General features: G+C 43.0%; 8 protein-coding genes across 13 annotated transcripts; 5 read left to right on the top strand and 3 right to left on the bottom strand.

Moving 5' to 3' along the window:
* The first annotated feature begins 24,094 nt into the window (after positions 1-24,094).
* On the top strand, positions 24,095-28,507 carry LOC118770605 (arylsulfatase A-like). The gene is made up of 8 exons (XM_036518368.1): positions 24,095-24,502; positions 24,876-25,116; positions 25,618-25,836; positions 26,176-26,345; positions 26,711-26,835; positions 27,460-27,587; positions 27,749-27,851; positions 28,155-28,507. Exons 1-8 carry the CDS (start codon positions 24,273-24,275, stop codon positions 28,451-28,453), a joined length of 1,515 nt encoding a protein of 504 aa, XP_036374261.1. The 5' UTR covers positions 24,095-24,272; the 3' UTR covers positions 28,454-28,507.
* Positions 28,508-29,965: 1,458 nt separating this feature from the next.
* LOC118770463 (arylsulfatase A-like) lies at positions 29,966-35,684 on the top strand. The gene is made up of 8 exons (XM_036518148.1): positions 29,966-30,562; positions 30,810-31,050; positions 31,182-31,400; positions 31,760-31,929; positions 33,233-33,357; positions 33,933-34,060; positions 34,709-34,811; positions 35,189-35,684. Exons 1-8 carry the CDS (start codon positions 30,327-30,329, stop codon positions 35,485-35,487), a joined length of 1,521 nt encoding a protein of 506 aa, XP_036374041.1. The 5' UTR covers positions 29,966-30,326; the 3' UTR covers positions 35,488-35,684.
* A 2,677-nt stretch (positions 35,685-38,361) lies between these two features.
* On the bottom strand, positions 38,362-86,184 carry LOC118770533 (C-Jun-amino-terminal kinase-interacting protein 2-like). 2 transcript variants are annotated; one of them, XM_036518262.1, is made up of 13 exons: positions 85,656-86,184; positions 70,546-70,651; positions 54,419-54,643; positions 54,136-54,214; positions 53,385-53,573; positions 50,949-53,258; positions 49,502-49,577; positions 44,952-45,124; positions 44,414-44,523; positions 43,917-44,039; positions 43,475-43,545; positions 42,738-42,836; positions 38,362-41,701 (listed from the first exon to the last, which is right to left on the bottom strand). In XM_036518262.1, exons 1-13 carry the CDS (start codon positions 85,718-85,720, stop codon positions 41,629-41,631), a joined length of 3,699 nt encoding a protein of 1,232 aa, XP_036374155.1. In that variant the 5' UTR covers positions 85,721-86,184; the 3' UTR covers positions 38,362-41,628. The 2 variants fall into 2 exon arrangements, with proteins under 2 accessions (XP_036374155.1, XP_036374156.1); XM_036518263.1 differs by having other exon boundaries at positions 53,487-53,573.
* Positions 86,185-88,864: 2,680 nt separating this feature from the next.
* Positions 88,865-97,647, top strand: chkb (choline kinase beta). Its single transcript, XM_036517836.1, has 11 exons — positions 88,865-89,876; positions 90,826-90,934; positions 91,552-91,665; positions 92,119-92,252; positions 92,662-92,766; positions 93,270-93,328; positions 93,701-93,788; positions 94,168-94,276; positions 94,975-95,081; positions 95,187-95,268; positions 95,954-97,647. The coding sequence occupies exons 1-11, from the start codon at positions 89,578-89,580 to the stop codon at positions 96,008-96,010; spliced, it is 1,263 nt and encodes a 420-aa protein (XP_036373729.1). The 5' UTR covers positions 88,865-89,577; the 3' UTR covers positions 96,011-97,647.
* A 3,468-nt stretch (positions 97,648-101,115) lies between these two features.
* LOC118770375 (selenide, water dikinase 1-like) lies at positions 101,116-106,287 on the bottom strand. 5 transcript variants are annotated; one of them, XM_036518005.1, is made up of 10 exons: positions 105,553-105,793; positions 104,402-104,663; positions 103,951-104,054; positions 103,740-103,847; positions 103,494-103,648; positions 103,045-103,135; positions 102,633-102,732; positions 102,285-102,339; positions 101,887-102,099; positions 101,294-101,368 (listed from the first exon to the last, which is right to left on the bottom strand). In XM_036518005.1, exons 2-9 carry the CDS (start codon positions 104,592-104,594, stop codon positions 101,895-101,897), a joined length of 1,011 nt encoding a protein of 336 aa, XP_036373898.1. In that variant the 5' UTR covers positions 104,595-104,663; positions 105,553-105,793; the 3' UTR covers positions 101,294-101,368; positions 101,887-101,894. The 5 variants fall into 5 exon arrangements, with proteins under 5 accessions (XP_036373895.1, XP_036373896.1, XP_036373897.1 ...); XM_036518002.1 differs by lacking the exons at positions 102,285-102,339; positions 105,553-105,793 and adding an exon at positions 106,250-106,287 and having other exon boundaries at positions 101,116-101,368; XM_036518003.1 differs by lacking the exons at positions 102,285-102,339; positions 105,553-105,793 and adding an exon at positions 106,177-106,213 and having other exon boundaries at positions 101,116-101,368.
* A 9,920-nt stretch (positions 106,288-116,207) lies between these two features.
* Positions 116,208-122,254, top strand: dclre1c (DNA cross-link repair 1C, PSO2 homolog (S. cerevisiae)). Its single transcript, XM_036517957.1, has 14 exons — positions 116,208-116,457; positions 116,819-116,870; positions 117,233-117,317; positions 117,426-117,485; positions 117,578-117,633; positions 117,871-117,972; positions 118,101-118,173; positions 118,276-118,416; positions 118,802-118,903; positions 119,252-119,388; positions 119,822-119,876; positions 120,295-120,383; positions 120,559-120,656; positions 120,872-122,254. The coding sequence occupies exons 1-14, from the start codon at positions 116,349-116,351 to the stop codon at positions 121,780-121,782; spliced, it is 2,070 nt and encodes a 689-aa protein (XP_036373850.1). The 5' UTR covers positions 116,208-116,348; the 3' UTR covers positions 121,783-122,254.
* A 987-nt stretch (positions 122,255-123,241) lies between these two features.
* Positions 123,242-128,523, bottom strand: hspa14 (heat shock protein 14). The gene is made up of 14 exons (XM_036518076.1): positions 128,451-128,523; positions 128,045-128,125; positions 127,791-127,873; positions 127,600-127,648; positions 127,388-127,493; positions 127,084-127,174; positions 126,847-126,951; positions 126,287-126,448; positions 125,770-125,925; positions 125,560-125,662; positions 124,841-125,056; positions 123,960-124,130; positions 123,665-123,732; positions 123,242-123,510 (listed from the first exon to the last, which is right to left on the bottom strand). Exons 1-14 carry the CDS (start codon positions 128,505-128,507, stop codon positions 123,432-123,434), a joined length of 1,527 nt encoding a protein of 508 aa, XP_036373969.1. The 5' UTR covers positions 128,508-128,523; the 3' UTR covers positions 123,242-123,431.
* Positions 128,524-128,792: 269 nt separating this feature from the next.
* On the top strand, positions 128,793-132,292 carry cdnf (cerebral dopamine neurotrophic factor). The gene is made up of 4 exons (XM_036518388.1): positions 128,793-128,931; positions 130,105-130,232; positions 131,327-131,468; positions 131,788-132,292. Exons 1-4 carry the CDS (start codon positions 128,853-128,855, stop codon positions 131,973-131,975), a joined length of 537 nt encoding a protein of 178 aa, XP_036374281.1. The 5' UTR covers positions 128,793-128,852; the 3' UTR covers positions 131,976-132,292.
* Positions 132,293-142,603: the final 10,311 nt, after the last annotated feature.

The raw sequence follows: 142,603 nt of genomic DNA, 5'->3' as shown, positions 1-142,603 counted from the left end.
GGGAAATGCATACCATGTCTGACTGATATCAACAGTGCAAACTAAAGTTGTCCAGTGTTGAATGATTTACCTCTAACACTTGCTGGCATGAAGGACAGCATGAACAAGAGAATCCAAAAAGCAGCTACCCATATTTCATTTGAATTAATTTATTCATTAACTTATTTCACTAATAATCATAAACATCCTGAGGTCAATAGAGAGCAAAGATTGATGTTTTGGCTCACAGTGCTCCAGGCCCAACAACCAAACCCATTGTCACTTGGACATTCAAAAATTATGCATTTGACCCTACTATGAAGTTGGGTATGTGTGTATTTTAACATATTTCATTTGATATTGGACTATATGTGATATAATATGTGGAATTGCTGATGTAATTGCAAGTTGTGGGATTTGACCAGCATGGTTCTTCTGGGTGGAGCATCAGATGGACTCATTTAGAGTCCTGGCTAAGTTCCATGTTCAATCATTTCACCACATTTTCAGAGTCCCCATATGCAGAGGGAAATAAACATTGATAGAAGATGTGGAGTCCTGTGTGTTTTATCATGGCAAAAGTGCAATAGGCACAGCGCAATTTGATCGTTTTTTCATTGAAAGCGTTTTTTTCTGAAGCAGCTGCTTGCGTCTGTCACCATGCTATGACTTCATAAAGGTTAGAATGCAACATTACAGTTAAGCATAAGTTGGTGATTTCTCTGTTTTAAGTCTACACAGAAAAAAACTGACATGAACTTCAAAATTTTCATGTAGTCACCACCTCTATGCAAGCACTGTCTGTCCTTCAGGGCCAAGTGACATTAAGGAAACAGATTTGTATGCTCTGACACTCAATCTCATCCAGGGGACCTGTTTCACATTGTCCAGTGATTTCACCAAAAAAACACTACATTAAAAGTGTATCATGCTAAATATTTTAAGAAAAAGGTGAATGATGATTCAAATACACCTCTGTGTGAGATGGCATATGCCAGCTACCGGGCATCTTCAAAGGGCTTTCAGGATTGTGGTGGCTGTTTTGGCTTGGAATGGGAGGTTCACTATGAGCAAACAGTATATTAGCTGGACGTGGGCAGGCAAGCTTAATTGTGAGCCTAGAACAAAGGGCTTTGAAGGTTTGCCTGGGGAAACATATTGTGGGGAGATTCAAAGGGGTGGGAAACCAACTGAGTCACACCCAATTTCCCATATCATTTTAAAAGGTGATGAAGAAACGCCATCTACGTTTGTGTAGTTCTGCTTCTAACGAACACAAAGGGATGGAATGACACAGTAAATATTAATTGCTTACGAAGAGACCAGTCGACCGGTACTTCTGTAACACAAATATCCCTCAAAGTGAGGATTTTTTTTCTGTTGTTTTGTTGCCTGAAAGGTGAAATTTTTTGGACATGGACTTGAACACTTTGTACAGCAACAGCCAGGGATTAAACAAGACCCCATTCAGTGCCCCTCTAGGCCTTCTGAGCCAAAGGCTTCAGAGCCAAAGGTATTTTGACTGAGAAAGATGAACGTCTCTCATAAGCAGTTGTATGCCACGTGACTTCTTGGGACATATGCCATATATTTCAGCTGGCTGTACAGGCAACATCACTTAAGTTTGACATCAACAAATACAATTTCCAAAAAGCTTTTTTTTCTTTCCTTTAATGGCTGTCTTTCCAAAAGCACAACATCAGCATCCATAAACTTCAACACACCAATACAGCACAAATGCAGAGCCTTTCCACTCCGTGACAGCATTCTCTCTTTCAGGGGCATTTCTAGCTATTGAAAAGATCAGGGGCTAAGTCAAGTTTGCCTGGGGCTTGGCTTGGCTTTTTTTTTTTTTTTTTTTTGAAGGGAGATCCTCATCGGTAGGTTGGAGAGGTTATATCTACCTTTATAATAAATAAATATTATCACACTTTTAGACACTGCAAGTCAAGTTCTGCCCTGTTAAATTGTTTTGCTATAAACACCTTTTTCAGTGCGAAAATATTCAGGGCTAGGCTTAAAATATTTGGGGCTATAGCCCCGAATGATCGGACCTAACGACGTCACTGCTCCCTTTTGTTCAAACCCACAAAGAAGCATAGAAGAGAAATAATTCTCAAACATCACTGTTCTTGTATATACATCAGCCTTCCAAGAGCCAGAATTTGAAACTTTTAAGATGGGAGCTCTGTTCTCTGCCACTAAACTTCCACCTACGCTCTCCATGCCGGAGAGTCTTCTCGCTCAAGGGCGAGTTTTAGGCTCCAGAATCGCAGCTCTCAGCTCAGACCTCCTCTCATCTCCACACACAGCTGTGCTGCATGCTGGGATACCATTGTGCCTCGGTCTGGCCCTCCCAGTTGTACTCATATGCAAGTTAATAGATAGGAGCTGTTAACAGATGTTGTTCTAGAAGCAGAAGAACACTGAGGTGATATGAGTTTATCCAGAAACCAGGATTCAGCTCTCCCAGCTGCATGTTGGAGTATGAACCATACCAGGCAGGTTGGAGGGGAGTCAGTGACCTTGTGATCCAGACTAGGATGCATTGGTCTTTCTCCACAGCAAAGTTCGTACTTAATGTTCTCTCCTCAGTTGTAAAACAATAGCAATACACGGCCCTCTAGGAGGTGTGTCCTATTATACACTCAGGAATAAGCAGGCCAGACAAAGTAAAGCTCAGTGATTTCCCCACTGATAGAACCCTTAAAATTCCTTTTCTGCAAACATGGACAAGGATCTAATTTGCATGTAATAACTATGCTATTTACCAGAGGGCAAGACAGGAAAGCTAAGATTACATTTTAGATTAACATATAATATGAATGTATGAGTTTATACATGCACACAGATGCACTCAGATACACACACTCATACACACACACACACACACACACACACACACACACACACACACACACACACACACATACACATACACATACACACAGGGAAATGCTTTTCTGCTGTCAGTTCTGGACTTGGCTGCAAATAGTTTCTCTGCATCGAGCTGCTGGCAGTAGAACTGCCAAGGAAACAATTTGGCAAGAAGTGTTCCTTCGACATTACATTTACGTCAATGTTCTCTCTGGATCCACAGCAACTATCTCTGTAGAGCAGAGGCTATGCCCTGATGGTGTGAAGAGCCTTGCAACTTGAAAGAACATACTCAGCGCCAACAGCATCAGAGTCAATCTAAGTGGGGGCGTGGAATACGCAAGCTGTGTTGGAAGGCTGGCCTTGAATGGGGAGATGGTGACTATAGTCCTGTAAGTGATCATTCTTGCATTACATTACATTACATCAGACTCATTCAGCAGACACTCTTATCCAGAGTGACTTCCAGCACAAAAGAACAGAAGTGTATCCATTCAAGTTGAATGTGTAACAGTGTCAGACCTTTCAAGCCCAGTGTCAGCTTTTCTTGTGTCTTTACAAGAAATATAAAAATGCCTCCATGTAATTACAACTATTTTCACAAGACATACAGTCCTTTAGCATTGCACTTTAATAAGGACTAACTAGCCATTCTCTTGAGGCATACCAGCTGAAATTAAAGTACCTCTCTTTGTAACCTTGGCACTGGTCTTTCCCCCCTTTTCTCTCCACAATTAAGTTTACTGCCTAACCAGGCAAAATGTCCTGGCAGAATTTGTTGTTACACTCAGTGAAGGTGCTGTCACACAAGTTAGCAGTGGCTTAGGGCTCCTGCTGTTGACATTCATTTGGCAGTATGGATTTGGTGGCAGATTTTAATCCCCCCCCCCCCCAAAAAAAAAAAAAAAAACATTTTCAATCATGTTAGCTTTACTTTCTTTTGTGTAGGTTTCTTTTCCAGTTTGCAAAAGCAAAATATGCTATAACAAGTTTTACAAGCTAAATCAACAGTGCAAACTATCATACAAACAGCAACCAGCAACATGCTTTTTTATTGGTTACTGTATGTACATATTGTTAAAAGGCTGTGTTGTGTGTATTTGTTCTTTTACTGCAGTAATTTTTTTTATTGTCAAAACTTCTTCTGACACAACTTCTTCATATGTATTGTCACAATGACAAAAACAGTTGGCTTAGGGGACAACGATGTAAAATGATCCTTCAGTTGGTCCTTTCAGGAAATCAGGAAATCAGAAGCCACCTCTACTGCCTGGTCACTACCGGGTCTACCTAGGCCCAGATGAGCATGTACAAGAAACCATTCTCATGTCAAGGTGCTGAGCTTCTCTCAGCCCTGGAGAAGACATACACGGCTTCACCTGTATCCACAGAGCAAGTTCACAAATGAACTCCATGGAGGTAATTCAGCTGACACGAAAAATGGCTGACAAAGTATTTGCCCATTTCACCATTTCATTTTTTACTTCAAAAATAAAATACAGGCTTTTTAAGCAGTTTTTGCTATTTGTCAGTCAACAGACTGCTCACTATACTGTATCAGTAAGTGTCTGCTTTCTGGGTAGAGAAAGGAAGAAACTTGATGCTGGATTGACTTGATGTAAATCATCCAATATTGCTGAGTAATGCTAAGCAGAACAAATAACTTCCGGTCAAAGATGAAATTTTGTTCATCAAGAGAGCAAACTCCACTCACTATAAATAACACATATGGGATTCGTTCCAACCAACTATTACAGCAAGTAGCGGTTTACCTTGAACACAACTACAACCATTAATTCTTCCTCTGCGGATCCATATTATGGGACCCGTTTAATTACCACTGTATTGTACATTCACCTCACGCTACAATATTCTGTATACCTCACCTCTGTGGCAGAAGATTCACTTCATTCACGCTGCACTCGATACGCATCGCAGATATTTAACAGTCAGCATATCAAGCAGCAGCCCTGAAGTCAGCTTTGATTCCCGGCTGAGCCGGTAACTCACTCAAATATTCATGGGGTAGTTGAGTGTACACTCAAGAGGGTTGACATTGCGGTGGGAAGCAATTAACTCTCCCCGACACTGACACTGACGGGCAGAGGCCAGCTCCCTGCGTGACCTTGGCCGTGAGCTCATTGCAGCCTTTTCCTGTGCAGAGAATGGGTTTTGTTGGGGGGGGCAAGGGGACGACCTCAACCAGGTCAGTGAACTGACAATGACAGCACCTAGGGCTGTTTGATGACAAATCATCTGGACTTTACCTTATAGCTAACTTTTTTCATTTTTTTGGTAATTTATTGACATTGCATGTGCCAAAAAGTACAGGGACCCAGTGAAAATGAACCCTAGGGAAAGCGTGAAGCTGGAACATCACTGAGCATCTCATCGGTTTCCTCTCCAGAATTATTAATTCTGGGGAACATCCAATCAAAACGGTTTCCACTCTTTCACAGAGCAACTCTGGATGTCTTTCAAGTGAGATCAATATGGTGAACTGTAAGCCCTGGAAGCTTTCAATGTTTGTTATATTGCTGTCACAAAGAAGCAGGGTACTGACTAACCTGTTTTACACTCTAAGCACAAACTGCACTACCTCCTAGTGTTTGTACCGCCCTAAACACCACCCATTCAAACATTTATCCCTGAACAATTTTTCAGTTTTTGTGATAAAGCAGGTAAAATCACACCATTTCTCCTGCTATTATAGCTATGAATGAAAAATACCACATTACCAGAACACACTGAATGTGGATATTACCATTCAAAAATCAGAAAAAAACATCACTCTCCTCATAAACCCTCCAAAGGATTCACAGCTAAGCCAAAGGATCAAATATGTGTTTTGCTCTTGTCAGTAAGTGGTGCCTTCATTCCTCCCTTGAGGCTTGTGATGAGCGAGGAAAGTTTGATGTTTCTTTGTGAAGCGTCTGACAGCCAAGTGTAGCAACACCCTCTTTGTTGACACATAAACCACCAAAAAAAAATAGTCTCAACAGAGCCCAAACATAATAGTATTCAAAAGGCAAATGCGCGGAGACGATCACAAAGCAGAACATCCGAGATAACGGCTGCAAAAATGGCCTCTTCTGCTGAGGGGACACTTTTCTTTTCCTTTGTGGATCGGGGAGCGCCAGAGCACCCACAGTTTTGAATGGGCAGGGACAAATAGAGAATGACAAGGGGAATTGTAAAGGACGGAGATAAAGGAAAGGGTTTTTAATGAGCCGGACACAGAAAAACAGCACGGGGGGGCAGCTGGGTGTTGGACTTGTACAGTAATTGATTCAGGGACCAACCAGCCTTCGGAGGCACAATAAAGGAACATCAGTGTATTGGAACCAATATGTGTCCTGGTAGCTTAGGCCCCGCATCAAACATAAAGGGGGACCACATGCCTCATTTCCATTCTGCAGTCACTTGTAAGAGCTATAAAACCAATGTTGTCACATCCTCTCTTTTCACAGTGAGGTATCGTATCATTTACTGCAGTTTGATGAACTAACACCAAATGCAGCTCTGCAGGGACATACTACATTCATGAAGTGCTTTACATTTGCTATAATTATTAACTTATCACCTTTGTTTAAGATACCCAAGCTTGCCTCACTCACATACAGTCCATTATGTCCACAGCTGGATGTTATTGAAGTTCTGTACCATGTTGACAGATACAACAGCACTGCCCCAACCCGGAATCAAACCGGCAGCCACTGGGTCACCTGTCCGGTTCTCCAAAAAGCTATGCCACACCTCTATTAGGAATGCTCTTATTCTATAACCTCACTCCGTACCGTACTTTCTGGCATGTGTGATGTCAGTTGTATGTGAACCGAATAGGCACATGCACACTTTACACTCGTGTACCAGAACATTATATATTTGTTGATATTTTGCTGTTTTTTATGAACAGAAATACCTTCCATTTGCCCTGAGCAAAGGACCAGCCATAGCCCATTTATATTGTGGCAGTCGTGCCAAGGTGAGTAAAGAACAAGCACATCTGAAAGTGTTGTGTGAGTTCGTGACGGACATCACGGCTGAATAACAGTCACGCAGAGAGTGCTCTCCGCTCCGCCACTCTCCGTGAGCGGAGAGCCCAGCCTTTAATGAACAGCCAAGCTCTGACTTAACGGAGGAGAGATAGCTCACAAAACAGACGCCCGGAATCATTAAGATAAAGAAGGAAATGCAAGGACTCTTCTCTGCTGGTAAAGGAGAAAAAAAAATTGGATCAGTTATTCCCTTTATTTGTCAGCTCTTATCATTTCAATGTCATAGTCAGTGGGTTTTGGAGTATTAGTATTTTTTCTTGTGATTTGTTGGTGTTGCTACGGCAAGTCAGGAATGACTGGACTGGACTATAAATAGCTGGACAGTAAAACTTCAAATGACAGTCATTTAAAAGTTCTTCCTTATCACAAACAATAATTTATATGTTATTGAAGCATATTCTGTTAAAATCCCTATAATAAGTATGCACTGAGAGAAAGGACATGAAATATCATTAGTGTTATATGAGTAACAAGAGTCTTTTAAATACCCAAATCAGTCCATTTTAATATGAACATAGTTAACGTGCTACTTGGATAGTGTTTTAAGAAAAAGTAAAACTCAAAAATGCTGGTGAACCCACCTTATGTATTTTTCAGACACCAACAAAGTAAGGGAGAACCTGCAGGGCCCATATCTCCAGAAGTCATTCAGGAAAATAGAAACTAATCAAATATTATCATCATTAACTTGCTCTGATATCAGGGATTGCCCAACAGTATGGAACAAAATCGCTAATACTACACCTTTGTTGCTTGCTGACATAACAGAAATGACTAGCGGTCTTACTGTAATGAAGACATTTTCATTACAAAATCAAGAAAGTGTTTACACAGACTTTTTCCTTACTTATTCCTTTTGCTTGCCATTGATATTAGTTATAAAAAATGACCCTAGCAATTACCTGATGTACTCAAGAGAGAAGAAGGGTAGAGAGGATTGGGGGGTAGGAGGACATGTCCTATTGATATTCCAGGCAAAATAAAATGCAAATGTGAAAATGCAAATGGTTTATGGAGGATACCAGTGAAGCAATATGAATATCCACTGCGCTGCGATGTGGAAACGCAAAAGCAGCAATGAAAATGACTTTCCTCGGACGGCATCTACAGCACATCGAAACAACAGCCGAATAATAATCAACTCCGACACAAAGTAAATCATCTCGCAAATTCAGAGCTTTCATTATTGCAAAAAAAAAAAAAAAAAAAGATTGATTTTAAACCCTGCAAAATAAGCTAATAATATTGACCTAGATTTCAAGCCCTGCACAACAGCAGCGTGTCCAATAAACAGAATGAGAATGGAACGTTAATGAAATATTATGAAGTCGAGAATTAGCCCTGCTGAATTGTTTGTGGGATAATTCTTTGCAGGGGTGCTGATGGGAAGCTCAGAGACGAAGGTCATGGATCAACGATGTTCAGCCTACTACTTTGATGATGATGATGGTGATGATGGTGTGTGTGTGTGTATTAACAAAACCTTTAAAATGAAGATACCTAGAATCTGAATTCATGTACTGTATGAAGCATCACAAATTTATGCCAGTGGCCTTGCCCTGTTTCTTTGATACCCAGGAACAAAGCTGCTTTGAGAAATCGAATGCATTCCCTTCAGACACAGTCTCCAAATGCTAGAACGCTAAAAACACTACTCAATGGGGAAACATTTGAGAAATGGGCCCTGTTGAACGCAACTGGCCAAATCATTAAATTAAGGGTTTGCTTTGAAGTGAGGAGTATAAGGTCACGCAATTACAGGAGCAGGTTTAATTAAGGTCGCAGTGAGTGGGTGAGGGGACACCATGTAGAGGAACCACATTCACCCTTTCTGGAGAGAGAATTTCCCTGCGGTCCCTCTGCGGCCCTGGACCCCGTCCAACCCATGGGGTCAATGCAATGAGAGAGAAAACTGCATTTCAAGAGTTTCGCTGCTCTCTTAATAACCTGCCCAAGTCCACCACAACGGACGGAGGTGGAGGTGATGGTCTAGGATCTGTTGTGATGTTTAACAATGTGAGAGCACCGGTGTCAGTGTCACCCACTGGTGCCCAGAAAGAAGAACTCAGGGCTTCAGACTTCAAATCCCATAGCCCCTACTACATACGTGTGTGTGTGTGTGTGTGTGTGTGTGTGTGTGTGTGTGTGTGTGTGTGTGTGTGTGTGTGTGTGTGTGTGTGTGTGTGTGTGTGTGTGTGTGTGTGTGTGTGTGTGTGTGTGTGTGTGTGTGTGTCTTGTATGTATGGTGGCTCTGGTTCTGTGATGGGACTTAGTACCAAACAATACTTTTAAGGCTTGAAATGTTTTCAGCACATCTCATTATTTTATTAAGTACTGATCTTTATGGAGCACTGTAATAACAGTCATTTATTTCAAGACATTCCAGCAGGTAGTGATTAGGAATTATTGTTATCCAACTAACTGTTAAAAAGAATGGCTGGGTGGGGAGCCCTGGGAAATTTGTACCGACTTGCTACACTACTTCCCCACAAGAAAATAAAAGCTTTGAAAAGGAATTACTGACTCTTCATAACCCTGTCAAACTCAGGACCCCATGACTCCCCAAAAAGAGAGAGGGAATACAAACTAAATGACTGCTTTTGGGAGCCATGGAAGGTTTTTCCTGTCAAATGTTTAAGGAAATATTTTGATAGTGTGCTTTCTCTGTGGAACGCAAACACTTTTATTCCAGGAACGCATTAACTATGGACTGAGTAACAGGAAACCGCTTTCATAACTGCTTTTGAACCCAGGGGACCTTGGGAGTTTTGTTTTCAAACTCTGTCTGAACAAGTTACTTTGCACAGACAATTGAAGTATCCTGTTTCATAGACAGAGGTCAACACTTTACATTAAATTCACCTTATACCATTGCATCAGTACTATAATTACTTCAATAGTAAGTAAAAAAAAAGTTACTTACCCCTTACTTACCCCATAGTAATAAGTGGGGAATTCAACTAGAACAAGCTACGTAAGTGCATGTAACCTATGAGCAACCATACAGATTCAGAAAACAGACATTTGAACAAAAGTAGCAATACCAGTGCAGCATTTATCAGCAGAAAGTGTACAACTCTGGTGACATAACTGTCAACAATGATTTAGTTCTGTATTACGCTTAATGTGGGATCAAGAAAAGACTAAAATGCACATGGATCTGGCGACTGAGTATGGTTAGCGACTATGGTTTGGCTGGTATGTAAGGACTAATAACTGTATGTAGATACAGAGGAAACATTCCCTTCCTTGCTTGCCAGGCCAGAACCAGAGTTTCAAAAAGGATGTAGGCAGTTACCGTGTAGGTAAAGGAGTGGAGGTTACTCATGGGTTGCAAATGCATTCACAGATCTGTTAATGGATTCTTGTATTCTCCTTGTTGAACATTCTGGATCATAAAGACCATAGACTCTTAATTTATTACATGTTAGTCCATGATCATTTAACTCACCATTTAGTGACCAATCAAAGTGAAATGTCTCTTGAGAATGTAGCCAGTGAATTGATCAATGCAAGGTTGGAGAAAAGAGGGAAAAATTAGCAGAGGTCTGTTCTGGTTAAGCTCTGCAGCTGTGAAGTTCTTTGAGGACAGTGAAAATTTCTTTCTCTGAACATCAGTTCAGAGAAGGTGGGTGACCGTGAAGAGCCCCAATTGAAAGCCTGGTAGGTGTGTGCTCATCAGGTGCTGAAATTTCATATCACAAACACTTTGCATGAAATGATTGCATTACAGCTGTAGGAGAGAAAATTAAGTCAGCAGGATGCACATAACATGTAATATGATAAGTTTAGCGCATTATGCTGCCCCCTTGCTAGACTGATAATGACCTGGAAATAGAAATACATCCTTTTCATTGCTGGATCTTGGATGAGCAAGCAGACCACTGTGTGCGAGGCTCCCCTGTTGTATAACTACACAATTCATTTGCATGGGTGATGCCCTTATGGCTTACAGTTATTTTGCAGCCAAACCCACTGCTGACACACTGTTGAATAAATCGGAGCTGAACCTTTGATGCTGCTCAGTCACATGACTGCTTTAAAGCCAAGCCCTAATGTTGCCTCCTGTTCAGTAACAAACGGTTCTCACGTCACACTTTTGTCTGAGATTCAGATCTGTATTTTAAAAACCCACCAAAAAATACAAGGCTGCCTTAGAAAGCAGGACCGGCTCACGACTGGCCGGCACGGCGGGATCATTCGGCATTCACCCGGTAGCCCCTTGAAGCCTCGGCACAGCTGACAGCTCCGCGAAACTCCATTCAGCCATGAGCCGGCGCTTCACCTAAAACTGCCTCTTAAAACATTGACGAGGTCTCGCGCTCCATTTCTCCCAGGCCGTCGCTGGGTTCCAGCACTTAATCCCCTTCCGTGCAGCAGCGCTCGGACAATTAGAGCTGGAGAGGCAGCTAATTGGTCAACTCGATACGTGTGACCGGGAAAGGGGTATTTTATTGCCGTTACACACTCCATAAAAGGCACTTTACTTCATCCTGCCCCTGCAATGACAACTGTATCTGTAATGACAGAGGGATGCAGGAAATGTAAGTGTTTCAAGAGGCATTGATGGATTTGTACAGCACCAAGCGTTCACTCACATGCCAGTGGTGGGACTTACAGTGTGCAACTGCACAACCAAAGGGTAGCTTTTGTTCTCCCAGGCCACAGAATCAAAGCTCTGCTTTCCTGGATTTGTTAGGCGTTTCCTCTGTCTCAACATCTGGACTTCTCCTTCTGAGGAGGGATCTTGGTTGCAAAGATGCCAGAACAGTAGTAAAATGGCAGTCAAATCTAGCGAGTGCTTCACTGGCAATGCCCTGCCATACGCTTAGGTATACAGTATGGGAGGGCTCTGGTTGATGAAAAAAAATCTGTTTTTACTGTTTTACTGCCTTCACTGCTGTTATGTTATGTTAGTTCTGTTCAGCTTGTGGATTCTAATTCAGTCTGGTTTATGCCTGTGCTAATGACTTAGTGTCTGTGAAACTAATTGTCTAACCCTATATAACGCACTTGCACCAATTCATTCTTGGTAGGAGCATCTGCCAATAAAAGTGAATGTTATTGTTGTTTCTGTTCCTTGTTTCTGATATGTATGTAGCATATCATGCCATGTTAGCCTTGAAGGTAAGTCTGGACTAGCGCTTTTACCAAGGTAAATAAATAAATAAATAGTGGTGGTAATATTGTTAATAAGAACTTGCTTCTGTTGCATGATATCTTCTGGAACAGTGTTAACACAGTGGGTTTCCCCTATTCCGTCACCCCCCCGTCATGTAACACTTAAAGGAGCGGTTTACTAATTAAGGGGAATCACACTGACTCTTCCCTTGTAGTGTTTTCACAGCTGCGTTATCGCGGCGAACAAGGGCAGAACACTTGATGTCCCCCTGCAGACGAAACAAAGTCGCAGATCTACTATCTGGATATCACCGCGGGAGGCCGAGGAAGTGCATGCGTCAGGTAGAGAATTAGGCTTTCAAAAGCATGGAGAATATTTACGAGATAAAGCAACATACAAATGCCGTATCTCCTCTCCATCTGGGAAAAACAGTATTTCATCTTCAGGTGAGCATGTTGCCTTTTCTGTTGCTAAATAAAAGTATGGAGACCCCTAATCTAGACATTAAGTCAATATAGCAGCCTTGAGACAACATGCATCAATCACCTTAAACCAGCCATGGCTGCTGTGCCAAAAGAGAAATGCAAGTGACAAACTGCATTAATTTTCTGAGAAATGAATCATTCTGTCCTCTGATTTAGACTTCCAATGAAACTGTTGTATTCCACATACAGTAAGTTTAATCCAATATGGGCTCTCACCGCAAGATAGGAGACCTGGAAAAACAAGTTTGCTGCCAGAAGTGGTGTTGCTGAGCCAGTAGGTGGCAGTCTTTCCCACTGGAACTCTGGGGATTTATCCTGGTCTCTACCTCCCTCCCACCCCCACCCCCCCCCCCCCCCCCACCCCCAAAAAAAAAAACTGCCTGTCTTCATCTGGCCCCCTTATCTGCTCCCATCAGTTGATTGACCACACAATCGCTGATATTCGCCCACCCCTTTGATTCACTACAATAAAAAAATTGAGTTCTCAGATGACCATTCTCGTCAAATAAAGAAAATATAACTCACGGTCAAACACAGATGACATAGTTGACTGGAGGAGTCCTTCGTTGAGGTATTCCACATGGAAACTTCTAAGAGCTCAAAGTTCATCTACTGGTCTATTCCACATTCCCTTAGACTTGGCTGCAATTCTGCCTCCCCCCACCACCCCCACATGATTCAGCGACACAGAGTGAGAAATCAACGCCATTTTCACAGACGCACAACAAGGGCACTCGATCCCCAGCGAAAAAGGCCCACGCCCACTCGTTTGCCCCTGAACCGCGCCCCACGCCCATTGAGAGCCGCAAGCTTGAGATTAGAGGGGCGGGCTAATTAGACAGCGCCATTGACGAGCAGTTGAAAGGACAGGCTCTGTTTTAACCTTCCTCAGCTCTGAAGGGATTGCGCCGAGGGATGGATTCCATCTGCTTCTGCCCTGTTCTGAAAAGGGCAGCATGAGAATTGTCTATGCAACGGTATATATCACAGGGAGTGTGTCAATTAAATACAAACCTTTTCCTTTTGGGTAAAGACAGGAATGAGTGTTTGCCACTGTATGAGAATTACACATATCACATATACAGTACCAGTAATAAGTATGGACATACCTGATTAAGACAATGGGAAACATACAAAGATCTTTTGATCTGAAGACTTATGCTTAAATGCTTGAAATTTGTTTCTTAGACAAATATAAACACTGAAGTTGATGCCTATGTATGAATTTCTTTCCAAAAAAATGTTTTAAAAAACATTTTTGCCTACATTGAAGAATCTAAAATATAAGATCAATTTTGATTCGTTTAACACATTTTTGGTCACGGCAAAATTACATTTGTGTTATTTCAGTTTTCATATCTTTACTATAATTCTAAAATGTTAAAAATAAAGGAGAATGTGTGTCCAAACTTTTGACCGGTACTGAATATACATCATAGAATTATACATCTCTATCTGACATCTGTAATGTCCTTTGATGCATATTACATTAAATGGATCAAATTACTTAAGCATAACCCTAAGTGTGAACATCTGTGGATGTTATAAAAAAAATCCTTTAATATGGAACTTAAAATTCATGTTAAAATTGGATTATATATCACTGCCATCATTTTGTGGAAATGGTTATCTCCCAATGCAAATCCTACTGGAGATGTAGGATAACATTAAATTTGGCAAGTATGCTACTGTATTTACTTTATACCTGCAATTTAACTTCCTGTAAGAGCTTCCTATCTAACTTTCAGGAATCACACAGGAGAAGCAAATAACTTGCCCCTCCCCTAAACCTAACTCTTCCTCAATCCCAAACATTCACATATTTCAATGTGTACTTATAGGTCAAGCATTTATACAGTGATTGAAATGCATACTGTAAATATGAAGTGTGGCCATATAAACATTTCCACATTAATTAAAAATGATTTAGAAATGCCAGCTTGAGTATGAAGTCCTGTTTTTTTTGCTGAATTACAATGACTGCAATATCAATATCCTCTAGGGCATGAACCCTTTTCTTGATCTGACACAGCCATTGTGACCTGTTGGACAGAAAAATCAATACAAATACAAAGTGTTTAATAACAGCATCACACAATCCTAATCTCATCTGTCACAAAGAAAGAATCACACATTTTATTGCCCAAGTGGGGCTGGGCTTCAGCTCTTAAGAGAATACCCTTCTGCTTTGATCAAGGAGCGCCCTCTAGTGTTCAGATAGAAAGAAGTGCTCTGATTGAAGCCGGTGAGGTGGCGAAACAATGGTTGAATGGCCTCCGAGGAAGTTGGTGTGGCATTCATCTCTAAGCATTTTGATATCACGTATTAACGGACATCTGTTGTATATTCAGGCTGATTCATTTAATTATGCAGTTCTGTTTTGTGTGAATGTAAATTCCCTGCAAAGGGTAGAGGTACCTTGTGTCATTGCTAAATAAAACACACCAAAATTACTCAACCATTTGACTTTTTAGGTATTAGAGGGTCACATGTGGAGTGAGGTCAGTACATACAGACCAAAGGGAACAGGGCTCTATGCTGTGTTGTAAAATGACCATTTGCTTAATGGTCAATGGAGAATACAATATATGATGAGCTTCACTTGTAAGTTTGAGCATTATTGCATATAATATTGCATATAAATTGTATATAATTGCATATATATACACAATATCCAGGTGAGCTGTGCACATCATCATCATCATGAAAAGAATAAGTGAAATCAAGCACAATCAACAAGCATGGAATAAGGCCTCTATAACCAAGATGGACCTTCTGTAAAGCATCATCAGAGTTGGGGTCAAAATAAAGAAATACTTAAGTGATCAGCCTAAGTGGACTGATGGTACAGTCCTCAGAGAGACCCCCCCCCCCCCCCCCCCCCCAACATGTGTAATGAAATGGACTGGTCCAATTGAACATGACCCAAGTTCAGAGCCAGCCATCGTCAGCCTGTTGTGCTCCTCCATAGCAGTCACCAGACCTGTCACTCTCCATGACAGAGACAGGGAGGCCTTTAGTAGCTCTTCTCTCTGGCTAAGCTTACATGGCTGTTTCCTGAGAGGCCGAGATCCTGTTAAATATTCCTGAAGGGCCTATGACTCACTGCGTGAGTAGAGAAGAATAGGTTTGCGATTACAACGGCTGAATAGGCTCCTCCAGCCGCACAGTATTTCTTTGTGCGCTTTATACCCCCAAATAATGACTTATCATAAGTCTTTTTCTGCGCATTAAATAAGTTCCATTGATAGAGTGCGGAGGAGATTGTGACAGCACTCGGAAAACGAATCAGAGAAAATTACTGCTTCTGAGACTTCTGTGGGGAAAAAGGTGGAGCTGCACCTATTTCTGCACTCACGCCTGACAGTTTGGACCTTGGCCCAGCTCACTCCCTGCTGGTGAGGGGTATATTGGATGTTTTTTTTTTTTTTCTGCACAGTGACGAGGACAGAGTCATCTGTGAGGTGGCTGCAGGTTCACACACCATCATGGCGAACATGTGATGCAGCAAATTCCCATACTGGCTCTCCTTACCTTGGGCTCAGATTTGCATGTCCCAAGTGTCAGTGTCCTAGATTCCAATGTATTAGTCTCCACACGTATCATTTCAATGCCCCAGCAACACGGCGAGAAGGCAGTGTTAAACTGCAGAGACATTAGCACACGCTCATACCACTTGCCAGGCAATTAAGAGATCTTTACAAAATATTTGGACTCCTCCTCTAATTATCTGTCTTTGCTCCCTATGAGCTTACAGCTGTTCATTTCAGCTGTTGTCAGGTAATTAGTTCTGAAGGCTACTTCTGCCCTGCCCCGCCCCCTCCTCCTCCCCCTCAGCCCTGTAACTCAGCTCACACAGATCCCAGGTCTCAGGTCGCTATGGAGTGTGGACATAACTTAGCCCTCACTCTCTCAACACCAATGCCTGCATCATGCCATCATGCCTTTGAAATAGCTTCTCATAAGGTATAAATGTTTAATAAATTCTAAGCTGATCATTTCATAGAGGTCATGTTTAAATAAGAGAACTATAGAAAGTAATGCATGAAATCGTGTGTGTGTGTGTGTGTGTGTCTGTGAAGACAGATCCAACTGCCCCTGTCTAAATCATTAAATTAATCACTTAATTTAATATAAGGACTCCTCCTCATTTGTTGAACTTCATTGATAGCGGTGGAGTACTTTCATGTTCTGCTCTGTGACAGATGTATAATTCACAGGGGCATGAGCTCTCGGTCCTGACCAGAGGGGTCACCCGCAGCTCGTGACCACAGTGTCACCTCCGCACCAGCGCCAGCCCGGCTTGTCGTGTCCATCGTTTTGCCGCCGACAGCTTTTCCCCATTTAAACCGGGAAAAGGTCAGAGCCGCTGAATTATGCCGATGCGCTGGCGGAGTCTCCTTGCGGTGGCGGCTCATTGCGACTGTATCAGGAGTGGCAGCTTCTTCCGGGCTTCTCTCCAATAGGCCCATAAGATAGTGTGCCGCTTAAATGAGCTCAGACGGCACAAACTCATGGATGCAGAAATCTGAAAGGATGGGGCGGGGGGTCAGGACACATGTGCTTGTCCACCGGCAAAGACCTTATCAAATGATTTTTTTTCACCTATAGATGCAGATCATTGGATAAGAAAATCTGAGACTGTCTCCAACACCCCCAAAACTGAAATGATCAATGGTGAGGTTGAATAACCAGAGGTTGTCCAGCCAACAAGCAGGAGAGAAAGGGAATGGAGAATAGGGCTTTAGAGTGACACGTGGTATGCAACAAAGCTCAGAGAAAATTCACTGAAATTCCCTGAAAACACAGCCCGGACAGTCTTGTTGTGACACAGGCTGCTTCAAAGTCACCTTGCCAGCCAGAGTGAAAAAAAGAAGTGACATTTTAAGGGATTCAGATGGAGTGAGCCTTTGTTTGTTTCTCTCCCTGTTCGCATTTTGGCACGATGCACTGAAACCTGTCTCTTCCTCTGCTAAAGCACTGGCACACCAGCTTCACTTTAATCAACCAGAAGGTCTCGTAGGAGTGCATGCTGACAGAGTGCATGTATTTTATGGCTGTTGGAGGGAGATTTCTAAAGGTCTGCACACCTTGTGTACAAAACACAGCTGAAATGACCCTCATCATCCATTAAGACTTTCCTTGCTAATCCTGAGAGGTGGCCGAAATAAATGTGTTACTAGCTTTAGGGCTTGTAGTATCCATGAACACAACCTCAAAGTGGGTCCCTCACTTTTCAAAGGTCTGTCACGCTGCCGATATCCAGGGCACATGCTCTGTGAAATTCAGCCATGACTGCATCAAATGGATTGGTTGATTTAGAAAAAACTAACCCAGACTGGTTTCTGTGTGAGCATAAAGACAGCATGCTTTTCCATTCTTCTTCATGTGTTAGTGCTGCAGCAAAGGAAGGAAGCCACGGACAGAAAAACCACCATATTCTGGCCTTTCATTGGAGCCGATGAAAAAAGTGGTTGAACGTAATGGTTCACATAAGCTGCCATCAGACAAACTGAGGAGACTCATTCTTAATAAACTCAATATTATGCCATAATGTAATGCAATTCAAATGACGTGAATAGCATATAAGATTATATGCAATTTAATTTGATTCAGCACAATAATTTTATGCAAAATTCAAATTACTGGAATATTGTATTAGATTGTATGCAATTTGGTTATATCTGCAGTGTAGCGAAATCTGATGAGACAGCAAAAAATGACTAATTTCCTTAGGTCTTTATTGCTGTCTGCTCCATGGTCCCGGCAATTCCACATTCCCGCCATCTGGTATCTTCAGCAGTGCTGTCCAAAGTGCTAAGCCCACAGTGCGGGCTGTGGAAATGTACAGACCTGTTGGAACTGCAAATGCCACAGCACCAGTGAGGAATTAACTTGGCCCATCTTCCAAGAAAAAGAGGGTGACTGCTCCTTTTCCCTCCTCCTGTTCTTCCCTAAATTATTTGTCTTAGCTTTGTCGAGAAGAGCTGGTAGCATTGGGTGAAATGACGATTGGGTGTCAATATTCTTTCACACACCTGTAGCCCCACCCTCACCCATCACCCAGTGGAGGACCGAGCCTGGCTGCTAGGACACCATGAAGACAGAGAGAGATCACTGCAGTGGTAGACAATGTTTTCAGAGATATCACACTTCCAGGGACCCAATTAAGCAAGAGCCTTTTCAGGAGATCACGTACAACAGTTGAATTTATGGTTCAAGAAAAACAGAGCCTGCTTCTCCAAGTTGCCCTTCCCACACACCTTTAGCGTGTGGAGCGTCTGATCCCTCTTAATGATAAAGTGCTGAAACAGCTATATTTTTGTGGTACATGAGCAGGATTTTTTTTTCTTTTAGTGCTTACAGCACAGAGGCTTACCTGCCACAAACACACCTCAGCCTCAACAAACCATTTTCATGAATGGAAGGAAGGAAACAAATCAGTTTCATCGAATACAAAGACTGCATGTAATTCTCAATAAGTCAACTGAGGTTTCACTACGTGGAATTAGGTACCTGTACACAAACTCATCTATAATCTATAATAATCTATATCTATCTATAACCAACCCTTAAGTGACTAGATCATATACGAGTTGGGCTGAATTAAACATCAATAACTTATTCAGACACACACTCTTACATACACATACATTCCAAGGTTAAAACAGATCACGCCCCAGTAGGGCAATAAAGGCATTAAAACTTCACTTCAGTCAAAAACCACAGCGCAGCTGGTTGTCACTGAACCAATCATCTTATTGTTTCGCTTCATCATTAACGTGTCAAGCCGTTTGATATATCCTTTGGAGTGTAAAGTGCCTGTGGGGAAATATGGGCACACTGCCCCTCCAGTTCATTTCGGCTCGGTTTACAGTGTACCTGCTGTTGGCAGCTGGCCCGGGAATGAGAGCCCTCCATCGATGACCAGAGGGTAGCAGCACTCCAGCTGATATGCCCTCTGCACCATTGGCTGTGATAAGTGCATGCTGGCAGCTTAAACCTGTGGTGCACATCAGTTCTGTCCTAATCCAGAGCCTGTGTGTCACTTTCCTTGGAACCATGGAAATGATAAGTTTTAAGGTCTTATTAGCTGTGAGGGAGTTTAAGAGTAACCTTCAAGGCCCTGAGGCATGCCCTGGTGCAGTCAAGAGGATTCCGTTCAGAGCTCCCAAGTAGCTCAGTGGTTAAGGAATGCATTGAGCGCAAGCTGATCTCTATGTCCTGGAGTTCAATCCCAGCCAACTTCCAGGAACCCGCAGCAGCAGCAGAACAAACTCCTGCATTACCTCATCGCTCCTGTTGCAGTGAAATGAGCTTACTCTTCAGTCGACACTTCCAAAAGGGGGTTGCATAAAAAGGAGAAAAGAGAATTCTGTTTAGTGTCCCCTGTGAGGATATGCAAGATGGCACCTAACGCCAATGATCCAGCCCTTTTATAGCTGACCTCATGGCTGCTCTGATGCAAACACAAGAAACGTCCCCCTACCCCAAACAATCGCTGTCCATGATGCATCACACACGCGTGTCTGCATACAAGCAACCAGAACACCTAGCACAGCTGATACTCATGTGACCGAACGAACAGATGCTGCTTTGCTGTTGTTCAGCCAGGACTAAAATTCTTTTTAGGGTGAAAAATAAGTAAAGACAGAGGGGGCAAAGGGAATAGCTGAGTGGAAAATTCAACTGTGGTCCAAGTGGAGCTGTTTGATACCACATTATTTTCACCTTGCCCTCTCTCTGCTGTCTCCCTTTCTCACAGTGAGAGAGAAGAGAGGTGAGTGAGTGGAATTCGGTCTGTCTTGAAGAGATTTATGGAAGTGAATGGTAAATTAGAACAATCCAATCACTCGTTTCCGTCAACACACACACACATTCTATTTTCCAAATCATCCTCAGTGTAGAATAGTAAACTTTCCCGCGAAAAAAAAAAAAATGTCAGAACTGGTGAAAAACAAAAGCATGATTTATGCCCTGAAGCTTCATTTCAGCTCCTCCGCCATCCTCTGTGCTTTTCTCAGGGGCTGGTCTGAGCGGGGGCTGGATTGCTGCTTCGGCACTGATATGAAAGTATAATCTGCTCCAGGGTTCACAGTGCCGTCTGACGCGGTCAGAGACAAGGCAATGTAATCGCAGTGACCTTAGCCTCTCGGACATGCCGTGCTCTCCCCATCCCTTCAACATTCCGGGGGACGGAGTCACCAGCCAGCCTGGATTGCTGTTGTACCTTCCCTGAGCCAATCACAGTCAAACCCCCCCCCCCCACCCCCCCATCACAAACCTAGCAATGGCTGTCCTAACCTGACCCCTCATCTTTGACCTTCCTCTTTCAGTTAAAAGGAAGAAATGGGAGTGAGCAGCAGTTTCAAAGGGGCGAGTGACTTCTAGCCTGAGTGTGTTACTGCTAGGCCACATTAAACTGTCCCGCAATTGATTTTACAGAAAAAATGTAATCACCTCTGTCCTGGGGACACACACACTCATTTCTATGACATAAATGTTGAGGATGAACCCTACATAACCTGACCAGCTACATCTGGCTACACGAGTTGCATAGGGCAGAGTACATTTTCCAGGCTGCAGTTGGGCTTGATGGAGGACGCACAGTCAGGGTCTGATCTGATTTGTAAGATGCTGCTGAGAATTCGGCAGCTAAAAAAGCCACCGCACATTGCAGCCGCTGTTCTTACCCTTATTTACCCTGCAGTGTCTTAGAAAATAACACTGTTACCAGCCTCATTTCCACTGCAGTGAGTCTCCATTTCCCATTGCTTTGGTACTCTCCGTGTTATCTCCCCCCGTATGCCAATCATATTGACTTCATGGTGGGGACTGTTGGAGCAGTGAGCACAGCAGCATAAAGGAAAATTGGTTAATCATATCAAGAAGGTTTACACACCTTGTTACGGGACCAGGGGAGTGGTGGTGGAAGAGTTCCTTGGCGGGCTGAAACCGCGCCAGCCCGCACACACCTGTCGCCAATGCACTCTCCCCTTGCTTATTTAAGGCTCCCCAGCCTCTCAATGGGGGTGAAGTACCGTTGAGGGAAAAGCATGGAGGGAGTGAGTAGTGTTTGGAGTGCACCGACAATCAAATCTGTGTACCAAATAATTTTGCATGAGAAACCACATTGGTGTTTGATCCTGGTCCGTGTTTGACTATGCTCTTGCCTGCTAACTTGGATTTGTTTGCTGCACTGGGAACCAGTTTAGCTGGCCAGTAATTGAGAGGGACTGACGGTGCGTACCTGTCACAATAAGTCCTACGGTCCTTTTTTTGTATTGCATTGTGTTTGGTCCGTCATTTTATTGCACAATCCCGTGCCTCACCTCTGGTCTCTTCACAATCTTACAAGTTGAAAATCAGCTTTAAACTGACCATAATGGATTGCTTTTATACAGCACCTTTCATGGACCACAGAGCACAACCACCAGGGCACTACACACTGCCAAACAATTCTAAATGAATAAACATTAACATAATTAAACAAACTTCCGTTGGAAAGCTATATGAAAGAATTGCTGGCTGAGAATGTTTTGACATTGTTGAAGGGGTCATGAATTTTCACAGCACAGGCACTATACAATAGGAAGAGAAACTAAAACTAGTGTAGAGTGTCCTGAATGTGTGGAGGAATTACCTGAGCTTTATATTTTGCCCCCCCCCCCACCCCAAGCTGTGAGCCAATGAGTGCTGCATGCACAGCTCACAGCTCTCCACTGAAATAAGTGTTTATCATCCAAAATGACAACAGAGCCATTATCTGATAGAACACATCAGGAACGTCATTGTCTTTGTGACCCGTTCGCTCTTCCTCTGGGACCTGGTTGCTAATTTACACGCAGTGCCCTGTCCCCACTACCTACGGGAACGGCCGGCCTTTACTTTCCGAAGTCAGTCCCGACGTCCTCCTCCTGAGCCGATGACTATGCTGTAACAGCATCAGAAATCTATTTCTTTTCAGATTGTCAGATTGAATCACTTTCAACCCAAACAAGGGCGTGACAGAGGATACTGCAATGTAGACAGAGAGAGAGACAGAGAGAGGCTGCATTCCAGGCTATCAACCCTATTCGTGAGGCATTAATGACCCCAAACCTTGCGTGCTTCTCTCAGTCTCCGCGAGATGCAATAAAAAGCTGTTCAGTTAGGTGACCCTTGGTGCTGCTGTGCAAAAAGATCATGTTTTAATAGTGTAGTTGACCAATTAGTTTATTATTCAAAATTGCAAGTAATTGCAATCTTTTCCTACCACACATCAATATCAGTTGAGATATCAGTGCAAGAATAAATAAATTATTGTCTTTTGAGAATGTTTTCCAACACTCAGTTCTTTTTGAATGTAAGCAAAATATGCAGAAAGCTGCATTCTAGAGATGTGTATGGTCACCTTAGTACAAAATATGTGTGTAACCATGAGTGTGCTTCTCCTCCCCCTGATGTTGACGGAGAGGAGCCTCCATACTTTGTTTATATTACACAGAGAGCACTGAAATCCAAAAACCACTGCGACAGAACGTCTAGTCAATCACTATCTACCACAATAGAAGGCTTGTGAGGGATCTGTCGCCCTCCAGTGGCTGAGAAGTGAAGATACACTGCAGTTTATGCTTCACTTAACGGTCAGATTGGTCAGGTGTAGAGATCACCTGGACGACATCGATTTATTTTTCCTTGATTAAGACAGCAGGGACACGGAATATGCCCTTTCTTAGATAATAGTTTCGGCTTAAATACCTGAACTTAAACTCTTGCGGATAGGTACTCCAGGAAAAGTGTTTGGGTGGATGTAGCAAGCGCAAACACATAGCCCTACAATAAATCAATGTCCCTCATACTGCAAATTTGTAAAGGATCAGTACATCCAGCCAAACACATTCTGAGTCTTCTTTTCTCATACCAGAACAATCCGAAGTGCCTTTTGATGAACCAGACTGCGCGAAATTCACTTAACGTCAGGACTATCCGTATGTTTTATCATGAACCATTTTATCAACGGTGTATTATATTAATTATTATGTTAAGTATTATATTACATTTCTTTAAATTGCAATTGTGAAACTAAACGAAGCTAATAACGTGAAGCAATCCCTTTCACGCGTCACTCGAGTTCTAGACAGTGTTGGGATTCAACTACATTACCCAGAAGTCCAGACACCCGGTCGCATGGCTTCACGTGAAAAAATATCAAGTGAGCGTTTTTACGATCAGTCATATGATTAATGTACCGTGGTTAAAATACAGCTGTTTTGCAGATAAAGGTTTCCTATAGGTGAGGTTACTGCGCAAAATTAACGTGGGGACAAGGCAAATACCTGCGTGAGGTAATGCCACATTGATCCTTTTCCTCAGTACAGTATGAGAGGTTGACTGTCACGGACATCACTATGATTGGTCACACGATAAAGTTCTACGGTACTTCCTATAATACTTTTATTATACTACCACTGTGTTTCGTCCCGACCCAATACAATACACTTATTTTTCACACAATTAATATGTCGTCGGAGGGGAATCTCCTCCATACTCAGATCGTAGAACACTGCAAAAGGCATTTTTAGACCGTTGGTTTTCCGTGCTGTCAGTTCCTTCGCTTCCAGTTCCGTCCTTTATACTGTTGCGATCACACTACGGACATTGAGTATAAACCACCGTCGTAAACCAGAATTAAATTCCGTACAGCAGGGATCTGACTTCAATCCCTTCGCGAAATCCACAAGACAAGGATTACCTGTCCAACACTCAGGGATGGAATACTTTCCCACTTTTATTGTCCTCCTGGCGAGTTTCTTGCTTCGGAGCTCCTTTGCTTTCCAACCACCAAATGTCATTATCCTCTTCGCGGATGATTTGGGCTTGGGAGATCTGGGCTGTTACGGGCATCCGAGTTCGTTAACTCCTAACTTGGATAAAATAGCAGTCAAAGGGCTGCGTTTTACTGACTTCTACAGCACCAGTCCCGCATGTAGTCCTTCCAGGTACATATTTATCTTTCAAAACTGCCACTACAGTAGTGCGGGACATTGGTGTGACGTCCTTGTTTAAACTGCCATTGTCTGACAACTGAATTATAAATTTGACTTCGAAACTCATTTCTCTACTACAGTATATTGGCGAAAGGTCATTAGTTGATGTCTTCCTTTTACTCGTGAATTTTTCTGCCAAGAATAAAAAGCCCAGAATAAGGCAAATTCAAGATAACCCAGATAAGTGTGCGTGTTTGTTCAACGTTCTGTTAATATATGTAAGAATTTTTTATTTTTGTGTAGTACATTAGCAGTATCATTTTTTATGCTAGAAAAAAAAAAATACTCGGTTGTGGTGATGTACGTTCTAGTATCTGCTTTACAGGGCAGCATTGTTGACGGGACGATACCAGACCCGCTCCGGAATATACCCGGGTGTGTTCTATCCGGGCTCCAGGGGAGGGCTCCCTCTGAATGAAACCACCATAGCAGAGGTCCTGAATCCTCTGGGCTACGCTACCGCCATCATTGGCAAATGGCACCTTGGTGTGGGGCCAGACAGGATGTACCTCCCAACCAATCAGGGCTTTGATCACTATCTCGGCATACCCTACTCCCATGACCAGGTAAATCAGAACTGCTGAGCCATTTTCTTACTGTATTGAGGACTGAGGGTAAAAGCTACAGGTCACCATCTTTTGAGGTTCAAAGTATGTTCAAGTGTTTTCTCATGAGTGTTTAAGTGTTATCTGCTGTATTTCAAGGTGTTATCTATACCAGGGTATGAAAGTGCCTTCAAAAATGCATTAGGAATGCACAGGAAATGCATTAAAAATTCTGTCCTGCTAGCTGTGTCAACATGCACTGAGAGGATCACAATGGTTTCAATGCCTTTTATAAGCTAGATCATTCAGTCCATCCAGTACAGTAATACTGTTCAGTGCTTTTGACTGTATGAAATTTAGCAGAATTTTGTGTTCACCTACCATATATATTTTGCAGCTGTACAGATCGCAGGTGTTGCAAAATCTAAAAGAGTAGTTTTTTTGTGTATGTATTCATAAATTAGCACTTTATCAACATAAATCAATTAAAAAAATGCTCTCTATGCCATTCTCTATCTGTAGGGTCCTTGTCAAAACCTGACCTGCTTTCCTCCTGACATTAAGTGTTTTGGGACGTGTGACCAGGGTGTTGTGACAGTCCCCCTGTTTGCCAATGACACCATCAAGCAGCAGCCTGTTAGCTTCCCAGATCTGGAGAAGTCTTACAGCGACTTTGCCACCCAGTTTATCATGACAAATGCCAGGAGAAAGCAGCCCTTCTTCCTCTACTACCCATCACATGTGAGTCCAGGCTGTTTTGGCACTCCCTAGCACAAGTGTACCCCCATGTTCACAGAACAGCGTTAAGTGCAGCAGAGAGCACAGCTCTGTGTATAAAAGTACACTATGGATGGTGACCTCACCCCAAGTCAAGACAAGAGGTGGATAAGTACCTTGTGGAGAAAAACTAGGTTTTCTGGAACGAGATAATTCTTCCTCTTTGTTCAAAGCACAACAACTTGAATTACAAAGCAAAGGGATATGGTTACAGAATAAATGAAGACCAAAAGGCAAGCAGACACTCTGTCAGGAAAGTCCTCAGAACATGACCTCTGACCTTTGAGTGATCTGTTTCCACAGCATACCCACTACCCCCAGTTTGCAGGGAAGGTGACAACAGGGAAGTCCCACAGGGGGCCATTTGGGGACTCCCTGATGGAGTTTGACAGTACTGTAGGGGACATCATTCAGGCCCTGGTTGACAGTGGTGTTCACAACAATACATTTGTGTTCTTCACTGCAGACAATGGGTGGGTGATCTGTAATTTCAAGTCATTTACTTACATGCCAACATGCTTCCTTCATACGTATTGACAAGAGGTGACTAAGTTTATGAAAATCATCATGGTGTTTCAAAGAGTTTTTGGTTCTAACTAAACATAGCCAAGTATGTAAAGCAATATAATGCAGCTGTCTGGGGCAGTACTAACCGTTGAAATAGTGCTTGACCAAAAGGTAACTTAAATGGAGGACCAGCCACTCAATGTAATGACCCCTCTACAGATAACACAATTACAAAACCAAAGCAGCCCTGATCAGAAAGTCAGTGACTTTTTAAACGAACATACATTTCACTCACTCAGCCGAGTCCTTCTGTGCTTCACTCCTCCTCCAGGCCAGAGCTCCTGCGCATGTCTCGTGGAGGAAATGCGGGCTTGCTCAAGTGTGGAAAAGACACCACCTACGAGGGAGGTATGAGGGAGCCTGCCATCGCATACTGGCCCGGGAGAATCCAAGCAGGTACGCAAGTCAGTGGGAGACTGTAGAGAAGCTGGCCTCCACTTTTTTCATAAATGTGCCAAAAACAAAAGGTTAAAAACCAGCCATTTATTTTAAAAGCCAAACAGACAAAGAAACCAGCCTATGCAAGCCTACAGCAGGGACAAAGTGATTCTCCCCTGCTCCCCAGCCACACCTGCATTTAATCACCTTTCAACTAATCAGGTGTGACTCATTACTCAATAGGCTGGCTCCCCAAACAAATTGCCAACACGTGCACATAATTACAAATGATTTACACACAATTGACAATTTACAATTAGCATTTAGTCCAAGGAAGAGGTGGTGAAGGCTCTCCTTCACAGAGACCAACACAGCTAACAAGCAGCAACAAGCAACTTCAACAGTACCAACGCCCATTGTCTGAAGTGAAAGTTTACAATTTTCACTGAACATGCACATATGAAATACAGTATGTTCAATGTTATGTTCAGTGATTTGGATGTGTGCATTACCAGAAAGTAAAGTACTTATATCGGGTGCTGGCTGTATCAGGTAGGTAATATTCTGATTGGCCATGCAAACTTAATTGTGTTATGTTGCCTGCCAACCAGGCACCTCATTAGAGATTGATTCCTCCTTCAGGTGTCACACATGCACTTACCAGCACTCTGGACCTCCTCCCCACCGTTGCAAGGCTGGCAGGGGCAAAACTACCCAGAGTGCAACTGGACGGATTTGACATGAGTGACATCTTATTCCGACATGGACCGGTAACTTGCTTTTATTTAGTTATGGTGGAGGGTGATACTTAGTCACAAAAAACAGTAATGATCAAAGTTGCAATGAACATACTGTAATTCACTGATGTTGATTATGGTGTCAATTTACAATTACACTGAGAAAATACAATTACATTCCCCCTTTATTTCAGAGCAAGAGGGAAGCTATGTTCTACTACCCCACAGGTGCCAGTGAGAAGCATGGACCATTTGCTGTGCGGCTGGGAAGGTTCAAGGCTCACTACTTCACAGCAGGTGAGCTCTTATTGGGATAAAATGTAAAATTTGAAAATGCCAATAGTCATTTTATTCTCCCTTTTGAATTTTTCAAATCTAAAGTTTAGGTTGAAGTTCAATTTAATATTCCCCAAAACTGAAAGTAAAGCTGTGGTGGAGGGCCTCTAGAATAACTGAAACATTTCAAATCTGTACTGTACTGTTGCAACCTCCCTGTTGTCTTGTTAAACATGTAATGTCATCTAAAGCCTTACTTTAGTCATACTTTAGTGAGTGAGGCACAGGCTGTCCTTGTCAACTCACGCCAACTCTTCTTAAAAGGTTCTATAAAAAGCAGCACCACCCCAGATCAGGACTGCCACGAGACCGCCCACCTCAAGTACCATGACACCCCGCTGCTCTTTGACCTGGAGACCGACCCTTCCGAGAACTACAACCTGGCCACGCCCGATCACCCGGAGTACAAGGCCGTGCTGCAGCTGATCCAGGATGTGAAGACGGACTTCGAGGGGGGCATGGTGTTCGGGGAGGCCCAGGTGGGGAAGGGAACTGACCCTGCACTGGAGCCCTGCTGCGCCCCACAATGCACCCCCAAACCCACCTGCTGCAGCTGCAGCTAGAACAGTGCTGAGACAGAAATGAGATTAAATGGAGATAAAGATCAGGTGGATAAAGATCAGGTGCAACAGACCAAATTTAGACAAAGGCATTGGTAAAATGGAGCAGGAACAGACCAATGTCAAGTAATTGACAAATGTCATCCAAGCTGAAGCCAAATGGTCTTCATAAGGCAGTTACATATTGCTGTGAACAGTCACAACATTCAGCAGTGGTGCTGGTGATGATGATCCTAATTTTCTGCTGAAGTCCAATGGCCCTTTTTTTAATCAACACATTTTTCTCTCTTTCCTGACAAAAAATGAAGCTTTTTCATACAAAGTGTAAAGCCTACTGCAAATTTACCAACCTTTGTAAAAGTAATCAGCAATATGTAAACTGATTGTTTCTAAAGGAACCAACAGGCCCCTAAGGTGTGTCCAAGATGAAACAGTAAGTCCAGTCCCCCCTATTTCAAATGCAACACACCATCTGTATCTGAAGGACAGGCGAAATCAGCTCTGTCTCCTCTGGAGCAGCTGACTCATTCTCCACCGCCTCTGCAGACTAATCATTTGTCCTTTTTTTAATTGACCTAAAGCCATTTTGGGAGGGCGATAGGGATGACACTGCAGTACGGGCACAATGGAGGATTTAAAATGCGTCACCAACACAATTACTTCACTGCGTGTACGCAGCGGTCAGTCCTCAAGCGCATCGTGTCAAAGGGAAAATGCACAGATGGCAACTTGAGCTGTCAGGTAAAAAAAAAAAAAAAAAAACATTGCAAACAGATCTTTAATGATCTTAAGTTTGTATTTTTAAACCACTTGATGTCACCATACATTATAAACAACTTGTATGACGACAGTATAGACTAGAAATATTATTTTCTCCAATCCTTTCTCATTCTTCAATGTTTCTTTTAATTAGGAAGACAATTGAATGTTTTTCTTTTGATACATGGTATGAAAAAATTCTTGGATGTGTTATGTGTCAGTCATGCCTTCTGTGTCATTTGTTAACACAAAAACAGAGGTGATAGTGGAGGGAATCGTCCCCACAGTTTTCTTATATTTAAATGTTCTTGCGGGGGTTACAAAAGGAAGGAAAAGATGATTTGTCAATGTGCATGGCGTGGCGGCACATTGTGTCTGTAACAATGAAGGACAGAAAGTCTCTTCAGGAAGAATCTACTTGTTTGTCATCCTGAGGTGTCGGGAAAATCCAAGCACACTATATCACAGCTTCGTTGTGATTTTCCATGTGACCTGCCACCCGCATCGGTTAATTAAAATCGTATCACCAATGCAGCCTACACTATCGGAATCCATTAGTACAATCAAAATTATTGAAAGTGCAGTCGTTTCGTTGATATGTCACTTTATCATAATAAAACACAGTCAATTTCACGCATGATTACTTTGCTTTGCTTTGCTTTGATTACTTCGACGTTGAACAGCATTTCCCAGCAGCCACGAAAAGTAACAGAATAGAATCATGTGACCTGTGCACAGTTGTCATATGATGTAGGCTGCTGTGGTTCTTTGCTTCAGTGCAGCGAGTACAGTGAAAACAAACCATATGAATGGATTTGAGCCTACGAAGAACTGAAACAAATGTTGTCACGAGAATTTTACTATTTTATAATAGTTATCAGCGATGATCCTCGGGGGAAAAGTACGAAAAAGTAGACCTGTGTCAACCGGCTGGGGATCTAGCCACTTCTCTTTTGGCATACAGTAGGTAGCTGGTCATAAACTCGGTACAGTTTACAGAGAATAATGCTAGACAGGAGGGAGTCGAAATGAATTTTACCGGTTTTCTGAAGTTGCTAGTTTGCTGCTTTGAAAATTAAGAGCTCTTGTTTGTTTGCTTTTGCGGAACATTGCCACAATGGAATATCACTGTACACTTGTTTTTGTCCTGGCGACTCTGCTCCCTCACAACTGTGTAACGTTAGACTCCCAGCTACCAAATTTCGTCCTCCTGTTCGCCGATGACTTGGGATTTGGCGACTTAGGCTGCTACGGGCATCCGAGTTCAGCAACTCCCAACCTGGACAAGCTTGCCTCCAATGGGCTGCGGTTCACCGACTTCTATTGTTCCAGTCCCGTGTGTAGTCCATCCAGGTATTTAGGTTGCCGGGTATATAAATACAATTATACATCGATTTAGCATATAATTTCACCATGGAGCTAGAGAATTAGCTAAAGTAAAATTTCAATAATAACACCAGCTGAATCGAGATTTATGAACGTCCCTGGTGTAATTAAATATCAGTAACGATCTTTACACGATGCCTTTCTTGTCCACTTGGTGGCACTGAAACACCGTGGACGTGGTGTTTACAATTAAAATATTATTTCCCTTCCACAGAGCGGCGTTGTTGACTGGACGCTACCAGACCCGCTCTGGAATATACCCAGGTGTGTTCTATCCAGGCTCCAGGGGAGGGCTCCCTCTGAATGAAACCACCATAGCAGAGGTCCTGAAACCTCTGGGCTACGCTACAGCCATCATTGGCAAATGGCACCTTGGTGTGGGGCCAGACAGGATGTACCTCCCAACCAATCAGGGCTTTGATCACTATCTCGGCATACCCTACTCCCATGACCAGGTGCAGTAGGAATGAACAATGTTTGTCATTTTTGGGAGCTATTTCCCTGTGCAGTATGCATTTTGCATGACATGACTTCCTTTTCATTTGATACAAGTGACAAAATAATGTCTCTCATTCTCTGTCTGTAGGGTCCTTGTCAAAACCTGACCTGCTTTCCTCCTGATGTCAAGTGTTTTGGGACGTGTGACCAGGGCTTGGTGACAATTCCTCTGTTTGCCAATGACACAATCAAGCAGCAGCCTGTTAGCTTACCAGATGTGGAGAAGTCTTACAGCGACTTTGCCACCCAGTTCATCATGACAAACACCATGAGAAAGCAGCCCTTCTTCCTATACTACCCATCACATGTGAGTGATGTACAAAATCAGTCAGCATTGACCAGGGTTCACCACCGCAGCTGTCCCTGAGTTCATCAAATCTGCTACGGAACATGTATAAAATAAGGTTTCTAGTTTACATAAGGAACCTCCATTTTTACTGCGAAATTGACTTACTTTTGAGGCCGTGTTAAGAGATTTATTAGTAAATCCATTCAGTACACTAGCAGTTACTGTGTTGTGCAACTACATGTTCTGAATGACTGGCAAACGTTAACGTAGTTCAGAATAATGGAAACGATGTCCCACAATTTTACGCCAACATAATACAGCATGGTACAGTATGGTGAAGGTCATCTCTGACCTTTGAGTGACCTCTGTGTCCACAGCACACCCACCATCCCCAGTTTGCAGGGAAGGGGACGACGGGGAAGTCCCGCAGGGGGGCGTTTGGTGACTCCCTGATGGAGTTTGATGGCACAGTGGGGAACATCATTCAGGCCCTGATGGACAGCGGGGTGCACAACAACACCTTTGTGTTCTTCACCTCGGACAACGGGTGCGTGTGCCCAGTGCCTACAGGTGGTTCAAAACAAGCTCACCCCTACAACACACAGCATGACTGTGACTCAACTTCCTGTCTGTTGTAGTGGCAGGTGTGTTTGTGTCTGAGTGTTGACAAAAAAAGTATTTAGCTACCTAGTGAATTGCTGACCTGAGATTCTTATCAAAAGGTTATTTAATTCTACACTGGAGCACAAACTGATGCACCTGCATATAAATTATTGTTAAGAGAAGTTCTTAGTCAGTATTATAAGCTTCTGTTTCCAGTGGGACTCATAATCCACAATTCTGAAACTATAATTAAATAACCCTTAAAGAAGGAAGAAAGAGCTCTTTAATTCCTTTCCATCAGCAAAGCATTTTGTAAAGATCAATTATTCAGTCTGGAAATGAAGTCAGCCATTATCTGATTTAATTTCAGGAGGAGCTAAAAAGCTGTGTTTTTACTGCTACTTTAACACCACCCCTCCCCACTACACTGTAGAAAGTTCTCAGTCTTTAAGCCTGTCGTGTTGTTGCTCTGTGTAGAGAAGCTGGCCACCACTTCTCTCATAAATGAACCAAAAACAAAAGGTTAATATCCAACAATTTATTTTAAAATCCAAACAGACAAAGAAACCAGCCTATGCAAGCCCACAGCAGGGACAAAGTGAGCCTCTTCTTGCTCCCCAGCCCTGCTATATGAGGCAGTGGATTTTACACTTTGATTGTGTCTTTCGGTATTCGCCACGTGCTCTGCATTCTCATCACAGCCTGGAACCAATTATCTTCTGTTGGTTTTTAGTTTTCATTTGCATATTTCACTCTGTAATTACTGAGCTAACTCAAACCGAGCAGGAGACAGCTGGAGGGCAGTTTGCATTGATGACCTTTGCTTGTTCAGGTGACAAGCGTCAACACATGAGCCCACCGATGAAATTCCATCTCCGTCCTTGTTTGGTCACTGTGTAAAAGCGAGGATTAGGGGATGATGACAGTTGCGTGATCAGCCGAGCGAACAGGTACATTAATGGACAGGACAATGCTGGCCACATCCGCATAATCAGCATGCGGTAACCCTGTGGGTGGCCTACCACTGTAATAACACATTTAACAATAACATCTTTGCACAATAACACAAACCTAATGTGGAGTAAACACTTAGTGCAACGCCTTCTATCCAGATGACTGCCATCAATCTTGCCCCACCCCACCAAAATATAAATAGGGTAGTAAAGTTTTTCTTTGGTATATGCCAGTGTTAGAGTTGCCCGGGCCTCTTTTTTGGACTGAGAACCTGTTTTTTTCCCCCCTCCCAGGCCATCATTGATGCGCATGTCCCGTGGGGGGAACGCAGGGCCCCTTAAGTGTGGGAAGGGCACGACGTACGAGGGGGGTATGAGGGTGCCTGCAATCGCGTACTGGCCCGGGAGAATCAAATCAGGTACACCTGTTGAGCTTCACGAAACTGCTCAAGCTTTGTATTTCCTCTGTCAGCTTCCAATGTGCATATGATTAGAAATAACAAGGTAAGAAACTACCTTGTGATCTTCCAGCTGGGGTCCGAATTTCAGCCTTGCGTTAAATCTCTAAACAGCTCTTTCCCTTCTAGGAACATAATCCTGCGAGAGGTTGTCTGGTAAACCGTTGTTCTTCATGTCACAATGGGGTTTGTGGGAGTTGAAGTGACTGTGAAACCCCCACTGTGAAGCAACACTGGTGGTTTTGCGTTGCAGCTGAGCAATGATTTTGCTTAATTAACACACCCACATGAAACAACAGGCACCTGGTTCCGGTAATTGACTAATTGGTCCCTGATAATTACCTTACTGGCTGTCTACACATTTTTCTGGCAAACACAAAATTATGTTCTCAGTAGGAGACATTCTCACAGCTACAAGCAATAGAGCCTTGCAGACAATTTCAATGCATTTGGAAAAGTGCAACAATTATTTTGGGATGTGTTTCATACAGTGCATATGTGGTATGTACTCTGTACTCTGCTGTCTTCCCCTCCAGGTGTCACACATGCACTTACCAGCACTCTGGACCTCCTCCCCACCATTGCAAGGCTGTCAGGGGCAAAACTACCCAGAGTGCAACTGGACGGATTTGACATGAGTGACATCCTATTCCGCCATGGACCGGTAAACAGTCAAGCCATATAAACATATTTTGGGGAGCTATCTCCGACAATTTTTACAATTGTATTTTTAAATTGACTCCAGCAAGGCATGGCTGTAGAGCTGCATGTATAATTTGAATGAAGATTCTGACAATTATAGAACATGTATTCAAATGAATTTTTGTTTTTATGTTGCTGTGAAGGGAGTAGAGTATTTTTAGACACAACTGCCAACTTTTGGGGCTTAATGGGATCATAAAACCCATTAATTCAGCATTAAAGTAATAAACTGTAAAAACATCCCTTTAAATCCCTTTAATTAGGCACTGACACTGAAAATTTGTAAAAGTGTGGTCACTCTCTTTAACCATAGAGCTCCTGTCAGAAGCCATTGTCCTTTAATGTAATTGACATAAATGACAGTGAAATCTGCTTTCTTAACAGACGCTGTAGCGCAGGTTCTCCCAGACAAGATTAGTTCTTCTGATCATAGTTCACAGATAAACAAACTGTCTTTACTCCGATTCTGTGTTTTGCTTCTGACTTGAAGACTTATACTTTCCAACTCTATTTTCCTGCTGAGGTTCTTCCATCTATGATTTTCCTTAGCCAAAAGGTTTTCTCCCTGATGTCACACAGGAAACATGCGTTGTTTTTGCTTTTCTTTCAGAGTAAGAGAGAGGCCATGTTTTACTACCCCACAGATCCAAGTGAGAAGTACGGCCTGTTTGCCGTGCGCGTCGGGAGGTACAAGGCCCACTACTACACACAAGGTGAGCAGCTAAGCCTGTGAGCAGGCACCAGCGGCAAATGGGGATCAAGATGCGTTCGAATGGCAGCCGCGCTACATCAGTGATGCTGTGTGACCATTCCATTTTACAAGGGGGCAGTGAGAACATCAAAGTGAGTTGATGCAAAAGTCATCTCAAAAGAGCACAATTAGCTGTGGATGAAGGCTCCTGGCATGAGAATTAGTGAGATGTATAACTGTCTCAGGAAGTCCTCAGTCACCAGCAGCACTCTGCTGAAATGACTCACTGCTATGACGGGCGGCATTTCATGTGATAAATGTATGATATCATCTGAAAGCTGTCTTCATTTTCTGTATGTGAGAGCGGTGAGGGGAACTCAGACTCCATATGATTTACAGGCTCCATTCTCAGTGACACCACCCCAGATCAGGACTGCCACGAGACCGCCCACCTCGAGCGCCACGACCCCCCACTGCTCTTTGACCTGGAAGCTGACCCCTCCGAGAACTACAACTTGGCCACGCCCGATCACCCGGAGTACAAGGCCGTGCTGCAGCTGATCCAGGATGTGAAGACGGACTTCGAGGGGGGCATGGTGTTCGGGGAGGCCCAGGTGGGGAAGGGGACTGACCCCGCACTGGAGCCCTGCTGCACCCCACAATGCACCCCCAAACCCACCTGCTGCAGCTGCAGCTAGAACAGTGCTGAGACAGAAATGAGGCAGAGCTGAGGGTGCAGTTGAGACATATCTGAAACAGAATGGAGCCCAATTTGAGACAGAACTGAGAGGTAACTTGGATTGGACTGGAACAGGGAAAAGGCAGTCTGGACCTTCTTAATCAGCTCAGTTTTAATCAATGCAGTTTTTGAAATGTACTACTGAACTGAACATATCCTGACACAAAAACACAGGCTAACACAAGCCACAAAAATGAATAAATTGATATAAAACCTCAGTTTGTGGCAGGACTGAAAATTTCTAATCAGAACGCTGTCCCCCAATATGATCATGGTTCTCTGCAACTGTGGATTTAGCCATGAGTAAGGACTGAATGATAAATTAAAAAGTTCATGTGCATGTGAACTCTGATATGGATGTAAAAATATGAAATAGCAGATTTACCACTTGTCATACAGGAGTGAATGGTTGCCGTCACTTGCTAATGTTCATCTTGCAACAGGTAAATAATGCCAAGGTGTTTTCAAATGATGAAACAGGGATATTCTGAAATTCATACTAATTAAAACAAACCATTTGTATAGAAAAATGATACTGAGTTGGTTTAGACCAAACACTTGCAGAAACCTGACAACCGTACCTGGCGGGTGGATCTTGGATGCATTTACACCACTCCACCTGTATTTCTGTGAGAACAGGATTCAGTCCAGAGATCAGAGTTTGGCAGCTAAATTCAACTGTGCATTCACTTCCTCAGGAAAATGTCACAGAGCAGTAGTCTGGTACCAAACAAAGCACTTGGTTTTAGACCAATCATGGTGTCATGCAATGTTGAATAGGATAATATTGATGAAATAACTGAGCTCTGTAGAGACACATTGTCTTTTGTGCAATGTGGAAGCTGAGACAGAGTTAGCTCAGTCATTAAGGAGTGAGACTGACACATTTGAGCAGACATAAGCACAAAGAGAAAGACAGACTGACATCAAGCATATATTTTATTTATATTGTAGGACCAAATCCATGACAAGGTGGTGTGAATAAATCTTGCCCTTTTTCCTTTTTTTTTACAAGTCAATATTTTGGAGATACAAGATAGATAGATAGCTCATCACATACTGATGTGTTTTTTTGTCATACAGTGAAGTTCAACCTACACCGTCATGGATTACAAAGGCAAAGAGAATCCATGGGAGCTGGTGCGTCTACCAGGAGAGAAGAGGTTAAAAGTAGCCATTTCAGGATTGGAAAATGCTGGAAACCTTTGTGCTCGCAAGAGTACAAAGCCAAGAGATACATGGTTGTACGGGATATACAGTATTGGCAAGACGCAATAGGATTCCTTATGAAAGTTAACTATGTACAATTCCTGGTTTAAATGGTCCACCTCTACACAGCTCTACCATAGATGTCTACTGCACTGGAGCTGGCAAAGTAGCATGGAGAATGTTACAATCAAGTCGCTTGCCAAACAAATGCAATATTACATGGAAGGGACACATTTGCTGTAAGTACCGGACGTGTAGAAAATGTTGGTGCTCACGCGGCTTGCATATCACAGAGTGAAGGATAGACACAAGACAGTCAAAACAGCGTAAACATAAATCAGCAAAAAAACAAAATATCAAAATAAAAGTCCTTTACAATAAATCCTTTCCAGTCGGGCCATGTGGTTATCACACAATTGCAGAATTGGTTGTTGATTTTTATTTTACATATTTATTTCAATAACATACTTAACATGAATGACACAGTGCGAGTGTTAAGACTTCCTATTAGATTTACAAAGATCTAGCCCACAAGGATATACAGTTATGTGCGGCTAACGACATCCCCTCACCCCAAGAATAAACCTGTAACAATTTAACTTCCACTCACTGCTGCTGGCTACCATGGAAATTCCATCCACATGTGATACAGGTGGGTAATGCTGACATGTATTGCCCTTCTAAGTCACTGACTCTTCAGTCTGAAGTGCAGTCATTAGTTCTGTAGTTGGTGCCATGCGGTCACCCAGGGAACTGGCACTGCAGAAGCTGCAGGGCTATGCGCTGTACATTGTCACTTTGTATTGAACTGTTGGCACATTGAGCAACAGTAAGTAAGCAATTAATCATTAATCAGCGTCATTAGCCCTGGGAAGGATTTCGCTGGTCACATTGTTCATTAAGTGCAACTACATAAAGCCTAAGTGAACATGGCATAATATAACATTGTGCATGATACATGACACGGTTTATCAGGTTATAACATGTTATATAGAAATAAATGTCACATCCAGCCATCTGTGTCATATAACATGAACATTCATATTGTGAATGCTAAATGCAGCTCTTGTGCCATGCTTAGGCTTAGTGTGATTGTACTCCACGTACAATGTATACAGTTTTCCTTTTAAAACACCATAGGAAAATGAAAATCATTCTCAGATCAAATAAAATTGGATCATTCTATGCATCAGAAGCAACCATTCATTTTCTCAAAAAAGGCTTCACAGCACAGTGCAAGATCCCTGTAGATGTCCAAGGTTTCAAAAGCGCAGTGATGTTAGGTTTGTTGTTCGATAAGTACATATAAGTACATGGCATCTTGTTACAAATGGAGACAGAGCATTTCACTTTCAGCATATCATTATCATCATCCATCACTCAATATTTGGTCTCGGACAATTATTTCTTTGACTGAAACTTAAGATACTATGGTCTTCTTGTCTCATATCATTTCTGCATTTAGTACTATACATCATACATTTTAAAAAATATGCAAAAGAAAAACACAAATAAAAGATTACCTCTACAAGAGACTTCTGAAATCCTGTTCACTCTTAAAAAGTATCATTCCAATTCCAAAAACAGAACTCAACCCAAGATTCCAGAAGACATGTTGGCATAACTTGGGTTTTTCCACCCTGTACCCTTTTATTATGTTGGACTTTAAGAAAAAGGCACCATAATCACCTAACTCAATTTGAGGGCTGGGGACCACATGCTGTCAGTAAAGGTCAGTCCTGACACAATCAGAGCCAGCACGTCCATGCAGATTCACAGCTTCAGGAAAATATGTATTTCTGAGATTAGAGCGCAATGAGAAGAAGAGAGGAAGAGAAGAGAAGAAGATGAGAAACATCTTTACCAAACCAACTTCCTGTTTGCCATCTTGCTGCAGAACACCTCATTTGACCTTACCAAATCAAAGAGGCAGACAAAGACAAATAGTACAGCTTGAGTTTGTGTGTCATGCAGGTTTTAACGGCCTGAAATCTTATCTCTTTTTTAAACAGCCATCACATGGCCACAGCCTCTCCCCCTGAGATTGGGCAAGGTCACTCCAAGGGCACTAATGTAGGTGGCAAGGAGAGTTGAGCTTGCTCAGGTTTCACTCCCTCACCCCGAGTAATCATGACCAGTTAAAGCCAATTATCGCAGCTTGTGGTACAAAAGGAAGGCGTGGGGAATTTTTAGCCCATTCTTATTAGTTTTCTGTTGCACCCCTGTTCCTGACAACATTATACCCAGACTGCTACCTGCTGATCACACAAAATGCCTCCAAAGTAGGGCTTTATCGATTCTATTCCAGATTAATTTGTGAGCAGCAAACGGCCGGGTAAAGTGATAAGACAGAAGCTGGGGGAGATGAGACTTTGTAATCCGTTCCTGCAGCAAGCTCTTTTTTGTGACACTGCAGCTCTCGCAATATTGCCATGTTGCCATGGAATCATCAATCTCAGTCTTAGGAACATTCCCGGGCTTTTCTCTCAACACTACGTGTGAACTGTAAAAATCCTATTACGGTTTTATCCTCAAATATTAACATTGACATCACAAAACAGAGACTCCAGTGTATAGCTTATTCCAATAATGGTAATGGTATTTCTTCGACGTACTATTGTTTTATCGTTTGCTGTATATAAGGTCCCGTACGGTATTTTATGTTATGAGTTAAAATGAGATTTACAGTACGCTGAAAAACAACATGTCTTCCTCAAGGGACTTGCTTTGTTTTCGGTTTATTTGTTGCCAACATCCATATTTTATGACAGAGCCGGTGGGAGGTAATCCACTGACAATGACTGGTGAATGAACTCTACTTTTGATAGTGATGCAACCTGATAACTATTGAGAATGGCCACTCTTTCTGTTCAGTTTTTATTGTGAACAATCAAAGCACCTCAGGGTGTCCACTTAGAGACAGACCAATCTAATCTACCAGAGGGAGAACTTTGTTACAGCAAAAAAGAGTGTTAAACAGTCAGATAGGTTACCATGGCTTACAGCTTACATGATTTGATTTTGTAGTTGGCTGAAAGAACTGATCAATGTTTCCTTCACGTTCTGACATGTCAAACAGTTATCGGCAACGTAGGCTCATCGGGTCTTATCTCCTTCATTTTCAGTACCCTCCCTGTATACAAGAGGAATTGCCTATGAATAACTAATATCCCAGAATACACCTGGCTATCATATGACCTCATTAGGCATCAGCAGACAGGACCATAACTGTGCTGGGCAGTGGGGACAGAGGAGGGGCAGCAAAGTGAGCAAAGATGCTTACTGTGGTGATTCTCAAAAACAATGCTCTCGGACATCATTGTCATTTCTACATGGGAGACCATATTCTAGACTCAAAAGCTATACCAGGGTTGAAGCGTTCTCCTCTACTGCACAACAGAAAATAGAAGGAAAACCTCTATACTCTTTAGACCTCATAGCAGACTGCAATCGCAGGGCAGTCACAGAGCCATTAGCGCAATACATACCTTATTAAGTACTTTGTAATATGTATAACCTGTTACCCTAAACTGTATGCTGTCTGATTTTCAATTGTTTTCACAGCGCTCATTTGGACCCTCGCAGGTCTCCACCGAGCACTTCTTAACCCGTTTGACCTAGTCAGTATTGAGACTGCACTTCAAAGCATTGGACCATATTCAGCCTATGCACATCTCAATATGGAGCCAAAGTGTTGTCATTTCTTCAGGGTAATAAGTGGGAAACATCAAAACTGAAATGGGGCTCTGCTGAGTCACGTGAAGGGACACTATTCAACAGAACAGGGAGAGCGCAGAGTGAGAGAGTGCCACACCCCTTCATCCTGAGAGCCATGACCACGCCTTAACTCAGCACCATGTCCACCACGCCATCCACAGCCAGCAGCGCCGAGACAGGCTACCATACCCAAACCCTTTGAAATAATCCCTATGTGTTAGCGCCGTGCTTTAGCGGAATGGTAATGATTGTACGTTCTCGAGATGTACGTTTCTGCCAGTAATTTCCACAGTCTCTCCTTCATATGGCTTTGTTGGACAACAGTAATCAAGTCCCTGCCTCTGAGTTCTGGTTGACTAAGAGGCCAACCCCCACATGTTTGGGCTGACTGAGAGACAATCACCAGCTCAGCTCCTGCATTTTTAGTATCTTGGGATAATCACCGTGGACACTACTTACATATTTATGAGCAGTTTCTATTTCTACTTTGTCTATATATATATATATTTACATCCATGTATTTTATTTAGAGCACTAGCTATCCCAGTCTGCGGTTCCACTCCTCTGGTAATTTGATCAATATAAGACAGCAGCACTCATAATCTACTTCGCTCAAATGTCACTTTCAGTACAAACCAGATAAGTATTTGTATGACGTTGTTTGACAAATTTATATGTACAGACGTAACCTCCTTTAGTAGGTGCTTTGTTCATCCGCTGCAGTACTTATACAAAACCCTTTCCCAACCCATAATCTGTCACATCTGACAGATCATTTGGGATTTTTTTGTTTGTTTTTGCTTTTTTTCCCCTGTTTGTGTGTGTCTGTGTGCATTATCCTTGAAGCCATGCATGGATGTACTTATACAGAAATAATCATTTTATTTATGTATTTATCTAGGTTATCATTAAACCAGAGATGTTTATCTTCAAAGGAGCAGTTCCTTGGCCGGCTTGCATTTCCTAATTTGTTGTAGAAAAGAAGTAGAACAAACGGCCATTCTGTCTGAGCGATTCAAGGTCAGGAAAAAAAAAAAAAACAAGAAAAAACCAGAGTATCTCAGTTCGGACTGGAGGTGTTTTACAGACGAGAACAGCTACCCAGTGCCCCCTGGTGGGACTTCTGAAAAATGCACACCATTAGAAGAGGACGTCATTTTGGGGCCTCCCCCCGCTACTCCAGGTAGATGTCTTCTGTGGGACAGGCATACTCCAGGTGCTCCTGGTAATATTCCTGAAATGCTCGTCTGAAAAAGAAAGGGTAAATGAGGGATTCTGGCCTGTACAGCTGTTTTTCCTGAAAAGAAACAAATTAATAAAACCCCTGTATTGGACGTAAATATTAAGTATTAATAAACTAGGCCAGTGAAAGCTGTTTATTTGTGTGCTTGGTTTGTTCCTCTTCATTTTCAAATCCTTATTTACCATCTTCTGTTACACAACTCCAGTTACACATGTGTCCCTTTAAATGATAATTGTAAGGTAAATTACTGACAGCCCCAGGTCTCTCTGAACAGTGGCAGGGTTTTTTTTTTTTTTTGGGGGGGGTGGGGGGGTAATCCGGCTGCAACATGGGCGGCAACATGGCCACAGTGCCACCCACCCCACAGCATCATCATTCAGAGATTTAGTGTCTCATTCATAAAACCAAAGTGGGGGGGCATGTTTGCCATTGGCTGACAAACGGCACACAGCAAAACATGGCAGATTGCCTTCAGAGCCTCTAATCCGGACAGAGACACAATTAAACAAGGGGCTCAGAGAGGATGCTGCAGAGACAGATACCCTCGGTAGGCTGGGGCGATTATCTGCATCCTGAAAGGTTAAAAGGTTAGTCTAATCCTTGTCTATGAGGTCTCGCACCCTGTGACTGATAAAACGCATGAGCATCTAAAGACCTAGTGCAGCTGTGCAGAATCATTTGCATACACCACACTGTAGCTGGGTATCTTTCTGCACTTCATGCCACCATTCCAGCCAGTTCAGCGCCTATGCATTCCCCTAATGGTGCTGCCGCTAATGGAGTGAAAGAGCGACAGGATTGCTCTGTGCTATTAATGCTAAAACTCATTAGGTCTCTCCCACTGACTGGTTATAACGGAATCATCTTGATCACTGTAGAAAATGAGACACTGGCGCTTTGAATAATTTAAATCCAATATGCTCAAGTCTGAAATTAATCAAGCGAGAATCAGGGTTGGTGTCGTTATGGGTCTCGCCCATTTGAATCTGAATGTCCTGGAGAAGAGAGGGAGCACCAACAATGTGACAAGGTAAGCTTACCCCACACACTCCGCCACGTGCCGCATGGACTCCTGGGATACGAACACGTGGCAGGCAAACCGGTTCAGCATGGGATGCTTGGTGATAAACCCGAAGTAGCTGGAACCAAGACACCAGGAAAAGTGTGGCATTAAATATAATGCTAACAGACTGTGTGTTTGAGAAGTCCTCAGTTTTTAGAGTTGTTTTTTTTTTCATGAGATAATGGTGGTGTTCTAGGACAGATTTAATCTAGGGACCGAAGAAAGCTGTTCACATAAGCCAGGAACATTTGTAATACATAAATAATAAAGATGGATTTTTGCATTCTGTGCAGTGATCCCACATTCATTTCATTTTACTGGCATGAAACATGCTTCTCACGCATTTTGTAAGCATTTGCCTATGCTTAAATCCTTTACAAACATTCTAATCTACAGTACACAGCAAAAGCAAGTAACCACTATCAGAGAAAACGACTATTTCCACCTTGTGGTGAGGATTTGTCCAAAACTTCACAGGATTAAACAGCAAATAACAAACAAAGAGCTCCAAATACTATGATGTGTTCTGTACTATTTTATTCTGAGAACCATATAATTCTGAAATAATCATAACATGAAATTAAAGCAACAACGACAGCAATAATGCCAGTATGTTTCAAGATCAAACTCAAATAATAAATAATGTTTTGAAATGGTCACTGCAAGGAGGCTCCTGTAATGTACAGCCTTATTGTTCTGTGTGATGGACATTACCAGTTGTTCTTGGGGTGGCAGCCGCAGAAGGAGATGTTCTTCATCTGGAAGAAGTGGCTACACCTGTCAAACTGAACAAAGAGAGAAACTCTTAACACACCGGAGCGGGCCCCAAGGTTACCCTCCAATTTTCTCAAAAAAAAAAAAAAAAAAAAAACTCAGCCTCAGCCCTCCGCCAAGAAAAGGACGGGGCCAGAGCTTGGAACAAAAGTACCAGACGGTGAGGTCACTGTCAGCTAATCAAAAGGTGCACGGAATAAAGGAGCCATGAATCAGGCTGGCGGTCCACTCCGTTTGTCATTACTTATAAATGACAGTCAAGGACACGACACAGAGGGTGTCCCCAGCAGCTGCAAAGATGCCCCGCTGCTCAAGATCAAAGTCCGCCCACGAGGCACGACCCCACCGCCCCACCTGCTCGTGGGCCCTGCCTCCCCCTCACCTCGTCCACGGCCCCGTAATCGTCGTCCAGGCTCATGACCAGCTTGACGCCCTGCAGAGTGATCTCCAGGTCGCAGAGCGCCGGGGGCCGCAGGTGGACCGTCTGCTTCCGAGCGATCGCAATCTGAGATGGATTGGATAAATGTCACCCTGTTACGATTTCCAGAACGCCCATCTAACGATATTGTGGTCAGGCTGACACATCATATCAAAGTATCGTGGGTCGCTCTGAATTTCTGTGAAGTTAATGTAATATGTGTCATGTGAGCAGGGGATAACATGATCGGGGCCATCTGTGGAGCACATAAATCATGCAATCTGACGCGTCATGACAGTGATGAAGAAGACTGGTTAAATTCACAGCCCTGAGGATATGTGCTGCCCAGCGGGCTGCCTGTCCACCTTTGCATGGGGTAGGACGTGTTTATGGCCAGATGGACAGACAAACGATGGATGGGTCATTCTGAGTGCGTCCAATCGGGACATGCATGGCCATACCTTCTGCATGGCGGCACACAGGATCCCGTTTCCCTGGTGATAGGGCACCTCCACCGAGCCGAGGAACTGCACGCTGAAGCTCTCCATCCAAGCCGGGTTCCTCTTTGTCCCTGCAGGATCATCATCATCCTCATTTCAACACGGTACATATAGTAGTATAGTATAGAACCAAGGTCAAGGACATCTTCATTTTACCACATTTCAACAGTAGGCACTATTTATTCCATAATCCACAATCTACAATAATCTACAGCCATGAATACAGCCATCCTCACTTCTACTGACAGCTTTTGAAATTCATGCAGTTATTGATTATGTCATGGACTCTTGTTATAAATATACGCATTAATAGAAGATCAATCATCTTCTTCTTACTAAACATATACACTAATATCATCCCTAATACCATTTATAAGACAAAGCCGATATTTCATTGATGCCCAGATTCTGGCTAACCCTGAAAGACCACATAAAGGCTGGTTGGCTCCTACTCACCACAGCAGTTGTGACAGTGAATGGACAGGTGTGGCCATCTTACCCGCGAGCTCCTTGACTTGCCCCACGACTTCATGGGCGTAGTAGGCGGGGAAGATGCCCCTCTCTCCCGTGCGCATGTTGTAGCCTCGGTACCAGTAGTCGTCCTCCTCCTCCTCCACGAACAGGGGGTCGTCCACATCCAGCTCCAGCTCGTCAGCATGCCGCGGGATGAACCTGAAATTGACCAGTGGTTCGACACACGCTCAAGCAAGCACCTCTGTAATCAAGCCAATCGCAACATTTTAACTGCATTTCTCACATAGAAACAAACAATTAGGACTAAGGGCGTGTTTGAGCCTGCTACACTGTGAAGGGTGCTGTGATGCAGTGATCAGGGATCATTATTTGTAATCACAAAGTTGACAGCAAGTTGTTCATTGATTGACAGGCAGGTCATCCATAGAGAACGCAAGATCCACCTCGACAGTCACTCTTCTGTATCATTGTTTCCCAATAAGACACATGGTACCGAGCCTCAGCCACAGACCTGTCTCCCACAAGCACTTGCTTGTAAAAACAGACCAACAAAACACAGGACTTCCATACACAATGTTTTCTTTCCCAACTTCCAACTGATGTGGGCAAACACTTTTTTGGCCAAACCACAGCATGACCACCAGCAGATAATTCCAAATGCCTTTGTTCACCAGCTAATTATTTAGGGAATCAGTTCTTTGTGCTTTGTTTTCGAGAGTTGCGGGGAAATCGGAGGGGGGATCGGAGGGGGGATTGGGGCGTATGGCGTAATTGCAGATGGCATGTGGAGCGCCCTGTAAAACAATAGGGCAGACAGACGTGCGCCAGCTCGTTACAGGGCCTCCAGCTGGTCTGCTTCCTCAGAGAGCAGGTAACCCGCAGCTGGAGGAAGCCCCTCCCTCCACCCCCCTCTCCTCATCCCGACAACAGACAGAGCTGATAAAACCCTCGCCTGGAGGAGCAACTGAGTCTCCGGCTAACGAGATCTCTTATTACAGTGCACGCCCACCGGGAGGCGTGTGGGTGAGGGAGGGGTGGGCGACCGGCATTAATTATGTGCCGATAACGGGGGGGCAGGTGGTGAGTTTCTATCATCTCACCAGCAGTCCCTACCCTGTCTGCACCGGAAAACCACACTGTCGCCGTAACACCTGCTGCCTCGGTGTCTCCGTGGCAACGCTCTGCATCACCAGACCCACATCGGAATACTGCAATTAAAACGGTGGCCCCGGAGGGTAAAACACAACCAAATCCTTCCAGTATACTGACATACAAACAAAGCACAAGAGGGATGAATATAAATGTAGCTTTTACTGAGTTTACAATTATGCCTGAATTATTCAGATCTGTAAAAAGGTAAATTAAGGATGGCTTAACATCCAGTTCTAATGAACTGTGTCCCTCAAAATTACAGTTTTCCAGTTTGGTCAGCACATCACCCACCTATCTAATTAAATACATCAAGCCAATCACAGTGGGAAAGGACATTCTGCTGCCACTGGCTCCAGCCCTAGAGATGCCCCGAAGATGTCGTGGATTTCACAGATTTCAAGGGACGGCCAAGCTCAACATTTTGGACATGCAGCTCACCCAGGACATCAGAGGTACACCTCTACCCCATCCACCCTACCCCACCCAGCCAAAAACTCCGGCATGTCCAACATGAGTCCCTGCATATTCCACCATGGTGGTTAAAGAGAGAGAGAAGCGCTGACACCACAACCTGTCCCCAGGCAGGCACAGCACATGCTCCCTGAGCCAGTTATAATTAGTGGCTAAAACATGGGCATTCACTAATTGGCTTTAAAATACATGTCTTGCACAGTCAGGGAAATGCTGTATGAAACCCCTCACTCGCCCGAGTCTTCATTCTGTTCAATTAGCATAACAGCTCCAATTCAGAACATGTCTGCCTCCAGCCTTTGGGCCAGGGTTACTCCCTTGCCTTGTTATTCTGCTAGACGGTGCAAAGCCACTGTAAGGCTCAGTAGAGCTCCCTTTGGTTCCTTGTGTAGGCCCCTGAGGTGATTTTGACTGCGTGCTTCTTCTCTGTCACTGAAATCCTCGTCCTCATCGCTGACGCCCGCCCAGAGGAGTGCGACTGAGCGTGCTCAGTGCTGAGGCTGCGGAACCTGTGAGCTCCTGAGCTCATGCATTGTTCATGCGCTACCCGGTCGCCGCGCCTGTCCCGCAGTCACTTCAAGACTGAAATTATGCCACACCCATCTCAGCCACTAGGGACCACCATGCTCTTCAAGGAGACTTTTCAAATGGATATTTTGAAGGGGTTCCCAAAACGGGATGCAAAAACTCAAAAGATATGACAAAAAGGACAAACCGAGTGATGGCATATTTACATTTGTTAAGACAGTGTTAGTACCTCAAGCCTTTTTGACCACCAAAGTGGAGTGCATAATTCTGTAATATATGCCAATGATGCCATCACATTGGTCAAAGTAGTATGGGGATTATGAATACATTTGTGATCGCAAAATTGCAATGTGTAAGTGAGAGCGTGTCTTCTGTTCTTCCTGGAATGTGCATATATCTCTCCAGCTTGAAAGTCCATTCCAGTGAATGAATGTTGACATACAGACAGAATTCCGATGCCTGCAATGTGATTGGCTCTGCTCTCCTGTCTCCCCACTCCTCTCTCTTGGCTTGTTCTGCTTGTTCATCACTTCGGAAGCAAGCACAGCGCAGATCAATTGCTTTTCATATTGCTGATAGTTTAAACAAATAATTACATTACCGCATCACCAATATACAATGATTAGCAGACCTGCACAGCATTTACTGTAAACTGATGCTTGTGAGCAAGCAAATTGTTCTCCACACTGACTCCATAAATAATGTCCACTGATGATTTTTAGTTTCAGTCATAATGTCCACTGATGATTTTTAGTTTCAGTCATCTGGCTCTTGAGAGTTCTTGTCTTTCTGACAGAGGTTTAGTGGTAGGTGTGGGGTGAGGCTTAAACGCTGGGGGTGACTAAACTAACATCTTCTCATCTTTCAAATTCAGCCCGCTGCCTCTTTCTGAACCGACCATCTTCGTTCCTTCAGTCAGAGTAATGCATGTCTGTTTAGGGGTTATGTTAGCCTGTGAGATGGCTTTGGGAATACTTGCATACTGCCAGGAGCATCTTTGTACAAGATGAGCAAAGACAATCTGTCTACAGTGTTTCATATAGTGAAAGTGATGTATGGCTGATATAGTCCTAACCACAGGGCATTTCTGTAGACACGTCCATGAACTTAACAGAATCTGAGCAAAGAAATCCACATGGCAAAACAATACCCATGTTTAATTTTAACCAATAACTCTGTAACCAATAACCTCTCAACCTACAGTGCAATCTGATTTTTGCGTGCAAATTGTTTTGTTCAATCCATGCCACAGGTTTGAATACTGGCCTGCATTTCGGGTTCCTGGTTGAGAATGTAAAGCCCACACAAAGCTGAGACAGGCGTGGCTAAAGTGATTGGGCTAGCTTCAAAGAGCAGCACAGTTCCGTGGCGAAGCGCGACGAGGAATATCCTAATGCATTTGCTTGAAGGCACCGCAGCCCGTTAATTAACTGCCATGCCATCGCAAAACCATTCCCTTGCCAGTCCGCAATTAAAACCATTCTTAATGCAAATAGGGCAGAGTGAGTAACCACTCAGCCATACCAATGCATATACCCCTGTAAAGCCATGAAAATTAATTCAAACTGTCTTCAGTAGCAAAGACATTTTTGCTATTGTGGAGGCCCTTATCCCAGATAATTTCTACTTTTCTATTACATTCCTTTTAAAAAACACAACATCAGGTATTTTTCACAAATCATTGCCCTCTCTAAATGGGTAACTGTGTAATTGGTTATCCATGAAGGAGGCATTATACATTTGTACATGTTGCACATTTCCATTACAAATTCAGGGAAACGTTAATTAAAGTGGTATGTAAAGTGGTAGTTGAAGACAACGTGTAAATGACACAAAATGAATGCAAACCAAAAAAAGGTAAAAGTATGCAAATGATGCTGCTCAGCACTTAGCATTTCTTACTTTGTGCATGAAAAAATAGCCCCGGGTCAGTTTCATAATTACCTGCCATTATTGCTGACTGCCTTCCACTTAATATTCAAGACGTTTTATTTTCAAATGCTTTGTGTTTTGTGGGAAGCTCTGTTTAACATACGCCTGTCTCAGCCTTGTCTCACACTAATCTCTCCTGTCAAACCGTTCGGCCGCTGTCGCCAGGCCCTGTTAATGTGGACTCTGTCTCACAGGATGGACCCTCAGAGTGAAATCACCGCATTAATTGCATTGCGAAAAAGGTCCCATTCAGAAAAGAAATATACCATAATATACTGAGAAGTACGTTGTTCAGCCCTAGAATATATTGCAAATACAATTAAAATTTACAATACAAATCAGAAATATATTGCTATATACCAAAACAGTAATAACCTACGTATTTTAAATATAATGACTGAGATAAAAATATGCTTTCTACATATAATTTTTGTATAGGGTAATAGATGAATGGCAGAAACATTCTAAGGCGTGACCTGTGGAAAAGCTCACCTGAACACGGCTCTATGTGTCTGTTCTCTCTCCTCACCGTTGATCGTGCAGGAGAAGAGGCCAAACGACTCTGTGCCTGTTCAACAAACAAAACTGCTGTTACACCCCACAGAGGCGGACGCAGGACCACATCAGCACACAGTAAATGTGAAGTAAAACAGGTTCATAAATGCTCCTAGCATTACGCTACAAGTAAAACACACCATTATAAAGCCACCTGGGTTTGCTCTGTGTGCGTGTTTGGTTGTGTTTTGTGAGACATTCTGATGTTTGCCTTGAAAGTGCCACGCAGTCAGCAGGTTCCATTATACCCTTTCCATTTGATTCATTGTATGACACTTACTTTCAGGTTAAGAAATAGGACATTAAAATCACATGTAAAATGATATTTAATTGCCCAAACTACTTCTTCAGGTAAAAATTTTTAGAGAGTCCTATGAGCTTTTAAAGTAGCTTCCAATAACAAAACCTCGCATTTGGTGACAATACATTGCAAATCTTGACCATGCTATTGGCAGCTTTGCAACTGAAAGGGCAAAATGTTCACACAAAAATGTTATTAGCATGATGGTTTAGAAAATGGATTTGCTTGCCACTGCTTAATTGGGTCAATGGTTTGATTTAATCTGACAAAAAATCAAAGAGCTTGCCTTTTTTCATATTAGGCTTTTTTGTAGCTTGTGGAGAACTGAAACCATTCCCTAAGCATGAATAATATCACTCACATGGCTGCATTCAACTCAAAGTTAATGAACGTCCTGCATACTAAATATGCATTTCTTTCAATAGTTGCTCCTGCAATTTAAATCCTTCCTGCCCTCTGTGATAAAAGCACGTACGTTATGCATAATAAATCATGTAAAATCTTTGAAGCGGATCTCAATTAAGCAGGCTATTCGTAGGTGTAGTCTCACAGTTAAATCACAGCGGAAGCCTGATCATGATTTCCATTGTAAAAAGATGCTATCTCAGCATCCACGCAGCGCTGTGCCAAACACGTCACGGACATTATTTTCACAGCCCCCGCTACGTAATTTAATGTCAAAGTATAATTGAATTTTAATCCATTATTTGAAGAAGAACATGATGAAAAGTTCCCTCCAGATTTAGATTGAACAGCATCTTCTCTGAGCATGTATTTTGCCCCTATTCATATTATATAAATGAGCCCACAAGTCAAAGTGACATGCAATTTAAAAACAGTGGATTTCTGCCAGATAAGGACAGCTTTATCTCTGGAAAGGAGCAACATAAGGAGACGCCTTAAAACGTGTTTAAAATGGCCACCAGGGTGGTTGTAATTGCAATTCAAAACATGACCTGATCAAAGCGTTGACAAATTCTAATAGGATGTAATGGATTATGTTGCATTATCTGGTGAGGACAGAGGGGAAAAAAGGAGGCCATTCCTAAAGGTGAGGCGCATTCCGTCTGGATTTGCACTTACTGGAGGAGCGGGAGGTGCTGTTGACGAAGACGTTGAGGAACTTCTTGGAGAACTGGGCGTCGGCCTCTGGGGAGGAGTCCTCCGAGGAGCTGAGGAGCTCGTCCTCCGGCCGCGCCCCGCCCCGCCCAAACTCGTCGTCCAGCTCCAGGGGCGCATCGTCGCAGAGCGTGGAGATCTCGCTCTCCTCGCTCAGCACGGACGTGCAGCGCTTCAGGCTGACCAGCTCCAGCGTGGTGTTCTCGTCCACCACCAGTGTGTACTTGACCGAGTCGTAGGCCAGCGACTCGTCCAGCTGCCGGGCCCTCAGGGCGTCAGTGGCCGGCAGCTCCCCCACGCTCTCGTCCACGGGCGGGCAGCTGTCCAGGTAGTCCTCACCGAAGCGGTAGAGGGAGTCCTCCTCGTTCTCAGTGGAGTAGGTCAGGCTGAAGCAGCGGTTGGTCTGGGCAGTGGGGATGTCCAGGGTGAGGCTGTTCTTAAGCTCCGTGATACGGTCCATCGCGCTGGCGTCCCTCTTTTCTTGATGACCGTCGTCTTTGTCGCTCGCCACGCTCTCGCTGAGACTTGGGGACTCGAGCCCCTTGGTTTCCATGGTCAGGTCATTGTTGGGCTCCACCTCGTCCAGCCTCAGGTTTTTGGAGTCTTTGATGTGGGCTTGATCCGAGTCTTGCACGTGCGGCTCTTGGCTCGCTGTCCTGCTGTTGTACTGATCCATGAAGACAGGGGCAATTGTGTCGTTGGTGGGGTTGCTTAGGTACAGACATAGACTCGGTCTCTGGCTGATCTCAACAGAATCTCCTTCACACTCAGAACTCATCTTCCTGTCTTTGGCTGCAGACGTCTCTTTGCAATCAGCCCCTGTTCTTACACCAGGGTCTTTACTGGTTTCCTCAAAGCTCTCTGCCTGGGGGACATCCTGTGATGTGTAATCCTTTGGCTGGCTGTCTTCATTAAAAGTGTCCGTCTCCAGGTCTGAGGATGGAGAGATGGTGTCGGCAATGGAGGCGGTCCGTTTGAAGCACTCCTCTGGGCAGCTGATGGGGTAGGAGCCCTCAGAGATCATCTTGTTGACAAGATTGCTGAGCAGCCAGGGAGAGTCTGAGTTCTCACTCAAATCGTCTTCTGACTCGGACTCTGAGTCATCCTCACTGTCGTCCACAGCGGGCATGAGCTTCGGGCCTACGGGCAGGTAGAAGGACCTCTTGAAGCTCTCCAGGCTGTGGTCCGGCTCGATCTTCAGAACCAGCGACCTGGAGAGCCCGTCTTCGCAGAGTTCAGCTGGTGGAAGCGTTTCATCAGGGTCGGCGGCATGTTCGTGTTCGTATGCCATGTCATCGACACTCTGCAGACTTGCCAGCGCCTGTCCGTCATCAAGGGGCTCTGCCTGGACCTCTGGCTCTGACAGGGCCGTCGGCGAGGCATCATCTTTGACAGGTTCGGGCTGGCCGAGGAGCAGGGAGGCCTTGACGGCGACTATGCCACTGTCCTGCTCCAGCTCCAGCTCCGCCTCCTGGTCAGAGGTCGGGGAGCTGGCCTCCTCGATGGAGTTGGTGAGGTGTGAGGAACGGCCGCTGCTACTGTCGTCGCTGGTGAGGTCCAGCTCCGTCTCCGATATGGACGAGATCATGTGGCTGACCAGCGGGCCTCCGCAGGCGAAGGCGGCCTCCAGCTCCCCCTCGATGTCTGAGTCTGACCCCGGGGAACTGAGGTCATCGCTGTTGATGTCAGACTCCGTGTATCGCTTGCAGCCTTTCATGTCGGCGATGCCCGGGTCGGAGGACGGCGAGTTTGTGTCGTTAGAGGCAGCGGACGGGCGGCCCTGGGCTCCCAAATGACTGTCACCACGGGCACCGTCTGCTTCAGATCGGCTGGAGGACGACGCGTAACTGGAGAAAGAGGCAGCCTCACAAGGCTCGATCGGGGGGAACTCAACGTAGGACAACGCCTCAGCGTCTCCGTCACTTTCTTTGCACATGATGTCAAACACCTTGTCAAACTCTTCGTCCGACAGAGGGGTGGCAGCATCCCCTCCCACCGGCGCCGTGGAGAGACAATTGCTGGTGCCGTCGAAGGTGACGTCGTTCTCCAGCTCGGGGTCGGCGACGGACTCGGTGGTGACCGTGTACGTGTCGTTAGCCTGTCTGGACTTGCATCGCTTGGCGGAGTCGCTGTGCAGGTCACGGTCGACTTCAGTGTCCGAGCACTGTGACGCTTCCTCTGAAGCTGGGACAACCGCTCCTGGGCCAGCGGAATCGGCGCTGGGCTCTGCCCCGCCTTCTGAGCCATCGGACGTTTTATGCTGACCGAAAGACCCTGTGGAGGAAAGAGGCAGATTAGGAGACGCACAGCAATCACTGAATGAGGATTAGAGTGGAGATGATGGTGAAAAGAGTATGGTCATGCCGTGGTCTTCCATGGTAGGGCTGGACAGCTTTTTACCGTATTCTGGGTTTTCCCGTCTGTTGCCCTCAAAGTCGTACAGAAGGGGCTTGAGAGGCGACTGTGTGTGACCAATGTCCCCAGGCTGTGTCAGGGGAGTACCTTTGCTTTGGGGCGCTGGAGCAGCCGCACACTGGCCGTTTGCGTGGTCACCGTCTTCAAGGCAAGAATGGGGCGGGGACGAGCGTCCTAGAATAAAACACAGAATAAAAAGAAAATAAAAACAATGATTCAATCATCCCGGTATCACCCAGTCCTTGTCAACAGACTCAAAAATGTCTCAAAAAACTTTGGGCTCCCAAGGTAATATATTTTCATGGATATGATTTGCTCAGGAATAGCTTGAATTTTCTTTTCATTTCGTCCGGTCATTTTCTCCACACGGCAATATACAAAACTAAATCACTGCATTTCAAATAGGTATGGTGAAATGCATGTGGTGGAGGTATGCATCAGTCTTGAATCCTCTGAGAGTCATGTTTAAAGAGAAGATAAAGTGAAAAGACACACAAACAATTCTCTTTGAGTCGCATGCTAGATTTTTTTGATAGGTATACCAGTTGTCTGTAATAAAACACAAGCATGAGAGCTTGCATTATTTTATACTTGATAAATTGAGAAATGCCAGAAACAAAAACTACAAGGAGCAATGCTGCCATTTTTGAATCCTTAAGTGCTGGACACCTAAGCTGTGTGGTAGAAGTACAGGGCAATCAATGAGAAGAGCTTAGTGTTCATTTCCAGTGCTTACCGTGAGAGGCAGGGTTGCGCAGAGAATCCTGCCAACTGGCTTTCCGTGGGGAGAAACTGTTGTTGTTATTCAGCGAATCCTGGCGGGGGAGAGAGAGGCGTCAGTGTCAATCATAGTCCCCGCTGATAAGCGCTGTCTGACATTTCCTGTTTATGAGCTAGGGATTAATTAATAGCCGCAATGAATATATTAACAGCTTCTGTTCTGAGCGTAGGTATACCGACGGGATGTCCTGCAGGATGTGTGGGGGAGAGGGGGAGAGTGAGGGGTCAAGTGTGGTCACCTGGGAGACTGCGGCGGTGAGGTTGAGGGTGGTGGGCCGGCTCTTGTGCAGCGTGCCCAATGTGGGAGATGGCGGCGGGGAGGCTGACGGGGAGGGAGGGGTGTCGGGGTCCTCCTCCTCGTTGTCGTCCTCCTCGTCGTCATCGATCATCTCGAACTCCTGGAAGTCGTCCTGGAAGGAGCAGACTGGGTGGTGGACATCGTTTTTCTCCAGGATGAGACAGTCCTTCAGATGGAGATGGAAAGAGGGAGAGAGAGAGAGAAATTTAGCCAGTCTTCAGTTCTCAAGCAGGTTCAGTGACCCCACAACAGTAGAGCCATTTCAGAATGCCACCTGTTCCCTGCTAACTGTGTCTCCTGTCCCGGCTCTCACAGGCGCTGATCAAGCCAAGCGGATTAATGCAAATTTGTTATAACAATCCCCATACCTCAGTGTGAGTGTCTGGAAGGAGATTACCTGGATTACCCCCTTATTAAGATCATGAGTTAATGCATACCCTACAACAGACAGTCTTAACACCTATTGAGATGCACAGAATTCACACAGTCGCAGTGGAAAATTAAACAGCAGACCATCCTTGAATCATTTTACTGCCTCACTGATCTGTTATGTCTTTATTTTCAATGTGAAAGACCGGGTTGTAAGAATGCATTAAGAACATGTATCTAGGAGACTGAACATCGTGCCTTTGAACAAGCACATTCCCACCATCAAAGCGCCATAGAGGTATCGGTAGCTGTCTTCCATATACTGGCTCCACTGACATACATAGAATTGGCTATAACATGCCCTATGGCAGGTCTTCACTGTGTTGGACATTGTAAGCTCTTCCTGTAAAGCTACTCAGTGACCCATTTGATTGGATTAGTCTGTGTATCTGGATTCAGGCGGCAAATGTCACAAGACTTCTTGGTTACTTCACAACCTCGAGGATCCTGAACTTTTTCTCATCTTCTCCTGACAGAGGAGGTCATTAAACTACACTGGACAGAAGCTATTCACAATATGTAGAGAAAACAATCTTAAACCAAAGAAACTCTACAGATATTCCCCTACGCTCCAGATATTTTATATAGTTAAATCAAAAACCCACACACCATAGCTAAGTATTCAGAAACTCCAAGGCCTCTGATCAATGTAACAGCACTCTGTTTTGCTGAGTAACAAAATCCAAAGCAAATGTTACCTGTTTTAGATGTAACAACAACAAAATTGATGTCATTAAAATTAAATTATGTAAAATATGGTGTACAAATAAAAAGTATATGTTACACTGGCTGAAGAGCAATACAATTAGACTAAACAGGAAAAGGAAAGACGATGGATGTAAATTAAAAAAGGTTTAAGACACATAGAGAGTATCTTGTAGGCCGAAAATGTAGGCAGAAATGTCTTAATGATACCAAGGATTAAAATAACCTAGGCTTTGCTTGTAAATGGAGCCTGTACAGAACTATCTCAAGGTCTGTTTTCATTGTAGAAGATAGTAGTGGATCTTCTGCAGTAAAAGCATAGCTTTGAAACCATGACCTTGTTCCCGCAGAGGGAGAGCTTATGGGTGGATCAAGAAGAAGCATCCAGGCCTTCCATACAGATCTGAGGACTGCTTTGCTGTTAGCATCATCTGAATCTATGTGGGCAGTTCAATACTGAGCAAATTAGCCCCTCACTAGTACTATGAGAGTAACCACACATGAAGGAGACTGTGGAGAAGTGCCATATTATCATATGGGGAAAATTTCCGGAGGCTCTCCAGTGAACCTTCAGTCACAGAGGGCCATCTGGTAACACAGCCCAAACCATCAACACGTGATGTTTTTTCACAGGTTCAGTGAAACGTCAATATGTGACATTTCGAGTTATGTCACGTGTCAATATTAGACACTAACATAAAAAGTGTGATAGGAACACACAATCAGTGATTTTATGCAACAAGGCTATTCATTGTTCCACTGTACCCCTCCATATAATCCATCTGATATTTCATATCAGGACTGATGTGCGTATATATCAGATATTTAGTTATACAGTAATACTGTTTACTGATACAGTATAATATGTTGTAATAATTACACACAACACACTCACAAAAGCCAGGCATTGACACCTGGAAAAACAACACATAATGACATATGGTTTTTGATACAAGGTTACAGAGAAACAAGTGTAATACATTCAAATTCAGACTGTTCCACACAACACCATCCATAAATAGCAACACAGTATGTCTATCTTTCACTTCAACTGAAAAAAAATTACCTGGAAAATTACAAATATCAAAGAAAAACAGCACAAAGTAACATATCACATATACCCAGCATATAATTCACACATTTGAGAGCCATTCAAAAATCCCTATTATTACATTAATAAGTCACAGCCTAAAGTAATTATGTAAGGTATGCACCTTATGAACTAATAAGAAAACAAACCCAAAATGTCCTTGAGAACTCATTCACAAATACATGGCTGTTCGCCTCAGTAAGAAAGAAAACTGGCAATTTGGATATTTTTTTTATAAACCATTCAACCCAGCAACCCTGCAGTGTAAGGTTATTCCCGGTCAAACGACACAGCCATCCACCCAACACAAAATAACTTAACATCTGTTGGAAACAGCCCGTATGCAGACATATGCATTCTGCTGACTGGGAAAAAACACATTCTTCTATGAATGAAATGTCCTTCTTGTCAAAAGAAACCGTAAAAGAGCAAGAAAAGGAGAGAGCATCCCTTCCAGAGGGATCCCATGTTAAGGCACACAGGGATATAATGATACAGGCAAACCTCCATGACTATAAGGCTCATTTTAGTGATTATAAGACATAACCGTTATAAGCAAAGACACATTATGCTTTCTTATACCATATTTCTTACCATAATTTTATTGGCTCGGAGACCACTCCTGGATAAATAGGGTTTAGTGGGGATCCAATCAGGCTGCAGTAACAGGCCACTGATGCCATCAGGGTCAGTATTAACAGAGAACCCAGGCAGGGTATCTGGATTTGGTTTTGTTTGGCACCAGCTGGCCCACCACTGAGCATGATGGGTAACAATTTGTTCGGACATCTGATGACCAGTTTAATAGAACCTACACTCAAACCCAGCAGGAGGGGAGCCTCTTCAAATTGGATCAGACACTCCAAAGCATCACCTGCTGCCGCTCTGCACCTGCGATACATCTCATTGTCTTTGATCTTTGCCATTTTCCCTGGTGCCAATGCCAGTCCGCACTGTGCTTTCATTTCTGCTCTCTGATTGGAGATTTTGAAGCTGAGCGCTGCATCAACAACTTTATTTACAATCCAGGCGGGTGGGATTGGGGGTTGGGAGTTTGGGGGGGATGGTTGACAATACCAATTACCAGTTCTCCTCAGAAGATGCAGAGTGCTTTAGAACACCACCCACAGACAGAGATTTATCTGGCCCTAAGGGTGTGTGTGTGTGCGTGCGTGCATGCGTGTGTGTGCGCGCGTATGCAGGGTTGGCGGTGAGGTGGTATCCACCAGAGTGATCACAAGGGACTCACCAGGCTCTGACTGCAAGTGAGTGGCTGCAGAGAGAGAGACTGGATGTTGGGCTAATGCTGCAGACACAATGCTGCATAGTGGAGGTAATAAATTATTCATATGCATGGGAAACGCACGTGCTTTCATCAAGGTGACGTCATGCAAGGCTGCTGAGACTATGGAAACACAATATTTGAAACAACATTTCTTATAATTCTGTTGTTGTTGCGCGATGTACAACCAGCATTAACTACCATTTAGGTCAATCCAATGATAACCTAAATTAAAGCTTAGAATAAAATTTTATTCTGAGTACAAAGAAAAAATGCATAGGCCTTGGTGACACAAGAAACAAAGGGTTAGATTCAATCTATCATTTAAATCTAACGCATTGATTACTTAATTTTAGCAAGTGTTAATTTTTGCTATTTACACCTTTTTGTTGATTTTATGAACAGCTTTTATCATCTGTTGTACTGGATAAGCATGAAAAAGAAGTAACAGTTTGTTATATTAGACAAAGAGGTAAAGAACAATCTAACCTGTGATGCAGGTATACTGAATTTGGGTCAAAAATGTTTCTTTTCAATATTATTTCTTAAAGGGTTACATGTAGCATCTAAGGGTTGTAAGTGTTAGAGAATTTATGAGCATGTACTGGAGTCATGGCTGCACTCAACATGAAGTGTATAATATACCACAATACATCTTAAAAGCAACAAAGTGTTATTCTACAACAAGATGAAATGGAGAAAAAGGGTTTGGTTGGCTGTATCGCGCTTCCATCAACAACAGTGAAAACCCTGGTTTTCAGCAAACAACAGTGTCCACAGCCGAAACCAACCAGCACCTCAGTCAAGACGCATCCGATCGGTTAGGTTCCCTAATATTGCCATTTGTTTGTTAGCTGGTTGTTGGGCTTTGTGGTAGGTTGCTTGGTTTCACAGCAAGCGATCACAGAAAGCCCGGGAGACAGGCCTAACAAATGGCGCACTTTGTCTGCAGCTGAGCCGATTACACCACAGCTAGTCAGCAGAGCGGGAGGGTGTTTTTTTTTTCCAAGTTTTGACATTTTAATGAGAACAATATGCTTAAAATTCAATTTCTTGACTTATGCCAGCGCTGCTCTGAATCAGCCGCTGGAGGACAATAAAGGTGCCACGAACAATCAGAGCTGAGAAGAACAGTGAAACCACATGAGTTTACACCATCTGCGCAGACTCGTCTCCTAGAGTTTACGTCGCTAATGACTCCATTTGGAACACCTGATGCCCATACGGCTTCGAGCTTCGTCTTTCAGCTGGGCAATACAGGCAGAAATGAGGTGTAATGGAAGCACAAGCGAATCAGTCTTGATTTCTTAGGAGGCCTCTAGGAATCTGAGGACAGTTTGGGTTGCCAAGCAGCACAAAAGCCCAGTCTTCTCAGCGATAAAAAAGCTTATAATTTTACATCAGCAGATGACAAGCTGGCAGCAGCTGTCCACCCAGAGAAGAGAGAGGAAATATATGGTAGGAAATAGCTCCAACAAATCAGAGGAGAGCAATCAATCCAGAGGAGGCTCCCACAGGAACCAGGAAGTGCAGAATCGTTCCACAGTTTCATTATTGCCCCACTTACAGTAAATATGAATCGATATCCTAAACAAAAAAAAAGTTTTTTAAAAAAAGGCACGATAAAAAAGACTACTCTTTGAGTAAAGACCTCGGCTGCAGAATCCTTGTCATCTTTTTCAATGAATGTTTCATGGCCACAGATGATTCTTAGTGTGATTTTTGGGTAGCAAACGAGACACTAGAGTCTCATCTAACATTACTGCAGTCATAGGGGCATCTAACGACACAGTATCAAGTCAAATGTGATCCAGCATGGATATTAAATAAACCTACATGAAACAGGCACTAAATGGAAACAGCTGCCGAAATAAATACTGCCGAATGCTCAGAACTAAGGAGGTCAATTTTAAATTCTGCATTCCATTCTCTGTCATCTTGTGGCCATTGGCCAAGATGCATCATAATTCCAAAAAATCTTCCCTATATTCTCTTATTCTGGTGGTCATGCACATATCTGTACACGTGTTTGTGTGTGAGTGTGGTGTGTGTGTTTGTCTATGTGCGTGTGTGCTTCTGCATGCTTGTAAATGCTTATGTATGTGTGTGCACCTTAGTATGCGTGTGTGTGTTTGTGTAGGTGCGTCAACAGGGACATGATGACTCACCTCCATGCTTTGTGATTTATGTCCCAAGTTGACAGCTCCTGAGCCTGCCCTTCACAGTAGGTGACTTGTCTGTGAGTCTTCTCAGACAATCGAGGGACAAGACGTGTGTAAACGCTTAGATCAAATATGACAAGATCCACATCACCCTTCTAGCACTCATTAAACTCTGACACAACAACTGAGGAGATAACCATCCTTCTTCTCCAGTTTGCTGTCTTAACTGGTTTAAAGTGGTACAGACAAATATGGTACAAGAACATAATGTAGTCAGAACATGTAGATAAATCCAGACTAATCACACTGCTTCTTCACAAAAGAGAGCCATCTTACTGTCTTACTGGAGGCTAAATTCTGGGAGCACACTATTTAAATTAAAAATTCCATTACACTTCTCTCTTTTAAAAAAGAGCAGCTTCTGCTCTCAGATGCAAAAAGCACAACTGTGCGTCCTTCATGCACCAGAGACCAAAAAACTGACAGGCAGCGTCGAAGTCTGTAAACATGATGGACGACTTGGCCTGCACTGCTGTTCATTAAAAAGCAATTTTGTCTCCCCCTTTTCACAGCTACTCTCAGTGTGGCTTATAACTCCCAGAATTCCAAGCACACAATAATCCGTGTGTATTCCAAGATCAGACAAATCATGATCATCCAAAGAGGTCTATTTTCAGGGAAGGCTTATTGGACTATTAACAGTTTATTATTTCACATGATACAGATATGTAAGTCTTCAGCAGGCAGTCTGAATAACATCCTCAATAAGGACGATCTTTTCAACAGATTTGTTATCCACTTTTGCAGTTTACACAAGGATAGATGCACTACTGATTATAATGTTAATGTTCCACTGCTGTCATGTTATACAGAATGCTTAGCATCAAAGACCAGCTCCGCATAGACCATCTAGCTCAAAGTTATTATGCATTCTATGTAATGATAAGATAATGCATATAGCATTCATAATCAAAGTGACTCGATCTGGACCTGTCAATCAATTAGTGAAATTGAATTTGAACTAGTGCTCGTAACAAGCATTTGTCATGTTGTTTCATAAAGTGCAGAGCACAGAAAAATTTTTAATTTGTAGAAAATAAACCACCCAGAGTGATGGTATTAGAAGTTATATTTAAGATCTGAGGGTTAGTGAATAAAGAGATATCATCACCAGGATCATGGGCATATGGACCCTGGAACAGACAGAGTGACACAAGCATCGTCTCTTCATCAACATATTTCCCCACGGTCTGGATTCTGGACAGATGACAGTGGCTCCAGCAGTTTACACTCAGCACACAGCAAACATTTACATATGCCAAATGCACTGAGAGCAAATATACACACTCAATGCACTGAGAACGTTTACACATAAAGAAAGCAAAGAGAGCCTTGAACATCTATGTTTTTCAGAGCTGTGGTGTAGCAAAAGCCTTATTTTTCCTCTGCATAGGTGAGTTTCTAATGTTGTGGCTTTAAATTGGATGGCGGAGAACGCCAAACCAGAGGGGATTGGGTTTGCAAGGATACATTATGGGGGGAACAAACACCAGCCTTTGAGGACTGGCAGAGATAGAGAACATGAGGGACGGGTATTTTATGCATCACCGTGGAGAGGACGGCCAACAGAAAACTGAAAAGGAGCGTGAGTGAAGACACGCCCCCACTACCCCGACCCCTCCCAAAGCTCTCAAAGGCGGCGTTTGAAATGCTTCTCTGCAAAATGTCTGTAAATGCCTGTGATGTAAAATGGTCATTCTTCAAAGTGATGGTAGAGGTTCCCTTTATGAGTGTTCATAAAAACAGCACTTTCATTTCTCTGCAGAGGCTCTGTGGAGACTACCGTGCATCACCTCTTGTGCTTTTTTTTTTTTAACATACCCTTGAATGAGAAACTCTCGAATGATGAATCGATACGCTCGACAAGGCAGAGAGACTCAATGGGTCCCGTTCTAACGCCTGAGCCCCAAACATGGAGGTTATTTACAGCCGTGCTGTTTTGGCTCAGGAGAGCCGGAGGTGTCTCAGCCGCAGTTGAGCTGCACGTCACGTCCCGTCTCCCGGGGACACTGTCAACATTACCTTGTTGCTGCGGTAACCACCCAAGTCCCACACCAGCTGACAGATGACATCGCCCAGATGCAGCGCCCCTCCACTGTACCAGAACCCACCCCCAGTCCCTGTATACACTGTGGGTTTGTCCTCCTAATTATCATTCATTCTTATCATCTATTAGCATCATGCAGTGAAATGAGTAAATATCTCTCTAAAAATCCTGATTATCAAATTAACATTAGATCATTTTAATTGAAATATAAGCCACTGAGATTAATCACAAAAATGTGACTTCATGTTATTCTACAGTCATTGTTCCAAAACACGTTCAACAGAATTTGTGGTACTAAATTAACTAATTAACCAAATAAATTTTTGGCGCAGGGGGCAAGGGTTAGACTTCTTCATAATTTGACTCCACAGCAGAATGAGGCATTACTCACTCCAGCAAAAGCCTGTGTTCTTTCAAGCAAAATCTGGTCCATTCGAAAGCACAGTGATTTGTGCTGCGTGGGTGGTGTGGAATACTTGAGTAGTGAGCTGATATGGAATGAGGACTGAGGGCTCTCTGCTGTCTTCAAGCCAAGCAGACTCTGCCACTCCAGCTCAGTGATTACTGGAGAGAGGCGGGGGGGTGAGGACCTCCAGAGACGCTCCAGGAGTAAACCCACGCCTCCCCCCCACCTTAATTTCTTGGCCACACCCCTTGCAAAATCAAGCAGGCGGGTTTGAGCGTGGCAGAATGGATTGGGGCCTCAGGGCCAATCACAGTGCAGCTCAGTGCTAACCCATCTTTCTGTACAGACTCGCAGTAGATGTACAATATGGCTGCTCCATATCTTGCATAACAGAAGCTTTGACCATGAAACAGCTTGAACCCCTGGGGAGTAACTGCTTACTCGAAGGAGTTATCTGGATCAGAAACCACATGACCTCATCCCTACAGGTCTTAGTCACCAGCTATTGAGAGACACAAGAATCCACCACAGGGAGTGATTACCTAATTGTTACCAAGTGCTACTTGGACCAGAAATCACATCACCTGATTCTCACAGGCCATAGTCAGTATAGTTATTGAGAGACACAGGAATCCAACCCATGAGGAGCTGTCCATCCTTGTTCAAGTGACACGAGTAACTTGGAGGATATTCAGGAAGATACTGCTTAATGTAGCATTTAAATTGATGCATTAAACCGAATTGTGAAAGGAAGAGATCTACATTATGCAGCACTCGACAGGCTGCATTTGACAGAATGAGAAAACAGACATGTGAAAGGACATCGCCTTCCTTATCTGCAAAAAGGGCACTTTGTATTGTCAGCCTCAGGCCAGCAATCCCTGAGCAATCCCTCATGCGCTGTGTCATGAGACTCAGAACGTCTTGAAAACAAACAGTAAACCTGTACGGAATGCAGCTGCACAACTTCCAATGAACTGCTACTGCCCTGCGCATGTTTTTTTAAGTGTGGTCCGCCATGTGACTTAACTGAACCTGACGCTGCTGTCTCACAGAAATAGGCCACGGGCGCGCAATGATCTCGCAAAGACACTGGGTTTAATGAGGGCTCCCAGGGCCTGGACACCTCAGCCTGATGACAAGAAGAGTCACATTACCGAGTCCACGGTCGCCGGCCGGGCACGCTGGCAGCGCAAGAAAGCCATTATGCTTCAGATGGGCAAGCGTCCAGAAGCGCGGCCCGAACCCTTCCACTCCGCCTTGCTACACTTCATATTTGTCACAATATGGGAACACATCCTAAGGATGCTATTTTCAGGCAGAGAGAGATGGCATCTCCGCCAAGATAGAATCTTTCATTGAGGAGCATGTGTTGACTGCAGAGTCAAGGAGACCCCATTTGGCATTTCCAAATTTCTTGCTCTTTCTATACATCCCTAGTCTACACTATTCACTGATCTCTGACATTCTGCTGCTCATTCATGAAGCAGATAGCATGAAGAAAAAGGACAAGTATAGATGATGCTAACTAGAGTAGATAGGAGTGTTTCTATGTAGGCATGGGACACATATCGTGCTCATTCTAGCTGTCAGAATAGGTGCACAACTTCCAATGAACTGCTACTGCCCTGCGCATGTTTTTTTAAGTGTGGTCCGCCATGTGACTTAACTGAACCTGACGCTGCTGTCTCACAGAAATAGGCCACGGGCGCGCAATGATCTCGCAAAGACACTGGGTTTAATGAGGGCTCCCAGGGCCTGGACACCTCAGCCTGATGACAAGAAGAGTCACATTACCGAGTCCACGGTCGCCGGCCGGGCACGCTGGCAGCGCAAGAAAGCCATTATGCTTCAGATGGGCAAGCGTCCAGAAGCGCGGCCCGAACCCTTCCACTCCGCCTTGCTACACTTCATATTTGTCACAATATGGGAACACATCCTAAGGATGCTATTTTCAGGCAGAGAGAGATGGCATCTCCGCCAAGATAGAATCTTTCATTGAGGAGCATGTGTTGACTGCAGAGTCAAGGAGACCCCATTTGGCATTTCCAAATTTCTTGCTCTTTCTATACATCCCTAGTCTACACTATTCACTGATCTCTGACATTCTGCTGCTCATTCATGAAGCAGATAGCATGAAGAAAAAGGACAAGTATAGATGATGCTAACTAGAGTAGATAGGAGTGTTTCTATGTAGGCATGGGACACATATCGTGCTCATTCTAGCTGTCAGTGGTCTCTGTTCTCATTGGAGGGGAAAGGGACTCCAGGCAAACAGAGATGAATATCTTCTGACCAGGAATTACAGTTCTTAAACAACTGTCAGCTACATAGAACTACCACCCAGTCTATCCCCTTCTTTTGCAAAAACATGCTGTGTTTAACTAATTATCTCACTGCCCCTTTCAAAAGAATCTTCACGACCGCAACCAAACTTAACTTATTGCTGAACATATGAATTTACTGGAGCACCAGTTATTGTAGCACTGTGGGACTGACACGTATTCGTAATCATGATTGTCAAGTGTTTCTACAACATCGTTGGATGCACTATGTAGTCATAATTTGGTCTGGAAAATAGCATCTGCTGAATGACAAAAAAAAAAAAAAAACATGTAGCCCCACCATCTCAGACACAGGCCACAACACTTGGCACTGTGTACTAAATAAATCTGAGTGTACAGTAAACATATCATCACTTTGTGCCCCACCTCCACCACAAGGTAGCCCACTCTTTCCAGCAGCATACAACACTATTGACATTCAGCCATTACTCACTCCTTCATTCGTCTTACTGTGAAATCGTATCTCATGTTGTAGTACATCATTTAAATGGGTATGCGTTAAACATGATATCATTTTCAACTTCTGAGACAAAGGAAGGTGTGGAACTGTGGCGAAAGAAGGAAACAGCTCAAGTTGCACACTTCACATTAGATTCTGGACTTTTGAGCACATTAACCAGATTTGTGACAGCTGACATCTACAAAATTCACAATTTGTGCTTTTCAGAAAAGGCAAATGGCTGAATCCATATTTGTAAAGTCTAGTGCTCTTAGTATTGTTTATTTAAAATTTATGAAGTGTCATTGTTATCAGTAAACATGGACTGTCTTAAATTCCTCATTGAATAATATTACAACACCCTTTTCATCGTCACCCATAACCTTACATGAAAATGGCATCTCAAGTAGTTCAAGGATAGTGGAACTATTTGCTGTGGAGCTGTGAAAAATTTAAAGAAAGTTGGACACCAGGGGGATTTAGTTGTAGACACTGTGGCCTTCATGGTTCTGAACTGTGAAGTCACCACACTGAGGTACCCTGAAAAGCAGGAGATTGTGACGGAATTGATCACAAAAAGAAACTTCACCTGTAAAATTCACTTTATCACCTGCACATGATGACTTCCCTCTCAAACAGTTTATAGCATATGTAACAATAATGGAATGCGAGAGTACATACAGTATTCATTAAGGCTGCATGATCTCACTTCCTGAGCAGTGAAAACGCCCACTCCTCTCTTATGGAAACCTATATTGGTGATTTACCTTACTGAAAACTGAAACTCAAAACTCCTGTTAGACAACAACCTTACTTTTACTCTGCTTATTTTAGTGTGCTTTAATTTGCTTTTGGTAAGGGACCAAAAAACAATGCAGGTCTGAGAACGCCCCGCAGCCACTTCTGATATAAAAAGATGGCCCCATTTGCATTTGGCTTGCACGCCTGTTTAGTGTTCTGCCTACTAGCAGGAAAGAGCATCCACTCTTTTCCATGACAGCAATTTTGTTGCAAAACGGCCTTTGCTCCAAAACCTTCGCAGGCCTCAGCCTTTATTGTCTGAGTTCAAGCCCATGATCTCTGCACTGCAGTTAAGGCCCCATCTGCAAAGCATGGGCCAGGCCCCTGCTAGCCCTCCTCTGCCGGTTGCTGTCGCCCCTCCTCTGGTTTGCGATCCAAAAATATCCTCCAAGGTTTGTGTATAACGTGAAGCGACGAGGCCCATCCACCCTCTCCCCGCCTTGTCCCCCCCCCCAGGTGCCGTGGAGCGGTGAGGGGGGCTTCTGAGCACAGCTCTGCATAGCAGCAACTCCGTCGGGACGTCAGCTCTCCACTGCAGCCGTGGCACCGTGCCACACTAATAAAACATTTAGATCGCTGGGAGAGAGCGGCCGCGTGCGGAGGTTCCTCCATGCCGAACACAGCCAGCAGCCAGGGCCACAGACGCCGAGGCAGGCACGGAAGGCCCAGAGCACGCCGCATTCTGTAGGAGCAGAATCCAGGGATGGCGAATGTAACCCTGAGAGGAAGGCTTATAAGGGAAAGCAGCCGCAGTGTCCCCTTGCTGTGTGATCAGAAGGAACTGGACAGATTCGTCAGCACTGTGATCACAATCACTTCAATGCCCGAGGTGCCAGGGAGGTGCAGGTGTGTGACGCAGGGATCAGGTCTAAGGTGTGTCCACAGCAGGCAGAGATCTCAATGTATTAAACAACACGCACTTTTCACCGTAATCAAGTGCAGTTATTGAGTGCCTAACATGCACAATCTCCAGACTTGCTTACTGATACATTCTAAGTGCTCATGTCCTGATTAAGGGCAATATCATTGCCTATAGGAGGCAGGAACCTTACAGTATTAATGGAAGCACGATGGAAGGACGGGTGACAAAGCACATTACACGGCAGTATTATAAATGCGCCAGATCTGTGAGGTGATTAATTTACTTTCCGGATGGCCGTGCAGAGCGCGCACTGTTTGTCAGCCTCCGTAAACAAACTAGTTTCAGATGCAGATGCTTCCAGCAAAGAGCGCAGGGAAGCTGGCACCCCACTGGCTGTAGCTTAGCAACCCTCGCAACACCAACCAACTGCAGACGATTATGCAGATTATGCAGAGCATAGAAATTCAGCCCTACAGAGAGCTGGCCTAGCTTACGGGGAGAACGCAGCGCTCTCCCCTCTGCCGATGCAGTTCCACGGCTCTGACGGGAAAGGTCGACAAAAGATGCCCCGAGCGAGCAGAAGATGCACAGGAGGGATGGCCAACATTGCAAGGAGGCATCCTTCTCTGCTGATACCAAAGAAATTGCTGCAGCGGTACTATGAACCCTGTCTAACAAAGAGGAAGCCTTTGAGTGTTTTTTAGGGGGGGTGGGGGCACCAGTTCTGTACATTGTCCTGCAGCTGTTGAGCATAGCCCTCATGAGCACAGCCCTCACCAACAGGGCAGGAGACAGGACGGAAGCCTGGCTCTTCCTGCCTCTGAGTAGCTGCATTACAGGGCCCGAGTCCAACCCCTACCGCTGCCAAGACGGCACGACACACGACCCGTTGGACCGGAGGTCTGCGGCGCGGCCAACCCGGCAGCAGGCGGCGGCGTGACCTGTCACTCCCGGGCTGTGACAACATCCCCGCTGGCCTGGCGGAGCAGACGGACCCGAACAAACGCTGCCAGGAAAGAGCGGCCCTGTGAAAGGCCCTGTTGTTCCACTGCCTCTCTGAGGTTAAGCGAGGGGTAAATCTCTCCTCCGATGCGCTCGTTTGCAGGTGGTCGGCAGATGTGACATTCCAACAATCCACTGCAGTGAGAATAATGAGAGTCATGGCCAAATATGGACGGCTTACAGGCCTGGAGCTTACCCAAATTTCTGTGGGGCGAAGCAGCTTGAAATACTGTACATCATGTGCCTCCCCTGGATAGGACACCAGAGTTGTTCATCATTTGTTGTATTTTGTCAGGGATTGAACCTAAAACCCTCTGGGTTGAGAACAAATACATAGGCTGCTGATCCAGTACATTTGTGAGAAAGCCCAGCTATACTGAATAAATACACCAGCTGTGAACACACAGCAATTCTGCATGACAGAGCAATCCAATACTTGCAATCCAATACTTTTTTTGGCTATTCTCAGACTAAGAAATCTATGCCTCTTGCTTTCCCTTAAACTGCAAATCACAAGACGCAGCTAAAAGGCAATGGTGTGATGGTGTGGCACATGCACCTTGTGATCAAGCGAGAGGTAAAAATAGCTCCCTGGGCTGCTTACGTAACAGCCCGTGGCAGAACTGCACCCAGACTGACAGCTCTCACTTATAACCACTGCTAGAGCAACCTCAGCCTAGTAACACTATGCAGACTGTCTCTCTGCATTGACTTCAGTCAATCTGGTGGAATCCATCTTGGATAGGTCAGAGTGGGCCTATTAGGTCTTTATTAAAATAGTAATAATATTTTCTTTGTATTTTCAAGGCCCACTCATGGTGAAGAAACTATTTTACTATGACACTAGTTGTTACTGTTATTTAAATCAATTAGTCTACATCTGTGTACAGAATCTAACAATCTCATATGGTGTGAATTACTTTAGATAAGGGTGTCAAAACAAAATGTCTTCACAATAGTAATGGGGACATTGCCTCTCACGGATCAGTTCCCCACATCATTGTACTGTACAGATCAATAGGAGAGCACAGCCCCGCAGACTGGCTCTGCCTGCACCTCTCAGTCTAATGCAGAGGAACCAAAACACATACCATCCCCCCAGGTGACACCATACCGCTACAGATGACATCACAGAATTCCAAATGATATCACAGATTTCCAGCTAATATTAAACATTGTCAAGTGATTTCACACAGATGCAAGTGACATCACACAACTCCAAATAACATCACATATTTCCAGATATTATCACGCATTTCCAACTGATTTCGCACAGATGCAAGTTACATGTCACATTTCCAGGTGATCACACAGCTCCAGGTGTCACCACACAGGACTCAAGAATAAGACAAGAATAAGACAGAGGAAAGCAAGAGCATATAAACAGCTTATAGAACACAGGCAGAAGTGCAAGCCATGGGAATTCTGGCATGAATGTGTAGAGCTTTCCCTTGAACTGACCCAGGTTCATAAAATCCAATACACACTGCAGACAATTTTATCAATAGTGTCAGAACAGCTGAACAGAGGGCAGTATTGATGGATGTCACTATGGGGAGTATGTTCTAAGTCCTCAACTCCAGTGCTAGTATTTCACAATGTGCCCTGTCACAAGGTTATAAAAGTGACCATGAAGCATGGTATTCATCGAAGAGGAGTTATCCACGCCTGGTCTGGTCAGAGCCTCTGACTACGATACAGCAATCAACCTGTCGAAACAGTGCTAAACTCATGATAATGAGTTTCTCTAGGTAACACAGCATCCAGAAAACTAACTAGCCTGTGTCACGATTCTGAATGCTAAAAACTTTTATGAAACACTTTATACAGCAAAACACAATCGTATGTAAAATATGAGCAAATTCATTAGGTTTATCCAAGGTCTGAGAGAGGCTATGGAAATTATTCTCTTTGTGTCCATCTGTCCAGCTAAAGACTTGCAGCTACTATTGCTCAACATAATCATTGAACAATAAGAGTTGCAGTGATGCAACTTAACTTTAATAATGGCTGTTAAAGAAAATTACATGAAGTATAGACTGTCTTTCACCTTGTTAGTAATCTATAATAATATAAGGAATATTTGATTTTTTCCCTGTCATGGGTCCTTTGTTGTAATAACATCATAACACAGACAGAGCAATAAAACAACAGGATATACATGCATGCCAAAGATAATTGCAAAGTAACGTTCATCTGACTATTAATATCTGTCACATTTTAAAGAATTACAGAGAGTGTCCCGTATGACTTGAAATGCTCTGTCCAGGTTTGGTTCCCCTGTGTGAAACTCGGCCTTCACAGCCACCATCCACACAAACTGAGAAACCACAGAACCATCAACGCACTTCCATTATGCTGAAAACCAACATCGAGCAGGTTTGACCTCAAAGGTCTTTCACTGAAGCCATCTGAACCAGAGGAGGAGCGAGGCTCACCTTCTCGTAAGGGTCCGAGTCATAGTTCAGCCCGATCCCGCAGTCGTCCGTGATCTCCGACAAATCCTCGTCATCAAACTCCTCCAGACTGATGTCGTGGGCAGGCCTGCCGGAGTAAAGGGGTGAAGAGAGTCAGTGACACGCCCAGTGCTCTCTGATCCCCATAATCTAAGCAGCGCAAGGCTCTCTAACTCAAACCACCGCAGAGACGGCCCCTGCACACTTAGGATGCCTGTGCCGAAATATGACCTGCCAAAATCAATCAGCGGCTGCTTTGTCCGAGCGACAGCACCTCAAGGACATTCCGCCTCCCTCATTTCGAGAGGCTACATCAAAACACTCTGCTTACACATCATGCATTTGGCTCCATGTTAAACGCAGAAATTGTTCTGTGTTGGACCTTCCTGGCTAATCATGAATGTCCGTGAATAAAGCACCTATTGCAAGCACAGACAACACCTGAACCATACAAGAAGAACAGAGTTGAATATCTGGTCAGTAAACACTATCTGTGGCTACATTTTAAAAGAATAAAATCCACAGGCTAGAATATTCCAGAATGGGTGCATCAGATTCTGGAAACCGATAGCTCCTGTGTGTGGATTCCAAGTATAGGCACTGAAAATCATTTTTGTATTTTAGAAATAAAGAAACGTCTGGGGCTCAAAGGTATGTTTGCAGCACTGTTTAAGAGTCAGTAAATGAGCGAAGAGCTCTACACGGACTAATCTGGATCACTTTAAAGATCACCTGAACTCTTAAACTGAAAAACAGTTGCCTACCTTACAACCCCTGTTTAACATGCATTTCTAATTGGACTCTAAATTAAGTATCAGATTAAAAAGCATTTGAAAATCAACCCCTGGAAAGTGCAGAGAATGCATCCAACACATTAAATGGTCGATTTATGATTTTTAGGCATGTCCTCTTTTCACAGAGCATGCACTCAGGATCAGCCATATCAATTATTAGAGACTGCCGCGATTCACAGACGAGATGCTGCACTGCAGGTTTTTATGGTGAGGAAGAGGCTCTGTTCTGTATGGATATATGCTGTGCTGCACTGCACAGTGGGCTGACCCCAGGAGAGCCATCAGCAGCTGTATTACACAGCCAGGATTCATGAGGCTGCAATACGGGCTCAGCGATTACAGTACGGGGTGACCAAGTATCCCGCCAAATCCATACCCGAGGCTGTCCGCTAACAAGGTATTACCAATTACTTCTAATTCTCAGGGAGAAATTCATTCAGATTAAGTGTTTTGTTTAAGGCTCTAAATAAATCCACTGAAATGCTTCCCCTTTACTGTTAGTACCAATACGTGCAATACGGGTTTGAGAGGAATAGAAGACTAAATAAATGAAGTATGTTAGGGGAAAAGGGAGAATGCTAGCACATATGAAATATACAAAGAGAGAATAGGAGAAATACAGACGTTTACTTCATGAAGAGACACATGCTTGCTAGGAGTAACATATTTCAAAGTTATACCGAAAATTTCACTTAGCTCAAGTGGAAAAAAAAGACACACTGTTAATCCTTTGTGGAATGGCCCCTTAAATGCATTAAATGACTGATGCCAGACTTCCCCTAGAGAAATTTTTACATTTAAAAGAGTCAATAAAACAAATAATTTATTTGCTATTTGCTATAACAGGCTGCTGCTTTGTTATGTGCACTCACACAGTCATTACCTATTACTTACCAATTACCATGTATTGACAGTAACTTGATTGTTACACACTGCATTGGTATGGGTATTAAAAATGTAGTTTAATCATTATACATTAGATAAGCAACATCAAGCCCGTTGTTTAAGAGCAAGCACAGGGCAAGTGTAAGTGCATTAAATGTTACAATTTAATAAAATTAAACACAGTATCAAAGTAAGCTATTCCATGACCATGTGCTTATTATATTTGAATGTTTCTGTTACTGGCACTTCAAGCTAATAAACACAAACTGGCACTTTCTGAAGGTAAATCATTACAGCTGAAATGATGAGACATGAATGTTGGAGCAGTCCATCAATTCTCTGTGTAGCTCACTTCCAAATCTGCAGCTCTCCTGGAAAGTTCCTCTCAGCAAAAAAGGAAGCCACCTCATTGATAATCTTAGTTTTAGCTCACCTAAGTCACTAAGGTCTGTCAATAAAAACTTCTGCATACCAAAGCAGTCCTGATGAACCAGCACTGGAGTGTTATTCGACTTTACTTGACAGTGAAGGTACTGCAAACATTGTGCATCTTTGGTAAAGAAGGAAGAGACACAAAATACCATAGAAACAGCAGACAAAGGAAACACACTACGAATACTCTGTAAACATCAGGGAAGCTGATTATAAAACACACATGCTCCCAGGAGCACTGTTAAATCCAAAACACAAGCTGCCTGCATTTAAATGCCCATAACATTGTATTTTGCAAGTCAAGATCCCTCAGACATTTACAATGGCTGAGTCTATAAGTTCAGAATATCAGATCACAGTCACAAGGGAGGGCCGCAAAATAAATTTGACAAGCCAAGTGTGGGACAGACTTCAGATGCTCAAGCAGAGTTCTCATTTTCACCCCGCGGGACCCTGTTTCAAACAATCCCATCACAGATGGAGGAAAATCTTTTTTCAATTAACCCCCTGAATGGATGACTGATGGCTAAACAGCAGAAATCATTCCAGTACATTCTGCTTTTAACTAAATGTGGCTGTCACAAGCATCAGGGTGTCATAACTTTGTAAGTCATGCGTGTGGAGGTTCTGCATGTGTGACTGTGTGATTAGAGTATTACTCAGTGCTATCCAATCGTGAATGCAAAGGATTGCAATCATTTCACTGCAACACAGAATTAGAGCCAAGCTCTAACCACTGTGCAGTTAGTCGTAGCACAAAAGCAGACTAAATCCAAAGCCATTCATATTCAAAGCATTTGCTTGTATCTCAAATGAAGGCTTCTATAAAATGGAGTTTTAAGTACTGTTTGTAGCTGGTAAAGATGCGAAGGGACTCTTACGGGTAACAATTTCATATTGGTATGAATTTCATGGATGTCATTGTCACTGCTTAGCAGACACTCTGGTCTTGAGAGATTTACGTATTTTACATATTGCATTGCAATTTTTACTTGTAATAATACTTTTCAAACAAACAAGTGCATTCCAGACAACAACATAAGGTAACACAAGAATGGAGCAACAATTTAAATGGATGAAAAGACAGCACAAAGACATAGAGACAATTCTAAAAATCAGTGATGTGCTAAAATGCATATAATGAGGATTGGTCAAGAGTATGTAAACCAATGCGGAGAACAGTTTAAAGGAAAGAAAATAAATAAATAATAATGAAATCCAACATGTGCACAGGGGGATATTATGTGAGGCAATGCAGATTATTTTCCTTGCTCCAGGGCACAACAGCAATGCTTCTCATGAGGTTTGAACCTGAAAATTCCAGTTCAGAAGTTGTGTCGCAGTTACTATATAGCTCTGAATAGTGTATAGGATATATAGTGTATCTCATTCCATGCTTTTTCACAGAGAAAAGGTCCAAGATAGTAAGACAAACATCTATTTTCTAAATGGCTGTGTGGCTGTGCCACAGATGACAATAAAAACCTTGATTTTCTGCGTTTGGGACAAATGTTCACTTCAGGCCTTGCTTTTTGGCCACAAAGCTGAGATTTCAAATCTCAGATCTGTGCCTGACATTGAAATGGGCGTGTGACAGCACTTTCCCCTTTCTCTGGGGAACACATGACAGGGACAGGATGTCCTTTGTGAACTCACCCCTTCCTTCGGGATTGTCCCTCTGTGATTCCTCTGCCTGGAGCTTGCCCTGACGCTGTCAGGTTACTTACCCCACCAATCTCCCGACCACCCCCTATCCATCTTATTAATTCAGAGCTGTAGAAAAGTCCCACAGACGGGAGTCTCATGAGTATATGGATTTTGCCAAAGCATTTTTGAAAGGAAAAGCCCTGGAGCTAACGATAGCTGGTGGTTATCAGGAACCTGACAGCGTCAGCACATATCTTTTCTCTGATACAAGCTATTAAACTCTGCTTATGTTGTTAGGAACAACATCGTATATATGCAGATGTCATTTTTAATGCCGTGGGGAAAAAAAAATCACTTCTGAATCATTTGTAATTGCCTATTGAAGTAGAAATTTATATTCAGTGCGTATTATGTGATCTCGCTCAGGGTGGCTTTAACCAGAGAACCAATTCAGATCTGTAAGCTAATGGGAAACATGTAATTAACCAGAACTCTCTTCCCCTTCCCTCTGGACAGAAGGCATATCATGATCAAATTCTGCATTGTTGTCCAAGAGTTGCCATAGTTACGACAAAGCAGCACAGAGGATCAAACATGCAAAATTGTCATCACAAACTCAAACTGACAACTAAAAGTGTTGCTGCAGTGACTGTGAGTTTTTGTCCACCAGAGTTGTGGAGCGAATCCGCCCAGACTGCACCTGTTTCTGACTGGCAGGGACAGACACTGCCTCTTCTGAAAACACACCAAATATGAGCGCCGCTCTGCTGAGATCAGCCATAGGGTGATGCAGTCCAAGTCACGGTCATTTCATTCATTGTGGTTTTGCAGTATCCATTGTGCCACAGCGCTGTTAGTGACAGATCCATATTCCTCACGCCCTGAGAGCCATCTCTATCATGCTGCACGCAGCGAAGATGGCTCTGTCCCCCCAAACCACCGCAGTCAAAAAACCTTGTGCTTCTATTCGTGCACACCGCCGGGAGTGGACTGCTGCAAACGCTGCCGTTTCAAAAAAGGTCAATGAAAACACTATCGGGTGACGTTGTGCAGTCAAGATACGCACCCCGAGCTGATACTGGAGACAGCTTAAGGAAAAAAGGCCAGAGCAACAGCCTGTGTTCTCTTTAAAGGCCTGCTGTTGCCATGACATCGACAAGGATGCACACAGGAGCCCACACAATTAATGGAATTTATGATAGTCGGACCCTCTCGACTGTCATAAATATGTCAAACTCAAATGTGCATCCCCAGTTATAAACACTGCTCATTTATGCAGATGTTGTCATGAGGTTTCATTTTGCGTTGCCATGGATCGTCTGTAGTGTTGTATGGAAATGATTGCATCCTGCTCCATATTTATCTCATGTTGATTGCTGTGTTTTTGTATATTCTGCAAATTCTGTAAACCTATAAGCTGCCTTCTCGGCCAAGGCCTTCATTATAAAAGACATAGGCCTACCTCCATTCCAAGGACCAATCGGCTGGCAAGCACATGCATGTCATTTTCCCCTGCTGTCAGTGTCAGTTGAGCGCTTCATTAGTGGTGAATCCATAAACAGAGGGACTAATGAAGCCAGATTCAGTTCATGCACCTGGCCCCGCCCATGGGGGATGTCTGTGTGCCCCCCCCCCAACCCCCAACCCCCCCTCAGAAACCAGGGGAGGGCCCTGTGCAGTGTGACAGAAAATCACCTCAGCCGGTATCCCTGTTGCCATGGCAGCTGACAGAATTTAAAGAAAAGGGCAGTGGATTCAGCAGTAAGCAGGGAAGACCTTGTTACTATGGGCTCTGAGTGGACTGAATCACCTGTACTGCAGTCATTGTCCTTACTGGCTGTTATTAGGGGATTTGCTGACAATGCATTGTTTTGGCCTCCTCTGTACAGTCATATTGCGCAGGTGTACCAGTTTGATTTTGTAATACATTGCGTCACTCCTGGTACCAGACACCTTAAAATGGGGGGGGAGGGGCGACTCTTAAAATCGATAGAGTTTTAACCCTTTTAGCTCTTATACAATGTGAACTTGCCTACAGCATTTTGGTCCTGACGCACTCAAATATACTCATGATTTCAAAGGTTCTGCATGGTCTGAGTTTTTGAGTTCTAAACCGCTCCTGTCGGAAAAGAAAGTCCTCATCCTTTTCTCTGGCAGTTGAGAGGTGGGATGACTCACACAGTTGTCGTGACAGATTAATTACAGCGCAAAACAGCGTTCCCCAAAAAGTATCATCGAAAGATCACGAGAGCTGTTTCCATAGCAGACATCTCACAGGAGACCAATCTGTGACAGCAGGTAGACACAGGAGACAGGCTAGCACAACAATATCAAATGCAAGCCTCTTGGAACCCACTCCAGATCTCCACACAAGGAAGGTTGTTCTCACCTCTGTGCAGTGTCTTGCCTTTCACTGAAGTTCTAATAAATCTAGCTATAAAACAAAATATGAGTATGTTCCCCTGACGACATGTCATTCTTCTATTGAGGGGTCAGCTGGTTTTAAGTGATTTTAATTGAAGTACATTTCATTTCCTTTAGAGTACTGCCCAGCTGTCATTTAAGCAAAACTAACAGCATACGTTTGATGGCAAATCTTCATTACATGAATTACACAACCAGGCAATTATTCACTTGCATGGGCACCTGCTGAGAACTCACACCCAGAGACATGATATAATGGACCAAGCAGAATAATTCAAAAGCAAGGGGTTTAATAGCAAACACCACAAATGGTTGTCGATAAGTCTATGAATCACAGATGCAAAAAAGTAACATGGTGCAATTCAACTCTGCAAATTCACTTAGCAAAATGCGTGATGTAAAGTACTGCCTAGAGGGTCTCACACAATTACAGCATTTGCGTGCAAGACCCAGGTACCCTCAGCGGGTCTGTTCCAGTAGAGGTCCAATACCCACAAAAGCCGACTTAAGTGCGGTTGCGGTTCAGACCTTCACAAATCACGACCACTTATCTATGGGAAGACTGCAGCTCCTGAGGCTCGGTCATGTGTGCTCCACCCCTCACTCCTCCAGCCCCTGCAGTCCTCTGATGTGTGTGCCCCTGCATTAATTATAGCCCAGAAAGCAGCAGTGGAGATAGGCATCGTTACTGCTGTGATGAAATGCGTCCAAAAAAAAAAGCAGGATTCATTAGTTTATCACATGCTCATAATTGCTGCATTGTGGCCATGGGGCTTATCGACTGCTGCATGATAGAGATTAGCTAATTACATCTATGTCAAATCCCTTCTGGTTCAGCAATCCATTTTCGTGGATCCAAATGGACACCAAATGTTGTCTATTTTAATGCCCCTCCCGGTTCTTCTCTGTTCTAGCTCAGCCCTCTAACTTGTGGTACTCTGCGTGAAGCCCTGCGGTTAGGGTGGGGATCGAACTCATTGCCTTCAGCAACAACATAGCACAGCATCACTAAAAGAGACTCGGTTAGCTCACGCTTCAAAATTTATGTCCCTCACACAGGAGATGAACTGAGCTCTTACTGTGGCTCCAGCAGGTAACTCCACCCGATGTGCATCAATATCGATGCGTTACTATGAACCCAGCCAGGCAGGAGCAAGAGTTCCTGCCACAACCGCAACAGGACTACAACAGGAGCATGCCGAGAAATACCCAAAACCTCAGCTGAAGAAAGAGGTGAAAACTCAACACACCTGAGGCCCTGCAACAGCTGAAATTGAGTGGGCCGACCAGGCTCCTACTTATTGGGTTAGGGTCTCAAACAGAGGCTGCTGAGAGATGTTGGCAGTTGGCCTCTGACAGCGAGCTCTTCCCAGTACGAAGCTCCTAACTGCAAATGGAATGCAGAAACAAGCGTCAGGCTTCCGTGTGCCTGAGTAAATACACAGGGGATGCAGATGCTAGAAAAATGGATGAAACGATATGGCTGCGTCAGAGGCTCTGAGCTGCAGCTAACACTAACACAAATGCTGCTTTCTACCTGCAAGTCTTACTTGAGGACTTTGTCAAAGCCTTTGTTCAACAGTGAGGCTGATCAACTTGCAGATTTTTAAAAAATAAATTTTAAAATAAAATAATATAAAATAAAATAAATAGTTAAAAATAGAATAAATGACGCCTCATAATCGTCCTTTTTACTTTGGAATTCAGTCACATATACAGAGGGACAGCTTTGGTTATAAACAACAAGCACATGAGGTCAAACGGAGCAGGGATACGTTTTTTTACTTTAGCTTTTCTAAAGCAACAATTACATTCCCCTAATAGCACTGCAACCCCTCAGGAAAAACAACCAACCAGTAAGAATTTACAGTAGAACAGTGTGCAATGCATAGTCCACTACACAGTGCTATAGCATGAAACATGTATGTACTGAGACCTTATCCCAAGGGCCATATCTGTTACTGGTGTTAATGGGGACAGAAATCAAAAATGCATCTCTAGGGGTTTGACTTGAGGTAAGAGATAAGAACAACCTTCTTTGTGTGGATAGAATAAGCAGTATTTGCAATAGCATGTAGGGCATACGCTCATAACAGTCAGGATCAATTTTATTCACAGAACCTTTTTTAGAATCATTCGTTTTGAGGGCATTGACAATACTTTATCTTTCCAATAATAATAAAAAACATTAGCCCTAATTGCTATTAAATGCAATTAACAAGCGATGATTCTTCATCTCCAACAGGGTTGTGCCATTTTAGAATTATGTCGGGTATATTAAGTATATATTAAGTATAACCCTTGTGGGAACTCAAGGGGTTACATTGTGGGTTACATTTGTTTAATTTCAGGATATAAGTAAGCATTTCCGTAGATGTATCTATCCCTGTGTACATTGAAAAAGATGAGACTGTTTCACAAGTTAAATGATATCCTATTTCATTATTATGAGCCAACAACATTGCCCCAAATCAAGTGTGCAAGCCTTTGAAATATGTTATTACACATCAACAGAACTCAACAGTATGAATTTCACACCCATTAATTCTGTTTCTTGTCATCTCAAGTAGCACCGACAATAAGCAATTCACAAAACTGTGTGAGAAAACAAAAAAGTCACTCCCCAAAATGAACGTAAATCTCTCCTGCACAGCCATTACGTAGCATGAAATCCACATCTTAATATTGAACTCCTTCTATTTTACTTTGAGGTTGCTGTAAATGAATTTGCCCTACATTTTAAGGCATACATGTTAAATCTGTCTCAGGAGCCTTCGTACATGCCGTCCAAACTGCCAGCTCTCTGCTGTATCTGAGCAATGTTGCCATCTGCCAGGCGGATTCAATCAGACTAATAACCATTCAAAGGAGCTCGGGTTTTCTATCCGACTCGCTTCCTGTCATCCGAGATAACATCATGCCGCTCTCCCTGCTTGCCTGACTTGGTTTAAAACCAAAACTCCAACTCTCTCCCTATATTCTCATCCTCTGTGTCAATTAACTTGTCAGAGGGTTCACATCGGGGATAAGTGACATCTTTTCATGAGCAATTTTCGCATTCTGAGGCAGGCTGCATGATCACACAGCCCCGGCGTCTCTCTGACTCAGGCACTGGTTATAGATTATCCCAGCATGCAGTGCCTCCCTCTTTATGACATCATCCATTATGCTCCACAGATTGGGACAGCCTGACGTGCGTTTCCAGTTCTTGTCCGATATGGCTTCCGGAACGGATGCACACAGAAGGGAAGCTACCATTCTAGAACTTTTCAAAGTAATTAGAGCTTCAGAAGTTTCAGAATGCTGTTTTCTTTTTCCATGTAAATGCCAGACTTGCAAATATTAAACCACTACTTTCAGTCAACATCAGTCAATATTCTGCCATGGGACAAATGTGTATATTGACCTTTACGAACACCTCACTTGAGTTTTAAATATAATGTCCAGGAAACAAATTTTGATATAAAATATATGGTATATATACACTCTACCAGTGTACTGCATAGAATAAAATTCGGATCCTGAGCTGAGCCTGTGTCTGTACACATTCTGTTTTTGTATTTATACAAGCATGCAGAAAACTGTGACATCTACAGTATGTGGCCATAGCAAAATGGCTGCCTTTAGCTGTAAGGTGTAAAGAAAGAGACCACATATTCATGATCCTATTACAGAATTAATTTTTGAACAGATAGAGAAAAAAAATTGCTGGTCAGATGCTTTAGACCACTAATTGTCAATTGGCTTTACTTTGTTGTATTGAATTTTCTGAGTTATACACTGTAATACATTTAATGTACACGCAATACATATTTTCAAAACTGAAATCACAATTACAAATGTGTCTTTATAAAAGTCTTTATAATGCCATTGGATAGCTTTGTAATATCAGAGAAGGTGTTCAATACGCAGATGTCTTCTCTTCTTTTTGCCAGCATGTGTTTCCATGTAGTTTTTAATGAAAACAGAAGTCAAAACTTCGTAATGCATACAGGTAGCGGTATTCATCTCTTCCAGCAGAATAGTGATTTACGGCAGACATCACACATGCCCTGGTGATGCGTAATTCAAGTTGTCCTGGTCCTGTGCCAGTCTCTGTATCCTTCTAACGTGATGGTGAGGAAATTCCAGTTCAGACCGGGTCTTCAAACTGATAACATAGACCAGACTAATCCCAATTCACAGATACTCATAAAGTGCTTTGGGTATTATTTTTATGAATATTTACAGTATCCATGCACAGATAGTCTGATGTGATATTCATAGTTTCTGTTTCAGTTTTCTGTTGGCTCTGAAGGCGTTATTCACCTCCCTCTACTGTACAATAAAACAATTATTACTTAATCACAAAATTATTTGGAATTGCATGTAAAACCAACCAATCTTTTACAGAAAACAAATCAAAATTATTTTGATTACCAATGGCAAACTCCACTCATCATTGCTGAAAAAAGCAGTCATCCATGTAGTTCTGCATTTAAGCTTCTTATTTCACTGTGCGTATTACTGATTGCCCCCCCCCCCCATACGATATTCCAGCTGGCTTTGGAGGGACATGATGTAAACAGTCACATTAATATTTAAAAGACAAGCCACCTTGGACTATGATGAGTCTACCGCCTCCACACCAGCCATTACAAAGTGCCCTCTGCACAGGCGAGATAAAACCAGATCTCACAACACAGGTGGTCCGGTTCCACGGTAATGCTGTGCCGTCGCACGCTAACCCAGAAAGATGGATAAAAGGCAAGTCAGGTGGTTTGCTTTTCTGCTTAAAAGTGTTTCTGTTCCCACCTTTGGAAGTCTGGGGGTCCCTGCTGACTTGGACCACGCCGCTGTTAAATAAAACAGCACCTCATACTGTTCGCTCAGCGATGAACTTCGCTAAGCACTCTGTGCATGTGACCTTTGCCTCGGCTTTTTACGCCGTGCCAGCGTGCAAACACACCTGTCCTCTGGAGGAGAGGCCCTCAAAACTAGATGTCCAGATAAATAGAAGAGATGAAATTCAACGGAGACAGAATCATCCCTCTCATGAGTAGTGAGCAGCAACAGAATAAGGGCTATGTCCCTATAACGTGATCTACTCTAGTGCCTTCACCATTCAAGTTAATCATATTAATCAATTTTATCGATAGTTTATCGATACCGAGAGACCTTACTGACAAATGGCTTCCCTCTACAAAATATTGCGATGTGACAGTCCCCACTAGGCTAAAACTACCTAGCCGTATATTATACATCGCACAGCCAGTGCTGTGTCTCTTCACCGTAGCCCTTGCTTGGTGGCACGTACCGTGTGAAATAAGGCCACTCATTTCAATGCAACAGGTACACTGTGTGCCATCCGTGCGGCAAAAAACAATCCCCAGATGTGAGCCATTTCCAGGCCCAGAATCCCGTTGTATCGACGGAGCGTGCACCTCTCCCCCGTGTGTGAAATACGAACTCTCCCCGAGCTCCAATAACGCCCATGGGGAGATACTCAGCGGTTACGTAAGGCAGATTATTTCAGCAAGAAGCAGGGGCTGAACCCTTGATGTCTTTAATCCTGTTCTGCTTTGTCTGCATGTATGCCATTCACATCGCAGGGAAATATGGGCAGCATCTTTGCCAACAGCAAACCATCTCAAATACATATACATATGAAAATAATGTTGATGATGACAACACAGACCCCTGATCATTGGGTTTTCATATTAGTAGTGTTTCATACTGGAAATGGTCTAAACACCATGTCAAAATCAATAACCAGAGGCAACATGTCTGTAATTTCAAGTCCAACAAAGGCAGCAACTTGGACTCAACATTAGGGGGGCATGCCCCCACAATGGATAAATGAACAGCTGAGGGTTTGAATCCTGGATGAGACATGGCAGTTGTACAAATTGCCGTCACATATGCACTCTACACACACTGTGTATCCCATTTAAGCTACGTGAGCTATATGGATAAAGACCAGTACAAAGCAGTGCAGTACAGAACCCATGAGAACCCTGCCAACATGACATACCGCTGACTGCATCCCGCATCCCACTGATCTAAACCACCAACAGTTGCATACATGTCATGGGAGTGATGCTGAAAGCATTCATCATTTTCTCCCTGCTTTCAAAACACTGCGTCAAGTACGGCCGTGACGTCTCTTCCAGAACCAACCGGAAATCTGAGAGAGCCTTTGTGGCGAGCGCTGTCTTTGCCAGTGAGCGGGGCTGAAAAGGTGCTGAACTCAGATAACAGTGCCACCCTGCTTGTGGCAGTCTCCCCTGTAACAACTGGTGCAGTGTCACTTGCCTGTCAGACGAACATATGAGTATAGCACCTGAGAGGGGCACTATCAGAACACTCACTGCCCACTTCGTCACAGGTGTTTCAGCCAACTTCCACATTCTACAGCATGCACCACCTACCATTAATGTACAATTATGACAAATCTGCTTACATTAATACCCGCACCGGGTAACATGCGATTCCTACAGAATATCCAACTTACTGTGAGTGCACTATAAATGCTTCATCTTCAAAATACCATTACACCATTAGAAACATGGATCTATAATCAAAACAGGTGGGTTATTACCAGACCTCCTGCACCAGACTGCACTGTAAGTGGTGAAAGAGCAGGGGTGTTCAGGGCAGGATGTGTTGATATGATAGCAGCGTATGTTAGCGCAGCACAAAAATGATCCCATTTGCATCGGAGCAGCTTTTAGTAGTGCATCAACATCTGAAAGAGATATCTACGTGCATTACTGGAAAGAGCACATCAAGGTTATTGTTTTTTTCCACAGCATGAGACAGATATTATCTGACCACTTTAAAGCAACAGAGGAATGCTGCATAAACCACCAATGAGCAGAACTCTAGTGCCAGTTTGTGCATGTTTGGCTAGGACCTGCTTGGTCCAAATGAAACCAGGCACGTTTATGAGACCACAAACTAGATGCGGGCAAATTTGATATGATAATCCTGTATTTATTTGCCAAACTCTAGTTCACTTTGTTCTGCCAAAAATATGCCACCTGCACGTGTTGCACAACTGTGATGCATCCATATCCAGATATAATAGAATCTGCTGGTATAATGGTTTTCAATACACTTAAATTGTATAAAAGATCAAAACGTCTCCAGAATAACTACCATTATTTCCTGTCAAAAAAAAAAAAAAATCTATAAACTGGCTAAAGAATTGTACTTTACTTTCTTATTGTGAAGAAACCCTTCTTATGTGCCTTTGTGAGGGATGAGAGGAAAATCAGGAAGGCTCTTCATATTATTTCACAGTTTTCATAAACTCTACTATCGCCTCTTTCTCACACTCGCCATTTCCCATTTCCCTTTAGCATCACATTTTCCTTTTTTCCCATTTGTCGCGGTTGTCATGTTTCCCTCCCTCTTCACCTCGACTCTGTGTTCCAGTTTTGTGACTGGAGGTGTCAAGCTCCTTGATTGGTTCATTTTTTTTAACCCCCCCAAGGTCAGTTGCAGTGTTATTTAAATGAAGCTGCCCACCTTATCGGGAGCAGGGGACCTGAGAGAGTTCCAGCTTCAAGGCTTGGAATGTAATTGAATTTTGGGAGCTTATGTGTGGATGCCCATGCTTCAGTGCCTCGGCCTAGGACTCTGTGTTTTATGTGCTTTGTGTGATTAAAACTCGTATTTCTCCTAGAACGTCCAATGGGAAATGAGATCCCACTGCAACCAGTGGAATATTAGATGATATCATGAAAGCTCCGACACACAGATAAACTGCCACAGGTTTGAGGACCGACTAGTGGAAATCGATGCTTCAAGAAACTGGCCCATATAGAACTACAAAGGTATATGAGCACCACAGTATATGAGGTGCTCAGAATGCTACAGTATATTGGATTGCTTTGTATATCTTTCATAAAGGACTCTCATGAGGTTACAGTTTGCCACCATATGTGACAGAGCATAGCCAGAATCCTCTCCTCTGATACTCCTCAAATATTAACATAACATTTTTGTTGTATTATACATATATATATATATATATATATATATATATATATATATACAACAAAAATGTTATGTACTCCACTATACACATATAAACCATCCAATTCTTTACTGCAGTTATCATGACTGAAGTTATTGGGTCTTTCAGATATCAACTGTCATCTAGATGACACCCAAAATGAGAATTTTTTCCACTATCCATTCATTTCCATTTTGCAGCTATTATGGGATGGTGAATCATAACAATATGAAGTTTCAGTGTAACTGTCCATCAAGTGATGCAAGACGATCAGGTTGTCTCCAAACGTTAAGTCTCCTTGCACGCGTTGGTCGCACTTAAACACAGTAAAATCGAGAGACCCAATGCTGAGCTATAACAGTCCGACTTTATGTTTTTAGTAAGATGGGGATTAATAAATACGTCTGCAACTGCTCAACATCAGCAAACGGAGCAGGGCGTGGGCCTCGGCGATGGAATACTGTCAGCCTATTGAGAGATGCGACCGGCATCTTTGTTTGAGCAGGAAATCATTTGATTGACCCCTATGAGATCATCTCTGTCCATCTTATATACATACATAGCGCCGACGATATTCCCTATGGGCACACAAACAGAAAGACACAAATAAACCACTTCAGTCGCGGTAGCGTCTTTACGCCGCAATGTAGAACGGCACAGTAAATGACAAACACAGAAAATGACAATCACCGTCATTATAATTATGCGATGTTCATCTCTCTCAGACCTTTCAATGCAGCAACGTAAATACATGTGACATATTGCTAACATTCAGGGCATCAACACCCGCTGACATTCGATTCTGTCCCTGGCGGCGTTGCCCTCTGCAGCAGGCACCCGTGCTGATCGCGCGCCCTTCGTCAGCAGCATGGAAAAGGAGGACGTTGCAGCGTGCCATGCCTGCTTACCTGCAACTAGGAGGGGAGAGGGAATGGAAGGTGGAGAGCGAAAACATCTCAGCCCTGTCCGCCATCTTCTTCCAGAAATGACTCTGAAGTGACTGCAGATAATCACGAAGTACAGCCCATTCACAGCCAGAGAGGGTGCAGGCAAACGAAATCAAGGGACGACGGTGGATCAAGCGCAGATTTTCAGACCCCTGTAACGGCCACACTGCAGATGCCGCCGACACGACCTCGCCAAATCAGATACCTTCGCTCGCTACCATTAAATCGGAATATCCACTGCAGGCAGGGCGAAAAAGTCTTTTTTCCGTACCCGTACACGAAGCCCTTGCCATACACCTGCAAGGACCTAGCACAGCTGCACAGAATTTGAGCTACGGTATGTTCTATGCTGCTGCCAATAGCGAGGGGAGGGAAAAAGCCAGCGCGGTCTCGCCGCCCACCGAGTGCGCGCAATCAGCCTCCGAACTCAGCTTCAGCGCGACGTAAAGCCAGCTGCAGGATGCCTCGTGTGGGCAGTACTAAAAGCGAAAAAGCAGGAAACGGCACTGCGGATAATCGTATTACAGCCAGTGACTGAACCAGATGCGCCAGGCGCTGTCTGTTCTCTTCGTTTTGTTAAACCTCTGGCTGGATTATCAAAGTAATTCGTCTGCGGGGAAACGTCTATACATTCGCTCATTTATTTTAAACCATTTTTTTTTTCTGAAGATCGACGTGTCATGTGACAGTGTCAACCAGTGGTCTGTTTGCGTCTGTTGGGTCAGACTGATTGTTAAACTCCTTGCATCAGAGCCGGTGGAAAATTGCGTAAAGTGCATTGGATCAAAATAAAAAGGAAACACGCTGGGTTAAACGCACTGGACGGAAATTTAAATTAATCAAAATTTGAATCCTATTTAAATCAGTGAGAAGTCAGCACTGTAACACAGCACTTTCTCACACACTTTACTTTCATCCCAGGAGAATCAGACCTACGCTTTTTTCAGTAAATTATGTAAACACTAGAATGTGAAACCAAACCTTCATCCCCTTTCATATTTTTTTATTCATACAAGTATTGGACAATCTCCAAGAGAAAGTGGACATGATGCATCCTGCAAAAGTGTTTCAATTACCAGGCATTTTTACACTTTTACATAAACACACGTCTGATATAGACTACACACAGGGGGCCTTTAAATAGTTACAAAAACACTGGCAATGACTTTGTCACGTCAACGTGATATTGGGTTGAGTGCTGAGCTGGGCGCTGTTCTGTGACTCTGGTGCTGAATACCTTTAGGAATTAGAGCGACACTCGTGGTGGAATAAGGCATCGCCATATCTAAAAAACATAAGAGTCGTATACATTTCACACAAGAAGGATGAACAATCCACTTTTAATAAAATTCAGAAACTTTCATTTAGATCTACGCCGTGATCATTATATTGCAAACGTATCACTTATTTAATATGTTGAGCTAATGTGAGTTTGGCTTCCACTGTCACTGATTGACTGTTTAAGGCCTATGAAGATGTGGCATGAAGAGGTCATTTAACCTTTTAACTGTTATCCATACCCAGAGTTTGGCTTCATATAGAATTGTTTTTGTATTTATACAATGTGCAAGAATGACCATCTTTAAAATGAATGGTACATGAAGGTGTGTAAAAATATTCATTCAGGAATGTCCAAGAACATTGAAGGCATGCACAAATAATCAGATAGACATTGTAAAACCAATAATAAACAAGTTTTGTGGATTATGTTTATGTTTATATAATTATCCAGATAGTATAACATCCCTATATATCCTATAAAATGTTTTTTTTTTTTAATCCAGTTCTCTAGCTCTTCCACAAGGTGGTTGGCCATTTCTCAATAATTTCTCATTTCTCAGTAATCTGTCTTCATAATACCTTAAACCAGCCATGATCCTCAGCAAAGCTATATCAAAGCTAAAGCCATATCAATATCAAAATTGACAACAACCACAACACAAACTCATGTCTGAGGAATTATACTATGTCTATTGAACATACAGAAATGGCTATTCCTCTAGTGATTGCATGGAGCATTAAAGAAAAAAAGGGGGGGGGGGGGGACTGGAGGAAAAGTTCTTTTTGTTTTAATTTATCAAATCTAAAAAAAAAAAAAAAAAAATCTACCAAGACATGCAAGCATCAATGCACTATTAATTTCTTTATTGGGCCAAAGTTGTTGAGCTTTATCGGAATGAAACCCGATAAAGTATGGTGCAGCCTTGGCTTTGTTGAAGGCAAAAGTCATTGACTTGGCTTGCAAGTCCTTGCAGACCTTGCCTAATAAATGTGGCTGTGCATTCAGTTCTTATTTCAGAGACAAAATACCAGTCTGGATCCTGCAGTCCCCCCTTTTCTACAGAGCAACATCCATAAATAAATTGGCACAGATAATTTTATAATTTCCCATATTCTTTGCTTTAGAATCACTGGCTAGGTCCTGCTTCTCTGCTCAGGTTTGTTTGGTCTTGCAGTAAATGTCACTGAACACAACAAAAGCAGGAGCTAACAGTTGCAGAATAGCTTGCCTCTGAAAAATAGTCCTTATTACATTACAGTGAATATCAAATGATGGTGTGACCATAATAGTGGTAAATGTAAGAAATAAGGAGGACCAGATATTTTGTCATTAGGATGAAATATATTTATTTATATGCACATTTAAGCATAACAGGAGTTTTTTAAAAAAAAGAAAACAGATACCCCTATGATAATTTATCTTGTTTTGGATTTTTTTAAATTATGAATGAGTATATTTCGGATATTTCGAATGAGTATATTTATTTATTCAATTTTTATATTTATTGCGCTTTCATTCATTAAAACAAAGAAGTAATATGACTGTGATGTGTGCGAATTATTGTTAGAAAAAGTCCAGTCGTTTTTATATTAGTAATGAAATAAGAATATTGGTTAAGCTACTGCATGTGATGACGTTCGGGCTTGCCCATCTCTTTCTAAGACGCCACAGAGGTCTAAGAAAACTCATTTTCCCACAATGCTTTACGACGCATGCAAACTAGAGCCATCTCTACATGGTTCCGATGCCAACCATCGCCCTTGTATTATTTTAACCAATCATCACGGTCTTTCTTTCCTGGATCATATTCCTCTGATGTACACCGTCAATGATTGGATAACGGTAGTGTCAATAACTATTTTTATTTGACGTGGAATATGGTAAGTCAAGGTGGGATGGGAGGAACTGTGTGTTGCGCGAATTTGACAGATAGGTTAATATGTGCGGTAATCTCGTTAGTTTTGTAAAACACTACGCAAAGAAACGTTTAGGACCTGTAGCTACCTCAGCATCCAACAGATAACCTATGGTTCAGAAAGAAGAATCACTTCATGTTAGTCGCTTAGCTAGCCAGTCCACATGTTAGCTAGCATAGCGAGCTGGCTAGCTTCAGAGTCAGCAGCCTAAATCATTTAGCTAACCATATAGTTGGTTTTCTGCTTTGAGTCTAAATCTTAGTGACTAGCTAGATAGCTGGCAAGGTTAATTGTCCATCTAGCGGTACGGTGTAATTAACTCCCAACTGACTAGATATTGGTTGGTAGTTGAATTAGAATAACACATACAATGACTTTTAGGTCTTTTAATAGTTCATTTTAAAAGTAGACAGGAAGATAGAAATATTATTCTGCTTTGTCGTGTAGAGTTTGGGAGCTAGTGTATCTGTCTTGCATCTAGCTAATGTAGCTCCGATTGGTGATCGATCACTGATTATTGACTAGCTAGCAAGCTAGTTAGCGAACATTCCTGCCTAATATATTTAATTAGCCCTCGGGGGAAAAAAGAAAACATATCTCGGCCTTACGGGGAGCAGCGAGTTGTAAAATAGGATTTAACCTCCGAGCTAGCCAGCCTCGTCCCTGGCGAAGTAGCTAACGTACCATGGAGAGAAGTGGTTGTGGAAACATTCCAACGTTGAGGACAGAGGACGCCGATTCAGATGCGCCGAAGGAAAAAGGAGACACTACCGCTATGGTGGTAGTCAACCAGAGTAACCTTAGGGCGCCGAGTCCCAGGGGTGGCAATGGTGATGACGACTCCGAAGCCGAGTCGTACCGGGACGGCCGAACAGAGGAGGTTGACAGGGACATGAAGGCCAGGGCGTACGCCTGGTGCCGGGACTTCCTGTCTGGAACATGGAAAAAGATTCCTGAGGCGGATTTCCAGATTAGCATTGTAAGGTAATACAATGAAGCCATCCGTCTTGCTAGCTAACTGTAGCTGCCTGTTAAATGCATCTGCGTAGCAAAAGTGGTCATGTGGAGGGAGTACCTAGATCATATGGTACATAATGATTGCTTGTATGGCAAATCTTTTTACTGTTACGGTTTTCAAAAGCAGATCGACATGAGTAATAATTCAAAATTCAGCTCTTGTAACATTATAGTTATGTCCTTTAGAATTCCGATGATGTTATTAGCTGGACTCTGATTAGTTGAAGTGAGATTGAGATTGAGAAAACATGGTTTTAAACGAGACTGACAACTATCTTTTCACACTGCTTGCAAGGGAGTTACCAGCACAACAGTTTAAACTGAGTGCATTCTGTGAAAATGCTGGTCTCACAGCTGTGACAAAATATCAATAATAATGTAGAGCAAGTTTCTGCTGGTATAACTTGCTTGGTTTTCATGTCATTGCACACAGTGTGTATCTTGTATAGCAATTTGCTTTGATTTCAAAGTGATAGTTACACACGGTAGAAGCAGGAACAAATCACCGGCCAGTCAGTGTTGTCATGAAGTTGGGAAAAAATGGCGCAGCCAACCTTTGCACATGCACTGTGTGCGTACGGTGATGTGGATGTTTGCAAATGAACTTTACTTCATGTCATACACTGCTGCCATGTTGGCATTGATGGCAAGATTAAATGCTGGCCTTCATTCAAGACTAAACCTAAGACAAAGCGTTTTTCTCTGGGTGCCCTGATTACAGTTCACTCTAAAACCTGGGATCACAGAGAGAACAGGTGCAGCGCTCAGTACACGTTAGTACTTTTGTTCCCCTCTCAGAAGCAGTGCAGGCACCTTGTAAACGCACCCTCCCGATGTTAGAGCATTGCCACGTATCTGTGTCTGTCTCTCTGTGTGTCCCTCTGATCGCCGCGTGTGTGTTTGTGTGTTTCTCCAGCGGCGGCCTGAGTAACCTGCTGTACTTGTGCAGCCTGCCCGACCATGTGCACTGCGTGGGTGACGAGCCCCGGCAGGTGCTGCTGCGGGTCTATGGCGCCATCCTACAGGTGTGCTCCCCCCCCCCCCTTCCCTTACACGTGGGCCAGGAACAAACACCTGAAGGGCAACGCGAAAAGACGTAGCATTGCTGTCTTTGCTTGGTCTGCTCTTTGAGGAAAATAAGGAAACAAGCAGCTTTGAAAAAGAAGTTGTCAGCATGGCTGTAACCTAATTCTCCTTACACCTCATATCTTCATTATCAACTAGTTCTGTTGCCAGTACGTAGTTTGTCATGGCTGCAAGTCATGAGAAAATCCCGCTGGAGAGAAAGGCGCTAACAGTTCTGCATCTTAATATTGAAGTGGTGCAATTTTCTTGTGGTGAATCATTATGCTGTAAATGAAGGCTCGCTGCACTTGCCAAACTCTAGACCACTCAGGGAAGGAAACGGAGTCTCAGTGTTTATTGATCTCAAAAGATCCGAGACCCAGGCTTCACATTTAGTTGAAGTCATAGCTTTCCGCTCATTTGTTTATAGCTGGTATTTGACTTTGCATTTTGGCTTGTTGACTTTGAGGTCACCTCCTGTTGGAAGAGTCTGCCTTCGCCGTGAGCTGTGTACAGTATGAGTGTAGTGTGAAGGGCGTTGGTTGTGTTAATGTGGCTTATACTGTGCCTGGGGCAGGGTGTGGACTCGCTGGTTCTGGAGAGCGTGATGTTTGCCATCCTGGCGGAGCGGACGCTGGGCCCTCGTCTCTATGGCATCTTTCCCGAGGGACGTCTGGAGCAGTATGTCCCGGTGAGCGAGACTTCCCCCACCCCCCGGGGGACCTCAGGCCCTGAAAATCGCCCCATTCACACGCCACGCCCGCTGGAAACAGTTTTTGACACTACCATCATCCAGTTATTGAGGGTGTACAACACATGAATGTGATCCATGAAAGAAAGACCATGTCCACTGGTTAAAAGAATACAAGGATGTTGGCTTGCATATATTGAACAGGACTGTGGGAAAGAGAGTTTTCTTAGACGTCTGTGGTGTCAGTGAAAGAGATGGCAAACGCCAAGCATCTTCACATGGAGTAGCTCAACGAATAAACTTATTTTATTAATTATTATTAATATCATTTATTAATATCAGAATAAATAGACTTTTTCTAACAATAATTGGCACGAACCACAATTATGTTTCTTTGTTTAACAGATGGCATTGTTGGCATTTAATAGTTGGCATCGCTGTGTGTTTTTCCAGAGCACACGCCTACGGACAGAGCAGCTCCGCATTCCAGAGCTGTCGGCGGAGATCGCGGTTAAGATGGCCCGCTTCCACGGAATGGCCATGCCCTTTAACAAGGAGCCAAAGTGGCTGTTTGGGACCATAGACAGGTACGGTCATATGAGAGGTACAGTCATGGACCAGTACGGTCATGGTCAGGTTCAGATATATGAAAGGTAAAGTCATGCGCTGATATGAAAATGATACAGTCACATGTGTTGAAAATGAGGCTGGTGCCTGAACTGCATGTTGCTGTTTATAACATGTGAACCAGATATTTAATGTTAAACCTAGACGTTGCATACATTCATACATGCTTTAATGTTTCCAGTCTACATTGTATGTGGCTTATCTTTCCCTGTCTTGTATGGAGGTGGCAACAGAGGTCTCAAAATCTCTCAGGCAGGAGAGACATTGACAGGCCGTGAATGATGCCCTAAGCAAACGTTGAAACATTGACAAAGTTATTGCTCTGGCACTTCTGAAATGCAAATGTCCTTCCACCCCACCTTCACTCAGGTACATGGGTCAGATTCTGAAGCTGAAGTTCGTCCGAGAGGCCCACGTGAAGAAGTTCAACAAACTGATGAAGCACAACCTGCAAGAGGAGCTGGAGAGTCTCCGGTGAGGGCGGGGCTGAGAAAAGGGCAGGGATCTTGTATGATTGGCACCATCTCACATTTAATGAGTTTACAGCTGTCTGCATCACAAAGAACCACTCTTAGATAATCAGAGCAGCTGGGAGTCTTCTGTAACATTTATGGTCTTGTTGCCAGGCAGCCAACTAGAGATCTAGGCGCAAGGTCATTTCCTCATGTGTGACACGGTACCTGACTTCCCACTCAGTGGATAGATTAGCAGGAATCACATACTGTAAATTCTCAGGCTGGCCAATCAATCACAGAGATGCAGGGTAGTTTGGTTTCCCAGCTGCTGAAATGCTGCTTTGATTGTGCAACACTTGGCAATAATAGCCACACTGACACAGAGCACAAGTAGTGTAAATGGTTTCACTTCCACAGACAGCTTGTATGCAGTTACTTCAGTGCATGTATGTACTGTGTATAACTGTGTGTTTGCATGTTTGTTCGTGTGTGTGTAACAGTTTGCCCTTTATCGCTGTTTAGGGCACTGCTTGCAGCGACCCCATCCCCTGTGGTGTTCTGTCATAATGACGTTCAGGAAGGTAACTGTTCTGAAAGGCTGGCACCTGAGCACAGCTTTCACACATCGGTTCAATTTGCCATTTGATTTACACCAGTCAAAGTCACTTCTCTGGAAACTGAAACGAGTCGCAGGCTTCAATAGACAGGCTGTTTATTTAAAGCAACACGCATGTACGATTAGGCAAGTCTGCATTCAGGCCAGCAAAGCAACATATGGTATGGCTTCACAAAAAGGGGATAAAATGTGTTTTCTGGCAGTCAAACCTAAAGGATGAAGCCGATTCCAAACATGAATTGTTTTGAAAATACCTTTTTTTCCAGCGTATTTTGACTCTCTGGAAATGTTTTTATCACCCAGCATGGTGGTCTTACCCATTGGTTTTCTTTGGTAGGCAACATTCTCATGCTGGAGGACCAGGATCCCTCTTCAAAAGAAAAACTCATGCTAATAGATTTTGAGTACAGCAGCTACAATTACAGGTAAAGGCGGTGATGCTAACAGCATGTGTTCAGCGGAAGCCACAGTCCTACTGAATATTATCTGCAAAGCTATGTGGGCCGTCATTGACAGTTTGTATTTGGTTGTAACGTCTGTAACCTTTGGCTGTTAGACAGAGGGAAGTTGTTCTCTCAGTAAAAGGGGCATGTGGATTCCCGTCTGTGTTTTCATGTCTTGAAATTTGCCCGGCTTGGCTTTCAGCAGGTTCACTCTCAGTCTCTGACGCTAATGAAGTAATGTAGCGCTTATACAATGGGTGAATGATTAGTCATGCATGATTGGTGAATCAAGTGAATACCAAAACACAGTTAGGGCACCTGAGGGCAAATTAGCAACAGAAAACACCCTCTTTTTTTTCAGGGGCTTCGACTTTGGTAATCACTTCTGCGAGTGGGTATATGACTACACTTATGACCAGTGGCCGTTCTTCAAGGCAAACTTGGACAACTACCCAAACAGAGAGCAACAAGTCAGTATACATGTTCAGTGCTGAAAACATATCTGTTTGGAATGTATACTATGAAAGATAGTCTTTTTTTTCATTCACCAAGTTTGCCATCTAGTGGACACATGTGGAACATACATTTTAATCAGATGGAAAAGACTACTGCAACTCCAGATTTTCCACATGTGGATTATCTCGTTTTTTGATAATCTGTGCTAGTGATTAACATGTAGACATGCACAGTTTAAAACATAAATAAATGGTTTTTCATTGCAGTATATAGCACCTTGCTGCCGTTTTAATAGTAAATATTACAAATATTACAGCTGTGTTTCACAAATAATCACAGACAGCTAGCTACATTCTGTGCATAAGCATTCATATGTGGTAGCCTGAGTCATGTTACCTTGTATTTTGTCTCTTGCTACATGTATCTGTCTCTGGGACAAATGCAGTCTGGTATGCAGTATAGAAACAGTTTTTCAGGCAGCAGACTTTCCTTTTTATTATTGGATGTTCAGTTTTACTTTAAAAGTGTTGAGTGTTACAATTTAAAAGGAAAATACACATTTGAAATTACACTTTATGAAACATTACAGTTGTTGGAGTAAAAAAAGATTTTGGGTACAAAATTACAAACTCTAATAGTATTTTCATTACTTCATGTTGTATCTCTTCAGGTGTTGAAGGTGTCTGTGTATTGTGTGTAACTTTCTCCACAGCTGCATTTCATTCGAAGCTACTTGGCAGAAAGCGGTGGATATTCTGAAAATACCATGCATGAGGACCAGGCGAGAATTGAGGAGGAAATGATCATTGAAACCAACCGGTATGAACAACATTATGACATCACTCAGATTCCCACAATGCCATGTGTTCAGTCAGTCTGTCTCTGTCCAGCCCTTAATTTAAGCATTTTTTCCTCCCATGTCAGATATGCCTTGGCCTCTCATTTCTTGTGGGGTTTGTGGTCCATCATTCAAGCAAAAATATCTACAATTGAGTTTGGGTATATGGTGAGTAACATGACACAGTGTAGTACCAGTAATAGCGATGTTCAGCTATGCTGTGTGTTCATGCAGTCGTTTTGTAATCTTGTTTAATTTCAAAAGGTACAGGTCAACATTTTATCAGGATTCAGTCTAACCACAAAGGGTGTTGTCCTTCACTTTATAGGAAAAAACATTCTGCAAAATGTTACTTCCCTGCTTCTTTGTGATTTTCTCAGTTTCAGAAATAACTGAAAATGGTTAAGAAACAAAAAAGACTTCCTTAAATGTTATTTTGGGTCAGTCAAACAAAAGGACAAAGCAGATTATGGTTGGTTTGTATTTTCCATCCCCAAAACAACAGGGATGTGTCTGCTTTATCAGGGCAGATGAGTATTTCTCAGGTGTGATTCTGGTCCTGCTGACTGCTTTGCTTTTAGAATGTGCTGGCCTGCTACAGAAACCAATATTGTGCTTACTATTTGTGTAGGGAAATGTAGTTTATGAATGAAACTACAACATGTGTTTCAAGGGCCGCAGAAAAACAGCATGGTAGTGGAACAGGATCATTGATATTTATGCTTGACTAGACTATTTAACTGGTTAAATTAGACTGGTTAACCCCACCCTGGCTTTCGAGAGCTGCAAGTTTAAGTTTGAAACACACCCATAAGGTTACCTAAGCTCAAGGTGTTCCCTTTCTGCCTTTCAGGACTATGCCCAGAGCCGATTTGATGCATACTTCAAGCAGAAAAAGCTGTTTACATAACCTTCACTACATCTTCCTGTCCCTCAGTCTCTCTCTCTCTCAAAGCAAGTCAGTCAGAAGTACTGTAATCTGTACAGTTTCTGGATCATCTTTTTTCTGTGTTTGCATCTTATTCTGCCGTGTTACATCTTCTGTTTCCTGTTTTGTTTCCTCAAGTACTTTTACTAGGAGTAAAACAAAGTAAAGTTCTAGTGCAGCCAATTTACTGGCTTTTACTGTGCGGTGGAGGAAAGCACAATGAAGTCAACCTTTGAAACTGGTACCCACAAAGAGAATACTGCATTCTATAGAGTAAAAGGTACCGTAGTTTAGCAGGCAGATGAAAACTCCAGATCAAGTACTGGTGGTCGCTTTCATTTGCCAGAAAGACAGCACTTGATAATCCACGCTTAACTACAAGCACTTACAACACTTACTACTTCTGTGTAGTAGTTAGCTTTCCGTTAGCTAATAGCACCTACCACAGTGCATTTTACATTTGCTTCAGGTCTTTTCTTGTGGGATAAAACTACACCAAATACATGCTGCATGTACTCATCTCATTCTAGTGTAATACATAGAAACAAAACACTTATGTTTTTTGTTTATACCGGTTTAATTATAATTGCTGTGAATGTACGTTTAAAGAAAAAACTGTTCATACTTTGTTTGAATTCTTGTTGGTTTCCAGGGATGTCATTGTTCGAAATTCATGTGTATTCACTTTCATGTTAAGTTTCCTTGTTCATATTGCAAGCACTTTCCACCTCATAACTGAATTTATTCCCATATTTCTTTAGTAATGCTGTGAAACAGAGGGTCCAAAGATGTACTCTGTGTTTATCTGTCTTTTTTTGAATTTTTACCATTTTCAACATTCTGTCTTTGTATCTCATAACTTTGTGGAAATTATGAATAGAGGCACAATGAGAGTTGTGGACTGAAGTTTTGCATCGTGTTACCATGCTCTGAGGTACTGCATGCTGAACGTTTGAGGGCATCTAAAAAACTATGATTGTCCGTCTGTATGTTTGTATGTCATTCATATGTGATGTGTCTAGGACATTTGTGTTACTGTCTCTGAATGACGAGTTACTCTAGTCTGCGACTGTCCTGTGAGGTTGACCTGCAAGTTGAATCATGGTCACCTGGCAGAGTCAGCTTGACCGTACAAAAAGCATGTTGTTGCCACCTGGTATCATGCATTAGCATGGGAATGTTGTGCGCACTGACCTGTATTGCTATAGCATGGAAAGGGCTTGTTTCATATCACAGTTACACCAAATTGGCCTGCCCAGTGGACCGTTGTGTTTCATAGGACAGTATAGAAATGGTCACGCTATTTCAGTTTGGCCTACTATACAATAAATAAGACATTCATGGGTCAGCCGGTAGGTGTTGCTTCCACATGAGTGACATGAGTCACAGTGGCTAAATGTCTCCCATGTTTGCCTTTTACCTGACCTTACTTAGAGCTTGTATGAGACTGACAGTAACCAGTCAGACACCGTGCATAGAACTGAAGAGTTTGCAGAAGGCCAAACGTTAATAGCATGACCCTATCCAAATGGATACGCTGTCAATGGGGCAGGCAAACGCCAAAGAATTTTGGCCCTAGTTCGCAACCAGGCTGAATTTGTTGAATTCCAGGGGGCTGGTGTGTGTTCGTGTGTTTACACGAGTGTCTGTGTCACCATTTACCCCAAATTTACACCAAATAATGTTTTTGCATAATATAGTTCTGCTTTCTGTACTGCGTCGCATATTTATGCTACTTATGATATCAGGTGTTCTTCTAAGAGCATGCGTTGATCAGCAGTGCAGAGTCCCTTAAAACTGCACATACGCCTCTGCTTAGTAGCATACCACTGCCTTATAATATGTAACGTATACTGTAATAATGCAGACTCTACCCCACTTCTGTCATTGTTTAACTGTGAGTGCGCTGTCCGTCTCATTACTAGAGAGTGCTTCACAAAATATTGTATGATTCATTTCATTTACACAAGAAACCACAACAGTGAGAATGCTCAAGCTTCACCTTATCTAGGAGCTAAAGCACGTTGACATACTGTAGCTGCTGTATATTAAATACAATTGACTGCTAACGCATTCTTCTGCGTTGAGTCTGCTTTGCTGTTTGGAATTTGAATGACTTGAAGCCTCTAAAGCAATTTGAAGAACAAGGAAGCATGTATTCCATGAAGACAATTTGGCATTGCTCCGTTGAAATGCCATCAGTCTCTGTATGCAGAAAAGATTTTGAATCTTTACCCCCCAACAGATGCTCCTGTGCCTTGTTCAGTTGCAACAGCAAGAACTGCACTGTTTGGTGAACTTTTAAGAAAAGCACTTATTTCATAATGAAGATTGAATGTCTAGTGGAGAGTGCATGGACTGAGTGAAGTTCAGTGGTCAGTTATATATTGCAGGCAGTAGTTCTGAGCTTTTTCATGCTTGGCTTTCGGACAGATGGAGCCAGCGTTTTGTTTTAAGGTGAGAAAATGTTTGCTCTTGCAAAAATACAGGTTTTTATTTCATGTTTCGTATGAGCTATTTAGGGCCAAGGGTACATTGTGTGAAAATGAAATGGATCCTTCATGAATTCTAGATCCCTCACAATTCGTATGCAATCAATTAGTGTCTTTCTCTGGATTATAGAAGGCTTTTGTATACAAATGTAACAATATGCAAAGAAGTAATTGCCTTTCAAAGTAATCACCAGATAAGTTTGTTAAATCGGTGTTAAAGGAGGAGGGTTTGCTCTTAAAGGGGATATTTACAGCGAAGTGCGTGTAGCTTACTGATGTAGATGTAGCTTTTTGTGTGTTGGCTCCAGCTTTGTTTTACTGCATGACGGGACATTGGGCAAAGATGAATAGGGGACACCTTGCTGAAATGGCCTGTTTCTCTGAAGCAGCCACCAGTTTAGTTTAGTGTGAGTGTATGACTATGAGCCATATTAGCAGAAATGACAGAAAGTAAAAGGCCAGTTTATCCCTTTGTTGAACACTTTTATAAATACGCATCCAAGCTCCAAAGTAATAATCTAAACTCCAAAATTATGACTGCCATGTAGTAGTCATTTGGTCTTTAAAACAATGTTTACCAAAAAAGCTTGGTATAAGGGATGTTGAATTGCACAGGTATATGCATAGACAGATCAAGCATGAGATGCGTTGCTATCTACTGTGTGTTGGTTTAGTCACTGTTGGTGTTACGTTTTTGGACTACCAAGCAAGTGTTAAAACCAGTCAGATGGTTAATTGTTTTAACTACAGTTTTATTGCAAAGACCTGCACCTTACGTTTAGCATACGGGTTTAGATTTAATTAATCCAAGATGAGGTTGACAAATGCTCATATTAGCGTGATAGTAACATACGCAAATAGCTTGGACAATGAGAAACTGCTTTTGTAAAAGCCAACTGAAGAAGTTGTCCTTGACCGAATGCGCATACTGGCTATAGTGATGTTGGGCCAGCCTTTTTCGGCTTTAAGTTTATTACTGTTTTTTTGTTTGCACTGCTACAGTTGTGTGTTTTGTGATGATTATGATTTAATAAACTGACTTCAGCACCTTAAATAAGAGTATTTTCTTATTACATTGGTTTCTGACGCTCAATCCCGAGCAATAGCTTGAGAGTCAGAAACGCACTTACTGAGATGGAGAAAATGACACAGAAAATCCTTCTCTAAAACCATGCTAGTTTAACTGGGAACACACATTCTGTGTTTTTGGTTTAAAAGTTATTTGTTCACATCTGCAAATGTATTATTTCACTATGCTGAAGGTCTGTTGCGTGTTCAAATGAGACAGTCTCCTAAAATTTAGCATGAAACATGCCCAGCACTAGATTTATGTCCGAACAGTCACATTCTTTCCAGTTACCACTTCCCCTCACAAGTCTACCTTGTGACCATCCCACATGTAAACTGTGCAGTAATGGTCCATATTCTATGTATAGGTTACTGGTTTGTATCCAATGTAAAGAGGCATCTTTCAGCTGTTTGATATCCTATGATGTAGGACCCTCAAAAGCATTATGACTATACATTTCTCAGTACAAAAACACATAGATGCATCTCTTATACAAGAGCCATACAAAAAAATTATATATTTATTGGGGTAAGTGTTGCCATAAGCTACAGTGTTGGCAAGCTGAAGAGTGCACATCATTTTTCACTGAACAGAAGTGGGAGAAAAGCCAAGAGGCGTACTGAACGCTTATGAGCTCATGGAAATGGGGGAGGAAGAATATCATATATAGATAGCACTATACAAAGTATAAAATGTAATTCCAAACTACAGACCACAGAACAGTTCATTACCGCTTATTTTTAAAATAATATATGTACTTCATGTCTTGAACAGTAAGTGTATTTACACAGCTACTATTTTTTTCTGCCATTACATTCACTGTAATACTACTACAGAACAAACCTGCAGAGTTCTTAGCAGAAACATGGCAAATACAGCTATATTGAGGGGTATAGTAAATTATGGTAACAAATGGAGATACCATTCTGAAAGTCATTTTCCTTCAGCTGACAGTGCTACGATGCAATGCCAGCACTTCAGATTGAAATCAGGAAATAAAGAAAAAATTAGTACAAAAACCCATGCAACCTTTTTAAGCTTACATTTCCTTTTCTTTATCATTATATCTCTTTCTATGGTCAAGGCATTCGTTACAGCTTTTACACTAGTCCTAGCTTTTAACTGTACACATAGCGAACGACAAAATAAAAAAACAAACAAACAAAAAAAAAAAAATGCAATCACACTACTTGTGGGTAAGGGGGTGCTTGGAAAAAAGCACCTTAAAAAAGGGCCTATGTGGCAATAGACAAGTCATGTCTAAAGATTCAAAATGAATCAACCGTATTGGATAATATAATTCCCAACTTAGAAGCTGCCTCATGATCAGGTGCATCTTCAGTCTAACTAATAGAAAATAACAGACACAAAAGGCAATGGATTTTACAGTTATTCTTCCATTGTTGTTTTTCTTTTTTTTAACTGTCCTTGTGTGACCCACCATAAGGTCAAAATCTGGATAGTCAGGTCACACAAGAAGATGGTAGTTTTTTTTTTACATACTCTAGGTTGGTGCTAGAATATCCGCCTAAAAGGGGTACAGACCCTCCTCTCTAGTCCTGTACTAAGAGGTGGCTCCGGGGGTGGGGTTGACGTTTTGCGTGGCGACTTGCGGTGCCACCTCGATGATCCGCGGCTTGTCGATGATCCGGGCCGTGCGGTTGCCCTTCTCCACGATGCCGATGATCCAGGCCTGGTGGCCCTCGCCGTACTTGGGGGACTTGATCTCAGCACAGAAACGGGCTGCCTGTTCCCGGGGCAGGCAGATAAGAAGGCCTCCTATGAAAGGGGGAATCGTGCGTGCGTCAGAGGTACGGCCAGGGTCATTGCATGACAGGAAGCAAAACTCAGGGAAAGCATCTGGGTGGATGTTTGAAGCATTGACGATTCTAAGCTCCCAGGGCCCTTGACTTGGTGTGTGCTTGGTACATCCAGCTAAGCACTTTCTGGGGTTCACTTGCAAAGAATGAATTTTTCCAAAAAGCCTGACATCAATTTCAAACTCCAATCAGCTATATCCTGATACACATTATATACACTGTCTGTTTAAGGAGCACTCTTGGGTTTCTTTTAAACAAGTCACCAATAAATTCATGACATCAACACATCATATTCTGCATACAGCCTATAAACATTAGTTTAGCAAAGTTAGCAAATATCAAAATAAACGTAACAACTCCCCATAAAAGACTAAAACTGTAATTCACATTTAACTTCAACCGTCATGTTTAAGGCAAAGAGGAGCTGTGCAATCATTTCTGTTTCTATATGAGTTCCCCGACCTCCTCCATCCTCACCTGAAGTCTCAGGACAGGTGCCATGCATGAGGCCGAACATGTTCCCGCACGCTTTGCTCACGGCGGCCATCTTGGCCAGCACGGGCAGGTTGTGGATGACGAAGGACACCTCGCTCCTCTGCTGCCGGGCCAGGTTCTGGGCGTGGCCCAGGATCCCGAACCCTGTGATGTCTGTCGCAGCATGGGCGTTGAAGGTGTGCATGAGCCCCGCAGCTGAAAGAACAGGTTTACTGCTGCAGTCATCTGCTCTAATTACCCACATTCACATGGATTATATACATATACAATATATTATGAGAAAACACCTGACAGCTACATAAATATTTTACTCTAGATTGAGGGGAAAGTGTGTTGCAAGTATATGGAATAGAAATCTCAGACACTGTAACAGTGTTTACCTGTTTGCCTTGCAGTCCACAGGGAATTTAGGGTTGCCTTCTGAGCCCCTGTGGACTGTAAGTCATCCAGGTAAACACACTCTTACAATGACTGAGATTTCTATTCTGTATACTTGCAACTCACTTTCCCCTCAATCCAGAGTAAAACATTTATACAGGTGTCAAGTGTCTTCTCACAGCTTCTTGAAAAATGCTGTCCAAGACACTTAATAGTAAATTACTACTACTGCTATCATAACAGTAAATTCATTTCTGTAAGTAAAGGACAAAGCACTCAATTGTTTGTCTGAATAAAAGGTTGCACACTAGATGATACACTGTGTTGTAATATGATGCTAGTGTTTTTACCTGTTCTGTTCAGTCTAGCCATATTCATCATGGCTTCCTGATACGCCAGCTCAACATCCTCTTGTGTTACTACCAGTTTGATTTTGTTCCATTTCTCTGGCTGGAAAAAAAAAACATTCAAACATTACAGATACTAAATGTTATATGGCTATTAGTAGAAAGGCAAAGCATGTTATGTTTTTATGCTGATTTACATCGTTACAGTGCACTTTCCTTATAAGGATCACTGATAAAAAGAACAACCCAATGCAAAGCCACCATGACAAAGCAACATAAAAAAGAACGGCTTTCAAGAATCAAACTCTTGTAACAATCAATTCATGTTGAACAACACGAACCTTACAAAGGGAATGTATTGTATATACTTTGTTTCATTACAGCTATTGTCAATTATTTGTTCTTTCCAACTTACAATGTCCAACCACTGGTGGACTGCAACAGCTACTTGTGTACCGAGGGGTTTTGTCAACACCAACACGTCTCCTGGCACAGCATTGTCTGGCCTGTACAGCAGAAACAGCAAGCACACAGAGCAGAATATCGGTGAACACTTCAGAAAAATGGAAATGGTATATGATCAAAACAAAGAAACGTATGAAAATGAAAACCTTCTGCAACACCCATTTTAAAATGTCCACCAAGCGCTCACACTCAAAACTGGTTACTGATCTCTCTAGTGCTTTTCTCTGAAAATCTTCCCCTCAGGAAGTTTCAACCACAAATGCGTACACGGGTGTCTGACCAGCACAGCAGAATGCACAGATCTGATGGTGGACTTGAACAACAACATCATCTCATCTGATTAAGCTGAAATAATATGAAATTTAGTGAATATGTGCAGCTGTGGAGACGTCTGCTTACATGATGAACTCGTTGGGTTGACACACTGTCGTGGCCACTCCCCCCAGGACGATCCAGGGGTTTAGTACCGTCTGGCCTCCCGTTACCGATGTCCCCGCCTCTTCTGATGCATCCTTGAATCCCTGAATTATTAAAGGCATCACTTTGTCCCTCTCCTGAGGACAGAAGAAAATATGAATATTACAAAGGTTTGTTATTATGTCTACACTACACATCAATAATTATTTAAAGCATGACACAACTTACCTTATCTGACAATTTATTACTGATTCCCAGAAGCATCAACATATTGTCACACTCCGTGACTCCCATGGCATAAAGGTCACTTAGAACATTGGCACATGCAATGCGTCCCTGGACAGAAAGGGAACGGTTAAAATATATATTAGCATCAGCGGAGGAACAAAAAAAAACTGTGCAAAACCATTTTCACTGCGCACAAGTCCAAAACTCCCACCATCATATAGGGGTCGTCCACGATGGGGTAAATGTAGTCTGTGGTCTGAACAAGAGAGAGGCCGCCGTGTCTCAGCGGAATGACGCAAGTGTCCATTCCCACACCTGCAACCAGGAGTGGAGAGAGGGCACCATGAGCTCAGTCATTCTGTGATTCTGTCATTCAAATACCAAAGGGGAAATTACAATCGCAATGCCCACAGAGACAGGCTGACAGAACTATTCTAAGCTAATCATCTCTCACTATGCAGACGAACTGTGCTACTCGAAAACCTGCTTGGTCTTAGTTGGTCATCACCGTTCCAAACTAATATTTACCCATAATATTGCATTGCAGTCTACATTATATCACATTCAATGTTACACTTAATTAATATAATACTACCGTTTATTACATAAAAGCTATGGCAGAAAAACAGAAAAATCCTACACCAAGTAATGACAGGATATACCCAGTCTGGGCATGACCGCCCCAAGGAACTGCTCATCTTCCTGGAAGTGGTTCTCCTGTAGAGACTCAAGCAGCTTCTGTAAGACGTCCTGCGGTACTTTGCAGCCCGTTCCTTTCAGCTCCGTAAAGCGTGTTAACCGGAAGCCCGGGTCCAGTTCATAGCTCTCAGGGTTAAAGGCCTCCCGGACAGACATGGCTGGGGAAAGCTGCTGGGCTTTTTACCAGTGATCCGGTCTCCTCTTCACGGGAGCTATCTTGCGAATCTGGGAAAAAAAAATGCCGATAAATCGATTCAGCGCATCCCAACGGTGAAGACCGCCGCCGCGCATTGGTTCTACACTTAAAATTGGGAGATGCAGTCAATGAAGGAACCTTTGATCCATGTAACACAGAGTAACCTTGAAACAGTACGCATAAAAAAAGGTTAGTGAATCTATCCATGACCACCCTCTATGTGATGCACATGAAACCACACTCCCATACTATGTTTCTACTGACACAGGCAAAAAAAGCAAAAAAATAAAAAAAGGCTCAGAAGACTAACTGCCCCGCCCCCTCACCTCGAGGAAATTAACTTAGCTCATGACTGTGAACAGCTCTTTTTTATTGAACATCTGGAATACAAAAGCATGCACTTATTGCGCTTCTTACCACACTGCACTGTGGCAAAGCAGAAAATGTATTTCTAAATGCAGCAATAGCCATTAATCATATTTCGGCAACACAAAGATTCCCACGAAGATTTCGAGATGTCAAACACCTGAACGCTTTCCCCTTTTCACGCATACATATTTCAGCTACAGGTCCATGTGTATCAGTACGACTGACTTGCTTGAAGGATAATATATATATATATATATATATAATTTCGAAACATTAACTTAAATATAAACTCTGAGTAAACTCGACATTGATCCGTGCTGTCAGTCAGAGAGGAAACAAGAAAATAACGTGTCGTTTCTGACAAGCAGAGGTAGGTAAGACAACAAAAGCAAGGCCTTCAAAAGCATATATATTTTTTAGTTTTAGTTTTAGCCTTGTCGTTAAATGTGTCGCTAGCTGCGTGAATACTAGCGGTCTGCCTTAAAGTTGCGATTAAAGTAACGCCACTCGCAACTACCCCGTGCTGTGTTAACCAGTTACCAGGGTTACCTTAAATCTTTTTGTATCCGCTCCCTTAACGCGCTGAGGCCTTGGTCTTTTTGTGCCCATATGTGCTCCGAAACGTGGATTGCACTTAATTAACTCGCTAGCTACTGTCTTCCGTGCAACGTGCATGTGGTGCAACGAGATACATGCATTTCAATGCAGTATTATCATCGGCCAGCTTGTAACCAGTGCAGACAAGTTTTGGTAAGAAAGTTCTTCTGAAGATGTTAACCCATCGCTCCCTTTCCTGCTGCACAATGCATGGTCCGCAGACGGACTGGGTACAGAACAGTGGCTACCTACCTAGGAAGCTACTTCAAATAATCGCTCATGCTAGACGTGGTTATAGCCGTTGCATCTTGCAATAGGGTAATACACTGTGTTGCAAATCGGTTTTTTACATTTTGATATCCATTTGATAACCGGTAAATAAAGTTTATCGTTTCGAACAAACCGGGCGAGTTGTATATAAAAATGTCGGCGGGTGAAAAAATTAACCCTTGAGGAACCTATGCGAGGTGAGCCCAATCATACTCTTCTTGCTACAGAAACAACCACGTTTCTTACATCCAGAACTAGTTAAGCATATATTACTGTGTAAGAAATATTTAAAGTAGTACCCCTCACATTTTTACTGAAGAAGAGCGCTTGCATTCACATTTCATTTCCCCTTTAATTCTGCACTCTGGGTTAGCCTTACCGGTTTCGCTTTAGCGGCTGCGATACAAGACAGGGGACAGTTCCAGAACGCATTGGCAACATTAGGGCTGCCCATACACAACGCCTGAAGAGAAATTGCGTTCGCGGGTTTATACTTTAATACGTTAAACATGGCTATTTTAGATGGCAAGTTAATACATATATGCATTTCAACTCATAAACCACGGTTTGGGTAAATAAAGATCGATACGAACCAGAATGCGTGCAAAATAACTAGGTTGGCAAGGGTCCTTTGCTAGCTGACAGGCGCCTTGAACTCCCCTTTAAATAATATTTTGAGGTATGGCAAAAGATAAACGAAACAATGGAATGTGCCTTTAAAAACGGTACCTAATTGCCAGGACTCAGAACATGGTACCTACATGTTTGAAGTATCGTTATGTGTATGAATGGCATGATTGTGGATCTAATATTCTTTTTTCCGAGTTTCCCATATAAAGACCTAACTCATTCCTGTTCACAGTGATGTGTCCCGAAAATTACTAAACACCAGAACAAACCTTTTAAGATAGAAGTTTTTTTTTTATTTCTAGGATTTCAGGGATGTTTCATGTCATTTGTTCAGTTTATGAATTAAGCTAAACAAGTTGTGGAGACATGGCAGTTATGAATTAATATCATCAATACCGTCACAGTCGTCAATAGCATTACTTACAGATAGTCGGTATGGGATTTACAGTGCCATAGCGGGAAAGTATTTATCCCCCACTATCCTCTGTGTATTTAAGACTCCTTGTGATGAGAAATAAAATTGTAAAGGAAACACCGTTTTTAACAAAGTGTAAACCTTATCTGTTACAGATGATGGTCGATTTCATTTATTTTGTAGGTGCTCATATCTAGAATTACCTACAAAGCTATTGTGGCAGTATTCAGTAAATACAGCAAGAGTATAAGTATGCAGGTAAAGAACAGCCACAAAAAAAAAAATCAATAAAAATTCTTGTCAACAATCACTTCATTCAAAACTTTAAGACAACCGAGAGGGTCAAATTATCATTATGTACCATCAAAGACCTAAAACATGTTAGTACTTGTACATGAATGGCAGTGTCTGATTGTCATTTCACTTCCACCAATGAATGAGTATTTTGTGTTTATATGTTCCTCTTTAACATTTTACTCTTTAATCCCCACTCTGACATCTTAATTTCATTTATACACCTCAGGTTTTATCAGGTTGTAACAGAATGATGAATCTGTGAAGGCTGTGATTCATCGAAGATGTATCAGTATTTAATATTAAGAGAGTCATTGTTTCAATTGACAAAAAAATCCCACCGTCAAAATTATAGTAACAGTGGCAAAAGCCACTAGAAAACATTGAATATGTGGTCTTTTTTAAACATTTATTTATTTTTTATTGTCTTTGTTACAGAGCTTATACAGGGTGATTGACAGACCATTTGAATCACTACAGCAATTCAATAGTGTCAAAGTGTCGGCTGTACCACAGCCAGAAGCCGAGGTTTCTCTTAACGTCCACATTAGCAGACTGTTTGTCACCGTCTGCAGACACTGCCAGCTCTGGACTTTCAGCACTGTCCTGGATGGGTAAATCGAAGGTATCAAAGTGATGGCAATACCACAGCCAGAAGCCAAGATTGTGCTTCACAGACTCCCTGCCATCCTGGATGGGCCTTGCTACTTTCACAGTGTCAGCGTAGTCCTGGCTAGCCACTGCAACCTCTGGGGTGTCAGTGTGGTCCTGATCAGTCCTCTGGACATAGACGGGTCCATTGTCCTGGTGGTGTTGGTCATGGTTCTCAGGGCAGAGACAGCAGGTAAAAAGTGCTTTCAGCTGCAGAAAAGCCTGTGCTGCTCTGTTCTTTCTCATTTTTTTCTTATCACTTTGGCCACAGGTCTCCTTTTGTCCAGCTGACCTCTGAATAACCTCCAGATTACTGTGAATTTGTCCCATGTCCTCAGAAGATGTACTATCCAATTAACTTTGATAAATCACTTCTGCAAAGTGCAAAGGGATGATAAAGCAAGTAAAGGCAATGTCAGTCAGGCAGTGTGTAAACAAGTAAGTGAAAAAAATTCTGATTTCAAAAATAAATTGTAAAAAGAATACTTGGGACTTGATTCCATTGTTGACATTAGTTGTGACATCATAGAAACTCCTGTGGTTTCCATGGTAACAGGGTTCCTCCATTGGAAATGTGCAGATACATCAAGTTGCCAAAATGCGTATTTAAACAAACAACGTGATCAATGTATTTGAATGCTATCAATGTCAGCTAAACTAGCTTGCTGGCTAGTAAGCAGAAGTCTGTGCATTTCCATGGAGACGAGAGCCAATATTCTGACAGAAGTGGATAAAAACACTGAGAACTTAGTGACCCCTAGCGTCCATTTATATGCCTCATCCTATATAAACGCAAGTTTTTCAGTACAATGCAACTCAAATTGTCTGTGCTCTCAGCAGATGAGGGTGTTGGCAGACCTTAAGCAGTGCCTCATATCAAATTTTAGATTACATGATCATGTGCCCATAAAAACTTGATGACTGAGGCACATTTTATATTGCACTAGCATTGTACTCTGTATTTCAAATGAGCTGAACAAATCACTTGTTCATTGTTCAGTCCAATATTGTGGACTGGGTTAAAAATGAAACTATTGGAAATGTGTGCTTCTTCTTCTTTGTTTTTGCACTGATGGTTTCCCCTTTTCCGTCTTCCTGCTCACATAATTTTTTTTTCTGACAGAGAAACCTGTGGACCACTCTGATAACTGGCGTTGACTACCATTAACATTGACTGAAAACGTGTAGCTCACTGAGTTGCTGCAGGAAATTTCCTGGCCAATTGTCAGACACCCTCACATATGGACTAGGCTTATCCTAAAATGATTGCCTCTTACAGCTGACTCTGACATATAACAATGCATTAAATTTCAGATATGCTGCATAATGCATTGTAATTATATTATAATGGCTTAGCAAACACTCTTACCCAGAGTGATGCACATATTTTACACGTCTTTTATATATTCATTTATACAGGTGGGTGTTTGCAAGGTAATTAGAGCTAAGCACCTTGCTGAAGGGTACAATATCAATGGCCTGCCATAGTATCGAACCAGCATCTTAGAGTTACAATGCCATTTCCTTACCACTACACCACAGTAGCTGCCAGGCAGTTGCTTCTGCATGACCAAAACTGTAAGAATTAACACCTCATTACACTACATTTAACATTATATTTAATTAAGCAAAACACAAGTGACTCTGATAATTAATGATGTCCTAAAATAGATGCTGTTCTGCACGGCTCTTCTGCAAGGCTTCCCCAATTTTTATCTTGAAATTTCTTGAATTTTTCCTTTTGTTTCTGCAGAAAAAGGGAATGCTGCCTGTTTTCAACCTATATTGTACTATAGAGCAACCTCAGCCCCTCCCTTAAAGCCACTCTCATGCCGTGTCCTCAGCTCGTTCCCCTTTTTCAGCACCTACTTTCCTCAGCCCCTTCCACTCCTCTAAACACCTCCCAATGTTAATTTACATGGGCTGCACCCATAATTCTCTGCTCCCCTGAGACCTCCTTCCAACCGAAAACATAGACACACTACAGACTGTGAGTTCCAAAATTATTTATTCATTTGTGGTTCTGAGGGGAGGAATTATAGATGTTGGTTAGGTCAAGATGCTTCACCTTTTGTCTGATCATCTCCAGCGCATCATACACTTGGTCCTTTGTGCCTGGAAGGTGGAAGACAAAATCCACACCACCATCAGCTGAGCGGCTGGGAAGCAGAACGACATCATCGCCCACCTCAGACCCGTCAGTGCAGGGAACACAGAGCGGAGGAGACTCACCCTCGATGGTGCAGACTTGGTAGGTGTGAATGTGTGGCAGCGGGGCCATGTACGCCATCGCACCAGAGCGCCTCTTCACAGACTCCAAGTACCGCCCCTGCTTCCTCAGGAATAGCCCAATCAGACGCTGTTAAACAGAACAAGATTAACATAATACAGACCCTCATGAAGGCTGGCTTCCAGCAAGATCTGCATCCACACACAGTCACCCAGATTCACATCATTCAGAATGGACTGCTGTTGGGAGTGTGATGTAACTGATGTCATACTTTCAGCGTTATTTCAAGATGGGCAAACTTTAAGAAACTGGTTGGTTTCATCAAAGATGAAAGCTTATAAGAATCATACTACTAACACTATGGAAGAATGAAGAGCTTTTAAAGCCAACACATCGAACCTTGAACCCGGCCAATTCTATGAAGCGCCCCTCATGGTGGAACAGCCCCACCTTTGTGTTGAATGAGACATAGCCTGGAGTGGAGTGAAGGGACACACACGGGGGCAAGCTCACCTTGGGCACCTTTATCTCCCAGATGAGGTGGTCTGAGTGGTGCTGGTCACCTGGCTGATGCTCTCCGGTCTCCATCTTACAGCCAGTATCCACCGAATCCACACCATTCAAGTCAGCAGCTGGGGAGGGCACAGCTCACAATTATATTAACGCAATCACACACATGCACACACACACAAACACATGAAGGCGTGATCGGCGGAGGTACTGTGCACACACACACAGCAGAGTGAACCTTGCTGCATTATTCATGCATCTTGTGTGAGCTCTCTGGTTTGAGAGATGCTGGGTATTATGTGAAGGCGGCAGGAAGCAAACTCCAGCACTCCAACCTTTTCTCACCTCTGGAGCAACGTGGCTCCGCCTCGCTCCTTGTGTCACCTCTGCTCCTTGGGTCTGCGTCACCCCTGCAAACATCTGCCCAGGAGCGCTCTGACCTGCGCGGCCCTTCAGAGCCTCTTAGAATGCCCGAAAGGAGCTTCACACTCTTCTTCCTCTCAGGCGCTGTGCGAGACAGCCCCGCCACCCGGAGAGGGCCCTTCCTTAAAGCTCCATCTTCCAGCTGACGGGGGCGGCGCCGGAGGCCCTCTGAGCCCATGGTGACCCCTCGCCTGGCTTCGTTCAAGACCATGAGGTTCTGTGTGTTGCCGAAGATCAGTGGTGGAGGGGTGTAGATGTTTTTAAAGTCCAGATGTTTCACCTTTTTTTTGATCAGCTCCAGCGCTTTGTCCACTTGGGGTTTTGTGCCTAGTGGATGGAACACAATAAAACAACAAAACACCTCCATAAGAAGCTGAGAAGTAGACATGAAAGCATGCTTGCTGTCTGTCCCCACCAACCCCTTCACCAACCTCAGACATGCACTCGCAGTAAGCACAGAACAGAGAATACTCACCCATTATGTTACAGAGCAGATACTCTAGAGTGTGAGGATGTTCGGACATGTAGACTAGTCCACCACAGCACTGCCTCACAAACTTCAGATATTTCCCTTCTTCTCCAATCAGTGCCCTGACCAGATGCTAATGAGCAGAAAGTACATATGATTAATGAAAACCAGTAATTGTAAATGTGAACGTCAATAAAATTACCTCTGGCATTAATCAATCTTAATTTCTCGTTAGACTGAAGCAGTGTGGGGAACCCGGTGTCACACTTAAGGAGTGATTCCAAGGGAGTTTTGTTATTGATGAAGGATAGCATTAGGTGTGGAAATCACATTGACAACAATGTGAAAAAAAATCTACCTTTAAATTGTCAGAGTTGTAGAAATGCAGGCCTAGGAGAAACATGTGGAGTGAACTCACCTGAGGCACTTCTGTCTCCCAAATAATGAGTTTAGCATCCTGTGACTGAGTGTGCCTCTCACACACTGGCTGTGTTCTTCTAGGCTTCTTCAGCTGCCCTCCAGGAGTAAAGCCCACTTTCTGTAGTGAAGGAACAATGCTTCTTTAGGTGCTGGCAACAGGCCCATAAATTTAACTGCTTCAATCCCGCCCCCCAAATCATTGCCCCTTCCCACTTTAATCAGCTCCTCCCACCACATTGAGCTCCTCCCATCCCTTGAAGGTCCTGTTGGGACCTGAAAAAGCCTGCTGAACTTGCTTTCAGTAGTGACACAATTGTCCTGTTATGTGAGGATGCAGGAAACAATAGCAGTTGCTCTCAGAACAAGTGTACCGCCATACTGTTACAAAACTGAAGCCAAGTTTTTCAACAAACTGGAAAAAAGCACCCCATACTGACCTTCATATTGGTGTGTTGTGGGCTCTCCTCAATGGACCTCATTACCAGTTGTTCCTCCTTTTTGGCGGGTGTGGCAGGAATGGACTGGGGGACAAGCATAGGCTCGTGTCCCGCTATGGGCAAACAGGGGTTGTCACTAACAGTGACAGACTGCATTAATTATGTTTTCTGATGCTAAGGACAAGCAGAACATATCTGCACACAAACAGAACTAAAGCTAACATCTAACAGAACTGAAAATGTTCTGGCCTTGGGTCTGAATTCTCCCTGTGCTCCTCTCACTCTCACCTATCTCCTTGCTGCTGTCACTGTCTTGGTGTTCAGACATGCTGGGTGTGAGCTCAGCTGGGTGATGTTCGGGTATTTCAAAGGGCACCCAGTCCTGCTGGGCTGTGGAAGCATAACTCCAATGGTCCTGCAAGTGGAAACCAGAGACAAGGCACCTTCAAGAACTGGAGACCTGCAGAACTGCAGCTGGCACAAAGACTGCAGGCGTTCAGCTACAGAACTTAAGAGCTGGACCTGGACCCACATGCAGACACACACAGAAGTAATGGATGAGAGCAGCCTTGAGAGTCCATGCTGTCATTCAGGATGAAGTAGCAGGATGTTACCGTGTAGAATGGTATTGTGCTTCCACTGTATTCAGGAGGGATGAAGGCCTCGCCATTGTATCCAGGATAGATGAAATAGTCTTGTGCCAATGGAAAGGGTGGCTCCTGGGTGGGGATGTAGGGCATGCCAGGCCAGACTGGGTAGTGGCCAGACTGCAGAGGGGAGAGAAGCATTTTGAGTCAGAACACAACACTCACCATAACCCATACAAGTTTGGTTGTGGAGTCAGACATCACACACACACAAACATACACACACCATCTCATCAGTCCTGAGTGACTTTACAGCCGCTATATGTGTGCAAGTACATTTTTGTTAATGGATAATTATTACTTAATTAGTGCTGGACCAATTAAAATTCTTACTGACTGCCCACATTCTCATAGACAGATTGACTGACATAACAATGTGGCTCAATTTTATTATAAAAAGGCTTTAGCAAGTTCTCTAAAAAGCAGGATGAAGCCTGCCAGCAAAAAGTCAGCACAACAGGCAGTCTGTGTTCCAGTAGATGATAAATGTTACTGTGTACTACAGTAAAAAATCTATACATCAGCCTATGTCTCCTGTTTGTTACTTCATTCAAGCTATGTCCAGATCTAGTGGTTCCTAAACAGAATAAAAACAGGTGGCAGTGCTTGCTTTTGAGTAGAAACAGTGACATGCCTGATGAGAAAAGCCAGTCGTTTGCCAAATATGGATTAACCACTTCAAAAAAGAAGCCAGATGCTTTCATGGGTATAAGCTTGGCAAGATGTTTGCATTAAAACTGTGTCTGTTCACATTTGGCATGATACATGACAGGCAAGGCCTGTTTTGAAGGTTAGTGGAGCTTTACCATTTGGAACGGTGACAGGCTGCTGTTGTAGTGGGGAGGGAAGAAGACCCCGTCACTGTATCCAGGAGAGAAGAAGTAGGTGCAGCCTTGCGCCAGTGGAAAAGGTGGATACTGGTGGGTGCTGTAGGGCACAGTGGGCCAAGTTGGATAGTACTGGTGCAGAGGGGTGAGAGCAAATAGTTCGTGAGGTGTCTAGAACAGCCAGGGTGAAAACAGTCACCCTTTCACAAAAACGGGATCTTTTTCTGTGCCTCAGCTTTGAGGCTTCAACCTAACTGTGGCTCAGGGTTGGCTTTAACACAAACTAACCTGCTAATCTGACATACGTTAACAAATGATTACACAACATCTCAGTTCAAGAAAAGTAAGTGCACTTGCTATCCAAAAAGAGTTTCCTAAATTTTTAGCTGCTTCTTATTTTTTCATCTCAAGAAACTGATGAGTCAAATAATTTGTTGTGCGTACTCATTTTATTAAAAAAAGTCGGATGTCTAGTCAGATTTTACCTGTCACCTCTTATGATCTATGGGAAATGTGGAAGTATGATAAAACTATGTTTATAAAATGAAAAAAAAAAAGAATCCCAGGTTGAATGCTGCACCTGTGCCCCTGAGAAAAGTACTTTACCTCAGTTCCTCCATACGAAGCCATCCTTCTCTAGTTACAGAATCAAAAGAGATGCCAAATTGAATGCCTGGATATGGGCTTTGACAAGACTAAGTGGGAAAAAAACCTTTAGATCTTTACATTCCCTTTGCCAGATGGCATATGTTAAATGTTGTTAAAATGTTGAGTGAACCTATAAAGTAAATTGGTGTACAGCACTGCATTTACCCGAAGTGGCTGTAAGTTCTGAACATGCGTCATAAGTGTGTTCAGCATGTACCTTGTTACCTTTCTGTATGACATCACAAAAAAGTACTGGCATCACAAAGATGGTCTTAACTTTGCATTTGGTGATAGAATCTAGCTTTGTCAAATTCCATTCTTTTCAGTAATTATGTACACATTCCTCTGCCAGAGAAAAAGCTGCAAGTACTCATTTATTCATTGACCCCAGCTTGCATGTTGAATGGGGTTCACACTGATGAGAATGTTGTACAGATGAAATCAGTGGGCCCCAAACTACTTTGTTCATTTGGTTCTCCCATGGTCCTCCATGTAATGATATGCCCCTCTGGTCCATTCCTTTGAAGTAGTGATTATCTGTTTACATAACTTGCCATTTCAGTTGATGTGGGTAGCCATCGTGCTCACAGGTACCAGACATGCTCAGGCAAAGACTCCCGTCTTCTTATAGGAATCATAGTTCATTCTCAGCAGCTAGAGCTACTCCCACACAGGGTCATGGATCTTTTCCATGGATGCACTCTAGACTATAGAAAAAATGACAAGCAAAGGGATTGTTAATGACACTAGACACAAACATTCTCATGTTAACTTGGCTATTTCCTTTAATTGTAATCTAACTCCAGATTCAAGTTATTATCATTGTTAACAGTAATTACATCAACCTACTTGTAAGAAAGTGTGTAGAAAGAAAGTGTAGCAAACTTTGAAAGAGGTTAAAGGATCATTTGTCTTGCATATATAGGCTTTGAAAAAAATAAAAATAACAGAAAATGTCAACTCATAACTATTCTGTTGTATATTATATATTGTCTTATATAAAATAGTGTTACTATTAAAATAACCACACTGAAGTTTTGAGAGACACAATGTAATACTTGGTGCCTGAGAAATAGTACAACTTTAGGCAAATTGCAATCAAAATTTAGAATCAAAATATCATAATTCATCGATCATTGTTAATGTTCTTGTTTTGGCAACAAAACGCTTTCATAGTTGCATGTAACAAAAATGGGCACTTCTGTGATAATTTTAACATGTGACTCAATGAGCTCAAAAGATCGTTATTTAGCGTAATAACAACTTTATATATTCTGAAATATATAGCGGAATTACTTAAGTTTCCATAATGACACAATAAAAAAAGATAGGATACATTATAGGGCTTCCATATTCTGAGCGCGCAAATGTCAACCAATTAAACATTTTAGATGAATTAACAAATAACGGACAAATTCGATCATCGGGTATGGCATCGTGCAGACACTGATGCCTCCACTTGGGTATTTCTGTAGTCTACTGCATTACAAAAGTCACCCGACAATTCATTAGTTTCTGCTGTTTATTTCATCTTTTGGTTGGCAATATTCCTGTTTCCTTCGTACATTAACGTCTGTTTTACTTTGCCACGACGTAAAAAACTGTAAGTTCTTACTACGCTCATTTTATAGATACGCTGCAAAGCAGCCGAAGTCCCAGTTGGAAAAAAAAACGCCACTTCCTGTAACAGCACTGAATAATGCGTATGCATAGTGCGCGCTAAGGAAATAGACGGGTGGATACATCCATGGCTAACGTGATGGGATGAGGCTTATATGTACAGATCAGTGGGTTATGTAGCTATATTTCTAGCTGAGTGTCAATGCTGGCAGTGTTTGTAGTGGCGCTTTCTGTTGACATTCTTAGCTGTTTGCGAAATGAGCTCATTCGAAGGTCGCATGAAAGAATATCCCACTATTTCTCTAGACCGTTTCGATCGGGAGAATTTGCATGCCAGAGCGTACTTCTTGTCTCATTGTCATAAAGGTACCAATTAGCTAACTAGCTTCACAGCTAGCCGTTAGCCCTCTTGTCGTGCATTGTTTGCGAGCTAACTATCCAGCTAGATGCCTAACGTTAACGTTATAGCTTTCTCTCTTGCTTACTGCTGATGGTCAGGAAGATGTCTTTCCAGCTAGCTGTAGCTATTCGGTAACTGTTAGAGGTGTAGAGGTGTATAGCTAACTAAGCAGTGTTCCTCTAAACCAAGCTTTTGCTTCATTGTTTGCCAAAACTAAATAGTTTGTTGATGTCATAACTGAAGTGGCTAGGTAGCCATGTACAGCCAGTTCTCTAGCTAGCTAATGTTATGATCAAACAGTTAACCAGCTGCCTTGTTTTTCCACAGATCATATGAAAGGATTGAAGGGACCATTGATAAAAAGGAAGTTAAAGTTCAGGTATGTCATGTATGTGCCTTTACTTTCTGGCCATGTGTTGTACGTTGTTTAAATGCGGAAAATGTACGTGAACTGGTAAGAAATGAAAGTGAAACAATAATTGGACTTAAATAGCCATCTAGTTGTCACGAATGGAAAGCTATGGCTAACTTACCTAAACTACAGCGGTTATCACTGCCACAGATGTGGGCTATGTGGTTTGGAATGGCCAAGAAAGATAATAAGATTGGTGAGACATGACGCCCTGAATATTAGCTAGCTAGCCAGAATTTTTATGGACAACACAGGATATTCATAATATGCTGATGTTCGCTGGAAAGAGAGTAACTAACGGTTTTCCATATGGATCTTTCTGTTTGCAGTTTAACTGTGAAATTGTACTGTTCACCTGTGACTAAAGAGCTTTTGTTGAACAACCCAAAATATGGCTTCTGGGAAGATCACATTGTAAGTTGGCCATCCTGATAAGGATGTGAAAATACTGCTACAGCTGACAACGCGTTTGTAATGCTTACTACTAGGCTACTAAGAGAGCAATATTCATTGTGTGCATAGGTTGCCATTGAGGTGGACAGTCCAACTCAAATCTCATTGGTTGACGAAGCCTCGGGGAAGGTAATGTTTAGAGCATCCTCTCATTTGGATCCATCGCAAAAATGTTTATGCCCTATTGAGCATTTGTGTATTGGGTTTTTGTTTTCCGACAGAAAGAAGACGTAGTGGTGACGCTGCTTCCAGCAGGCCACTGCCCGGGATCAGTCATGTGTGTATAAAATCAAAATTAATGAAAGTATATTTCATCTCCATTCCATGCTGTGGCAGAGAAGTCAAAGTACCAGAGATCTGGCATTTCTTTTTACCCTATGCAACATTATGTAATGTTTTTTCAAAGACTTGTCCTTCTGTCAGTCACTTTGAAGAAAACTGGCTGTAAACTACCAGTACTTGTCGAATTCTGTCAGGTCCAATGTGTACGTGTCGGTGCCTTTTGGTGTGTTAGGTTCCTTATTGAGGGCAATCAGGGGACAGTGCTGTACACAGGGGATTTCAGACTGGCAAGAGGAGAGGTGTCCCGCATGGAGTTCTTACACTCAGGGGGCAGGTAAAGTGCCTGGAGAAAACGGTTACTCTCACGTCATTTACAGCAATTTTGTATAACATACTAACTTTACCTGCAAATTGATATGCATGAAAGATGCAGCTCTGTAACCCCGTCCTTTGTCATGCTAGGGTGAAAGACATTCAGAGTGTGTATTTGGACACAACATTCTGCGACCCCAGTTTCTTCCAGATCCCTAGCAGGGTGGGTTTCTTCATAATTTGTCTGTCGCTGTGCTTTTTAAAATTAATGTATTAATTTAAACTGGTGTCAGTTGGTACAATCCGGTGTCCCATGTCGCTGCAGGAGGTCTGTTTGAGTGGGATAATTGAGCTGGTACGAGACTGGATCTCCCTCAGCCCGTACCATGTGGTTTGGTTGAACTGCAAAGCGGCATACGGCTATGAGTACCTCTTCACTAACCTCAGCGAAGAGTTCGGCCGGCAGGTAGGTCTACCGCAGGCTGTAGCTGTGCAGCTCAACTTCACAAAGCTGGCTGCTGTTTAGAAACTGAAAGACAGAAATGTGAAGCATCATTTTATCGCACTGAATAAAAATTCAAAGGTCGCATGCAGTAAAATAATCATTCGTCATTGATGTTTTTTAAACATGATCTACAGTGCTGTGAGGTTTGTATTGATATAGCAATTACATCAGGATACTGTAAAAATTAACTACTTAAAAGAAAGTGTTGAACAAAAATTTTGCTACTCCACCATTTAGCAGCAACCTGTCAAACTACCGAGCGTTAAAGGTAACGCAATAACGCAAGTGTGTTGCAGTACAATACCCAGCTGGACAGTAGTGTTGGCCTTTTGTCAATCAACTTCAGATCCATGTGAACAGCCTGGCCATGTTCAAAAAGATGCCTGAGATCCTGTGTCATATGACCACCGACAGAGTGACGCAGATCCATGCCTGTAGACATCCCAAGGTATTACAGTCAATAATGTCTATTACCAGTCAATAATGTGTATTCCTGCGAGTGATCTTTGTACATGTAGGCTGTTATATCCCACAAAGTATGAAGGTTGGATCAACATGTCCTATATCCAAGCCACCTGCATGAGCTTTTGGACTTTTAATGTTGAAAGTGATGGGTAATGTACAGTAAAGTTATGATTTAGGTATTTATGTAGTTGCATTATCAGTAAATACTTTTCACAGAAGTAAATTGCATTTGATAGGCACTTACTAGCTATGAGTTCTGATGGTGCTCTGTGATTGGTCTCTGCTGTGTGATTGGACCTACTAGTCTGAATGGTGCTCTGTGATTGGTCAGGATGAAGAGTTTTTCAAGGGCAGCAGATTGCCATGTGGGTCCACGGCCCCGGATGGGACCCCTCTGCGCATCATCAGCATCAAGCCCTCCACCATGTGGTTCGGAGAGAGGACGCGGCAAACTAAAGTCGTCGTCAAGTGAGGAGGCCGGCCGTCTCCATGGCTACTAGCATAGCAGTGTTAAAGTCTTGTTAAAGACCAACTGCAGATCACAGAATGCTGTTGAAAGCATTCTCCATATACAAATCCCCATACATAACTCATTTCAGTTGTTTGATTTTAACAGGATGGAAATGCAGTATAAAAAAAAATCTTTATAGGTTATTAACCATCTCAGTACTCCCAGTATTTACTGTACTGCATTGCATTGATTCACTGAAACCAGGATTAAATTGTGGTTGAAACAATTATATATACACAAATATGTTTGTAAACTGTGCTGTCACAGTACTCAGGAAGCTAACTGTTGATAGTCAAGTGTATTAGAGGAATGACTAGTTAATAGATTCATTTCCCCATAGTTGAGAATATTTAATTTACTTGTGTTTACTGACATGGCATCACTTTTCAGGACAGGAAGCAGTTCCTATAGAGCCTGTTTCTCCTTTCACTCTTCATACTCTGAGGTAAGGAAGCTTTCATTATTTGCTCCTCCAGTCAAATTATGCATGCTACAGCACCCTTTGCAAGGAACTGAGGTTACCATAGTGGTGAATTATGATTCTTAAAGGGTATATGGAATGGGCCCCACAAACCACACATTGAAGGCCTCCATTTTTCCCAATCAAACATCCAAATGGGTAGTTCAGTTGCAGTACTGTGTTTGCCCCTGGAGATGTCTCTGTGTCATTTTTCTGTCTAGCACTCTGATGAATCATTTATAATTTATAGTATCTGTGAATTGATTTAAAAGAATCAAAGTACCCTTTAAGTATTAGAGAGAGGGTGACAGTCCTCAATACTGTAGATCCTTTCTTATTATAAACATGTGAAATAAGGGTTTGATTTACAGATAAACTCTTCTCTTCACTGGTTCTTTTTTAGATAAAAGATTTTCTGTCCTACGTCTGCCCTGTGAATATATACCCAAACGTTATTCCACTTGGCAGAACAATAGAAGATGTTGTGGAAATGTAAGTATTGCATTTTGTGAATGATTGCACCATCAGTCCATGAGCTATCTTTCAGCAAGACTTTGCACGCTATGAATTATTGTGGTGATCTGCACATAAGAACATAAACAATGCTGAACTTTGTGTGAGACTTGTTGTTGAAAACAAGTTTTCTCTTTACATGTTGTCTGTCTAGATTGAAGCCCATGTGTAGAGAACATTCCAGAAGGGGACAGATCATCTACAAACCACTGGGGACTCTCAAAAGGCCAAAAGTGCAATGCGTATCAGTAGGTACGATGGCATAAGGAAAAGGCTGAATATGAATATTGGATATTGTTGTAAAGGCAGTAGCATGATGTTCTGTTAAAACATTTGCTTAGACAGGTGAGATATGTGGGCATTTGGTTTCCTTGTCTAACTATAATGTCACTGGATTATTTAAGATTCAGTTTGAACTGTCATTTTTGAAACCAGTCCCTTTGATTAGTTCTCTGGGTGCTTCTCAGATTCCGATACTGAGGATGAGCTGTTTGATGAGGAAGTGGTGACTCCCTGGAGGAGGAAAGTGCCAGAGAAATGGCAGCCTCAAGCCGCCAAGCTACCAAGCCCAGAGAAGAAACCGCCCCCTAGTGGCTGCCAGGAGGACTATCACCTAGAGCCGCACACAGCTCGGCAGAATGGAAACTACATGGACTGCACAGAATCGAACGATGATGAAGAGGAGGAGGAGGATGAAGAGGAACCCACACAGTTGCAGGAGGCCAGAGTCAAGTTCTCCGGTGACCAAGTCACCAAATCCAGCAAGGACCAAGAGTCACCCAGCAGCACCAAGAGGGAGACAGCTGAAAGAAGCGAGGATCACCAAGAGGAAATGAGCGTCGCCAGCACCAAGTCTGAGCCGCCCAGGTGGGAGGCGTTCTTCACTGACCCCGTGCTCACAGATGAGGGGTCTGAGATGGAGAGCAGCCAGAACAGCCTGGCGCGGTCGTCGGAGGTGTTAGGGTCCCCGATCCTGTTCAGCGATATGGACGATGACGACTCCACCCACATCTCCTCCCAGTCTACCCACATCTCGGACCCGGGCAGCGAAAGTCTGAGCCAGGTGGACACCATCCTGCTGCCTCTGCAGGAGAAGAGGGCGGAGCTGCTGAAGAGCCAGCAGAGGGATGCCTGCAGGTCTTGCCATGAAAGAGACCACGGGGAACAGGGGACAGACATGGGCGGTGCTGATGGCGGAAATGGCCACCTACCCCTTCCCTCCGAGGAGAAGTCGGAGTCTCAAATATCCTCGGATTTCGAGATACCCTCGACGCCCGACTCGCAAGTCCCCAAAACCGAGGATCTGAAGGAGCTGTATAGGAAACTTGCTGCTGGAGAAGCTGTGCTTCTCAAGAGGAGCAGTCAGGGAACAGTGTGAACGGTGTGCTTCTCAAATGAATAATCTGTATTTACCTCAAGTGTGACATGTTATAGTAACTTAAGGCACAAGTGGCATCCAGGACACCGTTTCGGCCTAAATGTTCACGTCTGTACGTCCTCAGTGCAGAAATCTGTGTCTCTTCTCTTACAGGCACTTTTGTGGACACCTAAAGCATTCCACACAGAACAGGGGTACTAATAAGAGGACATTTCAATTCTTTCAGGAGTTAGTCTGTAAAGTGTGCCAAATAGTATATGGCCTTAACAAGGTTTATTTATAAATGCCTGGTACATCCAACCAAAAACTCTGCCTATGTTTCTTCTTAGGTAACCAGTAGGCATCTCTTAAGTAAAAATGTTTAGTATCCTGCAGCCCTATATCCTCTTCACCAAAACATTTCATTCCATGTTGCTACTTTGCTTGAAACTTTATACTGAGATACTTTACCGTGTGCCTTGACTGGAAAATGTTAGGGGACCAATTCTTAAAATTTTCACTAGGGATGTGAATAAGACTTGTAGTTTCGTGCTGACATTTTTAAAACAGTATCAACCTATTCATGAAGTATGTTTTACCAATTCTTTAAATTAACAGGCTGATGCTGAATGGTGACTGCTCAGTCTTTGTTGCTTTTATTTTTATATTTATTCCATAAAAATGCTGAACTTCCGGCCTGGGTCATTGTGAATTTGTGTCTCTCTGATGGTAATTTTCTTGAGAACATTTTTAACAAAAAGTTATTTTTGAAAACCACTCATTATAAACCTTAAGAATGGTCGTCACATTACCAACAATCTATGAAAACACATTTAACATTCCTGGTTAAGGTTGTGATTACCAAGCTTGAGATGTGTCAGTTGGCGAAATTTCAGCAGTTAAGCAGGACGCAGGTGTTTGGCAAGCTACATTTTTGTGCACGTAGCCTTTTTAAGTGTGCTCCTCAGCTGTCTGCACAGCTAAAGCGAAGGGAGTTTGCAGATGGTTGCCATGTCCCAGTTCTCTAACCGCACAATCCACAAAACGGGAGGCAGGTGTGCCCTCATGCAGCCAGATTGTGTTGTATTCACTAACTAACAGGGTTCAAAAGTACTCGCTTTTTCACGCAGGTGTTAAAAGCGTGACGCATCTGAAATAACATCAACTGTAAGTTTGATAAGGATAATATACAGTTGAATGCTTTAAGACACAAGCTGTGACACAGCCCTGGTTAAAAGATTGGTAATCATTTATCTTGTGAACAGTTGATTTGTTCTTGAAGGCCCAAGATTACACCAATGAAAAACGCACTTAGTGCATATTTAGAGTAGTTAGCATTTACTGCAAGGCACAAAACATCCAACCACATTCACTCAATTATAGCATTATAACTTTAAATCCGTTCTTTATAAAAAGCTACCAAAGCGCAAGCATCAACGGTGCCAATTCACAATGTTTAAATATTTCTTTATTTGAGGGTTTCAAATGTGACAGTTGGAACAGAGTAAATTCTGAAGGCTACTCCAACCTTGCCATGAAAACAGCTTGAATGATACAAAAAACAGGAAGTTTTGTTTCTGGAACTTTTAGTAGGATTGTGAACAAAACATGTTTGCAGGCCACTGGAATCAGTTCACTCAGTTCATCTCAATGCAAAGGGATATGGTAGTTCAGGATGCCACGGCAACGGTGACCGCCTCGGACCTGCCACTTCCTTGCTCCGTACAAGTGACGTGCAAAGACCCATCCCTGCGGGAAATAACCAAACAAAGCACATCTGAATAATGGAGGAGTATCTTCTATGAGGTTTAGTTTAAAACAAATTCACTGGGGGGGGGGGGATGTTCATATCAATTGTGATCTGTGTCTCGCCACTTGTCACAATGACAATGGAGTACGCTACCTTTTCATGGTTATGACCGTAACAATGTCATGGTTCTCTTCTTTTGGTTCAAGGTCACTGAGGACAATCTGAAAAACAAGATTGGTGAAAGAATGAAACATTACCCACATCTGTTCATGTTCATGATCAAAAGTGCCATATGATGTTTTAGTGACTCACTGGATATTCCAAAATGGAAATGGCAACCGTGTTGATCATGCACAGCACTGGAGAGCACTGCTTTCAATGTGTGTAAACTACAGGGTTGGTGGAATGGCCATTATGGGTGGAGCCCTGGTTAAGGGTTAAACCTGACCTGTGCCACTTTCTCCTGGGGGGTGCTGTTGCGGCCTTGTGACTGGTACAGCTCCAGACAGACGGAGGACAGGCTCCCAGGGCCATGTAGGGTGTGCTGCCGTCGGGCTGGGAGGGGTGTCCCAGAGGGGAAGAGCACTGTGTACACATCGGCTCCAGAGTCGTCCGCCTCCTACAGGACCATCCAGAGAAACCGCAGTAAGAAGAATGGAAATCCGTTAGTAATGGTGAGACTGGTGTGAGAGTCAGTCCTTTGCATTGGCATTAACCTATAGTTGAGGTCAAAGAGCCAGGTTAAGATTACTGCTCCATCAGCTGGATCATGCAGTTCCTCGTCTGATTTTTTTAATGCTACCTTGCTACTTTTTACAACCTTAGTTTGGAATGGCCAACTGCATAGTTATCTCACTGAAACAACCTCTGCGCTCACATGAAAGTCACACAGTGCATTACATGAGAGGATTGGTGCTACTCCACTGATGTCATTTAAGTCAATTGCAGACACCTAAGGGTTCGCAGAATGCCTGAGATCAATGAGACAAGGGAACCGTGACAAACCTACTCTGCCCCTGGCAGAACGAAGTTAATTTGTTTCACCGCTGTGGGCTCCCAGACATGGTTGGTTGATGACACAGCTGAGATCAGACCCAGGTCATACAGCTCACCACGAGCCTTAACCACTGAAGCTACTTTAACAACACTGCACTGCTTTGAGTTTCAGATATTGCAGGGCCAGATTTACCATACGACCTGACAACCACTTTATGGCCTTAAATGACGTGTTCTTGTATTTATGGGTCACTTCGCGAATGTGCTCCAGAGAAAAGCCTTGTTGGGCTTGTGTCACATGACAATTGCGACCCTCCCCTCTCCCCTTCCTACCTTCACCAGGATGTCCCTGGCGCAGCAGTCGACTGTGATGGAGTCCTCGTCCAGGGAGGAGCTGTCCCTCCCCACCAGGATCCCTGCCTCGATGGCCGCGCCCACCGGGATGACCTCGTCAGGGGGGATGGAGCTGAGGAGCTCCACGTCCGGGAACAGCTCCTGGATCATCTGCTGCAGCTTGGGGATCCGGGCGGAGCCTCCGCATAGCACCACCTGTCAGGGCGGACGGAGACATCTCTGAGGAGGAAGCTAACGGTACATAGCGCTGGTACATTCAGTCAGCTACTGCCAAATCCTCCCCTCTTCCCCTTGCATGAGAGCATTCTTGTGTAAAATGGCTTCCATGCATCACTCAGACAGACACTTCACACTGGTTATGGTTGAGGTGAGTCATCTCTCTCAGTGCTTAGGGATTTTCAAAGGTGCTTTTTAAATGCAATCCATCATTGATGCGCACTTATAATTCCCCAGCCTTCTTCATGATGTGTTTGCTACTGTCAAACAAATTTGTAGCAAATCAGAAAATATCAAAATGTATACCGTAAATGATTCTCTTAGAGTACTGTAATGTCCAGACTTTGTTAATTCATGTAGTTTGAGCATGGTCACCATTTAGTTAATCTTGTACAAAAACAGAAGGGAAATGCACAAAAGACGATTTTTAATTGATACAACTTGTGTGTGGAGAATCCTTTAAAATCAATGTTTCAACTCACCTTGCTGATGTCGCATGTCAACAGGCCGACTTGCTCCAGCAGAGCTTTGATTGGCTGTATGCTCTTATTGAAAAGGGACGAACACAGAAGTTCAAACCTTGCCCTGCAACATAGGCACCAAGAGGCACAACGGCACATATTTAAGAATCCACAACTCGATTTTGTTCGACGGAAGCCTGAGACAGTGCATCTTCCGGTTCGTTCACCTACCTGGACACGTTGCAGTCAAAGTCCATCCCCTCGTACAGGGAGTCCACAAAGCAGTTGGAGCTGCCCAGGGTGGACAGGGTGTGCTTGGCCACGTCGGCACTGTTCATCAGCTTCATCATGGCCCGGGGGTTTCCGGTCACGTCGTGCTTGAAGGACCTACAGCCAGAGAGGTAAAGGTCTACTTTGAGCAACAGGCAAAGATCAGGAATGACCTAAAACCAGAGATGTACAGGCATATGCAGTAAAATCTGTGATGTAGTTATCAGGGACAGAGATGAAATACTACAATGCAAGCTTCTCTGTATAAACTTGAGGCAAAACACCTACCCATCTCTTTCTGAAATACATGTGAGAAATTGAGCCTGCTCCAACTGAAAACTTCAAAACTTTTACTTTTTTATAATTACTTAAAACTGTCTATAAATGAAGGAATGTGGTATTAACACACACACATATATTGTAACCTGTGAGGGTTCCTGTTCTTTCTCGTGTTTGAATCCAGACGCTGCTCCCTTACCTTTTAAACTCTGAGGCGAGATGCTGGGCTAAGGCCTGCGTAAAGCTCTCCCCCCCGGTGCTGTGGTCAGTGTGCGTGGCCAGCACTCTGTATAGTCCACTGTTCACCTCCATGACCGTCACCGTGAGGGATGTCCCTCCAAGTTTGTAAACCAGCACATGGCTGCAGAGGGAAAGGAGGGAGCATGGTCACCGAGTCTCAGTACACATCATTCAGGTACTTGAAAACAGTGATTAATAGGCAATTGCTAGCCAATAGAAGTTCATATAAAGTTCACATAAATATGACTGTCAATATTTTAACTGTAGAAAACACTGAAACACTTCCATCCAATATGACTTTTGTTTCTGTATACAGCCATCACCAGTACATAGAGAGCTATTCCCCATTCGGGGTAAGTACAATTTACTCCTTTTAATAAGTAATTATGGACTGGAATGGAAAAAGGCAACAGTGCTGCTTGCAGTGCCAGTGACGCATTATACCACAACCTGCACTGACAGAATGCATTCATCTATGTCTACATGAAGATGAGCAAGGAGTTTTCCACAGGATGGTACCTCTTTCCTGTGGGCGAATCCTGGCCAATGCCGTAGGCTAGCAGGGCTGCTGACGGCTCATGGATCAGCCTCAGTACGTTGAAGCCAGCTCCCTCCGCTGCTTGTCTGAGGAGAGAGGAAGGGCTCATTCATTCACCTGCCACATGTTCCAGTCAGAAGACTTTATCATATTTTGTTGCTTATTAGAGCTACAGCTACTCCTTAGGGCAATTTTAATGTGTCTTGCTCCTAGTTCACCTTAGTGCGTTCTTCTGCATCTCTCCAAATTCAAAAGGCACGGTAATGACAGCGTCAGTGACGTCAGAGCCCAAAGCAGACTGAGCCGTCTCTGCAACGGAATAGCGACAACGTGAGTGAGAACCCTCAGTCTAAGCAACTGCCAATATTCTCACACAAACTGCTTCTCTTACCAAACTAATTTTACAGGTTGATACACACATATAGATAAGCATTTATTATGACTTTTCATATTCATATTATTTGGCTCTGTAAACCTGGAAGCTTTGTACAATACTACTACGTTGCTGGTAGCCAGGCTCACCTTTCATTTTGTGGAAGACTAATTTTGCTACTTCTTCAGGTGATACAATTTTTGTATCTTCTCCGGTGTCGATTTCATACCTTGGCTTGTCACCCTTGTTGATAACCTTGTTCATAATACAAAAAAAATTACCATTTACCATTTCTCTGTATACATCTAAAAGATACACAGGTAAATTAACTTATTCAGTCTTTCAATCGTAAGGTACTTACGGGGCATTTACTTTCGACTACGTGCTTCTGTGCCTCTGGGTCATCAAAACTGAGCAGAGGAAATGATAGTATTACAGCCTGTATTCATCTCTAGCTAACTATTCTTTGCTTCTCTACATGCGTCAACAAAATTAATATCCTTATGCTTGTGTCTTATGCACAAAAACACAAAAGATCACTGTCGTACTAACCTTCGTCCCAGAATCTGTTTCACTTTGACCACGGTGTTAGCAGCATTTCTTATTCTTCCTTGCTTCGCTGCTATTCCAACAATCTGAAACGCATTATTTGACAGTCGTGTAAACACATGCATACCGATAAATACCAACCTGGGAGGATAATTACACAGTTATGTAGACACATCATAGATGTCTAGGTAAAGAACATTAAATAACTATCAAGTTCGCCAGTTAGCAGGAGGAGCTAACTGGTAACCTTGCGTTACCTGTTCAGTATCTCTGTATGCGACAACTGCCGGTGTGACTCGGTCTCCAGCATCATTGGCAACAACATCGGCTCTTCCATCCTAAAAGAAGAAAAAAGTACCAGCAGAAGTAATTTGTCTTTTGCTTCCAGATGATAACAGATCGATTTAGCCAGTCACGTCGACAGGTAGGTTTTTAATTAGATAAAACGATAACATGCACAATAACATTAATGCAATACTGGGTGCAGCCGGTTTTCTTTGCTTTCATTTCTTGTAGCTAGCATCAGCTACCCACAAGCTAACTAGCTAGCTGAGTGTCCAAGTACTATCTGAATTTAAACATAAAACAGAGGCGGTAGTTTACAATATTGCAGTTAACTAGCTACGATTCTCTATAACAAAATTTGGTATAACAATATTTTACCTTAAAAATTGCTACACAAGCACATGTATATCCAAAGTGCACTCCTATAGCTGCCATGCTTGCTGTAAATGCACGGCGGCTGACCGGAAACTGTGGAGAAGAACTGCCTGATGATACCCAATTAAAAAATAGGTTGTAGATTTTAACCAATAGGAAATGCGTAAATTTTGAGTAAGACAGCGTGGTAGACCAATTAGCTTTTGCGGTACAAAGAAGGTCTCCAGTAGAACCTACGTTTAATGACGTAATCAAGCTAACAACCAATAGATACCGGATATTGCTTTAACCAATAAATCTGTGTATCCAGCTGTTGTCCCCACCCCTCACAAGTTGCGGGTCATTCCCGAGCGGTGTCAAGTTTTCGCGTTTGGATTAATATTTCAACAGACCCTCGCAAACATTATGCCATTCTCAAATTATTTCACTGTTATTGTGTTTCTGTGTATTGTTCTTGACATTGCCAATGCGGGCGATTGCGAAGGTGAGACCAGGTTGCCCTGATTGCAGTGCGTGTGAAATATTGCGTGTAAAAATAGCTGCTTGCTTCGTCTGGGGAATGCTGTTTAAATTTGGATAATAGAGCATTAACAGGAGAAAGGCGTGCGCATGGAGACCGGGTGGTAGCCGAGGTGCTCTGGTCCTGAACGCTGTCTGAGCACTGTGTGGAGTGGAAATTTAAATAAATCGTTTGAGCGAAACTCAAGGCACTGATTTGCTCATATGCCTTTATGCGGCCCTGGCAATATCACTGAAATGCATGTGTGAAGTTTTTCTGAAACAATAATAAAACGTCACAATAATAAGTGCAATTTACATACATACGTAAATAGAAGCAAAGATACAAAAATTATGCATACATACACACAAAGACTGTAAAATGACACGTACTGTATATATCTTAGTGAAGTGCACCCACATATGTATTGACAGCAGTTTTGCTTACATTAACCATATTACTCGAAGTAGTAACTAATGATTTGTAACTAATCGATTTTAAAATGTGCCTGTAATTTAAAAAATATCCACCATTAACATGTAGTGTTCCTTATTATTTATCAGCTACAGATGCTGTTTGGAGATTCACTCTCTGTCCCACAGGTACATTACCACATACTGGACAGCCAGTGATGCTGTGTCCCCTTCCCTCTATGACTTCTGTTATTCCATCATTTGTTGGACATAGGGGAGCGGTATGTTTTAAAATATCTTAATATAATATTGTAATATTTCACTCATAATACAAACGGCTATTTTGCCATAATGTGGGTTAAAGAGCCTCTTTTCTAGCCATAAACATTATCACTGTGATTATCTGAGGTATCATGACCTTTGTATCAGCTTCTTGTTACTGACCAAACTGCATTTCATTGTGTGCTGTCTGAGCGTGTGCTTGGTCTGCTCTCACTCTGACAATGAACAGTCTTGTGTTCCCGTGTTCCAAATGCCAAGTGCCAATTTTGGTCTGAAGTTTTGTTCATCCTGATTGGCTGCGCTGCTCTAAGACCAGTGTGTGTCACTTGTATGTGCGGCACTTTCATTGACCAAGCTCACCCTGTCATTCTCAGTGTTCATATTTGTCATGATTTTTTTCCAGTCATGGGTTGGAAAATATTTGCAAGGCAGCGCATTATGACTGCTTTCATTCCCTTCTCAGTGTGCGTGGGGTTTCTGGAGAGACTATACCGGGATCTGACCTCCAGGCACGAGGAGCTGACCCCCGTGAGGGTGGAGGCAGGGCTACAGAGAGCGTGTGCAGAGGCAGGGGGGAAAGAGGGCAGACTGGTGAGTGTGACCACGCATGACTGTGACTCCTGCCACAGAGAAACGCTGTGTGTGTGACCACAGCTCCAGCAATTGAGAAACCCTGCGTGTGACTGTAACTCCTGCCGCAGACAAATTGCTAATGACTTTGACTCCTTCCATTGAGTCAAAGTCACTCCCATGAGCTATCAAAGTAATTTCCATTGAAATACTGTGTGCTTGGCTGTGACTCCTGCCATTGAGACAAGCTGTATGTCACTGTGGACCTGCCTGACTGGAGCCAATAAACTACTGTGCAAGTGAAATCGTTACTTCATTGGAGCAGTTCAACATAAGGATACAACAGCTGTGTTCCACAGTATGAAACAATGTATGAACCTGCATCCCTGAGGTTACAAACCAGCTGCCACAAAATCTCCAAAATGGCTGATATTAGCCTAAAGAATGGACTGCATACTTGTAAGCACTGAATGAAATGACAATCAAAATATGTGTCGAGGAATAGTCCATAGCAAGTTAAAAAGGCCATAATGGCACATAATAAAGCAAACTTTTTTGCCATCGTATTAATACCATCTCACAAAATCTATATAGATGCATTGTGTTGTGCTACCAGAACACCAGAGCCAGGGTGCAAGTAAAGCTCTTCTGTTCTATCACTGATCAAGTGAGTACTTTTTCAGTGAATGGTAATTCAACCCTTCTCCTATGGAATCAACATTAAACATGCCCCCTTGTAAATATGAAAGCAGCTCTCTTCTCACTTATTTGAGAACCAACGAATAACGGTCACGTTGAGAGACAGCGGTGCTTTGGTGCAGAAACATGCTGTCATCACATTACGTTACATTATTGGCATTTAGTAGATACTGTTATCCAGAGTAGCTTACGTACGTTACAGTTTTTTACATGTTACCCATTTATATGGCTAGATATTTACTGAGGCAATTCTGGGGTAAATATCTTGCCCAAGGGGACAACAGCAGTGGCCCAGAGGGGAATCAATCTGGCAACCTTTCGGATATGAGTCCTGCTCCTTACCACTGTGCTACACTGCCACCCTATGTCGTGTGCTGTGGATTATACTGTGCATCGCCTCTCCACGTTCCCATCAGTGCTACTATTTGGGAGCCACCAGTGATGCGGCCACGAAGATCACAAGGGAGGTGACGCGCCCCATGAGCTATCACGTACCTGTGGTGAAGATCTGCGAGAGGCTCCAGAGGAGAGACAGCCAGATCTGCGAGCTCAGATACGGTAAGGGTCTGGCGCTGTCCTCGTACTGACTCTGCCATTAAGTGTGCTATGTGTACATGAGTCAAGAATGGGGTGAAAATGTAATCCTCTGGTTGTGGTTAGGCTTAGAGGCATGGGTAGCGATTGGGTTTTTGGGAGGAAACAATTTTCTTGATTTTAACACCCTGCATGTTTTAAGAGAATGTTTTTGTGTGTTTATGTTAGTATGGGTACTTTTATGCTGCTGACAACTTTTGGCACATGATTTGAGCCCCACTCCCCCTCTGTGTGTCTGGCTTGTTTCCTCATCTCTTATAATTTGTGGGTCCTTTTTTTTCAGAGAAGCAGACCATAGACATCAGCACGGCGGCCCTGTCCAAACTGAGGGTGGCGGAGCTGAAAAACATCCTCAACTCGTGGGGAGAAGTGTGCAGAGCCTGCATCGAGAAAACCGACTTTGTGAGCCTTATCCAGGAGGTGGCGCCAAAGCACACAAAATACCAAGGACATCAAACGACAGAGTTGTGAGACTTAATAAGATGGTGTTCTCCACAATGTGATCTTATTTTTTTATGCACAGGCCTGCAGAGATTAAACGAAATAATAAATGAGTAGTATCCTCCCCCTTTCAAAAAACTTCATTTATACACATGGACAAACACAAGCACATTCTTCAAGTCATTTCAAATTAGGAGCAGTGGGACATTTTGATGCGTGAAGGTATGTACATTTTGATTGAGATGTGGAGTCGACCCCAGAACAGAGTTATCACAGCAGTTCATACAGAACTGATTTTTCCAACAAATAAGTTTCTTAAGGGTCATTGTAAAGGACTTAATATTGAATAGCACAAATATAGATCTCACGGTCAAATGAGACACAAAGGTTATGACTTCATTATTAGTGGTTTTCTGATGACTGCATTTTTTTGTGTCTGTCTTCCTTTGTATTTAGCATCAGAATGGGACTCTGTTGTCAATAAAGTATGTATTTAATTTACACATAACAATCGTTTCCTCTTTCACAGAAGTAGGGTTTTAACATATTATTCTGGGGTTGTTACATGTGGTAATAACATTGTATTGCTTAAGTAATACAATAATACAATGAAACAATACATACTATAATAATAAATAATAACTGTTTTAAAACAATAAAACATTGTATTGCATAGGTATTGTACAATCAATGAGAAGACAAGATCAGATGATTTAGTGGTGCATGGTGAAATGCCAGAGATGCCAGAGTTGTGCTTCACAATTAAGTTTATCATCTTTGTCACAGATTTTACCATCAAAGACTTTAATTAGCGCCTGCAAAGGTTGTGCATAAATATAGCAGTCCTTCATATAATGTACAAATACAAGCAGAGAGCTGTCTCTCAAAAACATGATAAACCACATCATGTTGACATTATTGGACACATGATATAGCTTCCCGGTATCACTTACCTGTTGAGGACGTCTGATTGTAATTAGTATTTCACAAACAAACAAACGCAAACAGTTCTCCAAAAACTGTAGCTGCGTGAGCTTTCCCAGGGTATTGTTCACATATTCTATGGATTACATAACTAGTTTTAATGCTTTCCGGACTTTTGATTTACCTTTGAATGCATGTTGTTTTGCAGCCTTTTGTCATGTACATGAAACTGACAATTCTAGGGAGTTATGATGTCCAAAATATTACTTATAAGAGATACAACAATGCTCTTCATATCTAGTGCTCTAAGAAATAGATCAGAAACATAACCATATGCAGAAATGAGATATAATCTAATTTTCTTATTGCTTTGGGTTTCATCAGTTCACCATTGTCATATTTAATAGAATATGCCCGTGTTTCCCAATCCTGCTCCTGGAGGCACATTGTCCTGCATATCTTCTATGTATCCTTCCTGCTTGACTAAATCAGGTGTGCTCAGCTAATCAAAAGTGCCACTGATGAGTTCAGTCAGGTAGGTAGAGCAGGGATAGATAGAAGATATGCAGGACGGTGTGCCTTCAGGAGCAGGGTTGGGAAACGCTGGAATATGCATACTGTAGGAAGCAGCTGTCTGTGTGCTTGCAAGGGTCTGAAACACAGCCCACACTGTTTCTTTTGGCTGAAAACAGCATGACTACTGTCCTTATTTTTAAAAACTGGTATAAAGTTTAAGTGCTCCACATGCTTGTCTTTACCCTCTTTATGTGTATCCAAAGGCATCTTGAGTGACCCTATGAGAAAATTAAATGTGGGAAAGGTGTCCGATTCCACAACCAATCATTTCTGAATCAGCATGGAGAAAGACTTTTACTTGATTGGTCCACAGGGAACAGTGTTTGACACATGTTTTGATTTTCTCCAAAGAACTTTAAAGTAGTTTCAGACTTGTAATATATGCATGTCATGATATTTATAAGGAAAGCAAATTACGTTTTTTAAGACGCCAACCCTGGCTGTCCTATAAATGAGAGGATCTCTAGTTAAATTTAAATGGTGGGTGACTTCAGTTCTGAAATAATTTGTTATTTCTTTAATTTGGACACTGCCAAGAAAGATTAATAAGCATTTCATGCTCATTCTAGTTTGGTCATCCATACATGCTGTAGAATGGGAACTACATGCATATGGTGCCCCAAAGCATTCTGGGAACTGTGAGGAAACAGTAGAGCCATTTACATTCTCAAACAAAAGAGCATCAATACTTCATTAGCACAGCTTTGTTCAACTTATGTGTGAAGTGTACCCATGCTACCAGCATATTAAGAATGTCAAAACCAATTACCTTGTGTTTTGGGGACAATGAACAATAAAATTCCATTTAAAAGTGATCTTCGGAATTATAATAAAATACACAATTATTTCAATTAACACTCCTGCAATTTTACAGATTGCTGCCCAGTGACCAATTTGTGATTCAGTGTAAGTTTCACAGAACCCCAAAATCAATGTAAATATTGTACCCCACAAGGGGTCAGCACGTTCTCAAGCAGGTGTTCATTTCTATCAAGTGCCTTATAATCTGATGCACCATGCAATATGGATGAGCTGCTTAGAATTGAATGGGTGTGTCAGAACTGACTGAATGGACGGCAGTAAAACGCTCCCTCTATTTTGGGATATGAATATTTAAATATGAGTAACGTGAGAGCAATTGGCCCTGTTATTTTTTCATTCTTGAGAGTGATGCCCCGGCAAAACCCAAACGCTTTCTAATCATCTCCAGCCTGTGGCCTATCCTTTACACCCACTGCTGGAAACCCGAGTCCCCCGGGCTTTCATATTCAGTCACCAGCCACATCTGAGCTATATGCCAGATCCGTCGCTGGGGGACACCTAACTGTGCCGGTAACTGAACACCCCGAGACCGAGTGGCACCGCGACTCTTGCCAGACACGTCGGCTTCAGCAGTGGGAAGGAACTTGTGGAGCTAGTTAGAACTACTGCATAAATTACTCATATAGTCAACCAAGAAGGACGCCAAACAAGAGTCGTGTTCGGTTTAACTGTGGTTTAGTGCCCGGCTGGCGGTAATTATAGAATCGGCTACATCACTTTGGGCAGACAGACAGAAAAATGGAGTTGGGGCTGTTGGTTCTTTTGAAGATTTGCAGTTGAAACACTGGATGAAAAACATTTAGTGCCACTGTTTTGACGAACAGGTATTTAAGCTCATCGATTTAAGTTAATCAAGACCTTGTCCTGGTTTTACCGGTGACGGCGTTAGCCTACGTCCTCTTGGCTGGTGTTTCTGTTGACATGCACGGCTTTCCGTGTGCTGCCCTGCAGCGCTGTTTCGGAAGCCCGGCTGACGTGCCCAACGCGGACTCCACATCACCGTCAGTATCGGAACCGTCCGAGACAGATGTGCACTCGCCGGTGGCCATCATTGTGCAGCCGGCCCCGAGGGAACTTTCAGCATCAAAGGAGCACCACGCACTTAGCTGTGACCCGGAGCAAGCCAAAGTTGCCAACGGTACCAACTACAACGGCCACGGGGGAGCGTATGCTAACGGGGAACACACCTTCCACTCTTCCTCCACCTGCGATCGCGGAGATGACCCGCACAGGACGAACGGGAGTCCAGACTCGCACAGTCCTTACCCGCACATTCCGCGGCCGTCCATTATTAAGCATCCTAATAAGGTGTGTTACCTGCCTTTGAGCGCCGCCTGTGACTATCCTCGCATAATGACACCAGATAGAGTTAGGGGTGGTCTCTATCGCCGATGCAGTAACCCTGCAATCTGTAAATAAAAATGCACTCTACAAGGTAAAGAGGGGCTTATTCCGGCCCTGCTCTTGCACAAAGTAATACACTAGACTTCAACCAAACACTGGGAATAATGGTGATTTAGAGCTGTGATACAAAATGCATCTTGATGTAATATTTGATAAGTGACAAATATGCGATGTGAATGCCGATAGTATGTGTGTGAAAATACTGCCCAGGAAATTTAAGTATGTGCAGTGCATATCCAAGTACTGTCTACCATACTTTGCACATATCACAGACAGTATGAACATTGAACATGCTAAATGAAAACCATATCAGTAAATATTGTGAAATGTTATGTAAAATTAATGCAACCATATTGGGCATGCCAGGCTGTTTCGGGGCGCTGTTAGCTGGGAAGAAGCAGTTTACATCCACCAAGAGCCCAGGCCTTACAAGTGTGCCAAATGTGAGATGAATGAGTGAATACTGTGAAAAGGGACTAATGCCTAAAAAGGCATTTGGTGTCTGTATTGGGTGTGCCTTTGGACACAGAGTGATGAAAAATATTTTATGCACACCAACATTGTAGGCACATCTACAGTATAGAACAAACAAGTGCCAATCTTGGACAAAATCAAGCAATGCTGTTATTAGCTACCAGTGGAAGGAGAAGAAAATGCAATAAAATGAATGGGAAAAAAAACAATGAATGAAGGAAAGAAAAAGAAGCAAAACAACGGCCGTTTAGCGTTTCTGTCTTGAAAGCCTAATTATTTACAGAACAACAGACATGTAACAAAATAGCACACTTGTGGCAAGCATTTTTAGTATACATTTTCTTATCTGATTCATACAGCCTCCAAAGCCCAGGTTGTAGTTTATATAAGGGTTCTTACTGTAGTTATCCAGGGTAAGTACCTGGTTCAGGTGTTACAACGGCAGTGCCTGTGATGCTGTACTTCAAAAGTCTGGTTACTGACTGCCTGTCCACATTGCTGCTAGTGTTACCCCTGGTGATTTACCCATTGTCTCCAGTAGATGTCACTGCCTTACATACACTACAGTACTCCTCAGATAGTTTGTCCTCTACAGTTAGAGTAAACTGAGGCAACCTTTTACAGTATTACTTGGACTTAATACATAGTTCTGAGCTAATGTGCCTGCTTTAGCCATAAGCCAAAAGTATTTCCACTAAACAGTACATTTTGTAACAAAAAAATCAGTATGTTGTTTGCTGTCTACAGAGCTGTAAAGTACTACATTTTGAGCACAATTGGAGACATTGACAGAAGCTTAGAAAATGGGATGATGGGTATGTCATCAGCCAAGTAGTAGATCGGTGAAGCAAACCCGATATCTGTCAGCTAATGACTGGACACAGTTGGACTTGCTTTTTTTCCTGCTGTCCTGTAGTATGAAAAACGAAATACATCCAGGCACCATATATTACTGTATTGTAGCTGTACAGTCTTGAGTTAACAAGGATGGTTTGCTTTGGTCAAAGAAACATCATATTGAGCCTAACAAGGCAGCCTCTAAAAAGTGGGACACGGCTGAAATATTTACTAGGGGAATTAGAAAGTGCCTTTAGGGCTAACAAGGAGTTGTAATTGAGAAACAGGGGGGATGGCTCAGTAAAGCTGAACCAGGGCCAGACCTTAGGGGCCCACAGACAGTGGTGAGGAAACACAGACCTCGTAGCCCGAAGGATTGCCGATAGCCGAAACATGGAGAAACCAGGCCCCACTCAACAAGGGTGGTATTCTATCAGGAAACGCCCACAGCAGACATAGGTGAAACCCACACGCCTGAGCCCACATCTCCCAAGGCAGTCGGACGACTTTCGTTTTTGGGTTGTTGCCAGTATGCATGGACCTTCAGCTTAACAAAGCTAGCACGTGGAAGTCTCGCTAAACGTTCTCATATAAGCTGAATACACCTTTGCTTTACTCATCACTGCAGGTTTTGTGATTTTAAGTGTGTTGTCAGTTGTCAGCAAACTGATTTTTGTTTCTAATCCGATCATCATGCCTTGAGAAAATATCTAAATTTGTATCAGCACTTGATAACTGGCTGTATAATATTCAACACCACCAAACCACCCAGAACCAGGAAGTTTATCATTCCTTTCTCCCGTTACCACACTGACACCACAAAATAACCATTCAGGAAACCAGTAACACGATATGATGGCTCTGATCACCTCCTGGCTTTGAGTGCCGGGTTATTTGAATAAATGTGCAAGGGCAAGCAGGCCATAGAGGAGATGATTAACTCCGTTTAAAGGTCATTTTGAAGGAAGTGTAAGCGCATTGTGCTCCTAGTCAACAAACCTCATACATTATTGAGAAAGGGGCACGCAGGGTGTAGAGCTTCTTGAATTAGCGGTACATGACATCTACGCTGTAGCCTTGCTTGTGTTGTCTGTGACTTTTGTGACTGGACATGCCTCTGTCCCTTGGATACAGTGACAGCAGGGTAATGGAAACCTCTAGCTGTGTAGCTCTCTGCATAGGAAGCTCAGCTCTGATGAAGCGCAAGGCTTAAAGCACAGCCCTGCTTTGTTTATCAGTAACATTGATGTTAATTAAGTCACAGCCTGGACTTTTATGAGCCCGGACTAACGAGATCCCGACAGGAGACTGGGCCCTTGAAGTACCACATTGGCCGGGATAATCCTGCCTTGTGTTGTATGCTGTGTGGGTGTGAGCGTGTGCATGCAATTTAATGCACCCAGTCTCCATTTTAAGAGCTTTGGTCAACATAACACATTCCTATAGGGGTCTGGAGTATGCACTTTTTGTGATTTTTCATTGTTCATATTCAAACAATTGTGAAATTCAAAGACAGTAGCAGATATGGTTCACAGAAAGTTACAAACTATTGTACACTGTCATAGTTAACAAAAAAATGTACAAAAGAGAAATAAATAATTAACAGGAAGCAGGAGGCAGCCTTTAAATCAGTATTGCCCAGGTCATATCAAAGCAGTAGAGTGTAACTCTTTCAGTTCACATCTATTCCTATTCCAACTCTTAAAACATTGGCAATTTAGAATGGCTTTACAAATCAATGGAAATACAAATGACTGTGTCTGCAATGGTGCGCTGTACTGGCAAGAGCCAGGGCTGCATCACAGGGTAAGTGTTTGCTAAATTCCATCTGGTATCAGTACAAAAGGACATAATGAGCCGTCACTGCCATGGCATGAGTCTCTGCTGAATTGTTGTTACTCTTGCACACCACACGACAAGATCAGACCACACAACACCACCAAAATCACACAAAGGGACCCTGGCCTGTAAAACCCACTGTTTGTACTGACATTTTGTAGTTTTACAGGGAAGGGTGAGATTGTGATGTTGTAGATCGGAAAAAGTCTTTTAACCAGATTGCTGCATGTTAACATGGTATAAACATGCGCCCAAGGGATAAATATTTGCACTTTTTTTGCATATGCATTGTCTGATAGAGTGGGCTCACTGATGTCAGGGTCAGTGAATCTGCACAGAATTTGTACAGCACTGATTCAAAAACATACACACACTGATAACTCTGAGCCTCCAGCCCTGGGTGCTGTAACTGTGCTCAGGGCTGAGTAATTCAGCCCCTTGTATGGTGGCCACCCTCCAGTAAGGGCAAAGGAGGGCTGGACACCCCCCCCCCCCCCGAAAAAAAAATGCAGCACATAACCCTGTACTGATTGGAACTTCAAAAACAGGATGACTGAATTAAAATCAGTCAAATGTTGAAATGAGACATCTTATGAATCTGTTCTTTGTTGCTTTTTGTATTCCCTGGTTAGATGACAAATGCACTTTACTTACGAATTCCACTATGAATATTTTATCTGTTTGAAAGCAATAAAAAATGTTGCACTGATTAATAGAACCAATTACACTCTCTCAAAAAGGGAGGGCCTGCGTATCAACTGCAGGTATCAATCATTACATCTCTGTCACCACTCTTATCACAAAGAATTATTAATAATAAGAGTGACGGTATTAATATTTACCATAGCTGTATATCAGAATCAATGGCAAATAAAAGTGCACAAAACTTGGATTACAAACACAGCCTCTGATGAAATCGAGAAATGAAAAAATTGAATGGACTGCAATGAATAAGTTATTGTCTCTGTTCAAGTGGAGTCACGGTGATAAGAGAAATAGCCACTGGTTCCGGGGACAGAATTACTCTGCGCTGTTGTGTGGTGCAGGAACACAATATGCTGGGTGAGAGGAGGGGATGTAAGGAGAGCCTATTGCTGAGGAAAAGGGGGTTTGGGAGGTTGGGGCTTGGGGGGGGGGGGGGGGGGGCTGCAACCAGCCTGGTTTTTCAGGGTAGGGGGTTGTACTGGGTTGGGCGGGGGTGTCGAGAAGGCACCCCATAAATAAGAGGACAGCAGGAGGGTAGATGATCCGTCGTCTTTGCAGTAAACACCGTCGACTTGATTTACTGTGACTCTTAGCCCTGGGTCAGAGCGAGTGAGTCGAAGGCCGGGCGTATGCAGGGTCAAGCCTTTGTGTCCTTCTGACTCAGTACTGCGGGGGTTCTGCACCAGGTGCCTGGCTGTCCAGGTATCACGCTGCGTGAGTGTCTGGCATCGGCACAATATGGCGTTCGTCTCACACGCTGTCACTGAGAGACAGTGACGACTGCTAATGCAAATGGGCTGGACCACAAACCAGGCCGTCTATACGCTTGCTTGTGCTTTTGCTACTGAAAGGGCAGCCCTAGCACTACTGTCTCAAAAGTTAACAGTAGTTTGTATTACGGCTATCATTTAGCACATGTATCGAATTACTTGTGAAAATGAGTTTTGAAGTCTTGAAAAAATGAAATTCGAAAATTAACTTCGGAAAGTGAAACCTGCTAAGACACACTAATCACTGGAATTCAGAATGCTGATTAATATAAATGCTTTGACTGTCTGACCAACCATCCATTTCGTCTTCCGTTTGTCTTATTGTATCACAGAACAACCATAGGCACTCTTAAAGCAGGAAAGCTCCCAACCACAAAACAATGTGCAGGTTTAAAGTGAATATCGTTAAAAAGTGCTTGTAAATCAATGATGGAAGAACTACTCGGGGTGGCATGACTAATTGATACAAACAAGTGAGCAGAGTTGCTAATAAGGCTGGTGAAACACATCAGGCTAAAGTGTGCACTCGGGGAAAGTATCCTGTCACTCGGGTCTTGCGCTCGTTCAAGAGGAACCTTTTTCGTTGCGTAAGGCCTGTTGGTTTCCTGGGTGAGGGAGCGATGAGACGAGAAACCTGATAGGCAGGTGAGGAAAGTAAAGAGGACCTAATGGGCTTCGAGTCATCTCAACGGCTTCTAACTGCTGGGAGAAACCTAAAGGCCGCAAGGATCAGCTGTCTGGAAGGCATCTATAGTTTATTAAACTATTGTCATGATGAACAGCTTAAGGTAACATAAAGCTGGGCTTTGTTTCCCGCCAAAAGTCAGTAGATATTTGAATGTTAACCTGAAAATGTTTGGTTGGACATAACAAGCCCATGTAACTGGCTGTAATTTGGCTGATATACAAGTGCTCTGGACATTCAGTCACTTAGCCAGGGTTTTCTCACAGAAGCACTCTACTCGCATTTTAATCTAGTGCAGTCTTTAGCGTGAAAATAAAATGACTGAATTAAAATGCACAAAATTCAGATTCCTTTTTCGTGGGCGACGTGTATTTTGGTGTCGGTAACCCCTCAGTGTCTCACTTGGTAGAAATGCACGCACTTAAAAATTCGTAGCGGTTGCCAAGGAACCAGTGGTGCTTCCCACATATCTTAGCATTCTAATTTACAGTGAGGAAACAGGCATTGTTCAGGACAAACAGTTTTTGGACCATCCACAAACAAACGTCCCAATCTTTGTTCTTCTGTCTTTTGTTTTGTGTGTTACATTTCCACTTGTTGGCAAACAAAGAGGAAACAGGAGCTGGAAGGGTAACGGTGTGTTGTCTGAGGCCGAAACACCATACTGCCATGCTGCTGTCTCCTTTCTGGGACGAGGTGACATTTACCTTTTGTGTCACTGTTTCCAGCCAATGGGGTCACGGTGACCAGATTCACTCACAGATGTGGCTACAGCTGATTTCATAAGGTTCCAAATTTATTTTGAATTAGATTAGACATGCTTGTACATGTTAAATGCCAACCATGTTTTTCAGAGAACTGACTTTGGTTTCCAATAAATTCAAGATCCATAAACTGTGGTGCCAAATTAATACTATTCTGTTGTACTTTCGAAAGACCTTGTGGCACAATGAGTAACCTCGGTGATTATGGAAAACATGTGCTGGAGTCATTTGTTGATAGTAAACTAATCATTACTCACACTGCCTAGACCTGAAATAGCAGGGGATGTTATTCTCACCATGTAAATGTTTTTGAGTTTTGAGGTTTTGAGGACAGACAGCTGACAGCTGACACACAGCTGAGACCTAGATCCTCTACGTTTGTAAAAAAGTGAATTCATCCCGTTAGCTCCAGAATACAGATGAGAATGAATGATTCCCACAAATAGGCCGCCATAGAACTCCATGATTGTGAATTGAACTTCAAGCAAAACGCTTGAACGCCTGTGTTTCTCTTGTTTTTGCACCCAGAGCACCCACCACATCTCTGTGCCAGGAAGTGGAAAAACCACAGTGTCGGAGGTTAACCAACCTTGCATGCTTGTGTGAATTTATTATACCGTTTCGAAGCTCGTGGGTGTGGTTCATGAAGCACGTAAATAACATGTCTTCACAGAGGTGAAAAGGCAGCCGATCAGTGTGCACTGAACGGGCAGCTCTTTGGGTTGGAACTGATATGATTGCTGAAGACCATGTTTCAAAGCATGGCAGAGAGGGCACAGTGGAGCGGTCATGTGACTGCCATTACACATGGTGGTCTATGATGCTCTGGTTCTGTATTTTATACCTGGTAAATAGAAT

Source organism: Megalops cyprinoides, chromosome 23, assembly GCF_013368585.1.
Source record: "Megalops cyprinoides isolate fMegCyp1 chromosome 23, fMegCyp1.pri, whole genome shotgun sequence".
Taxonomy (NCBI): Eukaryota; Metazoa; Chordata; class Actinopteri; order Elopiformes; family Megalopidae; genus Megalops; species Megalops cyprinoides.
Note: the sequence above shows the minus strand (reverse complement) of the source record. Positions and strands in the feature narration are given on the sequence as shown.

What these genes read in the sequence shown, in the direction of transcription:
- LOC118770375 (XM_036518002.1), bottom strand. Translation starts at nt 104,594, where the DNA reads ATGTCTGTCCGGGAGGCCTTTAACCCTGAGAGCTATGAACTGGACCCG. An exon ending in TCCACCAGTGGTTGGACATT is followed by an intron (nt 102,733 to 103,044) that starts GTAAGTTGGAAA and finishes TTTTTTTTCCAG; the next exon opens with CCAGAGAAATGGAACAAAAT. An exon ending in GGCTAGACTGAACAGAACAG is followed by an intron (nt 102,100 to 102,632) that starts GTAAAAACACTA and finishes CTGTTCTTTCAG; the next exon opens with CTGCGGGGCTCATGCACACC.
- chkb (XM_036517836.1), top strand. Translation starts at nt 89,578, where the DNA reads ATGGAGAGAAGTGGTTGTGGAAACATTCCAACGTTGAGGACAGAGGAC. An exon ending in TTCCAGATTAGCATTGTAAG is followed by an intron (nt 89,877 to 90,825) that starts GTAATACAATGA and finishes GTGTTTCTCCAG; the next exon opens with CGGCGGCCTGAGTAACCTGC. An exon ending in ATGATCATTGAAACCAACCG is followed by an intron (nt 95,082 to 95,186) that starts GTATGAACAACA and finishes CTCCCATGTCAG; the next exon opens with ATATGCCTTGGCCTCTCATT.
- LOC118770463 (XM_036518148.1), top strand. Translation starts at nt 30,327, where the DNA reads ATGGAATATCACTGTACACTTGTTTTTGTCCTGGCGACTCTGCTCCCT. An exon ending in TCCTATACTACCCATCACAT is followed by an intron (nt 31,401 to 31,759) that starts GTGAGTGATGTA and finishes CTGTGTCCACAG; the next exon opens with CACACCCACCATCCCCAGTT. An exon ending in GGCCCACTACTACACACAAG is followed by an intron (nt 34,812 to 35,188) that starts GTGAGCAGCTAA and finishes TATGATTTACAG; the next exon opens with GCTCCATTCTCAGTGACACC.
- LOC118770605 (XM_036518368.1), top strand. Translation starts at nt 24,273, where the DNA reads ATGGAATACTTTCCCACTTTTATTGTCCTCCTGGCGAGTTTCTTGCTT. An exon ending in TCTTATTCCGACATGGACCG is followed by an intron (nt 27,588 to 27,748) that starts GTAACTTGCTTT and finishes CCTTTATTTCAG; the next exon opens with AGCAAGAGGGAAGCTATGTT. An exon ending in GGCTCACTACTTCACAGCAG is followed by an intron (nt 27,852 to 28,154) that starts GTGAGCTCTTAT and finishes TCTTCTTAAAAG; the next exon opens with GTTCTATAAAAAGCAGCACC.
- LOC118770533 (XM_036518262.1), bottom strand. Translation starts at nt 85,720, where the DNA reads ATGGCGGACAGGGCTGAGATGTTTTCGCTCTCCACCTTCCATTCCCTC. An exon ending in CAGCACCTCCCGCTCCTCCA is followed by an intron (nt 49,578 to 50,948) that starts GTAAGTGCAAAT and finishes TTTGTTGAACAG; the next exon opens with GCACAGAGTCGTTTGGCCTC. An exon ending in ACACATAGAGCCGTGTTCAG is followed by an intron (nt 45,125 to 49,501) that starts GTGAGCTTTTCC and finishes GGTCAATTTCAG; the next exon opens with GTTCATCCCGCGGCATGCTG.
- hspa14 (XM_036518076.1), bottom strand. Translation starts at nt 128,507, where the DNA reads ATGGCAGCTATAGGAGTGCACTTTGGATATACATGTGCTTGTGTAGCA. An exon ending in ATGCAGAAGAACGCACTAAG is followed by an intron (nt 126,952 to 127,083) that starts GTGAACTAGGAG and finishes CTCTCTCCTCAG; the next exon opens with ACAAGCAGCGGAGGGAGCTG. An exon ending in ACGGTCATAACCATGAAAAG is followed by an intron (nt 123,511 to 123,664) that starts GTAGCGTACTCC and finishes TATTTCCCGCAG; the next exon opens with GGATGGGTCTTTGCACGTCA.
- cdnf (XM_036518388.1), top strand. Translation starts at nt 128,853, where the DNA reads ATGCCATTCTCAAATTATTTCACTGTTATTGTGTTTCTGTGTATTGTT. An exon ending in CAATGCGGGCGATTGCGAAG is followed by an intron (nt 128,932 to 130,104) that starts GTGAGACCAGGT and finishes TTCCCTTCTCAG; the next exon opens with TGTGCGTGGGGTTTCTGGAG. An exon ending in GGGGGAAAGAGGGCAGACTG is followed by an intron (nt 130,233 to 131,326) that starts GTGAGTGTGACC and finishes CGTTCCCATCAG; the next exon opens with TGCTACTATTTGGGAGCCAC.
- dclre1c (XM_036517957.1), top strand. Translation starts at nt 116,349, where the DNA reads ATGAGCTCATTCGAAGGTCGCATGAAAGAATATCCCACTATTTCTCTA. An exon ending in TCTTCCAGATCCCTAGCAGG is followed by an intron (nt 118,174 to 118,275) that starts GTGGGTTTCTTC and finishes ATGTCGCTGCAG; the next exon opens with GAGGTCTGTTTGAGTGGGAT. An exon ending in ATGCCTGTAGACATCCCAAG is followed by an intron (nt 118,904 to 119,251) that starts GTATTACAGTCA and finishes GTGATTGGTCAG; the next exon opens with GATGAAGAGTTTTTCAAGGG.